The sequence below is a fragment of the Manihot esculenta genome, chromosome 16 (genome assembly GCF_001659605.2).
Source record: "Manihot esculenta cultivar AM560-2 chromosome 16, M.esculenta_v8, whole genome shotgun sequence".
NCBI classification, from domain to species: Eukaryota; Viridiplantae; Streptophyta; class Magnoliopsida; order Malpighiales; family Euphorbiaceae; genus Manihot; species Manihot esculenta.
In genome coordinates this window covers 28,203,665-28,342,271 of record NC_035176.2, presented here as the reverse complement: position 1 = coordinate 28,342,271, position 138,607 = coordinate 28,203,665, and the positions used below count along the sequence as shown (strand labels likewise).

The 138,607-nt window shown below is 34.5% G+C and overlaps 9 protein-coding genes and 1 pseudogene across 13 annotated transcripts; 6 read left to right on the top strand and 4 right to left on the bottom strand.

Annotated features, from left to right (window-relative positions):
* The first annotated feature begins 22,504 nt into the window (after window positions 1–22,504).
* LOC110603071 lies at window positions 22,505–24,392 on the top strand. Its single transcript, XM_043951642.1, has 3 exons — window positions 22,505–22,636; window positions 22,936–23,128; window positions 23,769–24,392. Exons 2-3 carry the CDS (start codon window positions 22,947–22,949, stop codon window positions 23,953–23,955), a joined length of 369 nt encoding a protein of 122 aa, XP_043807577.1. The 5' UTR covers window positions 22,505–22,636; window positions 22,936–22,946; the 3' UTR covers window positions 23,956–24,392.
* An 11,321-nt stretch (window positions 24,393–35,713) lies between these two features.
* Window positions 35,714–39,115, bottom strand: LOC110604068 (serine hydroxymethyltransferase 3, chloroplastic). Of its 2 annotated transcripts, none has more exons than XM_021742134.2 (12): window positions 38,984–39,115; window positions 38,504–38,764; window positions 38,129–38,324; window positions 37,846–38,020; window positions 37,630–37,747; window positions 37,424–37,536; window positions 37,195–37,317; window positions 36,840–36,944; window positions 36,651–36,737; window positions 36,462–36,569; window positions 36,312–36,384; window positions 35,714–36,218 (listed from the first exon to the last, which is right to left on the bottom strand). In XM_021742134.2, exons 2-12 carry the CDS (start codon window positions 38,730–38,732, stop codon window positions 35,944–35,946), a joined length of 1,602 nt encoding a protein of 533 aa, XP_021597826.1. In that variant the 5' UTR covers window positions 38,733–38,764; window positions 38,984–39,115; the 3' UTR covers window positions 35,714–35,943. The 2 variants fall into 2 exon arrangements, with proteins under 2 accessions (XP_021597826.1, XP_021597827.1); XM_021742135.2 differs by having other exon boundaries at window positions 38,504–38,793; window positions 38,984–39,108.
* Window positions 39,116–44,715: 5,600 nt separating this feature from the next.
* On the bottom strand, window positions 44,716–47,700 carry LOC110603850 (PITH domain-containing protein 1). The gene is made up of 9 exons (XM_021741799.2): window positions 47,540–47,700; window positions 47,317–47,397; window positions 47,177–47,226; window positions 46,406–46,483; window positions 45,909–45,966; window positions 45,787–45,836; window positions 45,521–45,629; window positions 45,354–45,415; window positions 44,716–45,027 (listed from the first exon to the last, which is right to left on the bottom strand). Exons 1-9 carry the CDS (start codon window positions 47,621–47,623, stop codon window positions 44,979–44,981), a joined length of 621 nt encoding a protein of 206 aa, XP_021597491.2. The 5' UTR covers window positions 47,624–47,700; the 3' UTR covers window positions 44,716–44,978.
* A 102-nt stretch (window positions 47,701–47,802) lies between these two features.
* Window positions 47,803–49,641, top strand: LOC110603849. Its single transcript, XM_021741797.2, has 3 exons — window positions 47,803–48,141; window positions 48,578–48,736; window positions 49,079–49,641. Exons 1-3 carry the CDS (start codon window positions 47,845–47,847, stop codon window positions 49,427–49,429), a joined length of 807 nt encoding a protein of 268 aa, XP_021597489.1. The 5' UTR covers window positions 47,803–47,844; the 3' UTR covers window positions 49,430–49,641.
* Window positions 49,642–55,281: 5,640 nt separating this feature from the next.
* On the top strand, window positions 55,282–57,207 carry LOC110603353 (probable protein phosphatase 2C 72). The gene is made up of 5 exons (XM_021741055.2): window positions 55,282–55,510; window positions 55,612–55,926; window positions 56,340–56,454; window positions 56,551–56,774; window positions 56,863–57,207. Exons 1-5 carry the CDS (start codon window positions 55,346–55,348, stop codon window positions 57,079–57,081), a joined length of 1,038 nt encoding a protein of 345 aa, XP_021596747.1. The 5' UTR covers window positions 55,282–55,345; the 3' UTR covers window positions 57,082–57,207.
* A 627-nt stretch (window positions 57,208–57,834) lies between these two features.
* On the bottom strand, window positions 57,835–60,522 carry LOC110603157. The gene is made up of 4 exons (XM_021740853.2): window positions 60,125–60,522; window positions 59,947–60,052; window positions 58,588–58,731; window positions 57,835–58,259 (listed from the first exon to the last, which is right to left on the bottom strand). Exons 1-4 carry the CDS (start codon window positions 60,409–60,411, stop codon window positions 58,005–58,007), a joined length of 792 nt encoding a protein of 263 aa, XP_021596545.1. The 5' UTR covers window positions 60,412–60,522; the 3' UTR covers window positions 57,835–58,004.
* Window positions 60,523–74,445: 13,923 nt separating this feature from the next.
* On the top strand, window positions 74,446–80,162 carry LOC110603677 (vacuolar-processing enzyme). Its single transcript, XM_043951904.1, has 9 exons — window positions 74,446–74,753; window positions 76,702–76,866; window positions 76,949–77,105; window positions 77,821–77,906; window positions 77,995–78,194; window positions 78,383–78,431; window positions 78,960–79,169; window positions 79,485–79,691; window positions 79,783–80,162. The coding sequence occupies exons 1-9, from the start codon at window positions 74,532–74,534 to the stop codon at window positions 79,963–79,965; spliced, it is 1,479 nt and encodes a 492-aa protein (XP_043807839.1). The 5' UTR covers window positions 74,446–74,531; the 3' UTR covers window positions 79,966–80,162.
* A 6,594-nt stretch (window positions 80,163–86,756) lies between these two features.
* Window positions 86,757–93,792, top strand: LOC110603709. Of its 4 annotated transcripts, none has more exons than XM_021741561.2 (8): window positions 86,757–86,951; window positions 87,052–87,180; window positions 87,271–87,515; window positions 87,697–87,772; window positions 88,622–88,997; window positions 91,612–91,966; window positions 93,294–93,380; window positions 93,537–93,792. In XM_021741561.2, exons 5-8 carry the CDS (start codon window positions 88,636–88,638, stop codon window positions 93,585–93,587), a joined length of 855 nt encoding a protein of 284 aa, XP_021597253.1. In that variant the 5' UTR covers window positions 86,757–86,951; window positions 87,052–87,180; window positions 87,271–87,515; window positions 87,697–87,772; window positions 88,622–88,635; the 3' UTR covers window positions 93,588–93,792. The 4 variants fall into 4 exon arrangements, with proteins under 4 accessions (XP_021597253.1, XP_021597252.1, XP_021597256.1 ...); XM_021741560.2 differs by having other exon boundaries at window positions 88,617–88,997; XM_021741564.2 differs by having other exon boundaries at window positions 86,758–86,951; window positions 88,617–88,997; window positions 93,294–93,371.
* A 7,336-nt stretch (window positions 93,793–101,128) lies between these two features.
* LOC110603078 (glycosyltransferase BC10) lies at window positions 101,129–105,213 on the bottom strand. The gene is made up of 2 exons (XM_043951600.1): window positions 104,030–105,213; window positions 101,129–101,944 (listed from the first exon to the last, which is right to left on the bottom strand). The coding sequence occupies exons 1-2, from the start codon at window positions 104,546–104,548 to the stop codon at window positions 101,306–101,308; spliced, it is 1,158 nt and encodes a 385-aa protein (XP_043807535.1). The 5' UTR covers window positions 104,549–105,213; the 3' UTR covers window positions 101,129–101,305.
* A 5,384-nt stretch (window positions 105,214–110,597) lies between these two features.
* Window positions 110,598–112,534, top strand: LOC110603280 (annotated as a pseudogene).
* The last annotated feature ends 26,073 nt before the right edge of the window (window positions 112,535–138,607 follow it).

The following is a 138,607-nucleotide window of genomic DNA, read 5'->3' as shown; positions in this document are numbered from 1 at the left end:
CCACGCTGTGGTGGACATGGCTCGAAGGATGTAGGCGAGTGCTATAGTTGAGGGGTCAGTGAAGCAGTCAGTGACCCAGTCTTCAGGGGTTAAGACCCCAGGCAGAGGAGGGCCAGGTCTCTCTTCTCAGAGCTCAAGTAAGAAGAGGTGGGATAACACCACCAAGAAGCCGAAGAAGAATAAGTTTTGGAATAAGTTGAAGTCCGGTCTGGGTTTTGGCGGTGGCTCGAGCTCAGGCTCAGATGGTACAGAATGTCAGAGATGTGGAAGGCCGCACAGGGGAGTGTGTCGAGCTAGGACTAATACATGTTTCAGATGTGGACAGGAGGGACACATAGCTCGGGAGTGTCCTAGAGCACCTTTTATGGGTCAGCCCCAGCAGACAGCTTCTGGTAGTGTGGCACAGCCAGCAGCTCCAGCCACAACTCAGGGCAGTGGCAGAGGTAGAGGGAGAGGGGCAGCCTCTTCTTCTGGTTCCCGAGGTGAAGGTCCATCAGCTCCAGCCAGGATCTTCACCATGACTCAGCAGGAGGCTAACACATCCAACACCGTGGTGTCAGGTAATCTTGTCATTGGGTGTTCTGATGTGTATGCATTAATGGACCCGGGTGCATCTCATTCATTTATTGCTCCGAGAGCCGTTGAGAGGTTGGGTCTGATAGTCTCTGGGTTAGAGTGTCCCCTATGGGTCAGTGGACCCAAGTGTGACCCGTCAGTGGCAGTGTCAGTCTGCCAGTTCAGTCCAGTTTTTATTGAGGGAAGATGCCTCTCCGCCGACCTTGTGGTTCTAGATTTGACAGACTTTGACGTCATTCTAAGGATGGATTGGCTATCTACCCATGGTGCTACCTTGGACTGCAGGGACAAGGTAGTCAGGTTCAGAGATCAGGACGGGTCAGAGGTCGTCTTCAGAGGAGACAAAAGGGGTACACCTAGAGGTCTGATATCAGCTCTTCAGGCTCGTAGGTTGCTTAGGAAGGGATGTCGGGGGTATTTGGCTCATGTGAGAGAGCTTAGTAGTCAGGTCAGGGAGCCAGCCTCGGTGCCAGTTGTCAGAGAGTTTCAGGATGTGTTTCCAGACGAGCTTCCAGGTTTACCACCTGCTAGGGAGATAGAGTTCGAGATAGAGTTGGTGCCTGGAACTAGACCGATCTCTATCCCTCCCTACAGGATGGCCCCAGCCGAGTTGAAGGAGTTGAAAGAGCAATTGCAGGAGCTGGTAGAAAGGGGCTTCATCCGACCAAGTACCTCACCTTGGGGTGCTCCGGTCTTGTTTGTGAGAAAGAAGGATGGATCCCTTAGACTTTGTATCGACTACAGGCAGTTGAACAAAGTCACTACCAAAAATAGGTACCCTCTGCCAAGGATCGATGATCTATTCGACCAGCTAGCAGGAGCGGGTTGTTTCTCCAAAATAGATCTGAGATCGGGGTACCATCAGCTGAGGATCAGAGAAGAAGATGTGCCGAAGACAGCTTTCAGGACCAGATATGGGCATTTTGAGTTCCTTGTAATGCCGTTCGGGTTAACCAACGCCCCTGCAGCATTCATGGATCTCATGAACAAAGTATTTAGCCAGTACCTGGATCACTTCGTTATTGTCTTCATAGATGATATCTTGGTGTATTCCAGGAATGCAGAGGAGCATGCCCATCATCTGCGGTTGGTCTTGCAGACCTTGAGGGAACATGGCTTGTATGCCAAGTTCTCTAAATGCGAGTTCTGGCTGAGGAGCATTTCGTTCTTGGGGCATGTAGTGTCAGAGAATGGTATAGAGGTAGACCCCAAGAAGACAGAAACTGTGGCTAACTGGCCTAGACCCACTTCAGTGACAGAGATTAGAAGTTTCTTGGGTTTGGCAGGTTACTACAGGAGGTTCGTTCAGGACTTCTCAAAGATTGCAGCTCCTCTGACCAGACTGACCAGGAAGAATCAGAAGTTTGTGTGGACCGACCAGTGCGAAGAGAGTTTTGAAGAGCTTAAGAAGAGGTTGACTTCAGCACCAGTGTTAGCTCTGCCATCCAGCGATGAGGACTTTACAGTCTTTTGTGATGCGTCCCGTGTGGGACTAGGTTGTGTACTAATGCAGAATGAGAGGGTGATCGCTTATGCTTCTAGGCAGCTGAAGAAGCATGAGTTGAATTACCCCACACATGACCTAGAGATGGCAGCAGTAAACTTTGCACTTAAGATGTGGAGGCACTACCTCTATGGGGTTAAATGTGAGATCTTTACAGATCATAAAAGCCTGCAGTACATCCTGAGTCAAAGAGATTTGAATTTGAGACAGAGAAGATGGGTGGAGCTGCTGAGTGACTATGATTGCAAGATTCAGTACCATCCGGGTAAGGCGAATGTTGTGGCAGACGCCTTAAGCCGAAAATCACTCGGTAGTTTATCCCACATATCGGCAGAGAGGAGGCCAGTGGTGAAGGAGTTTTACAGGCTCGTTGAGGAGGGTCTACAGATGGAGTTATCTGGTACAGGTGCCTTGGTGGCCCAGATGAGAGTGGCACCCGTGTTTCTGGAGCAGGTGGCTCAGAAACAGCATGAGGACCCGAAGTTAGTGAAGATTGCCAGGACTGTTCAGTCAGGCAATGATAGTGAGTTCAGATTCGACAGCAAGGGGATCCTCCGCCATGGGAGTCGACTATGTGTACCAGATGACATAGGGCTAAAAGGAGACATTATGAGAGAGGCTCATAATGCAAGATACAGCATTCACCCCGGAGCCACCAAGATGTATCAAGATCTAAAGAAGGTTTATTGGTGGCCAGCTATGAAGAAAGAAGTGGCACAGTTTGTGTCAGCCTGTGAAGTGTGTCAGAGGGTGAAGCTGGAACATCAGAAGCCGGCTGGAATGCTTAACCCGCTACCTATTCCAGAATGGAAATGGGAAAATATAGCTATGGACTTCGTAGTGGGGTTACCGGCGACATCCAACAGATTGGACTCCATATGGGTGATTGTGGACAGACTCACCAAATCTGCTCACTTCATCCCTGTCAGGAGTGGCTATTCTGTGGACAAGTTGGCGCAGGTGTATGTCGATGAGATCGTCAGGCTGCATGGGGTTCCTGTTTTAATAGTGTCCGATAGAGGGCCCCAGTTCACCTCCAGATTTTGGCGGAGTCTGCAGAATGCCATGGGTACTAGGTTGGATTTTAGCACTGCTTTCCATCCACAGACGGACGGACAATCAGAAAGGACCATCCAGACCATAGAGGATATGCTCAGAATGTGTGTGCTGGACTTTGGCGGTTCTTGGAGGCAGCATCTACCTTTGGTGGAGTTTGCCTACAATAACAGCCATCATGCTAGCATCGGGATGGCTCCATATGAAGCTTTATATGGAAGGAAGTGCAGATCACCTGTTTGCTAGGAAGAGGTTGGAGAAAAGGCCTTGGCAGGGCCTGAGCTAGTAGAGATTACCAGCAGGGTAGTACCCATAATCAGAGAAAGAATCAAGACTGCTGCAAGCAGACAAAAGAGTTATGCAGACATCCGCAGAAGACAGTTAGAGTTTCAGGAGGGGGATCTGGTATTGCTCAAGGTGTCTCCTATGAAAGGAGTGGTTCGCTTCGGAAAGAAAGGTAAACTAGCCCCACGATACATCGGACCCTTTGAAATCTTGCAAAAGATTGGGAATGTGTCGTACAAGCTGGATTTACCTGCTTCAATGGAAAGAATCCATCCAGTTTTCCATGTTTCAATGTTGAGGAAGTTTGTGTCAGATCCGAGCAAGGTTCTCAGTGAGCCTGATGTGGAGGTCCAAGAGGATCTCACCTATGTTGAACAGCCAGTACGGATCATAGACACCCAGATCATAAAGCTAAGAAACAAGGAAATCCCGATGGTGAAAGTCCTGTGGAACCACCACAATTTGGAGGAATGCACTTAGGAGACACGGGAGTCCATGCTCCAGCAGTACCCTCATCTCTTTTAAGGTTAGATCTCTATGTGTTTATGTGCTATGTATGTATGTTATGTTATGCCATGCTATGTGTGCTAGTTGAGGGACATTCGGGGACGAATGTTCTTAAGGGGGGGAGAATGTAATACCCGGCTAGACTCCGGTATCGGAATTCCTATCGTCCGGTGGAATCTCGGATGTCGGAAGCCTCTAGTAGGGTAGAAGCATGTTTTCATAAAATGTTTTAAGGTATTTCATGGTTTTAAGTAAAATGGAAATGAGTTTTTGCATGAAAACAACCTTGAAGGAAAACTCAGGTTCGGCCGCCGAACCTCAAGTTCGGCCGCCGAACATGCATGCCTTCGGGAGCGCTTTTAGGCCCCCGAAAGCATAAGTGAGGAAAGTCCAGGTTCGGCCGCCGAACATGGCATGCATGCAGAGGCACGTTTGGCCCCCGAACGTGGCCTGGCCAGCCACTATAAAAGGGTCCCTTAGCCGAAAACGGGCGAGCTTTTTCCCCATTTCCGGCCAAGGTGAGCTCTCCGCCGTTCCTCACCGATCTTGAGTTCTTTCCTTCCAATCCTACTCGATTTTCATGAGTTTTTACTTTGTTTTGAAGATTTTCAAGCTTTGAGCAAAGTTTTGGAGCTTTGAAGTTCAAGGGAACTCAACCCCTCCCATCTCCAAGTTTGGGTCGTCTCTCTCTCGATCTCCATGAGGTAAGAGCCGATCTTAAGCTCATTGCATGTTTTAAGCAAGCTTTAAGTAGATCTATGGGGTAAAATACATGTTTAGCTCATAGTTAGGTTTATGGGTTTTATATGTGTTTATGAACAATGTGAGTTGTTTGTTGTGTTGTAGTTGGGGTTTTTGTTGGTTTGATGCCCCTAGGAACTTGTATTCTTGTTTGTGCATATTTGGGAATGTTGTAGAATAGGTTTATGCATGATTGGGTAGTTTTGGAGGCAATGTGCATTGAAGAGCTGAGTTTCTGCCACTAAGGGAGAAACCAGGTTCGGCAGCCGAAGGAACTTTCGGCCGCCGAACATGCTTGTGGAGGCAGCCTTCGGCTGCCGAAGCTTTCCCCCGAAAGAGGACTTTCGTCTCTGTCTGGGAGTTTCGGCCGCCGAAAGTGCCGCCGAACATGCATGAGTTTCGCCTCTGTCTGGGAGTTTCGGCCGCCGAAGGTGCCGCCGAACCTGCCTGACTTTCGGCTCTGGAGGGACTTTCGGCCGCCGAACCTGCCGCCGAAAGTGCCCTATCCAGCCCTCTCTTGTATGTTTTTCTATGATTGTTCCTTGATGTTTTAGGGGGGTTTTTGGGGAATAGTTTAGAGTTATGTTCATGTATGTTTGGTCCCTCATTTGAGTCCACCTGTGTAGGTTCGGACCCGAGGAACCGAGGACCCCAGCAGTGAGTCTGTTGCCCCAGTGTCTGGTCAGAGCTATCCAGAGGTGAGTGGAATAACCTATTATGTTTTAAAGCAAATAATGTACTTTTTAGCATGCTTCATGCATCATGAATGTCATGTGATGAATTAGGTTGCTTGCATTAGAATTCACGAATATGTTGCATTGCATATGTTAAATGTTGATGTGGATGAATGTTGGATGATCCATAGCCCTCGATCTATGATATGACGATGTGATATGTACGGTACGGAATGTAAGACCAGTGGGACCCATTCTACGTTCGCTGGCACTATGTAAGGGAAAGACCAGGACCCATTCTACGTTCTGGCACAGTTGGACACTGTTATGTTATGATATGTAAGGGAAAGACCATGACCCATTCTACGTTCTGGCACAGTTGGACACTGTTATGTTATGATATGTAAGGGAAAGACCAGGACCCATTCTACGTTCTGGCACAGTTGGACCATGTAGAGGGCTATTGGTGATAAGTTCATCCTTGATGTGATTTAGCTGTGATGTGATGCATTCCATGTTATCATATGTTTTTAAATGTTTTATTATTCTGCTCACTGGGCTCTAGTAGCTCACCCCTCTCCCAATTTCCCCAGGATTGCAGGTACAGGGTAGATCAGGAGGTTTACAAGAGTAATGAAGTCACGTGTATGTAATAGTTAGTGTGGACATGATAAATGTATTAATGTTATGTAAAAGTACAGTTTCAGTCATGTATTGATATTGAGGATTAGATATTGTGCTTGACATTGTATATGAGGTATCCCTTTTATTACATGATCAAAAATGTTTTATTATGTTCATGAAAGCCAACTCATCTTATGATGTATCGCCCATTGAGGCATTGATGAGATCCCACAGAGGGATCACGATTATGATTATGACTATGTACAGTATATGTTCAGGTTGAGTTGGATGTTTGAAGGAAAAGTTTTAAATTTTTATGTATGTTGTTGATCATGTATGGGATTAAACAGGTTTTCAGATTGTATGTCAGGCTTGCTACGGGTCCCGGCGGCCTTAAGCCGATCTGGATCCTAGCGCCGGTAGCGGTCCGATTTTCGGGTCGTTACACTTATGGCCTGACCTGACTAAGATTGCCTTGTGGCGTTGCTTGGTGGGACCGACGGCCTGACGAAAACTGTCTTGTGGCCTGGTCTAGCTGTGATTGCCTTGTGCCCTTGCGTAGTGTGACCAACGCCCGGATGGCCTGGCAAAAACTGTCATATGGCATGGCCTGCCTAAGATTGCCTTGATTCTGTATACTCGGGAAAATGGTATTTCTCCTGTAACTGTCCTAGGGGTGGTTCTGTATGCCCATAGTATATGGGATCACTCTTCGGGCCAGTTGCCCTTGGCTTGGTCGAATCTTTTCTTTAGACCCTGTAGGATGGTCCTGTTAGTTACCTTAGTCATACCATCGGTCTAGGGTAATAGGCTGAACTGAATCTTAAGTCAATTTTCCATTTCTTACAGAAGTTTTTGAACCTGGAGCTTGCAAACTGAGTTCCATTATCGGTGTTTACTATCTTCGAAATTCCGAATCGAGTAAATATGTTTTTGCTGATGAAGGAAATTGCTTCTTAGGTGGTGATAGACTGTACTGCCATTGTCTTTCCCATTTGCTGAAATAATCTACCGCCATGATTATGAACTTTTTTGACCCAGTTGTCTTAGGGAACAAATCAAGGATGTCTATTCCCCACTGAAAGAAAGGCTAGAGACTTCCAATGGACGCTTGCATTTTTTCCGGGGTCCTTAGGATGTTTGCATGTAACTGGTATCTTTGACACCTCTGGACAAGCTGCTTCGCATCTTTTATTATCATTGACCAATAATATTCTTGTCTAAATGCTTTTCGAGTGATTGTTCAGGCTCCTTCGTGGCTCCCGCAATCCTCTTCATGGATATCTCTTAAGATTTCCTAGCGTTCCTTTTCAGCAACACACCGTAGCCATGGATGTGTCGCGGATCTCTTGTATAATCAACCATCAATTAATACATATTTAGAAGACTTTCTTATTACCTGTTTGGCTGTTAATTCATTGGCTGGGAGGTCATCTTGTGTCGAAAATTTATATATTGACGTCATCCATGATTCTACTTCTTCTATGGGGAATGACTCTTCTTCTGCCATTACTGGAGTTTGCAATTCCTCGAATTGAGGTTTACAATCTTGGCCAGAAGATCCGCCTCTTCGTTGTTGCCTCTGGCTACCTGGCGAAGTTTGCAGCTGCCGTTTCCATCTTTGATCCTATTCATTAAAGATCGAACCTTCTTCTCGTATTTGGTAAGGTTCAGTTCTCGAATTCTGAATTGTTCTTGGTATTGATTAACAATCAATTGTGAGTTACTAAAAATAATAGATTTTTGTATACCTAACTCTTTAATGATTCTTAGAGCCATTATGACAGCCTCGTATTTGACTTCAGTTTTAGTGGCATCGAAGACGAGTTTGACAGCATATTGAAGTTTTATCTTTATCTGAGATTGTAACAGGATCCTGATTCTTAAACCCCCTGCTCCTCAGGCTCCGTCTGCCTAGACCTTTCATTCTTCTGCATCCTCCTCCAAGGACTCTAAAGGTTCTAACGGTGGAGTCATCTCTGCTATAAAGTCGGCTAGCACCTGGGCTTTTATCGCCTTCCTTAGGACATACCTAATATCTTAGGCTGACAGTATCACTGTCAATGTAGATAACCTCCTTGATAACTCCGGCCTGTATAGGACCTTCCACAAAGGGTAATCGATTCTGTCTTCTATGGTATATGACTGACATTAGAACTGCAAACACCAACTTTTCGAGAGGAGGGTAGTTCAACTTTGCCCCTTCAACACTTGGCTGGTATAGTACACTGGACTTTGCTCCCTATTATTTTCACGAACATGCACAGAGCAAACTGCTTCTTTTGTCATAGACAAGTATAGGAACAAAACATCCCCTTCAACGGGCGGGCTTAGCAGTGGAGGTGATGATAGGAAGGGTTTTTAGACTTTCAAATGCCTTTGCACACTCTTTCCCCCATTTAAACTTGCTTTTGCCTTTCAAAGCCTTGAAGAATAGGAGGCACCTTCTGGTTGAGTATGATATGAAGTGACCTAGGGTAGTGACTCACCCATTAGCCTTTGTACCTCATTAATAGTTTTGGGTGCTTCCATGTTTTGGATGGTGCTAATCTTCTCAGGGTTTGCCTGTATACCTCTTTTCAAGATTATATATTCGAGAGACTTTCCAGCTTTTACTCTGAAGGTATATTTTTCAGGATTCAACTTCATGCCCGCCTTGTCCAGGACACCAAAAACTTTTCGGATATCTTCTGGGTAGTCCTCTAAGGATCGACTCTTCACTCCATGTCATCTACATACACTTCCACTGTTGATTCCACCATTTCTTTGAAGATTCTTGACATCAGCCTTTGGTACGTCGCCTTTGCATTTTTCAAACTGAAAGGCATTACTTTGTAATAGTAGACTCCTTTATCTGTTATGAATGAGGTCTTTTCTGCGTCCTCGATATCCATCATGATTTGGTGGTATTCTGAAATGGTATCAAGGAAGGAGACCATTGCATGCCTTGAGGTCGAATCCACTAATCTGTCAATGGACGGTAACGGGTAGTGATCTTTCAGACATGCTTTATTTAAGTCAATAAAGTCCACGCACATCCTTCATTTTCCGTTAACCTTCTTGGCTAGGACCGCATTGGCTAACCATGTGGGATATTGGACTTCTTTTATCAGTCCTGCACTTAGAAGCTTGCCAATCTCTTCTTTGATCACTTATTGCCTTTCTGGTGCGAACTTCCTTTTTCTTTTGTTGGACTGGTTTGACAGTTTTATCAATGGATAACTTGTGGCTAATGAGAGCTAGGTCCACACCTATTATATCTTTTGGAGACCAAGCGAAAGTGGTCACTCAGTCTTTTAATAACTCTATCAACTGGGCCTTCACTTCCTCGATTAGCGCAGTGCCCAACCGCACCTTTTGCTGCTTCCCTATCTGGATCTCCTCTATCGGATCTGTAGGTTACAGCTTTATGAGAGATTTTGCCTTCTCCAGCAAATCAATAGACATGGTTGCTTTTTCGAGACTTTTTGCAGAGTATTTGTAATTATCTTTGGCTGATCTCGGACTGTCTCAAACCACTGCTATTCCCCCGGGAGTTGAAAACTTAAGATATATAACACCTATGTTAATAACGATAACGTGACAGTTAAGACCGGACAGTCGAGTATTACATTGTATACAGATGAGATGTCTACTACCGTGAACTCTGCATACAGTTCTCGCTTGTATTTTTCATTCCTGAGTACTAGGGGAATGTTGATGGTGCCTAGAACTGCTACGGTCTTATTTCCTAACTCTACTAAAAGATAGAAGACTCTGACAAGGTTGCCCTTATTTAGACCTAACTTATTGAAAACATTTAAGATAACAAGATTAATAAAACTATCTTTATCCACCAGTACCCTCCTTCATATTTAAGAGGATTTTAATGACTTGTTTTGAAAGTATCTGATCGCTTTATCCACGGGACTGAACCTTACCTCTTGCATGATCTATGGTTTTTAATGGACAAACAGGACATCCTCTACTATCTACTTATTTTTTTTCTTACCATTGTCGGGTCATCCGGTAATGATATATATATTTTCAGTTATTTTCAAAAACAGAAAAAATTTCTTATTTTAGAGTGAAAAAAGAAACAAGGATCTTGCGTAAATCCAAGTGGATGGAGAAAATTCAATATACTTTTCGACAACAGAACCAAATAATATAACTGAGATTAGATTGGTGACGTGGTTAGAATAGAACCGAGCCAATCTAACTCTCAATGTCCGTCGAAGTTTCAAAAGGTTGCAATGTGTTGAAGTTTCAAAAAGTTGCAATTTGTTTATTTTCGATGGTGGAAGAGTCTAATACTTTTCTTTTTAGGGAGAATCTCTAGGTTCTTTCACTGTCTCCTCCTTCTGAGCAGCTGATCCCCATAACTCTTTTCACTACTCGTGTTTTCTTCTGGCCATGCTTTTCTGGTTTTCTTTTGCTGGTTTAGTGCTCTAATGGTGTCTGCACCTTCTTTCCAACGTTCAGCGAGTCTTCCGACTTTTTGTCAGGTGGCGGCAATCCAAAAGTCTTCCTACCTCCCAACAAGTTAGGGTTTTGTTTTGTGATCTAGGCTTCAGCTCCTGTGGGCATGGACTTAGTTTTTAGGCTTAGGTTCTTTAGCTTGCTTTGTAGGCCTTTATTATCTTGTGTTGGCCTTAGGTGTATTAACTTGGGCTTTTAGCGTCTCTAATACAACAATCTTATCTTTCGATTAAAAAAAAATTAATGGAGGAGAGGTCGAAGGCAAATCAACACGGGATTTTGTACGATCGATAAATTTCGTGTCAAAATACGGATGACAGTATTCGGTTTAAATTGATTGAATTGAATTAATTTAAAAATTTGATTCGATTTTTATTTATTTCGATTTGATTTAATTTTTAATTTTAAAAAATTTGATTATTTCGGTTCAGTTCGATTTTGATTAGAAAAATTAAAAAAATTAAACCGAACTGATTAGTGATAATAGTATATTATTTTAAATAATATAAAAATATTAAATTATATTAAGATTAAAATATTTTAATTAAATTTTAAAATATTAAAAATAACGAATAAAAAATAAAAAATTTTTTAAAAATTCAAACTGATAAAACCGAATCGAATCAAATTGGTTAAGTTTAATTTAATTTTTAATTAAAATTAATTCGATTTGATTTTTATAAATATTAAAATTTTAATTTTAAATTTATTCAATTTAATTCAATTTTAAATCTAACTAATTACTGCACAACCAAAGTAAAAAATTCTTTTTCTAGTAAAAGGATTTGTCAAAGGTGGACATCTTTCTTAGGGTTTTGCATCAAGTACAAAAGCACATAATTTAGACTTTAACATTATGTTTGAAAGATAGTTTTTAAAGTTAAGATATGTATTTTTGTAATAATCACTTTATTTGAGAATAAGGTTATATAAGGGGTATATAGCTTTGGAGAATTCGAAAACTTAAAACATTTCATTTTTTTCCACTAAATTAGTGAAATGGAAAAATGAGTAATTTATATAAACGGTACATCAAATTATAATAATAAAATATATAAAATTTTATTTTGTAACAGTAAAGTATATAAAATTTATTTATAATATAAATCCTTTCAACTTCTATTTAAATAGCATAAAATTTCATTTTACTTGAATTAGTAAGTTTTTAAATTTATATTTTATTTTTTAAATTTTAACGTAATTAATGGATCAATTTTTATATTTTTAAAATCGAATATTTAAATTTTTATATAATCAATTCGTTAAAATGGGAAGTCGTTCTATTCATAATTCCATTAGTCTATCGGTCAAAATAAGAATAAATATTTTAAATATCTAAAACACTCTCCTAAACACTTAAATCCTTTTAATATATGTAAAAAATTTTATATTATATAAAATATATTTTAATATTTAAATTCTAGCGTAATTAACGGATTAGTTATTATAATTTTAAAATTAAATTCTTAAATCTCTGTATATTTAATCCGTTAAAATTCTTCTATCAATTATAGAGATTAATTCAAAATTAGTGGATGGTCAAATTTTTTCTGAAAGTACAATTTATAGTTGAAATTATAAGTATTTTTTAAAATTGTAAGTATTTTTTAAAAGTTTTAAAATGATAAGTATTGAAATATTTTAATGAATGAAAATAAAAAAATAAAAAATATTAAAAATTAGTTAAAGAAAATATTATAGATAAATATTAATGGAGATTTAAGTATTTTTTTAAATAAAAAAATTAAAATATTTAAATTATAATAGACGATGACAGACTGATTATATATAGATTTTAATTTATAATTTTAAAAATATAGAGACCGATCCATTAATTATATTAAAACTTAAAAATTCAAATAATTTATAAATTTAAAAAAATAATAAAGACATTTTCATATTTTAACGGTAAAAACTAAAAGATTTATAATTTGGACGGATTGATTATAAAAAAATTTAAATATTCAATTTAAAAATTATAATAATCTATCCATTAATTATATTAAAATTTAAAAATTAAAATATAATTTATCTTTATTTTATTCCCGTGATATTCGTATAATTATATATATATATATATAATTTAATAAGTGTATAAACAAAATAAATTAAAAATCTTTTATTATATGTGAAATAATTTTTTATATTATTTAAATGGAAATTAAGTGGATTTTGTATTATATTATAGATTCTAAATTGATATACTGTCAATGTAAATACCCATGGAAAAAGTTTTTAAACCTTGCTTTCTATTACCTTACATTAAAAAACTTCTCATTTCATCGGTGCTATATTTTGTGAGCCTTAAGCTAAGGCGCATCGTTAATGCTATATTCACATTAAGTTTACATAAATTCAATAGTTTTCCAAGAATCTAAATATTTATAATGATTTATATTTATATCCAACATTTGAATAGTAAATTTATTTATTTTTTTAAATTTGCTATAATTATAGTTAAGAAAATTAAATTGAATTTATATAAGTTAATGGTAAATTATAATATAATTCCTAAAATTTTATTTGAATAATAAAATAGTCCTTACATATATTTTTATTATAATAATGTTATTTTTTTTATTAATCTCATTATTTATTCCCATTTTCACTTTTATATAATATCATAGATATTAATAAAAATTTAAGCATGAAAAAAAAACTTTATGATGTGACTGAAATAAAACTGTACCACAATTGGTCAATATGTAACAAAGAGAACGTGAGGTGATAAGCGTCTACGAATACCACTTCGACGCTCAAATCAGTGAACTGAAGAAAATGGCGAAATGTAAGGAATTGTTTAGAATTCAAAAGTAGTAATGTAAGAACTACATACCTTTTATTTTTACGATAATTAGTTTTTATACTGTAAGAAGATGGAATTAACTATAGTATTTTCTGAAAATTCAGCGGGTACTCGTGATTACAGGCGCAATGAGGATTTGCTAAATTATACCTGCTAACGATAATTTTATATGAAGTCTCGTCCTCTTTAGGACAAGGCAAGTCTTGATAAAGAACTGGGTGCTATGATGTCTGGGTCTTCCTTTCCACTAGTGGGATCACATATTGGCTTATCAGACTCTTGCCACGTGGTTGTCTTATGATGACAGCACATGGCTTATTTGGGTGATTATTGTGTTATATCAGAGGTCCCTCAATTGGTCTTCGATTTTTCAGATTCGAAAGTAACAGTTGTCTTCACGATCTGGGGCATGTGGCTTGTTTAGATTGGCCTTTTCCTACTCACGTCGCTTTGCTAGCTCTGCTTGCTCTGCCCATAAATGATTATTGTCTTGCTCTTCGAGCCATATTTAAAATCTGCCGTCAGAATCATCATATAAAAATCCTACTTCTCCTCCAGATACCATTTTTGCTTACAACTGACTTTTGCGCTTTAGAAAAGTCTCGACCACTTCTCTTATTCGTACACTTAAGTTTCATAGAAATGAATAGGAACACTTCTTTTTCTGCTTCTAGTGGAAATTCTACCTCAAGCTCTTCCTCCGATGGTTCCATTTGTGCTCTAGCTAACATCGTTCTGCTGAAGGCGCTTTATAAAGGTGAAGGCAGTCTGATCAGCGAATCCCTTCCATACTAATGGAGAGATATAGATCGTCTTCATGACAAATACCACATTTCTCAAGAAATCTTTTGCTTCTTTGCTTCATCCCCGAACGTTCACGTAGATGACTAGGTCCCTGCAGAGGATATCATCATAGTTTATGAAAAGCAGCTGAAAGCGGGTCTTCGATTCCCCATGGAACCATTTTTCACTGAGCTCCTTCAATTCCATAAGCTTTCAGTTGCCTAGCTGCACCCTAATAGCCGGAAATCTTGATGTCTTTCCAGTTCGTTTGTTTCAATAACCACATTGAACCGAGCGTGGTCCTCTTCTCTCAACTATACTAGCTGGGCACTTGAAAAAATGAAGATTTCTGATTTTTCAGTGGGAGGAAGCGTCAGATACTATTTGACTGGATACCTTTTTCTCTAAAGCTATGGAAGAAAGAATTCTTTATCCTCCGCCATTGGATGTCCGGGAATTTTGGTCCCCTTTATTGTAACGACTCGGAAACCGGACCGCTACCGGTGCTAGGATCCAGATCGACTTAAGGTCGCCGGGACCCGTAGCAAGCCTAACATACAACCTGTTATACCTGATAAATCCCATACATGATCATATATTTACATAAAAACTTGAACTTCTTCATACACCAAGCTTGACCTGTGCATGCACCATAACGTTAAACATACAAACCCCAGACTAGAACCCTCATCAAATGCTCTAGTTGGGTCATCATTACAGTAATCAGGCTTGGTTCTCATAAAACATCATTAAAACATTTCATTAAAAAGATCATGTACCAAAAGGGATTAACCATACACTAAGGCCAAGCACAATTCTATCCTCAATAATTCTTTACATTACATCACATTATAGCATTTTACAATACATGTCAACTACTAACTATTACAAACACTATGCCTCTACTCTTGCTGACCTCCTGGTCTATCCCGTACCTGCAAACTTGGGGGTTAAGGGAAATGGGTGAGCTACTAGAGCTTAGTGAGCAGAATAGTAAAACAGTTTATAAACATATGCTTTCATGGAATGCATCACATCACAAACAAATCACATCTAGGGTGAACTTGTCACCAATAGTCCTCTACACATTCCAATGGTGCCAGGGGCGTAGAATGGGCCTCACTGGTCTTTCTCTTAACATAACGTCACATAACATTCCAATATGCCAGGGGCGTAGAATGGGCCTCACTGGACTTCTATACCGTATCATCATCATCATACCATATCGAGGACTAATGGGTCATCCAACATCCATCCACATCAATATCAAAATATGCAATGCAACATATTCGTGAATTCTAATGCAAACAACCTAGTATATATCATGGCATTCATGATGCATGAACATGCTTGAAATTTATTTGCTTTGAAACATAAAGATCCATTCTACTCACCTCAGGCTGACTCTGAAAAGACTCTGAAGCAGCTACCTCACTGCTGGGGTCCTCGATTCCTCAGGTCCGACCTACACAGGTGGACTCAAATGAGGGACCAAATATATACTATTATGACTCTAAACAACTCCCCAAAAAGCCCCCCCAAAACACCATAAAACAATCATAGAAAACATGCAAAGGAAGGCTGAACAGGGCACTTTCGACAGCAGGTTTGGCGGCCAAAAGTCCCTCCAGAGCCGAAAGTCATGCACCTTCGGCGGCCGAAAGTGGTTCCAGAGCCGAAACTCGCCAACCTTCGGGGGCAGGTTCGGCGGCCGAAACTCCTTTCCAGAGCCGAAAGTCCAGACTTTCGGGGGCAGGGTTCGGCAGCCATAACTGCCTCCCCAGGCAGGTTCGGCGGCCGAACATTGCTTCGGCTGCCGAACCTGAGTTCTTCCAGAATGGCAGAACTCAGCCTCTCCTACACACTTTGCCTCCCAACTCTCCAAACTCAAACACAACTCATGCAAAAGCATGCATAAACATGAACACAAGCATATAGGGGTCTCAAACTATCCTATACCCCAACAAAACACCACATAGCAACACATTAACATGCATTTCATCTTTAAACCCACATAAACCCTAACATTTTACATCTAGCTTAAACATGCATCTCTACCCCAAAACCCTTCACAAAAAAATTGCTTAAAACATCAAAGAAGGTGAGGATCGACGCTTACCTCTTGAAGATCGAGAGAAGGCGTGACCCAAACTTGGAGATTAAGAGGATTTGAGCTCTGGGGTCTCCAAGCTTCAAAACTTGATCTTAAGCTCAAAAATTTTCAAAACCAAGTTAAAACTCGTTAAAACTTGAAGAGATTGAAGAAAAAAAACCTCAAATCTAACCATGAAAGGTCATGTACTCACCTCTGTCCAAAAATAGGGAAGAAAACTCGCCAATTTTCGGACATGGGGCCTTTTATAGGTGGCTGGCTAGACCACCTTCGGAAGCCAAAGGTGACTCCTAAACTCTACCATGTTCGGCGGCCGAACCTGGGTTTCCTTCCTTGGTGCTTTTCTTTCAAAACTCAATGTCTTTTGTACTTAAAACCTTAAAACTCATGAAAACATTTTAGAAAAACATATTTTACCCCTTCTAGAGAGTTCCGACATCCGAGATTCCGCCGAAAAACAGGAATTCCGATGCCGGGTCTAGCCGGGTATTACATTTATACCAGCTGGAATGTATTTGTAGAGCTGAGAAAGGATAAGGTCCAGCTACGAAGGACTGAGGAAGAGGCTTTAGACTTCCTTTAGACAATGGCCAAGTCCTAAAAGGTAGACATCCTCGAGGCAGTGAGGATCGCAGTTTTATCTTGGCAAAGCCAATTGCAGGTGAGCCAAGCCCTGGGTCCTCACCTACCTAGCCTTCCCTGTCTTCCGGAAAGCACCTCTCTAGCCAGTGAGTAGGGTATTTCTCTTTCCAACCTTTTTTGTATTTTAAACTGCCTTATTTATTCACTTTTTATTCTATGTGGATATGGCCGAAACAAAAGCCAAATTCGTTGAGGCTGCCCGTGTTGCCCGGAAAGGCAAGGCTATTGCTAGAGTGACTGTGCCTCACCTAAGCATGCTAATCGTGCCCCTCCTCCCCCTGCAGCCGAAACCAACCTTCACTCAACCTGAGTCTTCCATAAGGGGCGAACCTGAAGAAGTTCCTACCTATGCTATAACTTCATAAGGAGAGGCTGAAGCAGAAGTCTCGTGGCCTCGGGGCATCTAGCCCCTGACGTTGGCACTAACTCGGACAACCTCTCTTCTTAAGGAACCCTGATTTTATGTCCTGATAGCTAAGAACGCCATGCAGCCTAGAGATTGTCATCGCTTGAATACTGTCGAGACAGACAATCTTTATAACAACATCATCCACTCCGCGATGGAGAGCGCCTCGTGCGCATACATAGCCAAGGAGCGGGACAATGCTTTGAGTCGAGAGTTTGGGGCACAGGAGATGGACAAAGGTCTCCTATAAGAAGAGTGCTCGAGACTGAAGGCCTGGGTTGATGAAGTGGACGGAACCATGAAAGAAATGTTGGAGTCTAAGGACAAGCTTCATGTAGACCTGAACCAGGCAAACGCTTCAAAATCAATCCTTAAGAATCGGACCAAGACGACAGAGGATCAAGTGGCCATACTTTAGCACCAAGTCCAAGAGCTGCGGTTTTCGATTGAGGAGAACCAGGCCGCCTCTACTGTGATCACTGAACTAAAAGCAGAACTTCAAAAGATGGTGGCTCGAGAAGGGGAGATGTTCGTCGAGGGCTAAGAAGGAGCTAGTGAAGTAGTTTTCTTTTGAGGACTTTGCGTAGATAGATGACATCTTCCCAGAGGAGGAGGGCGAGAACGAGCAAGAGGAGAGGATTGAAGACACCAACTGAGTCTCTATAGAAAATGTAATAGATGTAGAGAATGTAAATGTAATAGAGACTCGGGAGGAGGAAACTGAAGATATACCTCCTCTAATGTAATATTTTGAGATGTAATAAAAGTATCTCCTCTCCTGTCTTGCCATTATTTTTATCAAGTGCTTGTATGATCGGTGCTTGTTCATAACTCTCTTCCAAACAAGACTTAAGTAATCATTAAAAAATTGGCTAAGGGATTAATACCCAACCATAGAACCTGGTAAACATTGCCTCTACCAACAAATGATTAAGGCAGGCTTGCTAACTGAACATAACACCCAGTCACTGGCCTAACTAGTGGCCATAAATAAATAATTTGAAAATTTTTACAGAATTGGACCAACACCCGGATACCCGCCTTGTAGCTTGGGTATAAAAATGCTTTAGAAATTTTTTTGTGAAACGGGACTAACACTCACCTTATGGCCTGGCTAACACTTGTCTTATGGCCTGGGCATGAAATGCCTTAGAAACTTTTTGTGAAGTAGGGTTAACATCCAGTTGCGTGGCTTGGCGGATACCCCCTTGTACCCTAGCATAAAATGCCTTAGTTAATTTTTATAAATATAGGAATAACACTCAGACATGAGCCTAGTGTATACTCGCCTTGTGGCAGTGGCGTAAAGTGCCTTAATTAGCGGGACTAACATTTGATCGTTGAGCTTCCACCGTATGACCATGGTATAAAATGCCTTAGAGATCTTTCTTATGAACTAGGTCTAATGCCCGGTCATATAGCCTGGTGGATACTCGCCTTGTGGTCTTAGTATAAAATATCTTAGAGACTTCTTGTGAAGCGAGACTAACACCCAATCATACGGCTTAGCTAACACTCGTCTTATGTCCTTGCATAAGATGGCTTATTTAGCAGGACTAACATCAGGATTATGGCCTGGTGGAATCTGCCTGGTGGCCTAGCATAAGATGCCTTGTTTAGTGGGAGTAACACCTGAATTATGGCCTAACAAAACTCTCCTTTGTAGCCTGGCATAAGATGTCTTGTTTAATGGGACTAACACCCAGATTATGGCTTGGCGGAACCCGCTTTGTAGCCTAACATAAGATGCTTTATTTAGAAGGACTAATACCTAAATTGTGGCCTAACGGAACCTTCCTTATGGCCTTTGATGAATGCTCTTTAATTTTTTTTTAAGAAGGCAACCCATCATTCCTTGTAACTGAATAACACGACACATGAAAAAATATATCGTTAACTGTTATTGATAAAATTTTCTCAGGTTATAAATATTCCAAGAGTGAGAAATGACTCAGCCATCTAACTTGGCCAGCTTATAAGACTCTAGACGAATAACCTTCGAGACCTTAAATGGTTCTTTTCAATTTTTCCCTAACTTACCAGACCCGACATTATTGCTTGTTATATCTGTTCTTTCAAGGACTAAGTCTCCTACATTAAAGACACATGACCTGACTCTACTGTTGAACATTCAGAACATCTTGACTCGTTTATCTTTTCTCTTACTATAGTTGGGTCCTCCTGCAATTACATGAATAACCTCTACAGGTTCACTGTCAGGGGTGGTTCATGATTTGTTACCTCGGGTTCAAGTCTCCTCTCTTCCCTACTCTTTCTAGCAAACTTTCAAAGTGTGTTGTCCATTATTAACCTCTCGGTCATGACTTTCAATTACCAGCACTCCTCCGTTGTATGTCCATGGTCTTCATTAAAGAGATAGTACTTGGTCTTGTCTCGCCTTTTGGCTCTCTCAAAGTTAAGCTTGGGAGGCCATCTTACCTCCTTATTGTTTTTCCTAATTCACATCAGAATATGTGTTTGTGAATCATTCAATGGAGTATAGTTCTTATACTTACTTTAGTCATCCCTTCTTTGGGAGACTGGATATCTTCTATAGTCTCCTTCATATCCTCGCTTCTCTGGCTTTTGATGTTGCTCTTAACTCATCCTTTTGTCTTCTCTCAATGCTTAGACTTCATCATCTAGCTTGATGTACTTTTGGAATTTGTCCATTAGCTGTTGGCATGTAGCAGCTGGATTCTTGATTAGAGAATCTATGAACTTGACGTTGCGTGTTCCTTTCTTTAATGCTTCACATACTATTTCATGATTTAATTCCTTCACCTATATTGCTTCTGCATTAAACTGTAAGATAAAACTCCTTAAAGACTTGCCTTCTACTCGGTGGACCTTCTGTAAGTCAGAGAAGAGCTTTTTAGGCTGTAAGCAAGTAATAAACCTAGATTTAAATAATATAGTGAATTGTGTAAAGTTCTGAATTGAACTTGGACTTAGATGTTGATACCTCTGTGAGCGTTGACAGAAACACTCAACCCGACATAAAGTCGTTGATATCTTGAAGTTGCATGGTTGTCCTAAAGATTGTCCGGTGACTTCTAGGATCTGTTGTTCAATCATATTTATCCAAGCTGGGCAGCTTGAACTTGGTTGAGAAAGTTTCTTCTAAGATCTCTTCTGACAGGAGCGAGGCATCGTCCAGGTCATAGTCCTCCTCCTACTCCTTCTGGTACTTTTGCACGGCCCAAACCAGCTTCTAGTCGACGTTCTTCGGAGCCTCATTCGATGACTCTTCATCTTCTAGTTTGGCCTTCCCTTTGAACTGCGTTTGGATCACTTCTATCTGAGTCCTTGGAGTATCAATGGAAGCATCCTCCCTTACCCTGGGAGCCATAAATGATGCCTCCCTTGAGTTTCGTATTGCTCAAGAATAGCCTGCAATCTTTTAATGTATTAGAGCATTTACTCGTTATTCAGATTATTTAGATCTGCTTCATTAACTATAGGGGTATGTCTTGTTAACTTCTAGGAGTGAAAGAAATGATAGCACTCTCACTGGTAGCAATCTTAGCAGTGGCTCGTGACTCACCGACTATTTCGAGAGAGAGAAGAAAGATTTCTTTTTAAGAGAAAGGGAATAAAAGGCCGATTTTAATCCAAATGAACAGAGAGAATTCAATGCAATTTCTAGCAGCAGAACCAAATGATGTAGCCTAAAAGAAACTGTGCTACGATTGGTCAATCTGTAAGAAAGAGAATATGAGGTGGTTGGAGCCTACGACAACCAAATGATGTGGCTGAAACGAAACTGTGCTGTGATTGATCAATCGACAAGAAAGAGAACGTGAGGGGTTGGCGCCTACGGTAGCCACTCTAGCGCTCAAATCAGTAAGCCGAAGAAAATGGTGAATGTAAATAATTGTTTAAAATTTAAGAGTAGTTGTGTAGGAATTGCGTATATTTATCTATGTGATCATTAATTTTTATCTATAAGAAAATGAAATTAACTATAATATTTCCTGAAAATTCGGTAGGTACCAGTTAATTGATAAGGGAATCCACCGGCTAATTGATTGAAGATTTCGTAATTACAAGCGTAATGGAGATCTGCTGGATTATGCTGCTAATAGTAACTTTATATGAAGACTCATCTTTTTTAGAGGAGGATGGATTTTAATAAAAAGTCGAGTGATATGGTGTTCAGATCTTTTTTTCCACTAGTAAGACTATATATCGGCTTATTAAACTCTTCCCACATAATTCTATATAATAATAACAGTTCACGATTTATTTTAAGCTATTATCGTTTTACATCAATTTATAATTTAAAACATATAATATTTTATTTTTATTTTATTTTATTTAAAATATTATTAATAGGAAGTGAGGTTTTTTAAATATAAAAAGTATATACATAATTTATTGTATTGAATATTCAATAAAATATTTTAATATATATTATTTATTCTATTTAAATTTTATATTAAAATTAAATATATTTTATATTTATTATATGTAATATTAAATACATGATATTGAATAAAAATTTATTATAAATAAATTTCTAAATATAAATATTCACTTTCCAATAAAGCAAAACTTTTATTATTTTTAAATGGGATAAATTATTATTAAATGTTTAAATTTTTATAAAATTAATAAGTATTGTCTTTATTTTAAAATTATTTTATTAAAATATTTTTATATTTTATAAAATTAACTTTTTATTCTTTTAAAAAAATATTAATTATCTTGCATTATTTATATTATTTAATTTTTATAATTTAATTATATATTTTTTATTTTTTATAATTTTAAATATTTATATTATTTAATTTTTTAATAAAATGAAAATAAATTTGCTAATAATTTTTTAATAAAAAAATTAAAAAACATTTACTTTATAAAATAATAACGTTATTGAATGATTTTAAAATACAAATTAACTTCTCAATTTTTTAAAAACCGTGACAACAATTCTCCCTTTTTAAATATACAATACTGCGTATCAAAAAATTGTAAGAAAAAATATAAAAAAAATATTTTACAGTTTTATTAATTTTTTTATTTGATCTGTAATTTACTTTAAAATATATAATTTAATTTTATATTAAAATAATATCTTATTATATTGTGTAATTAATAAATAATAATTATTTTTAAATTTTAAATTAATATAAAATTTATATTACAAAATATTATTGTAATATAAATCAAATTATAGAAGTAAATCATATACTTCAAAAATAAAAATTAATAAAACTATAAAAAAAAAAATTTATATTTTTTCCAAAATAATAATTACAAAATTAGATCCAAGGTTTTGGTTTATTTATCACTCATCAATGAAAAGGACATGTGGCAAGAGTTTAGTGGACGTAAAAAAACACAGGATCAAGAGCACTGCAGAGTACTTCCAAGAGACCCCAAAGGAAACCCAAAATAAAACCAGCGGCAGCGCAGTGAACCCTTCTCTATCACTAGTCACCAACAGAGACAGGTAAAAAATCTTCGTTTCTCTGTGACTTAATTTGTTTTTCTTGATGCATAAGCTTTCTGTAATTTCTTTCTGAATCTTTAACTCGAATCTAGGGCTTAACCTCTAATATCTCTGCATCTATTTGCCTTGAATTGTACTTTCTTACCACTCAAATCTCGGTGTGCATCGATTAGGGTTTGGTTTTAACGATTTCTTTACCTTTAATTGGCATTGACAATTAAAATTACCATCTTCTTCTATTTTGGAGTTCAGATCTGAATTGATTCTGACCCACATTTTATTTTTCTAATGTTTTTAGTTCTGGGAAACAATGGCGTCGAAGCTAGCTCAGTTGCAATCAAAGGTTTCTCAGGCCTCGCAATTTGTGGCTAAGCATGGTACTACCTACTATAAGCAGCTATTAGAGCAGAACAAGCAGTACATCCAGGAACCACCCACTGTTGAGAAATGCAATCTTTTGTCTAAACAGTTGTTTTACACTCGCCTTGCAAGGTTGGTCCCTTCATCTGAGCTATTATCTTTAGTCATTTTGATTTTGATTCAAGAGAAGTTATAGGATTCTACTTTAGATCATCTTAAGTGTTTTGTATAGCTTGGGTTGGCAAAATTTATATATGATTCATGTGTTGGTGTCTCCCATGTTTAATACCTTTCACATTTGAAGTCTCCCATGAATTCATCTGTAGGTACTAGGACTCTCCGTATTTAATGCAAATTTATCATGATCATGCTATCTAATCATATGAAGCAATGGAGTACGTTTTTTGTCATAATGTGTTGCTAATTGAGCTTCCCTATGAAAATTAAGTATAGCTATCTATTAGTCAGCGGGTAACTTCCTTAGCTGTTTATCTTTCCATTTGGAGCCTGGAACTAGGCTGAGGCTTCAAATGGTCTTATGTAATGTTTTTTTCCAGAATGTTCTGTTGCAAGCTAAATATTTTTATTTTATCCACATATTATTTTGAAATGGCCTAATGTAATGTGTTAGCTTCTTACATGCCAAGCTACAGTCTATGCACGCATGAGGATTCTATGCGTGCATAAGGTAATTCTATAAAGTCTGATGCACTTTGCTTCTGTACATTTTATCATAGGCTTACAGGTCTATCTATATGGTTTTGTAATGCAGTATTCCTGGCCGGCGTGAAGCATTCTGGAAGGAGCTTGATTATGTCAAGCATCTGTGGAAAAATAGGCAGGAGCTAACTGTTGAGGATGCTGGCATTGCTGCTTTGTTTGGATTGGAGTGCTTCGCGTGGTTTTGTGCTGGAGAAATTGTAGGTCGAGGATTCACATTCACCGGCTACTATGTTTGAGAGTGCTGCATCAAGATGAGCTTCCTTTAGAGTCGAATTGATAAAAGCTTCAAGTATTTTTCCTTTCTTCCTTTTATTGTTAAATTGTCCATCACATACATGACTACATAATAAAATTGGAAACCAAGTTAGGAACAACTCATTTTGAGAATAATCTTTATTCTGTTACAATATGCACCTACCTCTCTGGCAATTGGAGTTGATAAATTTTTCATTGTCAAATGGGTTGGAAACATTCACTCTTGTGTAATCATTGTGAGGGAAGTGATTGTGGTTGGCTTTGGAACTAGGATTGTGTTCTATCTAAGATCTATTTGAAAGCCCAACCGAGATTTTTAAGTAGAGCATGTGTACTTTAGTGTCCTTAACTATAGCATCTTTTTAGCATTTACGCCATGTACTTTGGTTTGTTACAAATAAAGATATGTTCTTGTGCACTACTAGTACCATAAGGATAAGTGCTAATAACGTTGAGTAGTGCTGACATAGCATGTTGACGTTAGCTCCATCTGATGATGTGGCATGTTACCTTATTGTCATGTATGTTATGTGCCACGTGGCATGCGATGTTGTATTCGTGGATAATGTGGTATCATATGGCATGCTGACATCAGTAACCTTGATGCTAATTGTCTTGTGGTGCCTAAATGCAAAAAAGTTGAAATAGATGTGTCGAATTGCCAAAAAATCAAAATTCAATTTTTAAATGCTAAAATCCTTAGAATTTTGAAAATACATAAAAAAATTATGAAAGAGGGAGGTCTGGAATTGAAGATGGAAAAAGACACAAATGGGAATGGAGAGAGAGAGGCATGGGGGTGAGAGAATGGGACAGATATGGAGAGAGAATTAGAGATAAAGAAGCAAGGGAGAATGTCTCTCTTCCTCTCTCTCTCTCCTTTTTTTTTTTATCTATTTAAATTAGTTGAAGCGAAAAAGAGGAGAGTTCGATAAAGAATTAGGAGATAGAGGGAGATGTTCTTTCCCCTTACTTTCATCCTCTATGTCTATCTCTCTTTCATGGGTCTATCTCTCACTATGTGTATCACTTTCTTTTTTATCTCTCCTGTATGCATCTCTCTCTCTAACATGCGCAGTATGTGTATCTCTCTTTTTTCCATCTCTCTCATGATAGAGAGGGATAGGGAGGGTGGAAAGTGAAAAGAAAGGTGAAAAATTGTTTTTCCAACTCTCTCCATTCTCCTTTTATCTCTTAATTGTTTATCCAACTCTCCTCTCTCTCTCACATTAGCTAATTTAATAGATCAAAATTAAGAGGGAGAGACAAAGCAACTATCCCTTATCTCTTTCCATGTCTCATATATACATACATATATAAATCATTTTATCCCTCGCGTGCCTCCCCCTCCCAAAAAAAAAAAAACCTCTCTTTTCTAATTATTTATGTATTTTTGAAACTGACTTTTTTTAGCATTTAGGGGTTAAACTTCTTTCTTTTAAGCAATTCAGGATATATATTTTTAGAGAAGTACATGATAAGTAGCACGAAAATTGCTGACACGGAGCTGATGTCAGCATGCCATATGATGCAATATCACCCTTGCCATATAGTGCCATGTCATCCACAATGCTAAACATCACACGCCACATCATCGATGTATTATGTAAACATGGCCTATTAATAACACAATCAAATGGCTGGCATCAACTTTGCATGTAAGTGCTACTTCACGCTATTAAAACTTTATTCTATAGTGCTGAAGTTATGAGCGTATCTGTCTTTATTTACAACAACAACTGAGTATGCGCCTTGAATGCTAAAGACGAAATACTAAGTGTATTTTCCCTTTCTAAATATTAAGGTTGGCTCACGTTGGGGGTAGACTTGTATCCTGTTAAACATGTCGGGCTTTAATAATAAATTCCTCCCTAGCTGACCTTTTAGCTAGCCGAGCCAATCTCTGCATACAAATTGGCCTTGCACTTTTCAAAGAACAAGCACAATGCAGTGCATAGATTCTAGCACTGGTCAGTATTTACAACTTACATTTTTTGTTCGGTGATTCTTTTTTTTTTTTTTTTTTTTTAAATATATTATATATGATTTTATTTTTTAAAAAAATAAAATTTTGTTAAGTTGAAAAAAGAAATTTTTTTTTTCTAAATAAGAAATTTGATAGAAAAAAAAAAAAGAATTCGAAATATAGGGAAATATATTGTTATAAAATTATATTGTTTACCCAGTTATAAAATAGCTAGTTAGCATCCGAGACCACTCAAGCTGGGACTTTTCAGTGTAATGTTGTAATGACTAAAAAGGTGATTATAGAATCTCATTGCATCTCCAAATTCACCCAATAACGACATTCATGTATTTCATGAGAATGTTAACTGCAATTAACCCCATTCATTTTCATTCACAGTAGTTATAAATCTTAATAACTTGAAATCTACTTTACAAAGAGTTGTGCATAAGCTAAGAGTATGTTTAAAATATATAAATAAATAAATAGAGATTTTTTTTATTCCAAATTATGTCACTTTAAAATTTTCAAAGTAATATTAATTTTTATTTTTCATATATATTCTTACTAATATATAAAAAAATGACCATTTAAAAGTTATTTTAATAAATTATTATATATTTTTTAAAAATTTAAATTATTAATTAATTTTATTAATTTAAATATATAAATCTTAAACGACAGTCCACATATATTATGGAATGAAGATAGTAAAAGAATTTCATCAACTACAGCTACATCATCCCACTGTATATGTAATATCTTAGACTGTTTTTTCTTCTTGATGTGAAAAGAGTTCATACATATATATAAAACTTGTTCAATCTTTACCTACTTTGTTATATGAAAGCGAGCTGTATGAAACATCCTGTGTAAATTTACCACCTTAAAAGAGATGGTTTCCTGAATGCAAGGACCATTTCTGGGGACAAAAGCAAAACAAAAGGTAAGATTGAATCAAAAATAATCTTGACAGCATAAATCAAGGGTTCGTAATCAGCTTCTTTTGAGGTTGACATAGCTTTAACTACTGCATCTGCCAGATCTGTAATGAAGGATGAGTTACACGGCCAAAATTTTCAATGCCAGATTCAAGTGCCAAATGCTTGTACTCCATCTCAATCTCTTCAAGGGTCTCTATGTGCTCACTCACAAAGCTGGAATTCCAAATAAGACCAAAAAAAACTATTAGTATAACATGAAGATTTTAGGTCAACTTGGTCACAACCTAATGCCCCATTGAAAAAGCTTTTTATCAGTTGAAATGGAACTTGAAACAAGAAACAACCAATTCCTGAGGAGGTGATTTACCAAAATATTGAAGTTCTCCATATGAGTGGCAAGAAACAGATTGAGATCAAAGAACCCAATTGAAATCTTGACAGCTTTGACAAATCGGTGATTACATAAACAAAAACAAAATTCAAAGCCAAAAATGTTTCAGAAACTCTAATGCTCATCTTAAGAAGCTAAACACAGCCCAGCCATCAACCCATGAAAAAACAAAAATCTCAGGCTTTTTTTTTCCTGCTATTTTTTAAGGGTTGACTGGCCGTAGTGTCACAATGAATAAAGTTTGATGTACTGTTATTTTATAATTATTGTTTATATAAAATATTATTATTATGCTTTTATATATATAATTAAATAATTAATAAATATAATTTTTTATTGTATTTCAGTTAATTCGTTTATAATTAACAACTAATTAAATATTTCAATTCAGTTATTTTTAATATTTTAAAAATAAAAAACTTATTATTTAATTAAATTTTGCTATCATTAACAAATTAATATTTATATTTTCAAAAATCTATTAAAAAATACCTTAATTTTTTACTTCTGTTAACCATGTAATTTTTCCATCCTTTTCACCATTAGTTGATTGAGAAAAGAATAAATTATCTGTAACTTCTAAATTATTCTCACCCCATTAAAACATACGGTGATCGCTTTGAGAGGAAAATGACAATCTTTTCCGATCTGAGTTCCAACAAGCCGGCAACACCAACAAATAATCCTTCGTAGTCATGGCCACATATTTGGGAGGGGTACCCATGTCTATGAGCGTGAAGTATTCACCATTGCCTTGAGCCAGACCAGAAATCACGGAGCTGCTAAACCTATATGCGGCCCATCCACCGGCTGCTGCGGCTGAGGCAACAAGGGAGGACAGAGCATTAACTCGCGAAGAATTGTGGTTGAGCCTCAGGCTGAAGAATTCCTATGGGATTTTGTTCAAGGATAATGCGTCAATGTGATGCAACTGAACGAAGAAGGTGAGCTATGTTGGATCAGTTTTGGTGGCGGTGAGAGTTTCTGCTTGGGAATTAGAGAGAATTGGCTGGCTAGGGAGAGAGTTGAGAACTAAGGTCTAGTAGTGGTGTGAGTGTGAGGAAGTGGTGGAGAGAGAAAGGAAAATGATGAAGGCAAACAAGAGAAGGGCATTCCTTGATTTTTCTTCCATGGACACACATCATTGGCTGCTCAAGCAACTAAATGAATATGTGAGTCACCTCGCTTTCCAGGTGACTCTTTACTCTTCTTCCTCTCACCACCACCAATACAATTAAGCACTCAAATTCCCTGCTCAAGCAACCAAATGAATCTGTGATTCATCTCGCTTTTCAAGTGACTCCTTACTCTTCTTTCTCTCACCACCACCAATAAAATTAAGCTACCTCTCCATCACAGCTGAAAAATTATTCTATTTCTCCACAAACCTATGAACTCTTTTGTTTTTCAAGTGCCCTACAAAAGCTTAGATGCTTTTCCATCTATTGCGTCATTTGCATCCGCCTCCGCCATCTTTTGTTGTACACGCCACCATTGTCGGAGATTTAAGGTCGAGTCCCACCACGCGGAATTATCTCCTCTTCTCAATTGCCTCATCTTCATCATTCTTTCTTCCTACCTCCTCTTCTCAATAGAAATACACCTTGTGCAGAAACAGAAGAGAGAGAGGAAGAAAATCAGAACTTTTATTTAAAATCAGAAAAATGACGTTATGTCAGTTCTGGAAGCATCGCTTCCTGTTTATACCAAATTGAATCACACGCACAACATGTGCATACAAATAACTCAACCTAAACAAAACGACGCAGTTTAGATAACCAATCAATTACAACCAGTAAAACGACATAGCATAGCTTTTAACACCCCCTCCTCAAGTTGAAGCTGGGAGAGGCAGAAGATTCAACTTGCTGGTTAATGTGCTATGGCGGGAGGCTGGTAGGGCCTTGGTGAATAAGTCAGCCAACTGTTCTTCAGTAGTGACATGGTGAGGTAATATAAATCCCCGTTGAAGTTGATCTCTCACCAGGTGGCAATCTATCTCGATATGCTTCGTGCGCTCATGGAAAACCGGATTGGCAGCAATGTGGATGGCAGCTTTGCTATCACAGTGCAGTGGAATGGGCAATTGGATGTGAACCTGCAAATCCTGCAAAATATAGCTAATCCAGAGGAGTTCACACACAGTGTTAGCCATTGCACGATACTCAGCCTCAGCTGAGGACTTAGAAATAGTAGGCTGTTTCTTTGTTTTCCAAGAGACAAGACAAGGGCTCAAGTATATGCAATATCCAGATAATGATTTTCTGGAATAAGTGCAAGCTGCCCAATCAGAGTCACAGTAGGCAGTCAGTGATAAATCAGTACTTACAGGAAAATAAAGCCCCTGATGTAAAGAGCCCTTAAGATAGCGAAGCACATGTAAAGCAGCCTCCCAATGAGGCTTTCGGGGCATGCTCATAAATTGACTCAAGTGTTGCACAGCATAACATATGTCAGGCCTTGTGAGATTAACATAAAGAAGCCTCCCAATCAGTCTTCTATATAAATCAGGTTTATCAAAAACCTCTCCTGAATCAGGAGATAAATGCAATCCTTGAGGTAAAGGACAAGAGGCAGGTTTACAATGAAACATCCCTGCATCTTTCAATATGTCTGAAATATACTTAGTCTGACTGAGCAAAGTTGCTTGAGAGGATCTAGCAACCTCCAGACCCAAAAAATATTTCAGGGGTCCCAAATCCTTGATAGTAAATTTTGAATCTAAAGCAAGTTTGCATTCAGTAATGGCATCAATGGAGTTTCCAGTCAAAATAACATCATCAACATATATAAGTAATATCAAAGTTAAAACACCAGTGTGCTGTGTAAAGAGACAATGATCATGGGGGGACTGCACAAAGCCTAAACCCTTCAGAAAAGTGGTAAATTCAATATTCCACTGTTTGGAGGCTTGTTTAAGCCCATATAAGGACCGTTTAAGCAAGCAAACTTGCCCTGGCTGAGCTTTGTGATACCCTTGGGGAGGTGTCATGTACACCTCTTCATCAAGATTACCATGCAAAAAAGCATTATTTATATCCAATTGAAAAATAGGCCACTGTTTGGAGGTAGCAAGAGCAATCAAAATTCTTACAGTTGTAAGTTTGGCCACAGGGGGAAATCTATCCTTATAATCCAACCCCTCAATCTGGTTGTAGCCCTTGGCCACCAGCCGGGCCTTATATCTCTCTATATCCCCATTTGACTTGAATTTCACTTTATAGACCCATTTACAGCCTATTGCTTTCTTACCCTTAGGTAAATTAGTGAGCACCCAAGTGCTGTTATTTTCCAGGGCCTGAAGCTCTTGCTTCATGGCTTCTACCCAATGTGCATCCTTAGATGCTTGATTATAAGTAGAAGGTTCAGAAACCTTGTTGACATTGCAAATATAAGATTGATGTATAGGATGGAAGGTCATAAAGGATATTTGCTGGGAATCAACATAGTCATGCATCCAGACAGGGGCTTGTCTATGCCTTTGTGTCCTTCTAACTGAAGGATGTTTCTGTAGGTCATCACTGGTGTGACCAGAAGGAGAGGATTCAACAACAGGATAATCATTCTCAATCACAGGAATAGGAAGCACATGATTTTCAATCTGATTGCTATCGTGGAAAGGAAAAATATTTTCATGAAAGATAACATCCCTACTAATAAAGAAGGTTTTATCATTGATGTTGTAAAGCTTATAGGCTTTGTGTGTGCTGGCATAGCCTATCATCACAGCCTTAATGGCTCTTTCTTGAAATTTATCCTTCTGAATTCCCACAGAAGTAGCAAAACACAAGCAACCAAACTTTCTCAAGTGAGAATAGTCAGGTGGGGTCCCATAGAGCCTCTCATAAGGCGTGGACCAACCAAAATGCTCCATAGGCATTCTGTTAATGAGGTAGGTGGCAGTTAAAATGCATTCTAACAAAAAATGAATAGGGGCTTGTGATTGTATTTTCAAAGCTCTAGCAGTGTCAAGTATGTGTCTGTGTTTCCTCTCTACAACTCCATTCTGTTGTGGAGTGTAGGGGCAGGATCTTTGGTGCTTAATTCCCTTGCTCATAAGCAGAGAACTATAATCATGGCTTAGAAACTCCCTTCCATTGTCACTTCTAATGACTTTAATGGTAGTATTAAACTGATTTTCTACCATGTGTATAAAGTTTCTAGTCAAGCTAAAGGCCTGACTCTTTAAGTGCATCATGAAGGTCCATACAGCCCTACTATAGTCATCAACAATGGTGAGGAAGAACTTAGCTCCAGTGATAGAGCTAGTCTTATATGGCCCCCATATGTCAATATGGACCAACTCAAAAGGTTTTGAGGCTAAAGTGTGGCTTATGGGAAAAGGTAATCTGGCTTGTTTAGCTAAGGGGCAAACAGGACAGCATTTCATAGCCTCATTACTGATGTTCATGCCTTTAACATGTTTGAGCTTACCTACTGATGCATGCCCTAGTCTATCATGCATGTCATTCATGGTCACTACATGCTTATGTGTCTGCTCAAGTTGCATGGAATGTTCTTTATTCAAATCCATTTGGGAGAAAGTGCTATTTACAAAGCTGTGAAGATCAGCATTAGAGTTCATGATTTCAAACAAACAATTCCTTACATCAGAATGAGAAAAGCTCATTTGGTTCAGCCTGAAGAGGCCTCTTTGTTTCTTGCCTATGGCCACCACCTTCTTATTCAGTGGGTCCTGTATAAGACAATAATCCTTCCACATTACTATACAGTAGCCATGGCTATTCATTAATTGACCAACAAAAATCAAGTTGTATTGAAAGTGTGGAATGTAAAGAACATCATCTAAAATCAATTTTCCAAAGAGATTTAGCTTTCCAGATTGAGTAACTTGAGTTGTTTTCCCATCTAGAAAGCACACACAGATGTGCTTGTGTAGTGGATGTAAGGTGGTGAACAGATTGCTGTCTGAACACATGTGATTTGTGGCTCCAGTGTCAAGGATCCAATTAGATTCATTTTGCATATATGCATTGCAAGTGTTATAGATAGTAGACTTACCTGCAAAGTCCATGAAATGTGCCTCAGATCCATGAGATGTGCTTGGGGCAAGAGTTCCTTTCCCTTTTACAAGCTGGGAGACTTCTTGTTTTAAAGAGCTCAGCATGGATGTCAATTCATGTATTTTACCTGATGTGTCCAGGTATTCCAGAGGATTATCCTCTTCTGACTTGTTGCCCTCAAAAGCAGCCATAATTCTGGTGCTTCTATTTCCTTTGAAAGATTGGGTTCCTGCCTTGTTCTTACCCTTGAACCAGTCAGGATACCCAATCAGCTTAAAACACCCTTCTCGAGTGTGACCATCCATGTTGCAGAAGGTGCAGTGGCCCTTCTTGACCTCAGACCTCTTTGGTCTGGACAGATTCTGAGCTTGAGCCTTATTTAATAAGGCAAGAGATTCTGAATTGTCATTCATTGCTCCCAGAATCTCCCTTTGAGACTCAAATTTTACAACCATGGAGTATGCCTTGTTTACTGTAGGTAAAGGGTCCATTCCCAATACCTGATCTCTCACAGACCCAAAGGCCTCATTCAAGCCCATTAGGAATTGCATGAGCCTATTCCTGTTTGTTATTTCAGCTATGTCCCTAGAGGCTCCACAGGTGCAGGTTGGAAGAGGTTCTACTGACCCAAGTTCATCCCACAGCCTCTTCAGCTTAGTGAAGTAGACAGAGACAGACTGGTTTTCTTGGGAGATGAGAGACATTTTCCTGTGTAACTCATAGATCATAGGACCATTGCACTCTCCAAATCTCTCACAGATCTCTTGCCAGAGATCTCTGGCAGAGGCGGTGTATATGAAACCATCGACTAACTCCTTAGATATGGAGTTGAGAATCCAAGATGTGACCATGAAGTCACATCTTTTCCATTGTTCATAACCTTCACTGTCTTTACTAGGTGCCGAAGTAGTGCCTTCGACAAAACCTAATTTCATCTTGGCTCCTAAGGCTATTCTAATGGCCCTACTCCAAGATCTGAAATTAGTTCCTACAAGAGGTGCGGAAACGAGACTCATACCTGGATGGTTTGATGTTTGAAGGCTCAGTGGGTCTCCCATCCCTGCACTCGCGATCTGCAATTTTTCTGGAGCTCCAGTCCCTTTCTGTTCCTTGCTGTTACTCGCCATGACCAGATCTATCGAAAGAACCAAGGATCTCTCCTATGCAACCGGCGACGCGCCGGCGTGAGTTAGGAACCAGGCTTTGATACCATGTGCAGAAACAGAAGAGAGAGAGGAAGAAAATCAGAACTTTTATTTAAAATCAGAAAAATGACGTTATGTCAGTTCTGGAAGCATCGCTTCCTGTTTATACCAAATTGAATCACACGCACAACATGTGCATACAAATAACTCAACCTAAACAAAACGACGCAGTTTAGATAACCAATCAATTAAAACCAGTAAAACGACATAGCATAGCTTTTAGCACACCTCTAATTTTTTCTACACCTTCAAGAGGAATCTGAGGTCAGCAAATCGACTGGCGCAAGTGATAAAGGAAGAGGTGGTCATTTAGTTTTCTTTGACTAGAAGGGTGATTTAAGATTTTATAATTTTTTTTATTAGAATTTTAATAATAAAAGAGATAGTAAATAAATAAAATGGCTGTTTTGTTAATAAAAATAAAAGAGATATTTTAATAAATTTTAAAAAATGTAAAAAATAAATTTATAAATAATAATAATATTTAGAGAGTAAATAATAAATTTCACTTTAAAAATCAATAAAATTTCGATCAGTTGAACACGTTTCGACTGACCAAACACCTACGCAAAAGGCGTAAAGCCCTTATCTATTATTGTAATTTCATGGCCTCCTCCGCTTTTAGGGTTATGCCGAAACCACTATATAACTATCAGCTTCCTCGTTCTAAATTCCTGTTGCGCACTCTCAATGCCTCTGAGGCGCCGTCGTGCTGTGTAGGAGGACTCCTGTAGGAGAAGAATATCTAAATTCTTAAAAACAAATAGAAATTACCCTCTTCCCGTGCATGGGTAAATTGATTTGCGGATTTTTGGGTTTGAAAGTCTTGGGTACAGTGAAGGTCTATGCTCACAATGTTGCTCTTTTGTTACCTGGGTTTTTTCTTTAATGGCTCTGAATCTGAGTCAGCAGCAGGCGCCGATCCATGGCGACCCGTCTGCCGCATGGAGCCAATATTGAATTTTTTTTTTTTCTCGGCCTCATGAAGATCCTTGAAACTCACCGTTGTTTCAAGCCACAATAATTTGGTTACAACCCTGTTTTTGGCGTTTCTCGTTTGCATGTGATTCGATCTTCTCTTGTGTATTTTGAACTTGTATTACATCTGTAGAGCTTGATGATTATAGCGTCTTTGCGTTGAAGATGGCACTCAGTCAGACACGGGTGTTTGAGCTAATCGAATGCCAATCCACCTTTTGCATGGTGCCTAGATAGAGCTACGTTTCATTCTTGGAGAAAGCATTTTCGTTCACTGCTTCCTTCAAATTTTGAGCAGCTAAATTCCTTTATTGGTCATCTGTTATGAGTAAATTGGCGACAATTTGCTGTCAGAAAAGAATAGATCTCACATTGATTTGAGAGGACTGATGAGCTTAAATTAGGCTTAAAAACTGCTATGAACGATTTATAAAATAGGTCAAATGCCCACTTACTAGACTTCATCATGAACATGGCCCAATATTCTCGATTTGGTCCTTGCTTGTTGATCTTTTAAAAAAACATTATCCCGTTTTCTCAATGGAATACCAAAATAACATGGCAAGTGACCATGGTTAGAATCGCTACACCGAGCAGCGCAGGACTCTTTTTTTTTATTAGCAGCACTGATACTGGCAATGAGAGGTGTTGGTGCAAGGGTAGTATGAGGGGAAAAGCTCGTCTAAAAGCTGTGAAATGAATGATGGTGGTTCTTGAGAGTGCTATTGAGAAACTGTGGGCAAGAGCTCTAAAACGGTTTGTTTTACAAAAGTGTTGATAAAAGTCTCAAATTACAAAAAATAATTTAATTTTTTTTATCAGAAAAATATTTTTTCTTAATTAATTTTACTGATCAAATCAGAAAATCTGAAAAATATTTTCTTTCTTGATCAATTTTACTGACCAAATCAGAAATTTTAAAAAATATTTTCCATCAAAAAATCTAAGTATTTTTATTTTCTTCTCAAAGAAATTTTAGTGAATTTAACCTGATGCAAAAAGACTATATAAACATTTGGTTCCAAAATTTCACCCCCTTTCATTTTACCTTAATTTTACACAATTTCCAGTTTAGCTTTGGGGCTTCTGGTAGAGTTCTAACTCCACAACAGGGAGAAAAATATGCAGAAAACCAGAAGCAATAGTAAAGTTGTTGAATCTAACAAAGAACTGCTTTGTCATACCACATTAAACAAAAAGAAAGGTTAAAGACTCTAAAAAACAAAGAGAATAATATCAGAACTTCTGGCAGTACTGCTGTCCTTTCTAATCATTTCCTTAAACGATTAACTGGTGCAATATAATGTTCTTTACTCATCATTGTATTATCAGAAGAACTTGTAGAGATTATAAGCATAATATAACGGGTATTGGGAATTGAGTTGTAAGAGCTTAACTCTTGGGAATTGGTGGGCAGTAAATCAGATTATAACAGCAACCTATATAGCCCAGCCACGATGCTCACACACCAGGTATGGGGAATTGAGTTGTAAGAGCTTCAACTCTTGTCTGGAGATCTGCAACTTTATCCTTCAGAGCAAATTCTGGGGATGCGACAAATTTCAAGAAATCTTGAAGCTTTGATCCTGACACTGATTTCTTAGCTTCAATTGTTATTTGCACACCCTCGTGAATGTAATCAGCAGTTGCTACAAATTCTTTCTCTGTGAATCCTCTGGTAGTCATAGCAGGTGATCCAATGCGAATGCCACCCGGAACTAGAGCACTCTTATCCCCTACACAATTCAATATTATATGGTATAAGGATGGTGATAAAGGTGAGGGAATTGAAACAGAACGGAAAAAGAAGGGCCAAGGAAGAATCTCACCAGGCACTGAATTCTTGTTGAGGGTAATAGATGCCATGTCAAGAATTTTTTCCACCCGAGCTCCATCAATGCCCTGTTGATGCAGGTTGTTTATTGTTAAAACTGTAGTAATTCAAATGTAACAGAAGGCATAAGAAGCAAGAAACTCACCAGTGGCCTCAAGTCTACAAGAACCAGGTGATTATCACTACCGCCAGAAACCAGTTTATATCCAAGTTCAACCAATCGGTTTGCAAGAGCTCTACAGTTGGCGATGACCTATAATACAAGGAAACCGACTACAAATTAGATGGATTAGGATGCAACTCAAAATCAAACTTAGTGATGACTGTACATTACCTGCTTCTGATAATTTTTAAATTCAGGGGATTGTGCATGCTTCAAGCAAACTGCTAGTCCCCCAATTGTGTGGTTGTGAGGACCACCCTGCAACAATTTCAATATAGTTTTTCAAAACTAGAGTGCACTCCACAGATGCAAATGAAAGTATGAAACTCGATGAAATTATGACATGAAGTAGCAACTAACCTGTAGGCCTGGAAAAACAGCATTATTGATGGCAGATTCTAAATCAACTCCAAGAATAGGATCCTTTCTAAAGAAGATCATGCCACCTCTAGGACCCCTTAGAGACTGGAGAAATGGGTAAATATATCAGGTTTCCACGAGCAGACCATAGCACACAAAAACTAGTAAGTTCGGATAGGTAATATGGTACTTGGAATCTATCAGCAACATTATTTCGAAGGCACATGCTCGCATATTAGTATCTAAACAAAATATAGCATTCTACACGTCATGTTATATTAAGAAAGAGTGGACTCAGATCAGACACTGACAGTAATAGGATGAAGAGACAACCCTTCTGACATTGTTACTCTACCTTGTGTGTGGTGGTTGTCACGATATCACAATACTCAAAGGGATCACCAACTACAGAAGCAGCAACAAGTCCACTTATGTGAGCCATGTCCATCATGAGAAAAGCACCAACAGTATCTGCAATCTTCCAATAGATAAATGATCACAATTAGTTAGTCACTGAAGAAAGAAAAATAGGAATACAAAAAAATAAGTAAAGCAAAAGAATATTAACTATATGTAACCCTTACCTTCCTCATTCGAGGATAATCAAAATCTCGAGGATATGCACTGGCACCAGCAATAATTAGCTTAGGTCGGAAGAGAGTAGCTGTTTTCTCAAGCATATCATAATCAACCAGGCCTGTAGGAAGGTTGAGGAACTTATTAACAAAATGCCTCAGCAAATATGAGCAACCATTCCATCTAAAGAAAAACTAATTTAGAAATAAATCACCTGTAGATTCATTAAGTCGATATGGCATAGATTCAAAATAAATTGATGTGCCAGATACCCGTCTTTTAGGAGTCATAAAACCATGAGACAAATGTCCTCCATGAGGTAAGTCCAAACCCTAAGTTAGCACATGTAAAATATGAGGATTTTTTCATTCTGAAACCACCACATCAATAATGAAATTGAATGGAGAGAATAAAGAAGACAACATTGTACCATTATCCTGTCATGTGGTTGAAGAAGTGCAGTATAAACCTCAAAATTAGCAGGAGAACCAGACAATGGTTGGACATTGACACCCCACTTCTTTCCATCCAAGTGGAATGCAGCCAAAGCCCTTTCTTGACAAAGAATTTCAAGCTCATCGATATACTCATTTCCACCATAGTATCTGGTATTCAAAATAAGATTATTAGTCACAAGCAATCAAAATTTAAGCGCGGGGCGGGGGGAGGGGTCTGGGTGGGTCTGACACCACCACAACATAACACCTGGTTACCTTTTACCGGGCAGTCCTTCAGAATACTTGTTTGTGAGGCATGAGCCAACTGCTTCCATCACTGCTCGGGACGTAAAATTCTCAGAGGCAATAAGCTCAAGACTTTTGAACTGCCTATTCTTTTCCTTATTAATAATTTCACGCACCTCAGGATCTGCTTCACTAAGGCCATAGTCTATGAAGCTGCTTCTTTCACCTAGACATTGTAATAAAAATTACCATTCAAGAAGAGTCAGGCTGCTATAATTATACCCCGTTATTAGGCAAAAGACTCCATTAGAATCAAAATAAGATACAGGAAACAACTAAATACTAAACTATCATTGATTAGAAGAAAAAAGAGAAACCACAATAATTGAAGCAGAGTTCAGCTACCTGCAGTTTCAGGGACAGGGACAGACACAGACACAGACACAGCAGAAGATGACCTCCCAGTCACCAAGCTCCCTGTACAACTGAAATATCTACAAGACTTCAACGAATTGAGCTCAATCTGATGTGGGAACCCAGTAACACTGAACATTTTTGGGGGAAACGCTGATCCCTTGGTCCAAACAGGCTGTTGTAAGGAACCCATCACTGCAGCTCCAGTGCAAGCCTGCATTCTCGCTTCCAATATTACAGTGGACAAAGGTCCTACACTTTCGGATGACAGAACATGAGAACTACAATCGAAAATCATCATTTTGAATTTAATGATAAATACAAGAATCGAATTCAACAAAAATACTAAAAGCAACCAACGAGCTTATGGAGTGAAAGAGATTAAAAAGCGGCATACTTTAAAGTAAAAACCAAACTTTGATCAACATATGAAAAGATAAGGATATCAAAGTCCGGAAGAGAGATGTTTACCAGAGAAATTTGAGTATCTGTGTTAGCTTAACAAAACTCCAGAAAAAAACAGCTTAAACCCTAGCCTTGCTGATGAGCCGCGAACCTCAAAATTTATCTGCGCACATTTAAGCTTTTTTTCCTTTTTTTTTTTCAAGAAAAATTAGTGTTTCATTCATAATTTAGTTATTAAATATTTTATTATTCAAGTAGTTCATAATTTTAAAAAAAAATTAATTAATTTTTTAATTCATAAAAATATATTTTTTAAAATCAAGTTTATATATACTATAAAATCTAAATAATAAATTTTTTTAATTTTTGTATAATATATAAACTACTACTTATTTTTATAATATGTTTTTAATATATAGTTTTTATAAATTTTTATATAATACAATATTATTATAATATATTATTTTGGCAGCTACTATTTTTTATATATTTAATTTATTAATCCTAAATATTTAAATTGTATTTTCAACCATTTTAGTTATTTTTAATATATATAATATTTAGATCTAGATTTTATTGTAATTCGTAATTAATATTTTTATAATAACCCAATAAGAAAAATTTTAAATTATGTTTACTTAGTTCTTAAAATTATTATTCATCTTGGTTGAGTTAAATTATTTTTTATTCTAATTTTTTTATAATTTATAAACCTGAAGGAAGTTAAAATTAATTTTATTTAATAATTTATTAGGCATTTTACTATTATTTTATTTTTAATTGATTTAAAAAAATTAAAAAAATAAATTTAGCATGCATATAGGATATGAACGAATGTAATTTATATTAAGAATATTCGAATTAGTTCTGAACTCAATTAAAATTTAATATAAATTAATTTAAATTTTATTGTTATTATCCGAATAAAATTTAAATTTGTTTAGTTTTATATATTTTAATTAATAATTTATATAAAAAAAATTTTATTAATAATTTTTATTTAAAAAATTCAATATTTTTAAAAAATATTTAAATTTTAATTTTTAAATAAAAATATATAAATATTATTATAAAATATATTTTTATATTAAATTAATTATTTATATAAATGGATTTGATTGTGAATATTTTGTATATAAAATTTAAATTAAATTTAAATTTATAAAAAATATTATTTTTTAAATTTAAATTTATTTTAAATTTAATTATAACTATTTTTATTAAAATTCGGTGTGATAGAATATTAAAAATACCGGTCCATTGCCGTCTCTAGTTTAGAGTATTTGAAAGCCCGCTATTAGAGGAAATTCGATTCTGAAACTCCAAAATCGAGATTGAGTGCCTTTGGCCAATACAAGTAACAGACCATTAGTAAAAGAATCCGAAAATTTTGCAAGTTATAAAATAATAAAATTTTCATTGCAAAACGAAAAGTTAGTTTAATATTTTAAATTTATGAAATATTTATTTATTTATTTATTATCTATAAAATAATTAAATGTGTACAAGTGTTACAATCTTCATGTAAAGATAAAAAAGAAATGAGCAAAAGATATATAGGCGTAAACAATTATAAACTCATTGTAAATGAAGGATTTTTTTTTTTTCTGTAAACATATTTAATGATGATTAGATCTCTAATGCAAAATATTAGCTGAGAATTCTCTTTTCCCTAGTTTTTTTTTAAATAGTTTCTTTTTTTTTTTAAATAATCCTTCTTCATCTATTAAATTTATAGTTTTACTTGATTTTACCTTTCCTTATAAATTTAGACTGAAATAGTCTTATTATTTGCATATCATGTCGTCCCTAATGGAGAAAATAAGATTAGAAGAAGTATTCTCTAGGCCGTGGCTATTCTTCTAGAGTAAATACCATACTTTTTGGTGTTATTAGTAGGGTGAGCATTCGGTCGATTCGATTCAAAATCGAATCGAATAAGTCGAAAACTGAAATTTTAGTATTTATAAAAATTGAATCGAATCGATTTTAGTCATAAACTAAATCAAACTGAATTGGTCTGATTCGATTCAATTCGATTTGATTTGATCGGTTTGAATTTTTAATAATTTTTTTATTTTTTACCCTTTATTTTTAGTATTTTATAATTTAATTAAAATATTTTAACTTTAATATGATATAATCTTTCTATATTATTGAAAATAATATACAATTATCACTAATCAATTCGGTTTGGTTTTTTTCTGATCAAAATCGAATCGAATCAAAATAACCGAAAAATTTAAAATTAAAATCCGAACCGAACCGAACCGAAATGAATAAAAAAATCAAACCGAATTTTTGAATTAATTCGGTTTGATCGATTTTTTCAGTTTGAACCGAATACTGTTCACCCCTCATTATTGGTACTCTCAATCACAAATGAGTGACTAGAACTCTAATCTCCATCCTCCTACAGTCGTTGTTCATCAATGGTTTTCCCTCAACTCAGTTGAAATAGTAAGATTTAAGAGATGTATTTCTGAAGGGACCTTTGTTTTTTGATATGTTGTTTAGCCTTTTGGATATTGTTGATGATTTTCTGTAACACCCCTTACTCGTGTATAAAATAGCTCAGTAAAAAATGTCACATACTATACTATATGCAATTATATATGAGAACTTAAGTTAGCTTTTACATTATAAATTGTTTTTTAGTTTGTTTAAATGCATGTTAACTCACAAAATACTTTTAAATGGAGAAACTGCAAGAGTTCCTCCAGCTTATTGGCAATTATCCCTATGGAAAATAGCCATAAAATCTCAATAGTTACTCAATTCACACTATTAAATCCATAAATAGAACATTTGTTTATACTTGTACTATTTTCAACACTCATTTACAGACTCTTGGTTGACTACTAATATACATACTAAACATAAACAACCTCTTGTACAAAAGTTGTGAATAACTGGTTATGATGATGTCTCCGTGTCGATATAGAACTAGACCTCTTGATTGTTATTTACTTTATCTATTACCTGCGCATGGAAAAGTCTAATGCGCTGAGTTTATGCCCAGTGGGTGAATAACAATATATATGTCATTCAAGTATAAATAGAAATACTCATGATAGTTTCAACGAAATCATTTTATATAAACGAGTGAAAATTTTATGTGTCAGTGAGTGTAAAATGGACAAATTAAGTCATGCAATTTTATAATTGTAAGATCATTCATATTTTAGTAATCATCTTATATGCATGCTTGTAAGGTATTAACAAGTTATATAATTAAATCTTAACCCCTATAAACTCTTCGCAATATCATCTAGCTAGATAAGGGAAAACTGTATCTTTATAGCACAAAGTGCCGAACTGTATGGCTTGGGGGCCGAATGTTGTGCCTGTATGGCTCAAAAGCCGAGAAATTGTATGACACATAGTGTGTCGAAAATATCATATCATGTAGCCCAATAGGGCGCAGTACTGTTAAACTGTATATGGCATGACATACCCTTATTCTATTTATGACTCGAGGTGTTTACTAGGGTCAAGAATGCATATTTACATGTTAAATATTTATTGGTATCAGAGCCATCCTGAATCAAAAAAATTGTACGGAGCTAGTGGGCCTGCGAGAAAAGGGCTACCCGTGAGAGACGAGGTGGAGCCGCCCGAGGTACTAGCGAACCACAATACTGTGTAAGAATCAGCTGCTTGCTTGAGCTACCAGCTTGTATCGCGTCTCACATCGGAAAATTATAGTAATTCTAAATTGTATATAATAGTTAGCACGAAACTACTAAATAACTTGAGTTAACCCTTTTGGGACAAGTGGAAAGTGGGTCCAAAAGTTATTTGGGCCAGTTTGAGCCGAACTGTTTCATTTTCCTTCTATCAAATCTTCTCTCTTTTCTAGATCTAGCATTTTGATCAAGTTTTTAAGTTTGCATGTCATATTTTTGAGAGTTTGGCCTCATTTGTAGTGGGGTTTATTGTTGGACTATTGACTATCAAGGTCTTTATGTTTGGTGCCCTTCAACAATTAAGAAGTTTCTCCAAATCCTTCTAATAGAGTTAGGGTTTTATAGATCTGTTTTTGGGCTCAGCTTTTTATGTTGGGCCTTTGTAGTTTATTTTTTTATGGTTTGTAGCCTTTTCCTATTATTTAGATTTTATCTTAAAATTTTAATGAAATCTCTTATTTCTTTTTAAAAAAATGAGTTTATATATAATTTAAATAATAAGAAAGTTTGACGATGTTTAATTTTAATAGAACTTAAACATCAAAAATATTAAATGAGTTTTTTAAAAAAATATTAAATGAATATCAATGATAGTGAAATCTAAGAGTTCGCAGATCGAATATATATGAATTGGTATCGAAAGTTCATTGGAGCAAATGAACTTAGCTTTGTAAATGAGAATATTAATAGAGTTAGATGTGTTTTTCGGATAGCTTAATACTGAAACTATAGAGACAGTTAAGTGGTTGGAGAAAATAAAGTGAAATCTCCTTTTCTAGAATGAACGAGATATATATACTCAGATTCGTGCGAAGTATCCTGTAATATATTCCTTCAAAATGAAAAAAGATTTTTTACTAGACCTTTTAAATGGTATATTAATAATTGACGATTGATTCATTTAACATTTAGCTAATTTAAACTATGATATCTCTGACATAAATTATGCCATGGTCGTTACCGCTCACACACATTTAAAGTCTCACACATGAATGCCAAAGGAAGTCAAAGGAAGTCAGAAATTGAAGAGTTTGGACATTTGAAATGATCTTGAGGATCCTTCTCACGTGAGGTAGTCAAAAATCAGATCCGTGGCCAAACTCATATATGGATTAAAGAGCTTGTGGTAGGGATACACACGTGTATTGATGGCTCATATTTTATATGTTAAATATATATTTTGAAATAAATATCAAATTGTCATTCTTAATTTTAAAAATAAAGGCTTGAACTAAACCAAAACAAAATCATGTAAGAACTTCATATTTAACAGCTTTTTTTTTTGAAACAGGGGTAGGGGAGTCGAACTTTTGACCTCGCAAGGTTACAAGGATGCACTTTCCACCAGGCTAAGTCTCGAAGTGCTCATATTTAACAGCTTTGTAGTGTTTTATTGCATATAAAAAAATTTATGTAAGATTTAATTAATTATTAAAAACTTAATTAAAAATTCAACTTCAATAGCAATTTTTTTATTTTAAGAAATCGAAGTGCTGTTCTGATTCTCCTCAAAAACCAACCATATTTAACTCTAAATCACATTTAGTTTGGAATGTAAAACACACTATTTGGATTATCTTAAAAATATTTTTAAATCGAGCAAACTGACCTTTAAAGTTAAAAATAAAAATTAATCTAAATATTTTTTAAAAATTAAATTAATTTGGTTATTTCCATTTTAACCCTATTGGAAAATTAATTACTAAATATAACTTTTGTTAAAAATTCATTATTAAATTTATATATTTTAGCATCATCAATTTTATTAACCTCTTGTTAAGTTCTCATCCTTAAGGCCGTATGATTAGATAGATATAAAATAAAAAAATTACATTCAATTTGATTTTTTATTTTATATTATTTTATTTTTTTCAGACAAAAATATTTTAATTTGAACCTTTTTTAAAAGGTATGATAATTAACTAAAAATAATATTCTGTTTAATTATTTTCTTAAAAAATCAAATCCAGTAAACTTCATTTCTCAAATCTTAAAAATAAAGTACTGAATAAATTAAACGAAATTATTTTTTATTTAAAATGAAATTTTCTGAGCCCTAATGAATTCAACTCTGCGTGTTAACAGGGAGTTTTGTTATGCAAGATGACATTGAACAAGAACCGTTTTCATAAATCAAAATGAAGGGTTCTAATCCAACAAACACTTCAGTCAGAAACCCGACCATTCATAGTCAATAACTAAAGCAAAGTGAAAGATCCGAGCCACACTAGATCACTATCTTTTCCTTCCAGCACATTGCAAGCAATTACAATAAGAGGGGAAAAGGAGAGATGGGAGAAAGAGTTTGGATCGTTATAAAATGTACATGAACTTTGATTTATTTCCTTTTTGTTGAGAAACATCACAAGCACTCATTCTCCATTCCACATGTGAAAAGGTGTATTACGTTCTGCCTCAGTCCTGCTCCACAGTGCCATTTCAGTAGACAAAAGATGAGACACAGAAACCACAGCATATATACGATGAAATATAATTTATAGTATTTAACATGCATAAACAAGAATTCATATATGAAAGGGGTATGCCAAAATCCGAAAATTTGACCCATCTACCATCTGGCAGACTGGATGCACAATGCAGAATAGAAACTACACTACTATAGTAAAGAGGTAATCAATGAAACAAACTTTATTAAACCCTTAATCAAGCTTTTCAAATGTTGAAGTAAAATGTTCCATGAATAGAAGACTATGCTAAAAATCAGTTGAAAAGCGGTTGACACTTACTTGTGGTCCGATGGATTTGGCCTAAGTTCATAAACAATTGTTGCAACAACATCCCTTTTCAACTGTTAACCACATAAATGGAAAACATGTGTTATTGAAGGTACCGACACTTCATCCAAAACATGGATTGACAATGGTAATACCACCAAAGCTTTTCACACTGTTACCTGGGTGGCTTCACCTTTAAATCCAATATAGTGTATTTGACTTGTATCACCACCAAAATTATCAGGGAAATGCAATGTGATGCTTGCCACATTTTGAAATTTGGCATATCTACGTGGAAGAATTTAGAGTTTATAACAAAATTGGGGAAAAACTCATACTAAATTCTACTGAAGAAATACAATGGCAACTGGATACAGTGCGCTGCCACTGAAATGTAACAAACCGTTTACTTCACGGTCTTATCAGTTTTGAAGGGAATAATTACCTTGTCTGGTACTCTAGTACACCTTGCAAATTTTCAACCAGATCCCACTCCTTCAAACAAAAGAACAAATGTTTAAGTGCCAAATTTATCTTTTTATCACCACCAAGCTAATGTGCAAATACCTGAACAGCTTGCATACTTTGAGCATCTGAGAAGTCAATGCCATCTCGATTGGTGAACCTAATGTAGATTAAAAAAAAAAAATCTGAGTTTGTTCTTTATGACAAAAGATATCAAGAAAGAATATCATTTAAAGCAGCACCACAATAATCTAACTCAATATCACTTCCTCATATGTTTGTTCTGCATGAGACAAGGAATACAACTAACTAGCAGAGGAAAAAGAGAAAGGAAAAAGTTAAAGGAGAAAAAAAAAACCCTTATTAGCTGTACCCTTGAGGAAGGGGATAGAGTGGGGTCAGAGAAACTGTAATCCAAAGACTCAACAAGATGAATAAACAATGGCAAAGCCAGAAACTCCAGTTAACCTGGGTGTTAATGCCTCATCAGTTTTGTGCCAGAAGGTTTGAAGCTTGCCTTTCTAGGTATGATCCGTCTAAACAAACTACTGCAGTCAAAGGAGTAATAAAACTGTTCAAAATATAGAGGATGAACTTACACTCTCATCTTTGAAGGACTTGTACCATCAGCACCCCCAATAATTGAAATACTCTTGATCTTAACATCTGAGGTAAATCTATTAAATAGAAAATGAGATATCAGGAGAGTGGTTTCTGGGATAAGATAAATAAAATTTCTAAGAAAAAAACATGAAACTACACCATGAAATGATAAAAAAGAACGTTCAGAAAAAACAAAACAGAAAACTTCCAAATTTTACAAGTGAAGATAAGAACTCTCTAAAATAATTACATGTACAAACAATATAGATCCTACAAGTTCAAACTATGTATTGAAAAAAATTGAAAAAATTTTGAAAAAAGAAAAGGAAAGAAGCAGAGTTTATAAAGCTTGCTCTGAGAAACAAGTTCTTGGAGTCAGCAAAAGGGTTTTGTCTAAAACAAGTTCTCAAAAGCAGCAGACAGCAATTTCATAAAACAATCTGTTTCCCACAGTTACCACAGTGACCCACAAATCTATGTAAGTTACAGCATTTGGCAAGCCATAACAAAGATGCCAACACTGAGAATAGAGAACCTCAACTATAGAAGTCATTCACTTGAAAGGACATTGTAATTATTCAAATTGCAAACCATCATACAAGAAGATCTACAAATGAGAAGAAAAAATTCAGTACATAAGCTAGTTTTTTACAATCAAATTAATTATATGAGATATATAACCATCAAATGGTATTACTATAGCAATCAATTACTATGTAAATCTTAAACATATTATCTAAAACGGTAACACGGAATTTGTTACTCACGGGACATAAACAAGCAATTCAGGATCACCCTCATTGCTTTCCAAGTGTTCCTGAAAATGCAAAAGGTATAACAGAAGAAGTTGCTAATGCTTGCCAATATTAAGAACCAATAGTCAGCTAAAGGAAGGAAAAGGGCATACCCCAGAAGAGTCTAGGCGCTGCTCCCAAGCTTTAAAAACTGACTTAACACTTCCAGGAACAGCTTCATTCAGAGCCGATACCTAAACAACAAGCACAACAACAACAATAACAGCAATTGGAAATCGAAAAAAGAGAATCTTATGGGTTTAGAGATCAACTGAGATCGAAACAGAGTTATGTACAAATTGCAAGAGCAAGAGAGACAGAAAGAGAGAGAATTACTTTGGAAAGGTCTATGTGCTTGTAGAGAGACCAATTAGAGGAGCAATCGTGATCTTCACAGCTATGATCATGTAAACACGCCATCTTTCCCCTTCCCAATTTCCAAAAATTCTCAGTTTCAGCAGCGACAAATGAGATAAAGGTAAAGCAGATTCCTGACGCTGAATAAAGACTGTACCGTGGGAGGCAAAACTCACCGTTTCCTATATTTTCAAAACGCACCGTTTTTATAATGTCCTTGCGGCTGCTAACCATTTTTTGGAAAAAAAAAAAAAAAAAGGAACCCACAGCCTCTTCTTCTTCCGATGCAATTCGCGAAGCTAGGAAGAGAGAGAGAGATGGAGACGGTAGAAGGAGGAGAGGGTTCAGGCAGGGGAAGATATGCGCTGAAGCCGACGAGGATCAGCTGCGAGGACATATTGTTTTGCATGGATGTGGACACTGAGTCTCTTGTGGAAATGAAAACCACAGGCCCCTCTGGGAGACCTCTCACCAGATTGGAGTGCATCAAGCAAGCTATTCTTTTCTTCATCAACGCCAAACTCTCTATCAATCCCGATCACCGCTTCGCTTTCGCCACTTTAGCGAAATCTGCATCTTGGGTACTGGTTATCTCTCTCAATTGCCTCTATTTTGTTTGATTATTTGCTTTTTGTGAGATTGAGTTGCTTAAGAAGCACTCCTTTTTTTGTGTGTGTGTTGATGTTCCAGTTTGATAACTTGTTCAAAAAATCTGCACTGAGATTCCTGATTTCTCTCTGCTTCTGTTTATAAGTGAATTTTATAGCATTACAATCGTGGATAATTAATGGACTGATGTGGTTAATTTTCCATAGTCTGGGCTTGAAAGAGAAAGTGCACTAATGTTTACAATTTTCTGATGCATTTCAAATTTAAATTCGTATTAGATGTGAAATTCTCTTGAAACGTGAATAATAAGTTTAAAGGGTTTTCTTGTAATGAGGAAATTTGTTTACTTAGCTGAATACAGACCTTATAATTTAGAAGAAAGTTGTTGTGTTGTTTGATATATCATAGCTTCGAAAAGAGTTCAGCAGTGAAGTTGAGTCTGCAGTTGCTGCTCTTAGGGGGCTCTCAGCTACTTCATCTTGTGGTCAAGCAGACCTCACACATCTATTCCGCTTAGCAGCCCATGAAGCAAAGAAATCACGTTCTCAAAACCGGATTTTAAGAGTGGTAAGTACTTCCTGGATTCATTGGTAATGTGCATTTCATCTGATCTTTAATATGCTGCAAATTATCACTTGTTCAACAGCAATCAATGAACTCTTTATCTCTTTGGAAATGTTCGAAGCAGGATAATATATTCCAGTTATTGCATTGTGTATTCCTGGCTCTTACTGAATCTAGTTTGTTTCAAGTAGCATTAGAAAATATTCCCCTCATTCCTTTTATTGTCTTATGAATTTCAAGAAATGATTCTTCGCCGTTCATTATCGTTATTGTGAATTATTCTGAACCCTGACTTTATGCTTTTACACTCCATTTGAGATGGGCTACAAAACTCTTTTGTGTCAGATTCTCGTCTACTGTAGATCATCTGTTCGACCACACCACCAGTGGCCCATAAACCAGAAACTCTTCACCATGGATGTGATGTACCTCCATGATAAGCCTGGACCTGACAACTGCCCCCAGGAGGTCTATGATGCACTTGTTGACACCCTTGAACATGTTAGCGAATATGAGGGCTACATCTATGAGACTGGGCAGGGTCTACGAGTCCTCCTGCGACATCTGTCTATTATGCTATCACACCCTCAGCAACGTTGCACACAAGATGACATGGACATAAAGTCTCTAACAAAGAGATCTCCTGTAGCTGATTCAGGAAATGGTGAAGATCCTGTTCCAATATCTAGCCAATGAGATCATCAACAATCTGCTAGCAAATTCATGTTGCGTTTAGTTTTTGGCTTTATAGTGTGCTACTAAGCTTCCTGCTCAAAGTGTGAACATTTGGTTTTATATGTGCTGTTGAGCTTTTGCTGAAAATATGTAGTTTCAAATGAACCATGAGCAAGAAATTCATATTTGCTAATGAAGGAGGGAATCAAAATATGTTTGAAGTCTTTGTCAAATTCATTCTGCCCTACTACCTTCATCTTTTATTCTCTTGTGATGAAAACATTGTAGTGATATTTTACTACAATGTGATTTACTTCATGTCTTCTCATTAGAATTTGGTAACTTCGTTTCAAGAAGTTAATTTAGTATATAGAAGGAGTGACCATCAGATCGTGGATGCCTCTTGGCTTTTCGGCTGATTTTGGAGTCGTAGCAAGAAAAGTATTTTATAACGCAGAGAGGAATTATTTGTTGGTTTAGGCTGAAAATTATAGATGTTTGATTTTTTTTTTTTTTTTTTTTTTTTGCTAATTGAATTTAAATTAAAAATTTTGCACTAATTTATATAAAAAAATTTTAAATTATACTAAATTAAATTTCTCGCAAAATTGAGTATTAAGCCTTTATTAATTTTGAAGCTATCTACTTGTATGATTGTCTCAATAATATGCCGGCTTTATCATGTTTAGCAATTGCTTACTAGCTTCCTTCGTAAATTGTCATAAATTGGTCTGGTAGTTTCATGATTGTATATGACATGTAATAATTTATAATTATAATCTCAAAAAAATATCTCACAGACGGTTAATAAGTTGGTCTGACTAATTTTGATAAATTTTAAATTTTAATCTCTCAATTCTCGATTGTTATTTAAAAAAAAAGAATTTAATATTAAAAATAAAATTATAAAAATAAATTATATTTTAATTCATAAATTTTAGTATAATTAATGAATTGATCCTATATTTTTAAAATTAAACACTTAAATTTTTCTATAATCAGTCCATGAGGTTCTTTTATTCATTTTTACCATTAAAAATATAAAAATATTTTTATTATTCTTTTTTAAATAAATAAACTATATTTGAGTTCTTAAATTTTAATATAATTAATAAATCAGTGTCTATATTTTTAAAATCGTATACATAAATTCCTTTATAATTAGTTTATTATCATTTATTATAATTTAAATATTTTTATTTTTTATATTTTTATTTAAAAAACACATAAATCTCCATTAATTTTTATTTATAATATTTGATTTAATTAATTTATTCTTTAATTTTTATTTATTAAAATATTTTAATACTTATAATTTCAAAACTTTTCAAAAATATTTATAATTTTAATTATTTTTAAGTGGGACCAAATAATCTTAAATAAGTTATTAACTTTTTTATAAAAAAATATTTTTAAAAAATTATATTTTAAAAAGAAATTATATATTAAGAAAAAATTTTATCGTTTACTAATTTTGAACTAATATATATAATAGATGAAATTTTCAGAAAAATTTAATCATCTATTAATTTTGAACTCATATTTATAATGGATAAAAAAATGACCGTACATTAGAGATTTAATAATTTAATTTTAAAAATATAAAAATTGATATATCAATTATCCTAAATTTTAGGAATCAAAATAATTTTTACATAATATAAAATTCTCAACTCATGTTAAAAGTTAAAAATAATTTAAGCGTTCATGATAATATTTTAAATATTTAAAATATTTATTCTCTCTTTTAATTGATTGACTAATTATGAATGAAAAACTTCGATTTTGAACGAATTAATTATTTAAAAATTTAAATATTTAATTTTAAAAATATAGAGGAAATGAAAATATAATTTACTTAAATTACAATAATTCAGGTAAAAGCTAGCATTTTATTGAAATAATAATTTAATTTAATAAATGGAATTAAAAATATTTTTAATCCATTTTGACATGTTTATTTATTTTTAATCTATTTTGATATTTTTATTTTATTATATTTCTTATTTTTAAAGTCATTAGAAATTTATAATTTATTTTTATTTAAAAACAAGTGAAATGCTATGCTGTATATTATGAAAATTAAATATTAAGTGAATTTTATTAATCATTTTACTATATTTTCTTTTACTCCTAATGAATAAAAACCCCAAACATTTCCCTTTTTTCAATTTTATTTTATTTTTTAATTTTATTAATTTTAATGTAATGATAACAATTCTAATTTTACATCTATATATCAATTATCATACAAAAATTTTTATTTGAATTAGAAAATAAAAGATTTTTTATTCAAAAAATAAATAAAAAAGAGATCAGCTTTTCTATAAATATTCAAAACAAATATATCTTACATCATCATTGATAAACACTGAAATTTATATATTTTTTCTGGTTAAAATAGTTTTTCAGGTTTTATTTATTTATATTTTATCATCTTAAAAAATTGTAATTAATATTAATAATTTTGGATAGAATTGATAAATTAAAAAAAAAAAAACATTTGAAGTTTAGGCCTTCTGAGCCATCAAGCCCTCTATTTTATAAATATAAATGCAATTAGTGAATTTAAATTTTTCAAAATTATAATTAATAATAAATAAATTAAAATATAAATCTTAATTCATCCAATAAAAATTAAAAAATGACATGATGAAGTTAGAATAACATTTTAAAAATAAATAAATTATCACAAAATCACATTTTTTGCATGAATTATATTTTTAAAAATAACTTAAGTTTTAAGTAAAAAAAAGTTAACAAATTAAACTATTTAATTATTATATTTTTAAATATGAAAATTGATTTAAAAAAAAGGAAATACACTGAACTAAATTGTTGAAAACAAAGAGTTAGCTAGTAAAATCTGTTATTAGTAATACCCATTTATTTTAATTTATTATGGGTATAAATATAAAATCCATTTTCACATGAGTTTAATATTTAGTATGATTTATTTTATAAAAAAAATTAAAATAATTTTTAAAAATTATGTAAAAAACTTTAATTTAAAAAATTAAATCTTTTCATTTTAAATAAAAATTAATTGAATTAATTTTTTATAAAATTATTAATTCTAAAAAAGAAATATTTTTTTACCTACAAATCATTGTATTACATAGCTCTCAAAAAAGCAACAAAAATTATAAAACGGAGAATTAATTAAAATTAAGGGTGAGTATTAAGTCGATTCAGTTTAAAATTGAATTGAATTGAATAAATTGAAAATTGAAATTTTAGTATGTATGAAAATCAAATCAAATCGATTTTAGTTAGAAATTGAATTGAATCAAACCGGTATAATTCGATTTGATTCGATTTAATCGATTTAAATTTTTAATAAATTTTTTTATTTTTTACATTTTATTTTTAATATTTTAAAATTTAATTAAAATATTTTAATTTTAATTAAAATATTTTAATTTTAATATGATATAATCTCTTTTATTGAAAATAATATATTATTATCACTAAGTTCGATTCGATTTTTTTAATTTTTTCTAATCAAAATCGAATTAAAATAACTGAAATTTTTAAAATTAAAAATAAATCGAAATAAATAAAAAATCAAATTAAAATTTTAAATTAATTGAATTCCATTAATTTTCTCGATACTCCTAATGTTTTTGGATTGTTGAGATTATAGAATTGCAATAGGAATAATAATAGTCACAATATTTGAAATAAATAAAAAATAAGACTTAATTAATGTTGAATAAAAAATTTAAAAAACCATAGAATAAATAAGAATCAAAAACCTCGAATCAGGAAGAAATCAATTATTTTGGTTACCAAAGCAATATAGAAGAAGTTACAAATGTTGATAAGATGTGATAGTTATCCAAAATAAAGGAAAAGAAAAGGAGTGAGCTGATAGGATAAGATAGAGAAGACTGAAATTGCCACCCTCCATTGTTCTGGACAAATTATATTTAGACATCTGTTCCCATGGAATATTAATTTCCACAATTGATTTCTAGTTGTTTTGTTTTCTCACGAGTTTTGCCTTCCACCAATACATGTGCGGCCTTTTGACTAACTATGATGGTTTTTAATTTGTTTATTTTTTCTTATTAATATCAGTTTTTTTAAGTAATTAATGTCAGTTTTTAATAGATTATTTGAAAAAAAAAGGTTTAAATTTTAAATAAAACCCCAATCTCTTTATATTTCATGTAAGAAATTTTGAAATCCTGAAAATAAAAAAAAGCTTAAGTATGGGGAAAATACAATCATTTGACAAATTTCATGAATTCATACTAATATTAAAACATGATTAAAGAAATTTTGAGTAGCTTTCAAGACACTTGTCCTTTCATGGAAATCTAAAGTTGTTATCTTTAAAAAAAAAAAGAAATAAAATAATTAATTTGTCTAAATATGCCCTTAACACTTAATGTTTTTATGTCCATTCATAGGGATATTGGTGAGAAAAATAATAAAAAAATATAATTTTGGTTATAAATTAACCTTCCATTTAATAGAAGTTTAAAAAAATATAGTATTATTATTAATCAATTTAATTTTATTAATTTTTTTAATTAAAATAAAATAAAATTGAATAGAAATAATCAAAATTTTTAAAAATAAAAATCAAATCATATAAAAAAATAAAAAATTAAAAATTTAAATTAATTAATTATATTAAATTTTTTAATTTAAACCAAATACGACGACCACAAAACAATATTTTCGCTATAGTTTAAAGGGGAAAAGGATGTTTTTATTTATTTATAATAATAATAAAAATAAATAATAATAGTAATCATCATCCACACACTTGGAAGAAATAGGGCCAACTACAAAATAATACTTTCCTAAACTTTAGAAGTCAACTGGGATATTTAAACAGTAATACTATTAAAATTATTTATTACGCAATTTAAAATTGTAATACTATTAAAATTTAAATTGTTAGCCATTTAATTGTTTAAATTTTACTTTTAATAATTTAATTTTTATAATTTTAATATTTATAATTATTTAATTCATTTAATTTGATTGATTTTTTCAAATTATTGTTGACTTTAATAAAAATATTATTTTATTGATAAATAAAAATTTTTTAAATTAAATTATTTATTATTAAAAATAAATAATAAATTATTAATTTTACTATAACTTAAATATTATATTATAAATTTCATTATTTGTTATTAATAAACGATATTTATTATTAATGACTTGACTTGAAGCTAATAATATAATATATTGAACTATTTATATCTTCTTATTTATTTGTCAAAACTGCCACAGCTATTTAATTAACTACATATTAAAAAAGTTAGGACACTTGATTAAGGATTCAACTTTTTTATGATTTGAATTTTTTTTTCTATTTTTTATTCATTGATTTAGTGATTTAATACTTAAAAAAAAAAAAACTTAGAATCAATCAATGCTAAACAAATCAAACCCTAATTAGGGTCTAATTATAATTGAGCCCCACCTATTTACCACTTTTTCTCTTTTGCTTCTTTAAGAAAGTATTCTTGATCAGTATGCAAGCAATAGCCTGATGGGGTTCACAAACATGAAAATTGAAATCTATGATCCTCATGAAATTCACAAAATAATCATCTTTTTTACTAATTTTAACTAGGGTTTTTTTGAAAATTTATAAAATATGGATTTGACTACAAAACTATTACTCCATATAAATAATTAGCCTTATAAAATTGATAATAAGATGCCTCTTTAAGTGAATCTTGGGGTAGTCCAGAATAATACACAAAAAATAACATTAAAAAACAGTGAATTATTATGGCAGGTTGTGCTTTCATCTCTCTGGGAGCCACTTTCTAAGTTTAAAAATAATAATTACTTGGCTAACATGCGCCTGATGTGGTCCTTAAATTCATGATTAAGGAGACTAATTCACTGGTCGTTGGAGTTTAATAAGTTAGTTGAGAAATAAGAAATCTTATACAAGTTGAAATGGGAATCTGCATATCCTCTGCATCTTCAGAGATACACCAGGCAGAAGATGGCCTTGAAAATGTTATATACTTGGAAGAAAATATTGCTTTTAACAAGCTTTGTTCCCTTTATTCAAGAGAAGGAAGCAAAGGGTTAAATCAAGATTCTGCTATTCTTCATCAGGTTGGTTAATGGATTTCTCTTTAGATTTCATCTTTACCTGTTTTCATTCTTGTTGTTCTTCAATTATAACAGAAACCCATTTTTTATTTTGTTGTTTCAAGGGTTATGGAGTGGAAGATGGAGCTTTTTGTGGAGTTTTTGATGGGCATGGAAAAAATGGTCACATAGTGAGCAAGATTGTGAGGAATAGCTTGCCTACTCTGTTACTTGGCCAAAAAAATGCCTTGGAGAAGATGAAGAGAGTTGCAGATGGCAACAATGAAGAAGTTGAAGATGTTTCATTGCCAAGCAAGAATTTTTATACATGGAAAGAGGCTTGTGTTAATGCCTTCAAGGTGATGGACAAGGAGATCAAGCTTCAAGAGAATTTAGATTGCTCTTGCAGTGGAACCACAGCAGTAGTTGTTCTGAAACAGGTAAGTTTACGAAAAAAAGGGAAATTTCTATATTTGAAGGAAACGCGTTAGTTAGTCTATTGGTTTTGTTTTTTAGAAACTCTACTAATCAGTATATTCCTTAATTTTAGTGTTAAATATTTAAAAAAAAATTAAAATGCAGTAGATATGAAAGTACTATTAGTAAATTTTTTATAAAATTAAAAAATCTAACTAATAAGTTTTTCTAAACTATAAAAACTAAATAATAAATTACTCAACGGTTATAATCAACGGAATCACTAAGTAGTAAAAATTTTAAAATTTTAAAATATTAAAAACATTTTAATATTTTTAGTAAATTTTCAAAATAAAATTAAGTACAAGCATAAAGGTTTGGAATTTTGATGAATAACTTTTGTTCATGTTTTTTCTTGTATTGAAAAATCAAACAGGGAGAAGATCTTGTTATAGCTAATCTTGGAGACTCAAGGGCAGTGTTGGGTACAATCAGTGAGAATGAAATCATGCCTGTTCAATTAACCACAGATTTGAAGCCTACTGTGCCAAGTATGGCTTCTTCTTTTTTTCTTTCTTTTTTCTTTTTCTTCTCTTTTGGGAGGCTGTAATTTCTGACGAATCAACTGTTAAAACTATAATTTTCAGGTGAAGCTGAGAGAATAAGGAAGTGTAATGGTAGAGTGCTTGCCCTGAAAGAAGAGCCACACATCCAGAGAGTGTGGTTACCGCATGAAGACACTCCAGGCCTAGCCATGTCTCGAGCTTTCGGAGATTTTCTACTCAAAAACCATGGAGTAATTGCATTGCCTGAGATCTCTCATCGCCGATTAGCATCTAATGACCAATTCATCATTCTAGCAACAGATGGGGTAAGCCTATTTCCATGGGAATTCATAATTTTCCTTTCAAAAATGTTGTGTTAATGGCTGTTGGGTTGATTTTTTCATGGGAATTCAGGTGTGGGATGTGCTTAGTAACAGCCAAGTAGCGTCCATTGTGTGGGCGGCAGATAGCGAACAAGCAGCGGCGAAGGCAGTGGTGGAGGCGGCTGTAGCCACTTGGAAGAAGAAGTTCCCATGTTCAAAGGTGGATGATTGTACTGCAGTTTGCCTCTTCCTGAATAAGAGGCACCGGCAGGATGCAGCTGACTCCGGCCTTAGTTATAGTTCCAGTTGAACGTTGTCATTTCTCTTTGGTGCAGCTTATATTGAAAATGCTGTTGTCTAATTAAGATTTGAGATATATGATGTGTAGCTACATATTAATACAGAAAAAGAAATACATAAACAGTTCATTTCACTATCTCTGGGAAATAATCCCCAAGAATCATTTGAGACAGAACCAATTTCAATACAAAGAAAGTGAAAATAAAACTTCCCATGTATGCATAATTGCAATGAATTATAAAAGTTACCACTGCAATACCACGATTCTAAACATAAAAGATATAGTTATGAGTAAAGCCCCATTCTTTCTATTGATTTCATACATTATCATCGCCCATTGGTCCAACTCAATTACCTGGCTTTGGATGAATTCTTTGCATATATTTTCACAACAATTAAGTTTTAATCTCAACTACTTGGAGTCGATGATATAATTTTTTTTTTCTCTTCATTGTTAGACACCAAATTAACATTACCTTCACATTATATGAGATGGGATATCTTAATATCTATCAAACTTGTGGGTATGTTCTACCTTAGGTTTCCAAACATTCATTCCCTATAATATAGTTAGTTTGGCCATAGTCCTACGCAATCTACTTATTACTTCGCGCAAAAAAAACAAGTCAAAAGTTTATTTTACCCTCTAGCTCCAAATTGCAATGCAATAGTGATATCGCTAAACTAAGAAGGAATCATGATTAGTAACCAATAGCAAAAGATTAAATGGCAAGGAAACAACATTCTATATTCAAGAGTAAGAGGACAAAAAAATCAATTATTATTCTATTGAACCAATAATCGATAATAACACTCTCCAGTAAATAAAACATGAGAGTTTTCTATTTTGCATCAAAAGAAAAAGAAGAAGTGTCAGCATGCCTATATATAAGTCCCCAGTGAAACCAAGCCAAAATCCACGTTTCCCAAAAATCACGCAGAGGCAGAATTATTTTTTGGATCATTATCAAGTAGGTCATCATATGAAACAGGTACCCTCATTCTGTCATGAACAGATCTTAGTTTCTGCTCAGCATTGTACTGTTCATGCTGATTTTGAGGCGCTACTTGAGAACCATCTGGACCATTAGATGCAACCTTATCAGTTAGTGAAAATGTAGTTTCTTGAGAGGAATCTTCCTTGTTTTGCTGTGGTGCTTGTCGAATATTTGGCTGTTTAAGTTGCTTCTGAAAAGATTAAATCCGGATTGTATAGATTAATACTTGATAGTAAGTGAACAAACTTGGTACTCTAGTAGAAGCACAATGCATTACAAATCCTTGAACAGCATACAGATGGAATTAAATATTTGAAGTTCATAACCTTTTTTGAGTGACCAAAGAGGGGAATGGGTGAAAGCTTGTGGATGCAATACAAAGACAACAAATACGCAAGCACATGTTTATAAAAACAAAACATAGTTCCATATGCAATTCATGCAATCACATTTTCTAGGCAACTTAGTGCTTGGATGAGGCAGCTTCGATATATTTACTGGAAATAATATTTACACACCTCAAAGTCCTTGGACTTTTTCATTATCTCTTTGTAGGCCATTGGTTCTCTGGTTTTCAGTATGTTCCATAATATTCCACCGCCAGTTCGACAGCGTCTGCCATCAGCAGTCATCTGTCCTCCACAAGCCTGAATTGCATCAACCTGAAACTTCAATAGTTTAGAATGCATATCTAGCAATATACATAGAAGAAAAAAGTGTGCAACTGTTGTTCAACAGATAATCCTGCTATTAGGAAAAATAAGAGAGTATATAGCCAAACAAAAATATGGAGAATACTATAAGGATGATGAAACATATATTGTAGCTTTATTTATATATATATATATATATATACACCCGAAAGAATCAGATAAATAAACGCACAGCTAAGCAACAAGATTGTAATTATATGTGTACAGGACTTTGACGGACAAACTCCCCCTCCCCCAACCTGGAAAAAAAAAAGAAAAAAAATTACACCATATATTATGATTTAACTTTCGGTCTATCCAAAAAGCATAAAGAGTTAAAGATTCAAATCTTAAACATAAAGGATTAATTATTTACAAGAACATAGGAAAGTTACCTAGTTCTACAACTGTCTGTTTAATATATGCAAACCTATCAGGTGGAAGAAATAAACTGGTATGCATACAAAATAAAGAAAAAAAAGAGTAAAATATAATAGTAATAACTAATTAATTACAACCTATAAAGAGAAAATGATGCAGTGGTTCAGCCAAGGTATATTTCATCTCAGAGCATAGAATTTGCAGCAAAATGCTTCTGCAATGAAAAGATGCAAGGGTAGAGAAGAAATATACAGAATCAGGTATCCAGAGTGATTAATTCCTCTGGGCTAGTACAAATTCAAATTCTCACCTGTTCTATCAGGAATCAAGTAAATATTACTTGTCATACCAAAACAGCCAGGTGATTTATTTCTAAAGCTATTGTCATAGGGAGGAAAAGGAGGCAATACTAGGAGGGGTAAGGTAAAAAACATCCCGAGAAAAAGGTACCTACCAACACTAGACAAATAATAATGAAGAGTTGGTTTGAAGAAAAATGCTTGCTTAGCATTAACAATGCAGCCCAAAAATCTTCAAATGAGAAAAGCACCATTGGGACAAATTCATATTAACACCATACTCCAACAATATCTACTCTTAGGTTCTTCTAAAGATTAAATCAGAATCAGGAAACCATAAATTTTGCCATCCAAATAAATCTTTGAATGCACATTCACCTTGAAGCATCATATCACAATCTGTCTAGCAAAAACAGTTAATAAACATAGCTGAACATCAATCTTGCTGTTTATAAACAATAATTACTTGAATCACTTATTTAAAAACTTTCATTCAGAAAACTACCTCTTTCACCATATCACTTAATGCAGAAACTCCCAGGCAAGATACAGCAGTATATACCATGTAGGATTTTTTCTCTTTCAGACGTCTACATGTATCTATCACAAACCTGCAAACATACAAGAAAAAGGATTAACATGAGTTTAGGGATTCCTTTACGGCATTTCAGTAGAAAAATTACCTATTTATATCTGTTACGTTTGGCCCTAGACTGCCTCTCTTTTTCCTGTTCCTCTTCTTATTTTCCCTACGCCTGCGGTTTTTGCTCTGTGAAGCTTCATTCCCACTGACACACGCACTCCCACCACCACCGCCATCGCCACCACCGTTGCTCTTTCCGTGATCAATTTGTGACTTAGGCTCAACCAGCTCTCCTTCTTCTACATCAGCCATCTCAACATCTTCAGCCTCTTCTAGTATGTCGTCTTCTTCATAGATAGCTTCCAATACACTCTCCCCTTCCTCCATCAAATGACACTGCGAGTGGCTGATGGTGTATCTGCTGGTTTTGAGGTGGTTTTCTAGTGAAACAACGGAGAAAAAAGCGTGTCGCCGTTCCGATTATAAAAACGGGAGATGCTCGCACCAAACGGAGTTGAGTTCAGTGGGCTGGGCTTTTATTGGCCCCAATAGGCATTGCACTTTGCACCTGAGCCCAACATTTCAACCCATTTCAAGATTTGGTAGAAATTCGAAACTTCGAGTCACTATGGGCTTGCTTTTTCATCTATAAAGCCCATCTGAGTCCAATACCCGCAACCCGTACCCGTTCTTGCAAAAGAAATTTCGCTACAAATGCCAACCAAAGTAATTTTACTTTCAAACAAATAGGAAGCATAAGCGAAATTTTAAATATTAAAAATATTAATTAAATTTTAAACTAAATATACTAATTTGTGCAAATTAATCTTTCAGAGGAATTTTTTAAATAATATGATAATACAAATTTAATTAAAAGTAAGTTGCATTGATAGCATTTTAAATGTTCTTGTTTATAGAAAGTGATTTAATTCATAGTTAAATTAAAATAAATTATATACTAAAGTATTGATAAAATTAAAAAATTTATGATAATAATATTTTAATATTATAAATTTTAATTTTAAAAAACAATGATGAAAAATTATAACATTTTAAAAAATTACAATTTTATCTTGAATTTTAAAAGTTTTTTAATTAAACTCTAAAATTTTTAATTTTAATTCATTATATTTTGAATTTCACTAATATGATAAAATAAATCGGTAATAATTTGTCAGATAATATAATAATTTTATTAATTTTTAATGAAAAAATTGATGTTAGATGTAAAAAATAAATATAAAAATGTAAAGTTTGAAATCTCTTTACCTCTCTTAAAAAGCAATTCTTTAGGTAAATTTATAATTTAAAAAATTACAACCACCAGAGTAGTTTCCCTAATGTTTTTGAAATTTTCAAGATTAGTAGTGCAGAATTTCCTCAAGTCTAATCAATTACATAATGAAATAGTTGGACAGAGACAGAGATTTATGATGTAATTCTCCACGCTCCACCATGCAACTTGCAAGACCAATACAATGGCAGTTTGCTTCTTGCAGTGCAGGCTGTTGATTATGACATTTGAATTCATCCCCTAGCTAGCTTTCTGTATCACCCACTTGTCATTGTATAATATAGCAAATGAATGTTCATGTGCATTCACCACCACGTCCCTCTTTTATCAAAATAAGGAATAGTAATCTTATCCATTACTATATAAAAAAAAATGAGTAAAAAAATTTTGGTGGCTGAATATATAATTTAGCCTCAAATTTTTTATATAAAAAGTAAATTATTGTTAACTTTTTTAATATTTGATTTTTATAAAAATTAAATTTTATAAAATTTAAAGATTGAATATTTATAATTTATAAAATTATAATATTGTATAATTGCAATATTTTAAAAAGAAAAAATTATTTTTTAATATCTAAGGTATAGATATAATTAATGAATTTATTTTTTTACTTTTAGAATTCAATACTTCCGTCTCTAAAATTTAACCTTGTCAAAATTTAAATTCTCTTTGTAAAAAATATCGTTAATAACCAGAAAATTGATCGAATTATTTTTTTTAAAACCTAATACTTCAGTTATTAAAATTTAATTTTTACAGATTTATAAGTCTCTCTCTCAAAGAATTGAAGAAAAAAAAATATATTTTCATTCCTAAAATATTCCATAATTAATATATTTGTCTCTCTATTTTTTGAATTCAACATTTTAGTTTCTAAAATTTAATTTCGTCAAAATTCAAAAAAAAAAAATTTCAAATTCAATTTTCATAAACAAATAAAAAATTTAATAAATTTAAGATTAAAATTCAATAAAAATAGTAAAAATTAAAATATATAAAATTTAAATTATTAAAAATAAAAAAGTTAAAATTCAATAAAAATTATTTTTTAATATTATTCATTGTTAATCACTGCTTATCATTTAAAAAATTTATTAAAATATTTTTAATATTTTAAAAGTTTGTTAATTAATTTTTTCATTAATTTTAATAATTAAATATTATAAAAAAATCTAAAACACTCCTGATATATAGAGATTAATTTGAATAATTTAAATAATCAATTAATAATTTTTTCTAAATTATAAAGATTAAATAGTAAGATATGTAGTGATAAAATTAATAGAAAAATTAATTAGTAAATTTTTTAAAATGTCAGAAATATTTTAATATATTTTTTAAAATTAAAAAATTAAATAATAAATTTTTCTATACTATAAAAATTAAATAATAATTTTTTTATTTTATTATTTGATAGGGTATTTTCAGATTTTTTTTTTCATCAAATGAAAATAATTAATTTAATAGAAATTTTTGATAAAGAATACTAATTTTTAACAAAATTAAATCTTAAAAATAAAAATATTAAAATTAAAAAAATAAATTTATTAATTATGTTATATTTTAAAAGACTAAATAAGTAATTTTTCATTATAAAAATAAAGCACAGATATTCAAAAAGTAAACAGATTCCGACCCCACCCAAACAAAAGAGTTCAAAGTGGGAGGATTGGGCACACTCAAATATGAATAAATTTATAATATATATGGAAAGCATTGATTTTTCGTTGTTTAAAAAAATAAATAAATAATTAATAATAATACTAATATTGCAATTATTGAACTAGCTTCGTAAAAATCCTAGTCCTTTGAAAAATTGATGAGCATGATAACTTGTCTTCCAAAGAAAGATTACGACTTTGATGAAAATCTTAGTTTGAAGGATTTGAGACATTTTTAAACATGCTAAATTATTGAATGATTTCTTTGCTTGCAAGAGAAGAGAAAAATAGTTCTAAAATAATAGTACCAACTAACTTTAATGTAATCACATGTTAAATGTTTTATATGAAAAATATTTTTTATATTTTATAATATTTAAAATATTTAAAAATTTAATCGATAGAAAATATTTTTATAATAAAAAATAAATTATTTAAAAATATTTTATTAGTACGAAAAATATTTTTTAACTGAATTTACACATTTAAGAGTTATAAGAATTTTCATATTCAAAAGCTGGTACGAAAATGAAAGTTTAATTTGGATTTAATTAATTTTGCATGTTAGGTCCACAAATCCTCCACTTTCAAAACGCAACCATAATAATTTATAAGAGACATCAGGCGTGACGATGGAAAGATAGCTCCTTTGATATGACTTCATATCTTATTAATTACTCATTTCATTTTGTAATTTTTATCTATTTTATTTTTTATAAATATTAAAAAATATAAATATTTTTATTAATTTTTAATTATATTTATTTTAAATATATTAAATTTTATTAAATATTAAAAAATATATTTAAAAGTTTTTTATAAATAAAATTATAATATTTAATTTATATATTATTATAGTATAAAAAATATAAATAAAAATTATAAGACATTTAAATATATTTTTTAATTAGTCCTATATAATATAGATTAACCGTTTCAAACTATTTTAGTTTGAAAGTGAAAGACGACGTCAAATGTATGGATAAAAAATATATATATATTTTAGGGAACATGTCAATTTTTATTTTTCACATAATTATGCTATTCTTCGATTTCTCATTTAGGTAAATATTTAAAAAAATAATAATTATTTAATTCTTATAATATAAAAAAATTCATTAATTTTTTAATATTAAAAAATATATAAAATTTTAAAAATTTTATTAATTAATTCTGATATTAATTTTATTCATTAAATATATAGAAAAATTTTAAATATTTTTAATAAAAATAATTAATTAATTTATATTTTTATAATATTAAATAATTAAATGATGAATTTTTTTATATTATAAAAATTAAATAGTATAATATTTAATATGTAAAATCAAACGAATAATTTATTAGTAAATTTTTTTAATAATTTATAAATATTTTAATATATTTTTAAAAATAAAAAATTTATTAATGAATTTTTTTATATTATAGAAATAAAATTGTAATTAAATTATTTATATATTTATTTATATAGAGGTAATTCTTTTGGAGATTTCATTAACAATACATTATTCGAAAATATCAGATTTTAGCAAAGAAACTTAAATTCGTTCATAAACTAAAGGAATCTTGTGATTTATTGCTAAATTTATATTTTTTTTTCCATTAAACAATGAATTATGTGATTCGTTGTCAATTATAGTAATATATTTTAAATATATTTCTAAAAATATATAATGACCAGGATGCTATTGATGCGTCCTTTATTCAGCTTCGAGCAAAAGAATATGTTCATGCATGGAGGTTTTCGATGCAGGCTGGGTCTGGACCGAGAGGCCGGTCTTTGAAGTATGTTGGGTGGAAGCCGCCAGAAACAGGCTGGGTGGTAGTGAATTTCGATGGTAATGCATTGTTGTCAGCAGGAAGGACAAGTTGTGCAGGTTGTTTTCGAAACAATGAAGGTAGATGACTTTTGGGCTTTTAACGGTTTTTGGGCAATTTGGAGCAATGGAAGCTGAGTTATGGGGAATATATTATGCTTTAGTATTAGTATGGGATTCAGAGTGGAAGAAGATTGAAGTTCAAACGTATTCTCAACTCGCGTTAGATTTACTTGCAGGTAGAGGTGCAGAAGTTTTTAGAGTTGCTAATTTGGTGAGGAATTGTCGTGATCTTATCAATAGAAACTGGAAAGTCAAGATGGTAAAAATTTACAGGGAAGCAAATGCGGTAGCGGATCGTTTGACTAGTTTAACTATTGGTGATGATTTTAATTTGAAAATTCATCAATGGCCTCCTATTACTATTAAATTTTTACTGGATGCTGATAGGTTGGGGCTTTCATGGCCTAAATTAATAAAATAAGGGCTCTATCCCTCTTTTTCTAAAAAAAACAATATATATATTTTCATTTAGTGATGAATTTAAAATTTATTATTAAAATATAAATACCAATTTTTTAATATAACGATGTTGGGTCGGCAGGGTGGCGAATAATTAATAACCGGAATTCATTTTTAAGTAGGATAATCAAAAGTTAAATATTTCCCACGAGTGGAGTTCATAGAAGATTTTGAAGGTTCTAATGCACGTTAGAGTATTTTGCAGGTTCAGAATTTAGTAAGGAAAGGACTTAAATGAAGAATTGGGGATGGACAAACTGTGAATGCATGGAGGATGCCATGGTTAAAAAAGAAAGCTAATTTCTTCCTAAAAACACCTTGCACTGAGGGTTTGAAGAATTTTAATGTATCAGGTTTTATTAATGAAGATGGGTTAACACAAAATATTAATTTAATTAATAATATCCCCCTCTCATATTTATATAGAGAATATAGTTCATCGTCGTATTAGTATGAATTATCTTCCAGATAAATATATACGATCGTTTATAAACTCATATTTTTGTATTGTTAAGTATGGGTACCATGTTTTTATTCATTCTAATACTAGTCTGAGTCAAAATGTGCTATCTGAAAGATAAAAATATTTATATTGGCCGACTATTTCACTAAAAGTTAAAAAAGTTTTTTGGCGAGTTGCGCATGGTAATTTTGCCAATTAAAGTGAATTTATCTTCTAAAAGTTTAAATGTTTCTCCTGAGTGCTGTGTTTGTAAGAGATAGAGAATGATCCCCATGTCTTATACAGGTATCCAATGGCTCAATAATGTTGAGCTTGTTTGGAAAATAATGAGCTGCCATCCTCTCAGAAGTAAAAGCCGTTAAGTGAAATGCTCTCTTATATTTTAAATAGTAGGAAAAAGAAAATACATAGTAAATATGGTGAAGCTTATGGTATGAGAGAAACTAAAGAGTTTGAAATGCTAAATTTGACCGGCTACTCTTATTGTGAATCATGCTCTCAAGTATTTAGATGAGTAGATGCATGTTCAATTACCTAGAGGGCAACATATTACAGGTACCCAATAAGAGAACTTTAGTTGGCAAGTTTCCTCTGGATTTTTGAAATTCAATGTTGATGCTAGCACTTACATGAAAATAAGACCAGTTTTAGAGTAGCAGTACGGAACAAAAATGGACACTTTATAAGTGGTATTTTGCTATTTCAATAGGAAATTTTGAACTCAAAGTATGCTAAGGCTATAAGATTAAAATCTCCTTTAGTTTGATCGAGAGATCATAACTGATCATATGTTATTATTAAATTAAATTCAAATGAGGTAGTCTTGGCGATTAAGGTGGGATAAGAGGATATTTTTTAGTTTAGATAGATTATTTTTTATTTCAAAAGTTTTTTAGGTAGAAGTCCAATTGGGCTCTGGTACGGTGCCAAGACAAGCTAATTTAATAGCTCATACACCGCTAGGAGTTGTTATTTTTCATGCTAGTCTTATCTTTTGGAATGAACCCAGAACTCTATTCTATTTTGATGTTTTTCAAATTTTTTTCACTTCACACTTCATATTCTAGATTGATTGTATCATAGAGGTATGATAGTTAAAATTAATTAAACCTGATTTAGTTAAGTTTTTTCGGGATTTACTTAATAAATATTAGAATTTATGGTAAAAAAATAAAAAATTAAAAAAAATAAAATAATTAAACTTTAAATTTTAAAAATGAATTATTTTTTTTTTAAATTAAAATGAGAAAAAATAATAAGGCTTTGAACGCTGGCTTTGAACTATGGAGCTCATTTCTATATAGCTCAAATGAACCCGGCACGACCTAATAAAGTCCGAGTAAAGATACCGAACTCCTACGAGCTGGTCGCCTCCTTGGTATAGCACATGAATTCTAAGTGTGCATACAGAGGGTACGAACCGGCCATTTTTGTATTTATTATCCTATAACACCATTATTAATGTACTGTATGCCTGCATAAAAGCACCCTACAGGGATACTGTTAGGAAATCCAGATATTACTGTAATCCAAAACGTACAACGAAAAATAAAAATATTTGTTTTTCTTATAGGATCTAAGTGCTTCGTTTATTTCGAAAGGAAAGATAAGATACTAACCTGTTAGACTCGACGAGAATATACAGTTTCGGACTGATGGTGCAGCTCCTAAAACGAACACCCTCAATGATATCCACACGAGCGTTTCCGTTTAGGGTGCTAACTTTCTCAATGGATGGATAAACTATGTGCTCCCAATCTGCAACTCATAAAAATGGTCAGCCCAAAAAAACTGTTTTCTCGCAATTTGTAGAGGAGGTTTTATTTAGTTTTCAATTTTTTTTGCTGTACTTCTTTTCGCAAAAGAGTTGTTTTCATAATCAACTATTGCACTCTCGAAGTCTATTTTCAAAAAACAAAACGAAAAAATCATTTATTTGTAACAGTTACAGACAGACTGCAGATATTTTAAATATTATTATCTTATAATACTAAATAGTTAATAATAATAATAATAATAATAATATCTTTATTATTTTTAATTATATTAATGGGCTTTTAGTCTATTAATATGATATAGAATATCAACGACGTTCTTTTATGTGTGACCCAATAGGCTCACATTAATTAGCAATAGATCTAGTCCCATTAGACCCATAAATTATAAACGGCATCTAACAATATATTATGACTACTCAATTAATATGAGAATTGATAGTCCGATAAAGTCTAACAAATAGAACATGTATTAATCACTTTGTCACACGATATCTAGTTTGAACATAAGTTATGGTCAATATCAAACTTATAATGTTCAAATTTATGATTTCTCGATCTCTAAGTAGACTGATAAAACCAAATGATATTGATTACACTATCAATTCATTTGAGCAAGGCCATGAATTTCTCAGTCTCACTTATTGAGGAGCTAGAAGATATATCTCTCAAAGGGAATGACAAATTCTATCTTAATTGTTCAATATCCTCTACATAATTTCTATTATACTCAATTATAACCTTTATGATTATCCGATTAAAGATAATGTTTAGTTATGTCAAAATATAACAGTTCTTATGTTATAAACTATGACAATCTCAAGTAAAAAGACTAAAATATAACTATATTGATATTCACTTATGACAATAATTCATGTAGTAATCTCAATGTAGGTCCATCCAATACTTTGTTCTCTAACAAATATCTATAATTATTGAATTATATCAACATATACATAATCATCTCATGCTTATCGATCAATAATTATATTAGTCATATTTTATTATTATCACCATAATAATAAATAATCTGAGATGTTAATCATTATTAGATAACATGCAAACAAATAATAATGATAATAAAAATTTTTTTTATTAATAACCAAAATGACATATAAAAAATATCAAGATAATGGTTTAGAGCAAATACACTAAAAAACACGGCAATAAACACATCAAATTTATTCAAAAGTATTTATATACCAAACTAACCTTAAAAAATTATCTCTCCTTTTTAGAAAGAATAATTGATCTCTCTCAGTCACATGAAGGAAACCAAAAACTATTATTTTTTTTTTTTTAATTTTATTTCTCTTAACTCCACTGAGTTTTTAAATTTGACTTACGCGTCGGAGAGTTTTGACCGGAAACTTACTCAATAAATTCTGACATTTTTTTTATTTTATAGGTCCCTTTTCAAAGTCAAATATAAAGAGATTTAAAGAATTGATTACAGATCGATTATCAATCCAATGAATTAAACTTCTATTTAAGTGTAGTCATTTAAATGCCAGCATTATCAAAGTGGATCATATTAAATGGAGAATTAATAATTTAAATATTCAAACGGCTTATATAGGCTATCATCGACCTAACCCTTTATTTTCTTGTAGATTGGCCTAACGAGAATCATATAACATGAATGCCACGTCAAGATAGAGCTATTGAGGTTCTCACTCGAGGAATCCAAGCTCTTATCCAAATTCCCAAGTGATAGAGACAGTTATGGAATCTATTAGAATCAATGTACTCAAAAATAAAACTGAATATTAACGACAGACCATTGGATGTTGATGCACCTCCCACTCTTTCTATCTTTGCCTCTCTTGTTTATTATGGAAACTGATATTTGCGCAGCCCTTTGCCCATCATTTATGGACATAACATTACAATTTCTGAATACTTGTAAAAAATATTTTATATTTTTTAAAAAATTAATTTATATTTTATTATTTCATTATAATATTCAAATAATAAATAATGTTCACAAAAATTTTAATAGGTAAAAAATTCCATACTGCTTTTATTAAAAGATGAAATATTTTTCTTAAAAATAGCTTAAATTTCATTAAATTTGAAATTTTCATTTTTGACAATTAAAGTTTAAATTTAATTAAAAACAATTTTAATCAATATATTTAAACTACTACTATTTTTCACTAACTTCACCGACAATATTAAATAGATGCGTAATTTAATTAAATTTTACCACTTTTTACAGAGTAGTATTGAAGATAAATACAGAAAAAAAATTATATTCTTTCCATTATATCATTTTTATTTATTTTATTTTTTCATAAATGGTAAAAAATATAATTTTTTAATTATATTTATATTAAATACATTAAATTTTATTAAATATTAAAAAATATTTTAAAAAAATTATTAAAAATAAAACATAATTAAATAATATGAGTAACTTCCTAACAAAATTTCACAAAATTTCAAAGTCTCGTTAAGAATTTCTTTAAGAATTCTCTTAAATTGGTAGTTTATCAGATGCTAGTTGATATAATATTCCATAGTTAATAATTGCATCTCGTTTGGTTTCATATAAAGATGTGATTTTAAATTTTTATGAATTATTAGGAAATAAATTATTAATTATGATAATGACAATAAAATAAAAAATATAAATTATTAATAATAATAACAATAATGATGAATATTGATAGTGATTGCATTTATTTATTTTTCTTTAATAATTTTCTATTTAGTGTAGATTATTTATAAAAAAAAAAAAAACTCTAATACATTTCTACGAATAGAATTTAGATATTGATATTACAGTCCTATATAAAGCTGATAAGTCTTAATTAAACTCAACCGAAATTAATTATATCTACGTAAACCTGATTTATTTTATGATTGTGGAATTAATTAAATAATTTATATTCAAATTATATACATTTCAAATATAGATAATTGCTAAATTTCAGACGGACTACACCCTCTTCAATTCATTTAATTTAATTTTAGATTTATTTTATTTTTTAATAATAATTTAATATTAAAATTTAAATTAAAAATTAAAAATAAAAATTGATATTTAATGTGGTAGAAAATAAAATTAAAATGCCATTCGTGTTTATAAGCAGTAATTAATTTCAACTCTCAAATCAGTAAAATAATTGAATTGGCGAATGTAATGAATAGTTTTATAGGGAAAATTATTTTTGTTTCTGAGATATAGCGTAATTAACATATTTGTCCCTCTGTTTTTAGAACCCAACGCTTTCGTTCCTGAGATTTTATTCCGTCAAAATTAGAGGTCCCTCCGTCAAAAATACCGTTAGTGATAGGAAAAATAACCGAATTACCCTTTCTAGAACTCAATACTTTAGTCCCTGAAATTTAATTTCTACAAATTTATAGGTCTCTCTCTCAAAGAATTGAAGAAAAAAATATATTTTTGTCCCTAAGATATTATATAATTAACATATTTGTCCATCTATTTTTTTGAATTCAACATTTTAGTCCCTAAAGTTTAATTTCGTCAAAATTCAAGAAAGAAAATCTCAAACTCAATTTCCATAAACAAATAAAAATTTTAATAAATTTAAGATTCAAATTCAGCAAAAATAATAAAAATAAAAATATATAAAATTTAAATTATTAAAAATAAAAAGTTAAAACTCAATATAAATATTTTTTGTGATGCTGTTCGTCATCGATCACTGCTCGCCATTTTAAAAATTCATTAAAATGTCTCTGATATTTTAAAAAATTTACTAGTTAGTCTTTCCGTTAATTTTAGTCGTTAAGTGTTATAAAAAAAGATCTAAAATTTCCATGATATGGCGTGACTAATTAGTAAATTTTTTAATAATTTGAGGGACTAATTAATTTTTTTTCTAAACTATAGGGACTAAATAGTAAAATATTTAGTGATAAAATTAATAGAGGAACTAACTAGTAGACTTTTTAAAATGTTAGGGACATTTTAATATATTTTTCAAAATTGAGGGGCTAAGTAGCGAGTTTTTCCATACTATAGGGACTAAATAGTATTTTTTTTCATTTTATTATTGATAAGGGTATTTTTGGGATTATATTTATTCTCTTTTCTTTGACCAGGTGAAAATCATTGACTTAACATAAATTTTTTTCGGAGGGACCTTGAATTTTGACGGAATTAAACCTCAGGGACGAAAGTGTTGGTTTCTAAAAATAGAGGGACAAATCTGTTAATTACGCTATACCTCAGGGACTAAAAAGTAATTTTCCCAGTTTTATATTATAAAAAGTTAGAGTCGGTTATTAAATCTGTTAAAAATTTTATTGGTATCGATTAATGAATAAGAGATATCATGATTATAGGTATAATGGAAATTTATTGAATTGTATATGTTATTAATTTATGTATTAATTTTTGTTATATTAATTATTGATATTCATTGATAAATAATATTTATTAATTACAGAAATAATTTAGTAATAAAGTAATATGAGTGGTGTATGAATTTTTCATAAAATTTTTTTTATAAGAATAGAAATTATTTTTATAAATTTATAAATAAAGCACAAAGTCATATACTTTAATTTTTTTAAAAAATTTTATAAGAACTATTATGTTTATATATTATTTTGAATTATTTATATTTTTTCATTAATATTATATACCTTTTATAATATGATTAATTTATAAAAAAAACATTCACTTAAAAAATTTAAAATAAAATATAAAAAATTCATTAAATTTTATTTTTTTTTGTAATTAGAGTAATTATTATTTTATTTCAAATAGAGTTACAGATATAAATTACCACATGTGAAATAACTACTTCCTCGCACTATATTTTTCTTATATTTTTTTTCTGAAATTATTTTACCTAAAATTATTTGTAATTTTAAAAAATTAATGAATATTATTTTTTTAATTATATCTCTATGTCTATTAAATATAATATTTATTCATACAATTTTGCAGTGCATATTTTTTATTCTCTCACTTTTAATAGTAGATTAAAATAAAGAGAATTATTAAAACTGAAGTAATTAATTAAAAAAAGTAGTTAAAATTTTATTATAAATAGAGTGATTTAATTGTATTATTAATTATAATAGAAACTAAATTATAGATTTTATTAAACTTTAAAAACTTTGTTATAAATTACTTTTTTAATAAATTAAATATTAAATAATTAAAAAAAAGTCATTTATAACAAAGTTTCTAAAATTTAATAAAACTCATAATTCAATCTTTATTATTTTAATAATAAATAATATAGTACTTGATTTTTTTACATTAATAAAATAGTTTTTATATTAAAATTTAAATTTATTTTTTATAATAGTATAATTATTTTAATTTTAATAATTTATAATAATTTAATTTTTATAATTTTATATTTATAAAAATTTAATTTTTTAATTTAAATTAATTTTTTAATTAATAGTTGATTAATAATAAAATTAATTAAAAATTATTTTATTAATAATATAAAATTTTAGAAATTAAATCGTCTAACAGGAAGAGATTAAATTATAAATTTTATTAAAATTCAAATACTATAATGTAAATTATCCAAAAATTGCTTTGCTAATAAATCCCTTCCAATGAGATTGCAATCGATCACTGTGGCTCCAACAGGCAGACTGAGTTTCCGTTTCCCGAAGCAACCGATTACAAATATTCAAAACCATAGCTATTCAGTACAGCAGATTCCACTGTATCTCGCATGCGGAACCAGGCTATCGACGGCTCTGATAGATCCCATCCCCACAAGATTCCTATCCATAATAAATATCTAAATGGATATGTAGAATTATTAAGTATATATAACATGGTGAAGTAATAATTAATTTATTATAAGAACTAATTAAATTTGATAAAAATCTTATTATTTAATTATTATGATATAAAAAAATTATTGATTAGTTTTTTAGTTGTAAAAAATTAATTAAAAAATTAATTAAAATATCTTTAAAATTTTAAAAATTTTACTAATTAAATTTTTTTAAAATTTAACTATTAAATATTAAAAAAGTTTAAACTATTTTTAATAAAGTATAATTAATTTAAATTTTTATAAAATTAATAAATTAATTAATAAAATTTTTATATTATAAAATTAAATAGTAGAACAATTAAATTTAATAAATAACTTATTAATAGATTTGTTAATATCTAAATGATGTTTTTATTTTTTAAAACTAAGAAATTAATTTATAAATTTTTCTAAAATATAAAAACTAAATGATAAAATATTTAATAATTTATTTTTTATTCAGTAATATGAAAGAAAATATAAGATTAAAAAATATATGTTTCTAAATCATTAAAAAATTAAAGTCAAATATTTGTATTTTGTTTAATTTTTTAATTTTTTTTAATTTAATTTATATTTTTAAAAATTTTAATTATTTAAATTCAATTCAGTTTTATAAAAAAATTGATAATTAAATTGATTATATAATTTATTTTCATAATAATAAATTTATTTTATTTTAAAGCAAATAATAATAGAAACTCCAATATAATATATGGAAAATTGTTAAAAAAATTGTAAAAAGTATGGAAAATTTTATTTGTAATAAATTGTCTGGATATTTATATGTGATTTATTAAAATTTTAATTATATAAATATTTTTTTTGAGATAATTATATATATATATATATATATATATATATATATATATTCTCGAGTATAAAGGAGAATTTATCTACTCGTTCCTATATTTACGCAAGGGAAGGGATTATGCGCACAGGGCTACTGTGTAACTTTCGTTAATCCTCCGTTTTAACGCAGACGTATGACGGTGGGATTTCATTTCTCCTCTCGTCAGATAATCGTATCCTGACCGTCTATGGAGAACGGGACCCACCCAGTTGGAATAAGTTGGGCCATCTGTTAAGCAACAGCTGTCTATAAATAAACACGCCTGCCTATTATCTTAAACCCGCCTACCTATATTTTCACTTTTCACCAACTATTCGAAGTTCCTTCCGATTTACCGGAAAACCGATCATGACGCGCCTCGCCGCCGGCGTTATTCTCTTATTGTTTGCTCTATGCGGTATCTCCGCCGGTAGACGAGACCTCGTCGAAGACGTTATCCGGTTGCCATCGGAAATGGCTAGTTTCTTCCATCCTGATGGCGTTCATGATGCTAAGGATGAAGATTCCACTGGGACGAAATGGGCGATTCTTCTTGCTGGATCTAGCGGATACTGGAATTACAGGCACCAGGTAATGATTACTCCTTAATTTTCTATATTACGGCTAATTATTATTTTCTTAAAAAATATTTTTTAAACCTTTGCAACTTTATCTTCACGCGTTGGCTGAGGGTACCTTTTTTCTTTCCCTTCTGAATAATTTTTAACTCTTTACTACTGTATTTTGTGATTTCGAATTATCAAGTTGTGTAGTTTTTATGAATCTGGCTTTTCTTAGTTAGAGCTCCTTGTTGGAGCTTGGAGGGTGGAAGATGAATATCTAAATAAGATTAGTTGTGTCTTTTTTTTTTTTTTTTTTTTTTTTTTTTTTTTGTAGTTTCGGGAAGTATAACAACAACCAAACAGAACGAAATTTTCTATCTCATGGTTCTATGAAGAAATCATGCTAAAAGCACCGGTGCGTTTGCGTACTTTGAAATTAATAGAAAAAAAATACCAACGCAAAATTTAGGATGACGTGGGTAGGGGTGAAAAAAGAATTAGTGGTCTTAAAGGAGGAAAGTGATCCTCGTATCTCAGTCTACGTAGTTTAGAATTAAGATTTAGTTGGATTGGAGTACACTTCTAGTTGTTCTTATTTGGTGATTAATGCTTTGTTTGGATGGAAGGAAATGTGGAGAAAAGAAAAGAAAAGAAATTGAATTTCTAGCCATCACTTTGTTTGGTAACAAATTGGAGGGGAAAAAAAGAAGAGAAAGAAGGAGAAAAGAGGAGAAATTTCATTTCTCCACTTCTGTTTACTAGCCAAAAAATTTCTTTCCAAATTTCTAATGGAGAGAAATAGCTATTATTACATTATATTTATGTTAAAATTACTTACATATCCTTGATACCGCATAAAGAAAATCATAACTTATGTCAATTAAGTAAATTCAAATAGAGGAGAATTTTTATTACTTCACTAATGCAGCAAGGTATCCGAACAATGTAAAGAATTTTAATTTTTCTTATTTTCTTTTCTTTTCATTTCCCCTCTTTAATTTCTCCTCATTTCCATTGTACAACTAAGGATCCAAACATAGGGTTAATGTTGTTCAGCTGTGCAAATATTGTCAAAAATCAAAACCAGTAATGAGCTCTTTATTGACCAGACGAAGATTAGTTGTTTACTTTCATTGCTTGTCTTGGTATTACCAATGGTTTCAATTGTTTATGTGTTCTTACCTTGTATTTGCTGGGATTGAATGAAGAGTTTCTTTGAGCCGGTGCCTATTGTGTTGCTGTCAGGCGATGAAATTTCTCAAAAAGCTTGCATATTTACAAAGGACAAGCTAAACTCATTTACTTAGCTGTAATGCTGGATCTATGTGGATGTCATACAGCTAAACGCTCTGTTTTAGCTCGTTTACTGTTTGTATAGTTATTATGAGCTTTAACATCTACTGACAACCCACATTGAGCTCGTTGGGAGCTGCCCAATGTCTTACGTGGATAAGACATTCAATCGTGTATTAATCTCTTTTCTTTTATTCTCTTATTTCTTTCTTGTTGAGGGGGAAGCAAGTGAAGGATCACAAGAGAGTTTTTATACTTGTTGCAGAGGTAGATGACTAAAAGCTTCTGAATTTTCGCAGTTCTTAGTGTTTGAAATTGAAACTCTCATAATCATAGGGGAATGGGTCATTAGGAGGACTTCTTTATAGAACAACTGGAGAAGAAATGGGCAAAAACAACCATACAATACCCCTGCAACACTCAAGTAACAGAAGGCACTCTTTTTACAAAATAATATGTGTATCAACTTTTAAGAAAATGTCTGAAGTTAATTAAGGAAAATGCACAATTTTTCTAAAAAAATATTCCAATAGATCCAGGAGATCACTGTTGAGCCTGATTTGCTAAAAATCCATTACAAATTTGTGGCATGAATCTCAGTGGCTCCATAATGATCAGTTTAGGGGTGCCAATGTTTATCGTTTTATCTTTTGATTGATGATGGCTATCCTTTGATTCTGCAGGCTGATATTTGCCACGCCTATCAACTATTGAGAAAAGGTGGACTGAGGGAGGAAAATATTGTGGTTTTCATGTATGATGACATTGCTTATAATGAGGAGAACCCAAGGCCTGGGGTCATCATTAACAATCCACATGGCGAGGATGTTTATAAAGGCGTTCCAAAGGCGTGCTTATTTCTGGATCTTGTTAATTTACCCATGAATAAATTGTGCCTGCCTTCTCATTAGGTGGATTTTCATATTGCAGGATTACACTGGTGAAGATGTAACTGTCAACAATTTTTTTGCTGCTATCCTTGGAAACAAAACTGCTCTTACTGGGGGTAGTGGGAAAGTTGTGGATAGTGGTCCTAATGATCATATTTTCATTTATTACTCCGATCATGGGGGTCCTGGGGTGCTAGGTTAGTATCAATTGAATGCTTCAATCCTAATTTAACTATTACATGCTTAGTAATAGTATGTAAAAAAATTTGCTTTTCTGTCTGATTTTAAATCTCAAATGATGACGTTGCATTTTAGTTTCAAACTGAAGTCATAATCTCGGGAAGAATGTTCTCAGTGCTTCTGTGCTTAATATCCTTGTAATAGGACTAGGATGCTTCTGAGAGTTTGTGACCAAACTGAAAAATGGTTTTTATGTTGCTGTTGCAAAAGTGTGAAAGGAGAATTAGTCTGTGGCTTAAACCATAAAGGTGGACAGCAGCAGTACATAGCTACAAAATTTTGAACCTTTTAACTTCTCCTCTTCCAATTTCCTGATTGCCTTTTGATTAAAGAACAATGTGCTAGACCAAGGTTCGATTTTGAGAAGGGATTGAACGCTATTTGGTATACCCTAAAGTTTTCTCGTTGACCACAATTAGGAACTCTCAGTCTCTATTGTGCATAAGTCTTGAGGTTAAACAAGTTAATTGAGTTTAATATGGTGTTTTCAATTCCAAGCAGTTAGTATGTTTTGATTAGCCCCGAAAAACTACTACCAGAAATGTTGTTTCTTTGCTAATCCATCTTACTCGGTATTCATTGGATTGAACTGTTGTTTATCAATTCTCAGAAATTGATCTTATTTCCAATTGCTAAAAGTTGGTCCTTGTCCATTTTTTGGTTTACTATCAGGAATGCCTACCAATCCTTACCTTTATGCCGATGATCTGATTGATGTCTTAAAAAAGAAGCATGCGTCTGGGAGCTATAAAAGCTTGGTAAATTGCTCACTGAACTCAACTAAAAATGTCATATCAGTTTCAGCAAGTTAATTCTTTTTGACAGGCGGTATCTTTATAATTGTAGGTGTTCTATCTTGAAGCTTGTGAATCTGGGAGCATCTTTGAGGGCCTTCTTCCTGAGGGTTTGAATATTTATGCAACCACAGCATCTAATGCAGTGGAGAGTAGTTGGGGAACCTACTGCCCTGGAGAGTATCCTAGTCCTCCCCCAGAATATGACACCTGTTTGGGTGACTTGTATAGTGTTGCTTGGATGGAGGACAGGTATGCTGAGTTTTTGTGTTCAGATCTATTGTTCAACTAGATGTCAGGATGTTGGTACTGAAAGGAGAGCATAGCCATTAGATGCAAGCATATCATTTACTTTTCTATAATTTGCTAAGTTTATTGATGTTTTCAATTGCCAATTGCTTGTTTTCATACATGTTTTAATATTTTGAACTTTTCAACAGTGACATGCATAATTTACGGACAGAAACTCTACATCAACAATATCAACTGGTAAGAACATTTATCCATCCATGTCATGTTGCCATTGTGGAATAACAAGTGATGCAGTCAAGAGAAACTAAATTCCTAAATTCTTTTGATTTAATTTTTTTCAACCTAAATTAAAAATTTTAGATTTCTATGATTTTGGACATTTTAGACAATAGTATCTTAATTACTTGGGAATTCTCTTATTTAGAATTTCTGAATTAGGGTTGATTTTTATAATCCTAATTAGATTGGATTGGTATTACTATTTACTTATCTTCAGGTTCCTAATCCTCATAGCGGGAGGACTAATATTATCTATGAGTACATATATCTTCTCAGTATGTTATTGGAGAGCTACTTATCATTGATATTGACAAGTGAGAACTAATATAATTTGAGTGTTCATTTCTTCGTATGACTCTACATCACAAAGTCATTAATTTCATTGTTTGAAGTAAACAGTGGAGTACATCGCTAAGTGCCTTCACTCTGATATGGTGTCTTTGCTTGCCTGCGTTGTCATCTGGATATATTGTGATCCATTTGCAGGTTAAAAGGAGAACTGCAAGTGACAATTCTGTTTATGGCTCTCATGTGATGCAATATGGTGATATAGGACTTAGCAAGAATGATCTCTTCCGGTATATGGGTACAAATCCAGCAAATGATAACTATACTTTTGTGGAAGAGAACACTTTGAGACTGCCTTCAAAAGCTGTTAACCAGCGTGATGCTGATCTCATACATTTCTGGCAAAAGGTATTTGTTCTACCTCTTTATTCCATATGAAATTGAAGTATTTTCTTTTTAATGTTGTGAATCATTAATTGGAAAAGGAAGAATCTACTTGTGCAAAAAAATTCATTATTTCTATGCTGAAGGTAGGTGTAATGAGAATGAGTATTTTGATTAAATTAGTTAGAATCGTCAGAATTACTTTTGTAAGAACTGGAAATCATGCATCATTCCAACACAGTGGAGATTATCCCATTTTCAATATCTTACTTTTCTGAAAACAGCCAACTCTTGAGCTTTTACTCAATCTAAACTGTAGCTGCCATCTATTTTCTACAGTATCGCAAGGCCCCTGATGGCTCCGCTAGAAAGATTGAAGCTCAGAAGCAGTTTGTTGAAGCAATGTCTCATAGGATGCATATAGACCACAGCATAAAACTTGTTGGGAAGCTCCTATTTGGAATTGAAAAAGCCTCAGAGGTGCTGGACACTGTTCGTCCTGCTGGACAACCTCTTGTTGATGATTGGGCCTGCCTCCGAACACTCGTAATATTTCTACTTCTTATCTTCAGAGGACACCAATTTGATATCCACTTTACCCATCTCTCTTGATAAGTTGTCCTGTTATGTTGTGTAGGTGAGGACATTTGAGAGGCGTTGTGGATCCTTGTCGCAGTACGGAATGAAGCATATGCGCTCTATTGCAAACCTCTGCAATGCTGGAATTGGAGAAGAACAGATGGCGGAAGCATCAGGACAAGCTTGTCTGAGCTTTCCATCTGGTCCATGGAGCTCTCTTGACAAAGGGTTCGCTGCATAAATTGAAGCATATCCATATGATTGAAAAGGATAGATAACTTGGATTATATTATGCAAGGTTAAAAGTTTGCTGTATTATGATGATTGTCCTTGGCATTGCCTCTGTGAATAGGAATTGGAAGCACATCTCTACCTGAACGCATTGTAATTAACGTGATCATATTTAAGAATGCTGTCAAATTAGCCATTTCCAAAGCAGCACCCAACTGTCAAATTTTGTCAGCTTGAGGATTCCACAATTGCAGCCCTTGATTAAAACGAACAGGGTCACTGATTATACACCAATAAACCTAACACCAAAGGAGGCAAGAGATTGTCATGGTTGATCAATTTTTCAAATCTTGCCTGTGGTTCTACGAAAAATTGAAAGCTTAACACTTAAAAGCTCGTGTAGAAGTGAAACATAAACAAAACTCAGAAGACTTTGCAAGTATAATTCAAGAAAATTTACACAGCACACCATAACATGAAGAAGGAAATTGAAGCCAGAACACCAAGAAGCTTCGCTAGTGCTTGTCAATCTGTTACAGTATTTCCTTGCTCTCTCTTTCCCTCAAGCTTCCACGAGGTGCTTGAAAAACCTTACAATCTCTCTATAGGTTTGCATTAGGGGTTTGAATCACTTTCCACTCTTAAATACAAATACAAGGACCTAAGCAAGATGAGAGGGATTGGTTTGCTAAGAAGTGAGCAAGATGGAGTCCAAGGACAAGGATCAAAGCTCCCAAAATGTTTTAAAAGATGGTATCTATATATACTTTTAAAATTTTAAAAATATTTTCTATTTTTATATATTTTTTAATTTTATATTAATTAAAATATTAAATTTTAATATTTTAAATTATAAAAAATAATATTATATTAGATTATAACTTATTTAACTTTAAATATAAAATTCAGAGATTTATCGTATAAAAAATTAAATCAAATTTATTTAGCCGTTTAAAAAAATATATAGAAATTTAATTGAGTTATTTCTCTTAGCATATAAAAGGAGGTAGCTGACTACTGTTTTAAAAAGTATGTTGCTGCTTTGCCTCCACCCTATAATGTCTGAATGTACAAAAATCCGAGGCTTTTTGTAATTAAAGCCTGATTTTTTAATTTTAAAAAATAAAATTAATTTTTTATAATTATTTGTAATTATCTTTATGCATTGATGACAGGTAACTTTAACTAGATTTTTTTTTTCGTCCAATAGACTTCTGCAATATTTTGTAGAAATTCAATTATATTTTATTTAGAGAGGAAATAGATTTTTAAAAAAAAAAAAAATTCCTTAAGCTCTGTTATTTTGATATAGACAAAAAAATAAGAGAAATAGAAGAAAGGAGGATAAATTACATTTTTCAATTTCTTACATTTTGCCAAAATCATTTCTATTTAAATTGGTGAAAATAGAAGAGAAATAAGAATTAATTGTATTAAAATACTTTAAATCCCTTAAAAAGCCTCTATTTCTTAGTTTGGGAAACATGATAGTCATTTATTCAATAGAAAAATTGTATTTCTCTCCCATTTTAATAATATATTCAAATAAAATGAAGTAAATTTCTTTTTTTTTTTTTCATTTCTCCCTTCTAATTTCTTTTCATTTCTCCATTACAGTTAATCATCAAAAGAAGGATTAATTCTTTCAAAATTGCCAAAAACACTTTAAAAAAACATTTGGAGAAGAGATATGAATAATATAACGCTATTTAAATGGCAAAATCTACTGACCTTTTTACAATGATTCTTTTAACTATTGAGAATTATTATGAGATTGCTAAATTTTTAGGAAAGCCATTAATTTATCACTATTTTAAAATTATTAAAATAACACAGTTTAAATTTAATCAATAATTTTAACTAATAATATTTGATTAAAACGAAATTTGTAAAAATTGAAATATTTTATTAAATTTTTGAAAATCGAAAAATATCTCAAATAATCCAGAAAATAGTTATTTATAATAGAAAAATTTTTAATACGAAAAATTATGATAAAATTTAAAAAAATAATAAAAATATAAAATTGATTCCTAAATGATGGAATTTTTGTTCTGAACTTTGTGACAGGCCTATGACCTTAGTCACACTTTTAAAAGTCGTGCATATCAAAATTTTATTTTCGAAAAGTTATTGTGGGTCTCCAATGGATGTCGGAAGCAGAAATTAAGGTCGATTTAAGTTTGCCATAAAATCTAAGACTAATTGTTCCGCATCATTTCCTTCCATTTGTAAAGAATTCGACCTCGAGTTGTCATCAGCAGGGTAGTACTAAAATAGATCTAGCACATTAAGCGTCTTGAAAATTTTCATATAACCTGATAGGTCAAGAACATAGGCGTTGTCATTAATCTTTTGAATAATTCGAAATAGACCAATATTATTTAGGTCAAGTTTTTTCTGTCCTCCACCATGTTTTTTGCATAGATACACCATAACCTGATCACCAATATTGAAATACTTGAAACATCTATGTTTATCAGGTGTAACTTTATATTTGTCATTGACTTCCGTAAAGTATTGTTGTACCTATTTGAAAATGTCGACATGCTGATTTGCAAAGTTGTTTGCTGCAATACTGTTATGAAAACATGTAGGAAGTGCAATAAGATCAATTGTATGTGCTGAAATTTTTCTGTACACAACTGCAAAATGTGACATATTTGTAGAGCTGTGGACAGAACTGTTGTAAGCAAATTTTGCTTGGGCAATAGTAAGATTCACCACTTCAGTTTGACTATCAGTTTGAGGATGAGCAGCACTACTGTATCAAAATTCAGTTCCAAAATGTTTCTATAAAGTCATCCAAAAGTGAGGTAGAAACTTTATATTTCTGTCAGAAGTAATAGTCTTAGAAATGCCATATAAACGAACAACCTCTTGAAAAAATAATTTTGCAATATGAGAAATATCATTAGTTTTCTTGTAAGGAATGAAATATGCCATTTTGGAGAATCTATCAACGACAACAAAAATAGAATCAGATTCATGTTGAGTACGTAGAAGATTAAAAACAAAATCCATAGTCAAGTCCTCCCAAGGGTATTCTGAAATAGGTAATAGAGTATATAAGCCTGTATTCTAGGCATGACCCTTCAGAGTTTAACAAACGGGGCACTACCATCCGACGTATGTCCTTTTTCAATTGCGACTAATAAAAATGATCCTCTAAATCAACAATAGTCTTGATACGCCCCAAATAACCACTCAAACCTCTACCGTAGACCTCTCGAATCAATTTTTCCTGCAGAGAAGAATAAAAAATGTATAATCTGTTCTCCTTAAAAAGAAATCTATCATGTATCAAGAATCCATTAGCAGGCTCTCGAGTATGGACCTTCATCCATATATAAGCACAATCATTATATGCAGCATATAAATCCTTTAGAAATTCAAAACCCACGACCTCCTGATTAATTGTAATCAACAAAGCAGCCTTCCTACTCAAAGCGTCTGCTATCTTATTATCATGACCATCCTTATATTTTATGACATAATGAAAAGTTTTAAAATAAACTGTCTATCAAGCATGCATCTTATTCACATGTTTTTTAATCTTAAAGTGAATCAAAGATTGATGATCTATGTGAATAATGAACTACCGTTCTATCAGATACTGTTCCCAAGTTTTAAAAGCCTAGAACACTGCATATAGTTCTTGCTCATAAGTAGACCACTTCTTCCTAATATCATTTAATCTCTCACTAAAGAAAGCACTATACCTATTAGACTGCGATAACACACCGCCAATTCAAACTCCAGAAATATCATATTCAATCTCAAACAGTTTATCAAAATTAGGTAGAGCAAAAATAGAGACAGAAGTAAACTTATCTTTAATATCTTTAAAAATTTTGTTGGCAGAGTTAATCCAAGTAAATCTCTACACTCTCTCTTTCTTCAAATAATCTGTGATAGGGACAACAATACTACTGAAATTTTTGATAAATCATCGATAGAAAGTAGCAAGTCTATGAAAGTTGTGAATTTCTGAAATATTTATGTGAATGGGCTAGTTTTGTATTGTCTCTACATTCTTCTCATCAACATGTATTCCTTCTGCATTAACAACAAATTCAAAAAATAGAACGCGCTTCGTCATATATATATATTTTTTAAATTAATAATTAACTCATTTTCTTGCAAGACTGTTATGATTTGATGGAGGTGCGGTAAATGTTCTTTTTGGCTGCGACTAAAAATCAAAATGTTATCAAAATAAACAATCACAAATTTACATAAGAAATGATGCAGAATGGTTCATGAGTCGCATAAATTTGGTTTATAATTTAATTTAATTTATTATTAAGTATTAATATAGCATTTATAAATAATATTATTAAATTTATTTTTATTATTTTATTATTTTTTTAAAAAAATCCATCTTAATTCATATTTTTAATAATAAAAAATTATTTTAAAATTTAAATTTTAAATATCGTGAAAATATTAATAATATTTTTTAAAAAATTTAAATGTGATAAAAATAATTATTATTTATAAGAGTAAATGTTTATGTGTAGTTTAGAAATACTAAGAATAATGAATGAAATTAAATCGTTTTAAATTTATTATTAGTTTGTTTAAAATAAAATAATTTAATTGAAATTTTATTATTTTTAAATTTATTCTAAACAGATAAATCTTTTTATGAATAGAATTAAATTAAAAATTTATAATAGAACTTCATTTTTTTTCCCAGCAAGAGATGCATGTTAGATAAAGGGATTATTTTATTATAATGAGATGGTATATTAAATATATCAAATAAATTGCATTATGATAAATAAATAATTTTATTGAAAATAAAAATTTAATAAATTTAAAAATTATTTCATTTAAAAAAATATTTTAATAGATTTTTAAAAATATAAAAATTAATTTATTAATAATAGTAATATTTAGAAACTATATAAGAGTATTTATTTTTAATGGATAAAATAACGAAAGAACTATTTTATTATTATAAATAAAAGATAAAAATATTTTATTAATATTTTAAAAATATAAAAACTGATTAATTAATAATGCTAATATTTAAGAATTAAATAGTAAATTTTTTTTATAAAAATAATATATTTTATATAATTAAATTTTAGTTAATAATAATATATACTTAATAATTTTATTTATGAAATTAATAAAATAAAATATTTTTGTTTATAGATAATAATAATAATTATTTTTTTACGATGATGTATTTTAACAAGATCTATAGATCTAATTTACTATAAAAGAGGGTTCCAAAAACAACCCATAAAAAGTAAGAAGCCCAGCGCACAAACTAAGCAACCCATAATCCATCCAACCCAAAAACAAACCACCTAACACAGAAATCGAACTAGCAAGACTAGTAAACCACCGACTGCCACCATTAAATCCCGCACCGCCTGATTCTCCGAAAAGCCAAACAAAAAAGAAACGAAGAAGATCAACACCCTAAAACGCCAATATCAACGCCAAATCAATCAACCGCTACAACCACTACAAAGACAAGAAGAACATGTATGCATGCAACATGTGAAAATGAGAACGCTTTTGACCAGACTAAAAATTTTTTCAGAACACTAAAAAGAACATAGGATAGAATTTTATATCTTAGGATAGAATTTTATATCTATGGCTAAGCGTGAGCAATATTCGGTTCAAATCGAAAAAATTAATTGAATTAAATTAATTTAAAATTTTGGTTCAGTTTTTTATATATTTCGATTCGGTTTAATTTTTAATTTTAGAAATTTAGGTTATTTCGGTTCGATTCGATTCAATTTTGATAAAAAAAATGAAAAAATCGAACCGAATCGATTAGTGATAATAATATGTTTTTTCAATAATATAGAGAAATTAAATCATATTAAGATTAAAATATTTTAATTAAATTTTAAAATATTAAAAATAAAGTGTAAAAAATAAAAAAAATTATTAAAAATTAAAACCGATCAAACCGAACCGAATCGAATCAGATCGGTTCGATTCGATTCGATTTCTAATCAAAATCAGTTTGATTTGATTTTTATAAACACTAAAATTTCGATCTTTAATTTATTCAATTCGATTTGATTTTAAATCGAACCGACCGAATCGTCACCCCTATCTATAGCCTACGGGAGTGTAGATGTAATAGTGTCAGTCCAATCCAAGTTACCAATATTAACATTTTGGAGATAAGAGAAATCAACCCTTAATGCACTATTAACTCAAGTCCAAAGAGAACTTCACCAATCGAAAAAGGAAAAAAACTCGAAATTTTTTAAAATAAATTTAAAATTATTTAAAATTATATTTGTATTTTTCTCGCTTTTCTCTAAATTTTATTTTTCCCTTTTATTTTATTTCTTCTATAATTTTCCATCAATCCAAAGATATTTTCATTTTTTATATTCCTTTCTCTTTTATTTTCCACCATTTCAAATAAGCACTTACTAAGGTAGCTATTAAAATGTACTAATCCAATGATTTGATCTTAGCCTCCAATTTAGATTTGCAATTATTCTTCAAATAGCTTTAATATAAAGAAAGACAAAAATTATATATAATATTTTTTAATTAAAGTTTGAATATTATTAAAGTAAATTGAGATAATGTGTATTATTAAAGTTTTCTACATCAATACAAATAGATAATGTATTTTTGAAAATAATAGATCACCCGCTAAATTGATGAATTATTGGTGAAATTAACTCTTAATAAGAAGGTTGGATGAACAGATCAACGGTTAGAAATGGTTGGTGTTGGACGGCTGGATGTAACGGAGAGCGAGATGGGTTATAAAGTTTGGGTTTGAAGGGGAAAGAGCTTTTCGTTCTATTATAAAGAAGCTGTTTGCAGTGTTGGTGGTTTGTTTCTATTTTTATTCTCTCTCTGATTTTCTCTGCGAATTTTCTTGCTCTTTCTTTCTCCTCTTTCCCGGTAACCAAACAGAGAAATTTGGGACGAGAATTGAACAAATAAATGTTGACGATCTGCAGGTAGTACAGCGACAGATAGATAACTTGGGTGTGTAATTAAAAACCGAATTTGATCGTTTTGGTTTCGCGTAACGAAATTTGGATTCATGACTGCTAATTATGTTTTTTTCTCATTTCTACTTTAATAGGTACATTTCCCGGGCGTGAAGGTGCTTTTCACAAGGATTTTCTACTTGGTGGCAGATTGTAACTTGTGAAAATTGGCTTTATCGCATTGAGTTTTGGAGATGTGTGGTGACGGAATTTAAATTTTGCAGGTTCGCTCGTTGAAACTGAGTTCGCTCTTCTGTAGATTTTGGGTGGCTTATCCTCGGAAATAATGGTATTTTGCTTTTCTTCTTTCGCAGATACATTCTGAAGAGATTGACGCAGCTATAGAGGGAAATCGGTCCATTTCCTTGCTGTTTATAGAATATAAGGATCAGCTTCTTGATATACAAAGATCGGAATCTGACATGAGAGTCGAGGATTTAAGCTTTGAAATGTCAACAATCTGCTGAAAATCTGACCTAGATTCGCTTATTGGCTTCCTTGACGGCTTAGGAAGGATTTGCTCTGTTTATATGTGTCAAAATCTGGGTAATATACTCATGTAAGTCATTGTCCGCCATCAAAAACATTGAATTTCGAGTTTGGATTTTGCAGTCTGGCTCTAGATTAGTTCTGTTTATTACAGTTTATGAGAAATCTTTGCTTGTTCCTCTTCCTCTTCTGCTTTTGCTTGCGAAGAATGACCTCTGACTCACCTGCGTTATTTCATTCACAATCTACAGCTGTTGAGAAAAATCAGCTTTCCTGGTGTTATATTCAGTTGAGAATCACCGATTCCGCCACAACTTGAAGTTTCAGGTAATGCTATTTTCCTCTTCGGTGCACCTCATTTACCCCCTCTCTCTCTATGCCTGTGTTTTTGGTTTCGGTTTGAAGATTTTTCTTAAGAAGAAAATTCTGGGTACGATTTTTCTCTGAAGAATCTCAGGCTCAGGACGTCTCGACTGTTTTCGATCAATTGTTTTCTGGATTTTAGATTCCAATGATCAATCTTTTGGTTCATCTTGGTTCACTTTCTAGTATCTGTTCTTCGCAAATCCTTCCCATAGTTAATTACCCTCGTTTGGTTTTGGTCCTCAAAAATTCCAGATCGTAGAGGAAGCATGTCGATTCTGGGATGCGATTTAAGTCGAATTTCAAGTTCCCTTCTGTTTATGAAAACAATTAGTTGAGAAATCAAGGTTGGCATCATCAACTAAATTTTATCGGTAACCAAGCATAGCTCTCACCGAATTTCTTGCACCCTCCGCATTTCTTTAGGTTAAAACCACTGGAAATGTAGTGGATCCGTTCTAGATTGACTTATCTCATTACAGCCAAGTTTCTCTTTGGTTTCATTTTTGTATTCTCTCTTCTATACTCATCGAACGGTTCCCAGTGATTACAATTTTTTAATCTAAAAAAGCATAGCCGTCTGATTCGTATCCGCTGCAATCTTCTTCTGAGTTCTAATTTATGTTTATTTTCGTTAGTTTTTTCTGAAAGACTGCTTCTTTTATTTGAATTTTTGTAGTAGGACAGGGAGGACGCACTTCAATTCTCAAAGCTAGCTTGTTAAGCAGAAAACAAAAGCTTGTTATATTTATTTATTTATTTATTTTTTAAAATAAATTTGTTTAAATTATTCTTTTTGGTGGGATAGGACAGGTGTGCAACCGAAGATGGAAAAGGACTCTTTGAAAAGCAATAATTATGTTAACACCAATAATACCCACAAAACAGGAGGCGATGATTTGTTAAGGGCGGTTTCAGAGACAACCAAGCAAACGACGTCGGATTTTGTCTTGCAGTGGGGTAATCGGAAGCGCCTCAGGTGCATGAAGGTTCTGGTAAAGGACGACTCCCACTCCCCTGTCCATCGAACCACTGTTCGGGTGGACCGCAGGGTCGTGAGAGCCGATAAAGAGGCTTCTAATCAGCCAAGTACCACGAAAAATACTAATCAAAGCAATGGATATTTGAATCTCCGGCAGCGTCCTTCGTCGCCAACGCCACCGCAACCGCAACCGCAGCGGGTTCTCAGGTACAGATCCTTCAATTTACTTCGATTTATATGTAATATTTGCGCGATTTGTTTCCGATTACAACACTCTCCCCGTTGAGCTATGGATTGGGTTTTTCTGGTGGGTGGGTAATCAAAGCGTGACAGACGAAATGTTTTCGTTTGAGGGTTGGATGATTAGATCAATCATCTATCCTTTGAAAGAAAAAAAAAAAAAAACAAAGAAAAGAAAATTCAGGAATTTTGTGTCAGGGTTCGCAACTACAAGATTTGCAGCATTTCAAGTGCAAGTTTTTTCCTTTAGTTTCCTTTTTTATATATGAAAAAAAGGCAGTAGATCTACATCTACTTGATCTAAATGGGTTTGCGGTGTTCCACTAATTCCCTTCATTTTCACTGGAACAAAATTTTAACACTTCTGAGATGTTAATGCTTTTAATGAGGTTCCGGTAAATGCTTAGTGCCTAGTTGTGTCCGGTCGCATTTTTTGGGTCCAATTTAGACTTGGATTGGGTGTACTTATTATTAATAATAATAATGTCTTTGTTTTTTTAGTCATTAAAAGCACTCTCCATACACTGCATTAATAATATATCGATTTCTTTATTTTAAAAATTATTAAAAGACCTCTAAATTTCAGCTCCATTAATCACTTAAGTGTTTGATTATTTTTCAACTATTTCAGTATACTTGACTACTTGTAGTTAAATTTTAGTTTTATATTTAACACTTTCGTTTATTTATTAAAAAAAATATATTGAAATCTTCCATTTTAATAGTATATTTTTAATATTTTCTTTAAATACTAGTTACATATAAAAAAACATTTAATGAAATAAAATTGAAATATTTTAATGAATTTCTAAAAATATAAGAATCCACTTGTTAAAACAACATCATTTTTGAATTTTTTAATACACTCATGCTTGAATATTAATTACAAATAAGGCGTGGCTCTTAAGGCTGCTGTTTTCTTAAATTTATTAATTAGCATTAAATTTAGTATATATTTATAAAATATTAAGAAAATAAATTATTTTTAAATAATTTAATTATTTTCTTTCATTTCAAAATTCAAGTAGACCATAATATATTGTCCTTTTTCACACTGTTTACGCATAGCGGTTTGGACTGGATTATATTAGGTTGCTGCCAATGTGCATTCTCTGAATGCTCGAGACCTTTTTATCTTTATCTCTGCATATGCCATATACCATATGCTTGAATTGCATCAATAGCTTAAAATTTTGTAAGCATAAAGGGTCAACTTTATTCCTGTTGGGATAAGGATCTGACAATTTATTTATTTATTTGGCTTCCCAATTTTTAGTGGGAGTAGGGAGGGGATAAGGCTGTCCGTGGACATGGGTTCGTGCCATTTGCTCACAAACTTTCACTCGGCCTGAACACTGTTTTTAGTTGACATTGCATCACGAAGGACCAAAGCATGTGCATATCGGTATTGAAGTCTTAAGATCTTTAAATGCTATATGTATAGTAAAAAAAAATGGTTGGCGTTGCATGCATTTCTACTTGGAATTTGTGAGTATTTTCATTATAACAGAGCTCCAAAATTATGTCCAAGGATGGGCGAAGGCAATTTAAGATGCTTGTAGTTATCCTGCCTATTGTATATAATCATGGGAAACAGATTTAGACAGAAGATGTTGGGGCTGAATTTGGTAGATTTCCTATTAGTATAGTTTAGCATGAATTCCTCAAATCTGATGGGAATATGGCTGTGAAAGAAAAAAAAGAGTATTAGGCTTAGGAGTGTATTTGAATGGAGGGAACTTTTTTTTTTTTATAGAATATAAATTAATATATGAAAACCTCCTGTTTCCATTAATTTAGTAGATTAAAGATCTTCAAAGTTTTATCAGAAAACTGGATCTGTGTTATTGGTGCAGATCTGATGGGAGTGTATTCTGTTCCCCTCTACAACCTCCTTATGGTAACATAATCCAGTTAGTTTTGACATTTCTTTCTGTTACGATACGGAATAGGCCGAAATATCAATGGTGGGTCTCATGTCATCCCACGTGTCCACAAAGTGATCCTTTTGTTCCTTTGGACCAGAACACATTAACACCGTCTGATCATGGATTGGATCGGGATTATGGTCCACTTTATCTCACCTGTCGATCCATATTTGAACACGTAATCCAGCCCCCCGTAAAGGGACAAAACTTAATCCAACGGCCCAAAAAGATACTAAAAGGACCAGCTGGTCATGTAGGATTGAAATAGAAATAGACATGAATCTCATTACTGCTTTCTTCCTCTCAAATATCTACTCTCATAGAAGAAAAATTAACGCCCTCCTTAAAAGCGGACCGCGAAGTCCACCAAACAAGCCGAAAACCCCTCAGAGTAAATCCCCATTTTCTACGCAAAGGCCGTCGAGATTCTAGACAGGCCCCTCCCCCACCGATCGAGATCAAGCCCTATAAGGGTATTCTAGTAATTTCATCCCAATTGCCCACTTAAAATCTGGCAACACATTTTCCTTTTTTCAACTTTCCGAATAGGCTCGAGGTTACTTTCATTACTTAGAAATTTGATTGTGACACATGGTATATGGTGTCTAACTTTGTGATGTTTCTGTATTGTGCTTTTGTGTTTATTTTGGCAGGAATTCTGAGAATTCTAGTGCTATGCGAGGCCAGGGTAACGGTGGTGTGAGAAGCCTTGCTTCTCCTGATAAGGGTGCGCACGATAGGAGAGGCATAACTACCAACTACAACCACAACCACAGCAGCAACCATGATAATAATAACAAATCAGGGGCATCTTCCGAGACAGCGCATGATAGCAAGAAAGGAGGGTCGTCTTCAGGGAGCGGAGAGGCTGCACCACCTGTTTGGCCACCCAAGTTTGTGATTGCTTTAACTAACAAGGAGAAAGAAGAAGATTTTATTGCCTTTAAGGGTTCAAAGCTGCCGCAGAGACCCAAGAAGAGGGCAAAGTTCATTCAACGCACTCTCAATGTAAGCCCCCCTCTAGCTCCCTTTTCTTATTCAGGCCTTGCGTCTAATTTTCTCTTTTAGTTAGTTTTGTTCAATAGACGACTTTCGATCTGATTCAATTCAAGCACAAGGTTCCAGGGATAGTAGCTTTTTTAAGCTTAAAATGAAAAAGGAAAGGAAAAAAAGAGAGAGAGAGAGAGAGAGAGAGAGAGAGAGAGAGAATGGGGGGTGGGGTGGGGAGAGGCGTTAAGAACCCGGTTTCTTGGGTACCCCTAGGTGTAATCTGGAAGTCTTGAATTTGAAAACGGAGAGAGATTTTGATTAAATTATTTACGTGGCTTTGTTTTGCTTTTTGGCCTTTTTCTTTGGATGGAAAAGGTGGGGAAGCGTGTAATGCAAAACTAAGCAACAGATGAACGGACACGTGGCAGTTAAGGTGTGGATGTGTACCGAACAGCGACCTAAATGTTTATTAGCAGACTATTTTAATTGTCTTAGAATTGTTCTAATTAGCGGGTCAATAGCTTATTAATTGTTATAACCGTCACGATTTTTAGAATAAGCGGTTGCCATTGGGGGAGAAGAGGGTGAGGGGGGACCAATTATTATATTGTTATTATATATATATAAATTAAAAAAAAAAAGATGCAGAGGGTGATTTTATTTATATATTTATTTTCTTGAAAATTTGGCAACGCCCTGCCACGAAAATTTTAAAAATAGAAAGTTCTTTCCACCATGAAGAAATTTTAAAAAGGACAAACAACTGGAATCAAGTATGTACGTGGCTTTGCCTGAATGTTACGACGAGTGTGGGTCCATCTAGCAGTGGTGTTGGGCCCGCTAACAATTTTGTGGATCTGTGGACAGTTGAACTTTGATTAAAAATAATCCGACAGTGGAAAAGTGGAGAGCACATTAGATTGAAGTGGGATTGCTTATCATTAATCTTCCACGTGTACGGTGGTGATATAAGGAACGAAACAAAGACTTACCAAGAGGTGTCTTCGTAACGAATATTAACTGACCGAAGGGTAGAGCGTACATTGTTTGTGTCGTTTATTATGGTGGTTTCGTGATTATTCTTCTTCCAGCTTGGACCCCACTGGCAATATTAAACTACAAATTCCATCTGGTATTCAATTATGGAATGCACATTGCTCCTCTTCTGTTCCCAGCTAAGACTTCTCGAATAATTAACATGAAGCATAAAATGTTAATGTGTATAATGAATGAATGTAATAGCCACACGTTGAGTTAAATTTCCTTTGTTGGTCTTGATGATTTAAATTGGTAATCATGGTTTATTTGGGATTTTTTTTTTGTTTGTTTGTTTGTTTTGGCACAGCTTGTAAGTCCAGGGGCATGGCTATGCGATCTAACGTTAGAACGGTATGAAGTAAGGGAAAAGAAAATCTCCAAGAAGGTAACAGTGGTAATATTATCGAATCATTCCTTAGTTGATCTTGATCCTGTTGTGGCCAAGAAATTTGTTGTTTCTGCTGTTGCTTTTTTATTTTTTATTTTTTTAAATAATAAAAGGTTTTCTATCCCTGAGCTTATATAAGGAGCATTCAAAACTTGAATGCAGAGACCTAGAGGGTTGAAAGCTATGGGTAATATGGAGTCGGACTCGGAGTGAAGGCAAAACCTCTGGCAAGAACAAGAAAGGCGTTTTTGAGGATGAATACTGATGGCAATGAGGGGGACCAATAGTCATAGCAAGCGGTTAAGTTTTTTGTGAGGGGGGATGCGATTAAAATGTTAATGTTGGTAAGTCTGTAAACAACCATCTCCTTTCAGCCGCTGTATGAATGAACATATATATATATATATATATTCGTGTATGATGAAGCCTCCAATTTAAAATCTGTATACTTTCCTCTGCTTACTTAAATCTAAGAAGGTTATTCTCCTGCGCTTTCTATCATTTCAAATGGAAAGGAGATGACTTTGTACTTCATCAATACGGATGTTTAGCAAACATCCTCCTCAACATTGGTCTTTAGTCATAGTCTAACAAACGACCTTCCTACCGGAAAAAATTTGTCTCACAAAGGTCTCATGTTAGATCCTATTTTGCATACTGATACGCAATTTACGGAAGGAACAAAATGATGCAATTTTTTTATGAGAAAACTACTGATCCAGTGCGTATCATCTCAAGGGGAATGAATTGGTAGATTGAATCCAAGGCTGCGCAAGGTTCCTCATCTACCTCCACAGTCTCATCCGACATGTTCTTCCTGGATAGATCTGGATCATGATGTTTATAAACTTAATCCAAATGCTGCAACCTCTTCAATGGGTATGCTGGGATTTGGTGTTGTGATCAATCACTGTGAAGGCAACATAATGCTTTCTACAACTAAGCAAGTTACAGGAACTTGGGCATCTGATGTTGCAGAGTCCATGGTATTGCTTTATGGTCTTCAATAGGCACATGCATCAGGGTACAACAACAATCAAACAATTATATCCAATAAGTAAATTCAGTCCATACAAATTGGAGATATTCTTGACAATATGCAATCTTTTAGATCCATTTCCATGCAATCAGCTCTCAGATTAGCAAATAAATTAGCTGATACTCTTTCGGTTGTTCATGTTGCTAGACTTGGTGTACTGTCTATTTAGTTTTCTATTCAGTATTAATGTTTACTGAATAGACTTACAAATTTAGAATGAATAGATATTTCACATCACATTATAATTTATTTACTAAAATTTTTCATATATAAAGTTTGAATTTTGATGTTAAATTTGCACCTAATTAAAAAACTTAGCAATAATTTAACATGTTGGAAGACAAATTGAAAGATTGATATCAATTTAAAGAAAATAAAAAAGATTAATTATAAAATTATTAATTGTAATAAATGTTTAATAAATAATGTTTTTATAGCATTTAAAAAATATTAAGTATAATGTACCTTTTTAATATTTTCTACAATTAATTAATACAATTAGAACGGAAAAAAATAAAAAAATTTATATTCGCATTTATTTAATAATATATATATATATATATTAATTATTTTTTATATAATCTTTTTATAAAATTATTTTACATAAATTGAATTATTTATATAAAATGTGTTAAAATTTTTTCCAAAGTTTTTAGTAAAAAAATAATCAAAATTTTTTATTATAAAACATTAATATGTTTAAGGAATTTACGAAAAATAGTTTCATTTATTTTTTTGATATTTTATTTATAAAAATTATTATTTTACATATAACTGGACGCATTATTAGTAATTTATGAAAAGTATTCTTTATACGCTATATACCTTATATTTTATATATATGTATTGATTCAACTATATATACATATATATATATATATATATATATATATATATATATATATGGATTCAACTCTCATTCAGTTTTCCACCTTTACCAATTGAATGACCAATCGGCTTTGCAAATCATGAGTTAATCTATTTAAAATAATAATAATAAATTGACATCAAAACTTATTTATAATGGTTCAAAATATATTATTGGTTTAATAATTTCAGATTCAATTTTCTATATTTTTCTAAAAAGAAAAGAAATACTAAAGTTGAAAATTATTTATTATATTTATTTTTTCTTAATTAATAATTATTATACTTTTACATTATTATTTCAATTAGCGTTGAATATTGAAAAGTGATTGTAGATAACATTTCTAGGATGAAAAAGCAATTGACCGATTAATCCTTCCTATTTTCAATATTTTATTTCCTAACCATAAATCAGAAATATTTGAAGCGATTTTTGCGGGTGGCTTTTACCAAATAGTTAAATAAGCAGGCATTATTTCATACTCCTCATTATTACTGCAGCTGTGTTTTCCTTTCAATAATTGGGAAAGCAGACCTTACTGATACTGACAACCAAACGGGCCCTTCAGACATTCAAGAGGTAGCCCAATTAGAGAGTGACGTCTAACTGCACTCCATCATAAATCACTGGGATTCTCCGAATTGACTCCACATGGCTTTTATATACTGGCTGATTCATAATGACGTGTTTGGCTGAAAATATTTTATTTGGATGAAGACCCACATCTCATATAATTTTCCTTCATCACTAACTACCCAAAATGTTCCAAAGTGGAAGTTAGGGACTAATGGTCAACTTTGTAATTACCAGTGCCACCTACCTAAAAAATAGTCTTCCGACAACTACTATCAATTTATTCAAAAAAACAAAAAAGGACGATCAATTTTTAACCAAAAATTAAAACATTATGGCAAAAGCATAAATTTTGATTTAATAGGTAAATAGTTATTTTTAAAAAATCATAGGAATTTAAACAAAATATTTTAAAGTTAAAAACAAAAATCAACTAAACTTTTAACATTTAATATTATGTAAATCAATTTTTATTGAACAAATAAATCATATATTTATTTCTAATTTAAATATTTTTCTTTATATTTTCACTCATTTCTTAATTTTGCATTACAATTTATCGATAATGCAAAACTAAAAGGATACGTTAATTTGGAGAACTATTAAAATAATGTTTTAAACTTTAATTATAGAGACGCATATGTGATATAAATTTACATAATTTTAGTTCAAACACTTAATTGCATTTATTTTTTCCAACAAAAAAGAGATTTAACTTAAATTTTAAAATACTATTTTACTTTTTAAAAAATTTAAATAGCTTATTTGTATATAAAAGCATACACAAAGTTACTCCGCAGTGGAAGTTCTAAACCACCAACAATACAAGTCATGAACAAGCTGAGATTAATTTAACTTACTAAATTAAACAAAATTAGAGAGCATATTATTTTTAATTAATCAAATGCCTCCATGACAACAATGAATATTGAGCGACATATGCCTATTGGCCATTGTTTGAGATTATACCATGTAGAAATTAAATCCCCAAGTGTAATTATTTTGAACAAACATACAACTCTATCAAGCATGGATCAAAATTATACAGCCAAATTGCCAAGTTTATCACAATAAAACATCACAGAAGATTCATCCAAGCTCCACAAACATCAGATCGGATGAAAACTAAAGGGATCCAAACAAAAAACAGAGAAATGAATCAATAGCTTTTAATAAATATATATTAATAATAATAATAATCAGTCAATCCATAAGCATCTGTGCACCAAGGAACATATTACATATAAATCTCACTCTCTGAATCCTAAAAACTTATACATATTTATATAAGAACACTAAACACAAAAGCCTAGATCCAACACTACTAATCCCAACAATAAACTCTAAATAAGTAGTAAATCTCAAAAATCAATGGCATACTCAAACACAATCTTCAGATCTTCAACGCGTAGCTAAAGAAGAAAGCCACGAAAGCAGCAACGCAGGCAAAGCCAAAAGAAGGCGAGATCAGGCCAGCTGCAGCGATGGGAGCCGGAGCCGGAGCAGCCTCAGGAGAGGCAGATTGAACAGAGAGCACAGAGAGCATAAGAGCCATAACAGCAACGAGAAATGTCCTGGAAAGAACCGCCATTGTTTCCTTGAAGCTTTGGTTAGGGATTTTAAATTCTGAATGATAAATGCAGACAAGAGACTGATTTTGAACTGCGAATTGCTGAGTCCAGGAGAAAGAGAGATAATACGATCATTATATAGTGGAAAGCGGTAGGGTTAGGACAAAATGGTAAATATGAACGGGCAGCTGCCCGAATTTACAGCCTGGCGAATGGTCTATTGACAGTTGGGTCATTCTACAGAAAGTGACAGCTGGAGCCCTCTGTGAGCTTTTTCTTTTGATACGGCGCCGTTTATCAGGAATAGATTCTTTCTCCTAGTAACAAGTGAGGAAACTCTGAGGAAAAGTAGCGTGTGTACACATGCTAATGGAACGGTCGTTATTTTTCATCTCACGGCGGGCTTTAATTTTGAAGGAGAAATCAGCGGTAAGAGGCGCGAGTTTGCCTTCATGGAGCGTGGGGAATGAATGTTCAGCGCAGTAAATTTCGCGATTCCATGAAAAAAAGATGGGCGATCACAATGGGGCCCACTTTCGCAGGCAAATAGCCATAATAAGATGACACGTTTACGTGGCATTATTATTTTTTATTTATTTTGATTTAAAAAAAAAAAAAGAATATTACTTCATTGATTTTGATTTTCTTTTATTATGCCCCACTGGTTTGATGGCTTCCAGAACCTTCTGTTGCCTCAGCATCTATGCCAAGCACTAATAATGGTTTATATTATACACCAAATTAAATTAATTTGAAATCGAAACAGTGAAAGTTAAAATTAATTAAAATTAGAACTCTGAGACTTAGTCCGATGGAAAGTGCATCCTTGTAGTGTTGTGAGGTTAAAAGTTCGACTCCCCCACCCCTATTTTAAAAAAAAAATTAATTAAAATTAATTAAATACTCACATATTTAATTTAATGGTATGAATAAAATTTAAAAAATTATCTTTAATTTTCATTTAAAAAAAATAACTAATTAAAATTAATTTTAAAAGATTCTATTTAAATCCAGAATTGATTTCTTCATTAACATTAATAAATACTAAATTTCAGCAATTGTACCAAAATTATACTTGTGGTTTCATAATTTTTATTAATCTTTCTATTTTTGTCTACACTTTCCCTTCATATATTATGATTAATATAAAATTAAATATTACCATAAATTCTATTAATTTTTTTTATTATTTTAAAATTATTATTTACTTTCTATTTTTACTATATTAATATATAAATTAACTATTAATAATTATGTTTAATTTTATCTAATTTCAGAAAATTTTAAAATATCTATTAATATTTAATAAAATTTAATATATTTAAAATGAATATAATTCACAACTTAATATAGAAAATTATATTTTTTAATATGTGTAAAAAAATAAAATAAATAATAATTATAAAATGTAAGTATAGAAAAATAAATAATTAATGAAAAATTATATTAAAAATGAGAAAAAATTAAGTAAGATTATACTTTCTCTTCTGTCTTTTCATACATATTAAAAATATAATTTTTTTATTAATTTTTTAATTATACTTATTTTAAATATATTAAATTTTATTAAATATTAAGATATATTTTGAAAAATTTCTTAAAAATAAAATAAAATAAAATAAAATAAAATAAATTAAAATAATCAATTTATATGTTATCATAATTTAAAAAATAAAAATAAATAATAATTTAAGTATAATAAAAAATAAATAAAAATTATGGGTGGAAGGAGAAAATAATAATTCAAAATATTTATTAGTATTTAATAAAATTAAATACCTTTATTTTATATTAAAAATAAGTATAATTAAAAATTTAATTGGAATAAAAATAGGTATAATTAAAAATTTAATAAGAAAAAACTAAAATAATTATAATTTCTTAATATATGTGAAAAACTGAATAAAATGATAGATAAGAGAGAATATTTATTTAATTTGAAATCTAAATTGGTTAATTTTGAATTAATTCAGATTATTTAAAATTTACCTAATTTAATTACCCCTAATCCAAATTAAATGGAATCAAGATTAAATATTCAGTCTAATCTCAATTAATCATTATCTTTGAATTGAATAAATAATTTTTATTTGGAATCAAATCTAGACAGGATCACATATAAGTTCACAATTCAGGGATAATATTTGACACAAAATCTTTTTTAGTAAAATAAATTTGTATTTTTTGACATTTTCAATATCTAAAAAAATTTATATCTAAAATTAATATTTTTATTAAAAGGCAAAATCTTAAGTGAAAGATGACTTTTTAAAAAAAAAAAATAAATTTATTTTTCTGTATTTTAATAATTTTATAAATACTATTAAAGTTTATATACATAAATTTATTAATATCATTTTTTAAAATTATAATAAAAAAAATGAAAAAAATGATCTTTTAAAAGATATTGTTATTTGTAATATTTTATATCAGAACTTCACGTTATATCAAAATTTTACAGTTTTAAGTCTCTATCTTCTCTTCAATAATAATAATAATAATAATAATAATAATAATATAAAAGTTATAAATAATTTATTTCTTTTTAACTTAGTAAATATTTATTTTTTTTAAAAAAATATTATGCATGATTTTATAAAAATTCATTAAATAAATTATTTTCTTACAAAATAAATAATACCTTGACAATATTTTAACTCATGGTGAACTAAATACAGAAAAATGTTTTTATTATTAATTTTTTAATTTTTTAATTTTAAAAAAATATTAAATTTTCTTAAGATTTTTCGTTAATTCGAGTTTTTTAAGGCTAATTAAAAAAATTTTATCAAACAAAACCTAATATTTCTTATTAAGCCTATTTAAGCCAATTTCTACAAGGTGTTATTTATAAAAGGCAGTTTTTCATTTTTATTTTTAAAAATATTATAGTTTTCATTTTGTATAAAAAATAAGAAGAATATATAAAATTTTTTCGCCTACACTAATAATAAAAAATTATTTTCTAATTAAAAAATAAAAATATTATAACTTTCATAATTAAAAAATAAATCATTTCCGTGACCATGATTTACCGAGACTCACTTGGTTAAAATTTTTTTATTTAATTTGCACGATTAAAAAAGTAATTTATCTAACTAAATCTTGATAAGTTGCACTTTTCTAATTAATTTATATTAAATTTACTAATTTATTTCTTAATTTATTACATTTAAAATTATATTATAAATATTATTACTTTTTATCATTTAAAAATAATTTTATTTCTTAAAAAAGAGGACAATTTGGACCAAACATAATGAAATTTACTAATTTATCTATTATAACTTACATCTTATAAATTTTAGTATATCCAAGAATTAGATAATTATGCACCAGAGGAGGCTTTTACTGCAATAGAGCGAGAAGGCGAGGTTGTGGACAAGGATTTGGTAGAATTGGGGTGTTGTTTTCAACGATTGAATAATAGGTATAAAGTGGGTTTCTGATCTTTTCACAGAATTTGATTGATTGCCCTCCTCTCTTTTATAACCGATCTGAATTTCATCATTACTTTCTGGTCCAAAATATAAATGAATTTTTTTTAATCAGTAAAATATTTTTCGTTTATTAAATTTTTTGAATATCTCAGATATTCAAAAATATAATTTTTTGTTTTAAAAAAAATATTTTTAGTAAAACAAAAAGAGCCTAGATATTCTAATCTCTAATACAAAAATGTCAAATATGATGCAAGCTAAACTGGCTAAACGCATTCCTGTACATATATATATTTCTGGACAGGAGCTCTGTAGAATAAGTGTAAAAGCAAGAAACCACATCCCATCACCAACACTCTCACAGACCAAGTAAGATGCTACACATGCACGTTCACCAGGAACATTTTCCACATATAAAAAATTAGAAGATGAGTCTTCTGTCAGAAGCCCAATACCTTAGGTGATATATGTAACAGAGGATCCAAAGCACTCGGCGCAAATTTTCTCCCAAAAAGGTAACACATTGAAGAAGGCTGATTGTTGTATGTGCAGTTCTGCCCTTCATAAATCCTCCTGAAAAAATCATCTGATATGTCTGATCTTCCAAAGGTTGCCGGGTGGGCTCCACCCCTTGACCAGTCCACCCAAGTGAGGCTTCTATTTGCCAAGAGATGTGATGCTTGAATGGTTAGCATGGTGGGGAAATAATGTTCATCAACATAACAATGTGGCTTACAGAATTCTTCAAATTTTTTGTAGTATGTAGTATCTTCCACTATGGTAATTGCAAGCCTTCGGTTAATCTCAAACCACTGTGAACCTTTTCGCCACTGAGTAATATTCACCTCAGGTGCCATGCTTTCATTATACCGTCCTCTCCCATATGGACCATGGTCATCAAATGAACCGATGAAGCTATATTTGGATTTCATTATGTAGTGATAGATGACACTAAAATTGTAGAGAGGAATGCAAGATTCGGATAGGAGAATGAACCATTCATTGGAGATATCGAGCAATGCATTAGCAAGGAGCCTTCTTTCAGCATCACACATACTCATCTTACCCCATTCAGATATCTGCACGTTGAACAACAGATAGACAATAAGCTACATAATACTCCAGATTCCAGAAAGCACAGAATTTAAACCACCACACTTGTAACAAAACATAAAGATTCCCCGGATCAGAAGTATAATTTGAAACATTATTCAATTATGAATATTCCTAGTTTAAGTGTAATACATTTTCCTGGAGGAGTTCATATTCACGTTCACATTCTCAATGAAAGCAAATCATGCAACTATTAAATAGGGTAAGAAAAATCCAAATGAAACCAAAATAACCAAGGCTGTATGAAGCAGTTATGTTCAAGAAATACGGGGAAAAAAGCCAAACTACGATTTTTGGAGAAAAGAGTGGCTTAATCTCATTTTTCATTCATCATCTATTTAGGTTCACATACATTGCTTGACTGCTTAATTACTTGAAAAAAATGTAATGAATGAAGATGGCTTTGTCTTGTATTGTTGCTCAACTCCAATTCCAAATATCACAGTTTGAACGTGTTTTCATTCACAATCAGTCATTGAGAAAGGCTGTCACAAGCACCAAATTTGAAGCCCTTTCAGTCCTTCAGCATCACACACATTTCATAGGTCTTAAGGATAATTTACCCAATCCCAGAGTAACAGTACATTTCAGAGTCCAATAAAGTGTATTTTCTTCCCAATGTTGGCTTCGATTAGATATAATAAATCAAACGGATGAGATGGGAGCTATCCAAAATAGACTTGGTCAATGCAATCCTCTACACACGGCATGGTTTAAGTTTAAGGCAGTAGAAGATGAGCAAATAAATATACATATACTCAGATTTCTAGACAACCCCCTAGGACAACTAACAAGAAATGAAAGGTTCCATTCTTTGTTTGAATGTAAGAACTTAACAGTAGCTGTATATGGATGGGTTTCTCTTCTTTCTACTTTATCATAATTTATCAGAATAAATTGCATTATGTGCAATTGCCACCCAACAATATCATCCATCTTTAATCAACCATCTAAGCCATCAAAACCTTGCATTTTCCAACAATACCCCACCAATTCTTGATTGTAAAGGCTTTTAAGTCTCTTCAAATGCAAAGTTAACAAAGACAACATGTTAGTGAAAATGGGTACTGCAAACACTATCATCAATCTTGCATTCAAATGCAAAGTTAACAAAGACAACCTAGAATATTTATCAATACTTCATATAATAGAACCACACCTCGTCACTGAATGGCATTCATTTTACTGATTTCGAACCCAACCCTTTGTATTTTCTAACCAAAACTCATCTAAGTTTATACTTAAAGCCATAATCCACAACATATTAGTGCAAAATGCAAACACTTCCCTTCATCCTCAATTTGCTGTGCCTGGTACCTTCACACAATCCTATTGGTTTATCTTCTTTATTAAAATGAGAGTCAGCTTCCTGCCTCTTCCATAAAACACAAACAGTGAGGAGTCTTGTTTTAAATATTCTCACACTTCTTTTCCTTGCAAATGTCAAACAAAACCCCTTAGTCACATCTCTCTTCTCTTCCTAGAAATATGTGTATGCAGTTATCAAACATTTTCACATGCTAAAGTGCTGTTTGATACAAGTGGTTCAAAACACTATAATGTCTTGCAATTGGTGGCTTACACGACTTGTGGCAATTTCATAGTTAAAGCCTTAAGGTGCAATTCTTTATCTCGGACTATTGCTATTTTGATTTTTTTTAAAAATACCATATAAGATGATATCGATATTGAACAGAACTTTCCTTTTATACATGATGCCTCCACAAGTTTTTGACTTCTTAAAATTTCCTACATAAAGAAAAACCAACTAAAACAATTCCAATACACATAAAGCAAACTTGGTAAAGAAAAATGAAATGAGCCATCTAATAACCAAAAATCTGTTTCAACATAGAATGCCCCATTAAATTTGAACCTTTGCAGCAGCAAGAACGACGTCCATACAAAGAGCATTACAGCTAAAAGATAAAATATTAAAACTATCTAAGCAAGTTAATAATAGCTTGTTGAGCAACAAAATGGAAGTATTTCATATAATTTCAAAACCAATCCAATATAACACAAGAATTTTAGCACAGAAAAGAATCTACCTGACTTGGAATATGTCTTCCATGGAAAACTGATGAAGGTGGAAATTTGGCATCAAATGTTGGCAGCGAATGAATATAGATCGAATACAACCCGTCATGACCCTTCAGAAACCTTTCCCAAAGAGGTGCCAGAGGCAGCGGCCCCTTTGCCAAGAACATAAATGCAATCTTTGGAACTCTCTTGAAAGGATACTTTTTTATTCTAGTAACAAACGAAGCCCTCCAAAGCAGCTCTTCATCGTTCATCTTGTGAAGCAGATTTGCAGGAGGCCTAATCCAACTGTTCAAAGCATGATGTTCTTCAAGGCATGGCTGGAGACTGGTCTTAACCGTTGGCACCGCATTGTTAATTCCAAAACGTTTGATTGTGTATATACTGATGATTGAAAATGCGATACACAAAGCTAAAAACAATAGAAATAACCGGAGCAACCTTAGAGGGAATGCCTTAGGTTGGCTGGGTTTCATTGGAAGCATAGATTCCTTGCCCTCCTCTAATGGAACAACCCTCGATTGCATCTCTACAAAGATAAACAAATCTCACCTTCCGGGTCCAATCCCAGAAAACCCTTTTGGCACTGAAAGCTTTAAAGCCTCAAAATCCAAATAGCATCATCTTTATCTCCCAAGTGAAAAACCCAGAATCCAAAAAATCATATCAACAAGATCTAGAAGTTAATGTTGCATTACCAGCACAGCTACCTTGTAACAGAGCTATTGAAATTTGTGTTAAATACACATAAGGGTTACGCAAATGGCGGTTCAATCATACATGCAAATTTCTAGCCCAAGATCCAGCGATATGGGATCATTGAGAAAATGGGAGAAAAAAGTGAACATACCATGTTAATTTTAATGGTGTGCAGCGAAACAGACTAACAAAGACATGGATCCTTCACTTGATTCAGAGCTTGAATTACGCAGATAAGCGGAGAGATAAAGAGGGAGGATATAGAAATGGCGGTGAATAAGAGAACAGAATAGGGAAGATGATTTAACTCCAACAGTGAGAAGCGAGGATGAAATGGAGAAAGAAGAAATTACGTATGGGAATGAGATTTGAGAGACACAAAAGAGTTGTGAATTTGTGAGATCAATCTGATTTATAGGAATGTTTTGTTCACACAGTTTGAGCCTTCAGAGTGAAGCAGCAGTTTCCTCCTGGTGGGCTTCTTGTCGGGCGTTCTTCTCTTTCTTGTCTTCTTGGGCTACGTCATTGATCCTCCATTTTTTTGGCAAGCGAAAAAAAATTTTTTTTTTATTTAAATGTATTCTTAAATTTATACTATATATAAAAATAGATATACTATATATAAAAGTAGTAGATAATATTAGAACAAACGATTCCTATTATACTTTGTTAATTATAATTTTATTATTTTTAAATTTAATTATTTAATTAAATTAATATTATATTTAAATTCAAATTAATCAAAAAAATTCTTAATATTTAAATTATAGTTGATTAAATTTTATTGTAGAAATTTTTTTAATATTTAAATTATTTTTTAAATAATTACAATTTATTGTTATTTAAATTTTTTAATTTAATTATTTAATTATATTACTAGTCTATTTAAATTTAAGTTGGTTGAAAAAATCTTAAATTAAATTTTATTTTAAAAGATTTTTTAACATTTAAATTTTATTTATTTAAATTTTATTTTAAGTTAAATTATATTTTTTAAAAAATAATAAATTAAACAAAAAAAATTTGCATATAAAAATATAAAAATTAGTATTTTGTTTATATACTATATTTAGAAATAAAATAATAATTTTAATATTGATGTAATTAAATTATTATTATTATTAAATTCATATATTTTTTATTATTTTTATTTTACATATAATTTATATATATTATATATAAAAATGAGAGAATAACAAATAATAAAATTACTTAAAATACTCATAATTATATTTATTATAAATTATTTTATTTTGATTAATTAAAAAAATATTAAATAATTTATTATTATTTATTTATTAAATTTAATTGTAAAATATAATACGTACACCGATTGTAATTTTTGTAATATATATAATTTATGTAATTTTTAAATTAGATTAAATCAACTATATCTTAATATCACATCAATTTTATTCGTTATTTTTATAGATCAATTTTTATTTTTATACCATTTGTATATAAATACTTAAAATAAATCTTTATATTCAATTATTATTTTTTTTATAGAAATTTAGCATATTAAAATTACAATATCTAAGAGAAATATCAGTTCTAACTATTTATACTTTAGCTAGAGAATTTATTAGGTATGACCGTTTCTCTATTTGAAACGATATCCCTCTTTATTTAATAGAATTTTATTAATACAATCGATAGTTTTATTTTAAAAAAAATTACAATACTCTAAAATTTGAGTATTATTTGGACTAAAAAAATAAATTATATAGTGAAATTTATACGAAAATTTTACACCATTATTTCAAAGAGTAAAAAAATAAATACTTCGTAAAGAACATTCTTAGAAACAATAAATTTGAAAAAATGGTATTCACCATCAAAAAGAGTTCAAGATAGAAAAAAAATAGAAAAACGATTTGATGAATTTGCAAGTATAGATCCTAGATCTATGTTCTTGAGTGATGAAATCTATAAATAAGAGAGCAGTGGTTTGGGTTCAAGACACATCCTTTTTATTGGTAACTAATGGGACGATTTGATGGAACCTTGGCTCTAGAGATGATGGTCTAACTTGATTGTGAAAGACCAACCTTTTCCTTTCTAAAGCAACCATTAGTTTTTTTCACCCTCTGTTCTTTAGGTTTTGATTTGTGGCTACCTTTGCTTGGTTTTACTCCTCGAGTTTCAATTGGTTGAGAAGGCTTAGGCTACTTTAGAGGAGTAAATAAATCTATCTCTTAGTTGGCTATGGAGATTGAAAATCCAAAGGAGAGGGAAAATGTTTTTAGTAAGCTATATCGAATCGGAAGTAGGTCAATGGATTTGGGTTTTAAGATTTGAAGAACTTTAAATTTTTTCTCTTTTTAGACCTTAGAGACCCTTTGGTATTGTAGGGCTTTTCTATTTGGCCATGGATTTTTTTGTAATTTTTTAAGCTAAGAGAGAATGAAAATGAGCTTATGAGTAAAGAAGATATTACATATTATGTAAGGGAGATTTTTAAAAGGGTAAAAGGAAAATTGCTTGAGAAGAGGAAATAACTTTAATTTAAAAATGTCCCTACAAGAGAAAATAACTTTAATATTTCTTAAATAATCAACCATTTCTCTCACCCTTCTTCTCTCCTCCATCTAAATGTTTATCTATTTACTCATTTATTCTTTGTCTTTCTCATTTCTCTCTCTTTCCTTTTCATCTCTCCATCCCTTCATCTGTATCTCTCACACTCATTTCTTTATCAACATCTCTCTCTTGAGTTACTCAAACCCAAAACCAAGAATGGATCTAGCAAAAGAAAAATGCATTCCATGGAAAGAAATTTCAAAAGAATCTGAATAAGATTTTCAATTCAATCAACACATTTCTCCATTCATTAACAAATTATAATAAGTTGCAAAATGGAAACCTCAATCAAATCTACAAATTTAATAAATAAAATGAGATGAAATTGATGGGTTAAGAGCCAACAATATTCGATTCAAATCCAAAAAAACTAATGGAATCGAATTAATTTAAAATTTTGATTTAATTTTTTATTTATTTCAATTTGATTCAATTTTTATTTTCAAAAATTTTAATTATTTCAGTTGAATTTTGGTAAATTTTTTTTAATTATTTCATTTCTTTATTCTAATGGAATTGGTTTTGGAAGTAAATAATTTATGATTAATAAAATTAATGTCAAAATTTGAAAGTAATATTGAAAATTTTTTTATTTTGATTGAAAATTGAAAATGTGTATAATTGTTTTTTTTTAGTCATTTGGCATTTTAATAATTTTTTAAAAAAATCTAAATATATGTGGAAAAGGGTTTAATTAACCTCTAAAAAAATTCGAAATTTCCTTTTTTTAAAAAAAAAAATTCCAAACAGAAAATAAAGTAAAATAGTGTTATTGCAAAATCAATCATATTGTTCTTTCTTTTAAAAGAAAATTCAAAATAAATTTTCTTGTTAACTAAGTTAAGTCTCTATAATTATTATTTAAGCAACAAATTGATGAAAGATGAAATATTTTCTTAGTTTCTATAAACTTTCTAAAATTGAAAATAAATTAGGGTAAGATAATTAAATGAATTTAACTAATAATAGTAAGGATAATTTCTTAGATTATGAGCAAGTGTAAAAAAATATTAATAAGGATTGCAACCTTTTGACACCATGTTTAGCAAATTGATATAACAATTTATGCATAGTATTTTTTTTATTTAATAAATTTTATTATTTTTAAAAAGGCATAAGTTTTAGAATTTGAATTATTTTTAAAAGGATAAAAGCTGTTAATTTCAAAGATGACTTTATATTTTAGAAAAATATTTCAAAATTAATATATATATTTTCCTATTTTAAAAACTTGATTTAATAAGGATTTTAAGTTATGAAAAATGACTTAAAAATTTATTAATAAAGTATTTTTTATGAAACAAACGGTGCCTTAGCAAATATAAATTTAACCATAAACTATTGAGTAATTAAAATAATTTTTTTTGGCATTTAATCTGAATTAGAAATGAGAATTTATTTATATATTTTAAAAATTTGAAGGTTTTATTTAATTTTTTTAAATATAAATTTAATAGTTAAATATTTATTTAGACAAAATATTACGTGTATAACTATTGGTGTATATTTTAAGGTTCTGAATATTAATAAGTTGTTTGCCTTCTTTAAAAAGATAAAATTTGTTAGAATTTAGATCATAACTTATGTTGTAAGAGACAGACATTCCACTGGCTTACCAATGACTTGTTATTAAAAGATGAATTGTGATTAGAAGGAAAAACTTGCTTAAGCAAGTTTACACATAAAATATTTTGTGAAACCTACGTGAAATTTCATATTTCATATATGAAATATATTTATACTACATATTTGATGACTGTCGGATTTTTGTTATTCGGGCTATAATCGAGCCCATGTAGAAAAGTCAGGCCATAATTTATCAGAGTCCATTACATAAACCTGTCTTCTAACATGCAGTCCAGACCATGTTTGAGCATGTCGTGTAGAATGGGATTCGGACAGGGGCGGAGGGAAGGTACGGCAAGGGGGCACGTGCCGTACCGGCGACCGGAAAATGCTTTGAAAGGGGATGAAGGTGCCGCAGCGGCGCAGCCGGTGCCCTACCAAAGGGAAGCTCTTGACTCCGCCACTGGGTTCGGACCTAATAAAAAGGATCTAACTTACCTGAGTCAATGGAAAACAAACCCCTCCACATTGAAATGTCCATAAGGAAAGTTCTGTATGATAGCGACATGCGACATGTGACACTGCTGTAGAAGGATGACGGTTATATGTCATTAGAGGACAAAAGAAAGAAAGAATAAAGAAAGAGTACGTGAACTATTCAGATTAAACTTACAGATATATACTCTAAATTTTACTCTTTTTTAGATTTCAGATCATCAATGCGTCTGTGTGAATCTGAATCTGAATCTGAATATCAAATCATCAGTGTTTATGTAGATTCGATTTAGATGAGAATTACCTTTCGATTCGCTTATGTAAGTCTAAATTATAGCCTTAATCTACCTATCTCAATCACAAATAGCTTTTGGGGATTGGCTTTTTTTAATATTCTATTTTAAGGAGTTTGATATTGTTAGTTTCCAACTCCAAGTGATACATACCATATTTTGTTGAATAGGCAATGTTTTGGGAATACCTTATGTCTAATTAGCCAATGCAACTATTACTTTAAGTAGCATTGGGGTTTAGGTTTTGTTATTGACAGCTTAATTACTCATTTGAAAAAAATGGACAAGTTATTATCATATACTTAAACCGGTTTGATTTAAATCAAATCAATGATTTTGGTCTATATAGAATTGGTTTTTAATGGTTTTGATTGAAAATTATTTTTATAAAAATTATGAAGATGAAAAATTTTTTTATTTGAACCAAAATCATTGCATATTCTTTTACAAAGAAATGAATAAAAAAAAGTTATGTATCTATATATTATAAAAATCAAACCGAACTCTGAGAAAAATCCATTTGAATCAGGCTTACAGGTCCTTGGCTATAAGAATTAGGATCAGAGGTTTGTCAATCCTGAGCCATGCACTGCAATTCGGCTGCGGTTGAGTGGTCAGAGCTCAAGTCCTGCATCAGGAAAATTAGCAGCAACGTATGCTGAGCTTAGCTTTTAACACCCACTTCATTCAAATTGACGTGTTGATGCAAATGCAAACGTAGAATGGATGATTAGAAGGTGAATCATGAAAATTTTGTGTGCGTTTTTGAATTTGAATTTTATATACATCTATATATTTGTAGCATCAGCATTGTGTATGATGATTACATCACATTAAAGTTCATTCATCATTGGATATTTTTATAGATTTGATTGAACGGAATCTGTTTGAAATTAGCACTAAATGGTAAAAAGGTATTGTTCTTATGGGTTGGTGATTGAAGGAATGATCATTCTGGGGATGATTTTTTATGGATTTGGAGCTCTGGAGAGCAAGATGATCACAGAAAAGAAGATTTTGGAATCTCAAAGGAAAATAAATCGTCTCAAAAGTCTTGCAGTAATGAGCATTCAGGTAAAATTCTTCTGCTAAATTCTGACAACCATTAGCTTGCTAGCTTGTATAGTTACTTTTCTAGAGTCACTGAATCATTATACCTGCCTGTAGAGTGAAGATGGTGACATTATCGATTGTGTTGATATCTATAAACAACCAGCTTTCGATCATCCTGCTCTCAAGAATCACACCATTCAGGTCAGAATATAATATTTCTTTACTTTCTCAAAAATATTCTTGTTTAAACTTCGATTGTAAATGTGGGCTCTTTTCAGATGGCACCCAGTTATGATCCAACAATGGAAACATCAACAGAAGCAGCAAGCAGAACAAAAACAATGAACAAAAGGAATAATGAAGACTCTCCTGTGACTATAACATCACAGGTGTGGCAGAAAAGTGGAAGCTGTCCTAAGGGAACAATTCCAATTCGAAGGTTCCAGGAAAAGGAATTGCTCAAAACAAGTTCAATTGAAGACTATGGAAGGAAGAAGCCTAGCTTTTCGACTCCTAACAAAGAAACCTCAAACCTCAGGCTGTCCAATCGCTCTGTATGCTTCACTTGTTTCTCTTCTTGCATTTCATGGCTTATGTTATTATCTTGAAGCAGAATCTGACTCTGTGTTATGTGAAGCAGATGTCAATTCTGCTCACAGTAGGTTACAGTTACTCAGGAGTTAAAGGAGACATCAAAGTTTGGAATCCTTTTGTTGAATCTGATGATGAGTATAGTACTTCTCAAATTAGTCTGAAAAGTGGGCCTTACTATGATTTTGAAAGTCTAGAATCTGGATGGGCGGTTAGCACATACACTTGCAATTCTTACATTAACCGGATCTACATGGACTGGACTAGGAGTGTAAATACATAGAATTTCACGTGGAAACCGTCAAGTATTTACACTACTGGTCTATGCAAACTCGGTATCCATTTTTATGCATTAAATGTGTTGATTCCAAATTCTATTCAACTTCTCAGGTTAATCCAAGCGTCTATGGAGACAGACAAACTAGATTATTTGTATATTGGACAGTAAGTTCATGCCTCCATTCAACCAGTAAAAATTTCTCATGTGATGCATTGTCAAGCTCTCTACAATAGTTGACTACTAAATTCTCTGTTGCTGTTGTCTGGAAACCAGGCTGATGGATCAAAGAAAACAGGTTGCTTCGATCTCACCTGCCCTGGTTTTGTTCAAACTAGCAGTGAAGTTGCTCTTGGTGCAGCAATTTATCCTCTGTCAGTCCCTTCTGGACTTCCATATCAAATAACTCTTTACATCTTCAAGGCAAGATCTCCATTTGTGGACTTTTTTTTGGCCCTGTCCAGCAAAATACTAGTTGTTTTAGTAGGCATAAGTTGTCTTAGCAGCTGTTAGTTGTTCTAGGCCTTATTCCACATTGTTGATCTTCTGAAAATTTTTTTGATTCCTGGTTTTAGGATCCAGCTACAAACAACTGGTGGGTACAGTATGGAGAGAAAATCAACTTGGGTTACTGGCCTCCCAACTTGTTTACGTTGTTGCATGGAAATGCAGAGGCGGCTGAGTGGGGTGGCGAGGTGTACAGCTTAAAGTTAGGGCATCCGCCCCACACTAGGACAGCTATGGGTAATGGACAATTTCCTGATAGTATATTTGGCAATTCAGGAGCTGTGAGGAGATTACGAATCCGGGAAAATTCTCTCATCTTAAAGTTTCCAGAGTGGGTTTCCACTTTCTCAGATGAGTACGACTGCTATAGAACATTATACGTTGGAGATTATGTTGAAGATCCTGAGTTCTATTTTGGAGGGCCTGGCCAGAATCCTGTATGCCCTTGAGAGCTTTGAACAATTTGCAAGAATGTGATCACTGTGATCTCCATAGTTGCATACATCAAGATTGAAATTTACTAACTTGTCAAGAATAAGAATGTGGGCGCTGCAAGAAGCTTGGTTCATGAGCTTGCCTTGGTTCAGATTCTTCATTACAGAAACTTTTCTCATGTTTATTCAAATGATCTCCTGTTGATGAACTAACAGTGTTGCTAGAATTTCAGAAATCCAAATGAAATCAAGCAACCAACACTTTTCAAAAGAAATTTAAAAGTAAAATCTTTAATCTTAACTTTGAATTTGTTTCTTAGTTACTCAATTTCAATAATTTACTTCTTAAAACCCTCACGATTTCAATTTGAATATCATTAGAGACTATTGAAAAAAAAAGTACAAAGGTTTATGAAATTTCTCATATTTATATGTATCTTAAATTTAAAATTTTGAAAATAAAGTCAATTCTTTTAAAATTCTATTTTATATTAATCATATAATATTAAATTAAATAATTTTTAAATCTACCGCCCTAATCCAAAATATTAATCCATATTATTTAAGAGTTTATTAAGTTAGGTATGTACTGCTTTCTATCTCATATACCATTCATGTGTTAAATGGATACAATTACTAAATTAAAATCAAACCCTTAATTTGTTAGTGTCCCATGTGGTTTTAATCCGTATCTCACAGACAGTTCTGTTTTTAGCAAATTCATTAGTTTCGCATAATTTTTTTATTCAAAACGATTCTAATACTATTATATTAATTTGGTTCAAATAATTTTATTATATTAAATAAATATTTATTATAAATAAATTACCATTCATAAAAATATTATATATTTAAATACTATATATTAAAATATTTCATTAAATATTTTTCTCAGCATTATAAGTATGTGAATATTTTTAATGTATTGAAACCGTATCAGTAATATTAAATAAAATGTTATATGTTATTTTATAAAGTTTTCATTTTAATTTTTTATTAATTTTGTATATAAAAATAGAAAGAGGAAATATATAATAAAATTAATAAAAAATAATATTATTAAAATAAAATATATATATACTAACAATTATTTTATTAATTTATTATAATTTATCATTAATTTTATTATATTTAATTTAATTTTCTTTGCAATAATTATAATGAGTTAGAAAATATTTAATTTTATTATTTAAAATTTAAATATAAACATGAATTATCTAAAAATTTAAATTTATTTATCTAATAAATTTTTTATAATAATCTATATGACATGACATATAGATTTATTTTATTTTAATAAAACAATAGACCTATTATTAAAGGTATTATTACTTAGCATTTATATATTTAATTTGGTGATAAATACATCTAAGTAAATTTGAGAAAGGTATTATTACTTAGTATTCACATATTTAATTTAGTGGTAAATACATCTAAGTAAATTTGAGAAATTTCAAATTATACTTCAATCATCAATTTTCAGTTAAACAAAAAAACATTATTACATGATAGTTTTCACCTTAATACAAAGTGATAAATCTCTTCCTCCTCCTGGTCCATGATAGATCTGGTTTTCTTCTGGGTCCCTTCTTGCTGGGCTCCCTGGTGAGTCTCTCCATGTTCTACCTGGTGAAAGGACCTGTAAAATAAGAAAGAATGGTCAGGGGCCTACCGGGGGTGCCCCGGTGGAGGCCCTCCGACGCTCGAGTCAGGTTTCATGCGTAAGAGTAATGTATTTAGGCAAGGGTTGCTGAAAGAATAAAAATGGTGTCCAGGAAGGGGAAGGAAGAAGAAGAGAGCTTGGTCTATCTCTCTAGAGGGGTATCCCTTTTATCCTTTCTTTCTGCTTGCTGGTGACGTACAACGGCTCTCCTATGATTGGGCCACGCGTCTCTGCCATACAGATATGGGCGTACGAGGATATCAGGCGCCTGCTCCATGTGTAACAGCCTCTGATTCTCCTCTGATACGCATGCGGAAGGACCTACCAGCGGGGCATCTTGGTCATTTTCCCCTTTCCGGGCTGGGTTGAATGGTAGGGCTGAAGTTGAGCCTGGTGAGGGCCTGATTACTGGGCCAAGAGGTTTGGGCCGGCTTGATTGAGGAGTCTAGGCGGAGTCCGGCCTTGTGACTGAGCAGACTGGACCTGACTCTCGAGGGGAATATTGAAGCCTGCGGATCATGGACTGTTTTCATGGGCCTGGCCTTTTAGACCGGGGTGAAGAAATCTAGCGATCATCAATTGCCCCTTTATCTCCTCAGCAGTTATTTCATGACTGGTGAGGGGATAAATCTTTAAACTCTATTCATGACCGTGTGGTCTGAGAACTACTCTTGTCGAAAGTATCCCTTTCTTGCCTTTTTATTATTTTTGTCTGAGCGTTGGATTCTCGTGTATGTTTTTTGCCCTTGAGTATTTATGGGTTGTCTTCTCTCGAGCGATTTGCGGGCTCTTTGTTGCCTGAACCTTTCTCTAGGTCAGCTGAGTTGGTTTAGTGTGAGCGGTCAATTCTCGAGGTCGGTGCCTCTTATGATTGCCCTTGGTTCTCTGTTATTTCTTCTGTATTTAGCTTTATTCTACTCGAGTGTTTTCCTGTTGCGAGTTCATCCGAGCTGGGAGCTCGGTTCTTTGCTTTTCGCTTAGGCTTTTGTGCCTATAGCCTGTGATGGTGTCTATATCGCGAGCTCCGAAGTTTGGAATTTCACTTTCTTCACTTTGGTGCCCCGAGCTCTTTTATGAAGTCAGACTTAATTTCTTGCTCTCTTGTTGAGCCTTATTCCGGCTATCTATTGTGTTTACCAGTACCGAGCTCATTTTCTTGAGATCGTCATGGTGTTTTGACACTTTTTGTTGTTGTGTGAGATCAAATTCTCTCTACCTGATGATTCGAGCTCCTTTGGGAGGTCGGAGTTTAGCTTTTTCATTTATGGTCCCGTGCCCCAATCTTTTATGTGAGATCAGAACTATGTTCTTATGAGTTGTTTTTGCTTGTAGCACCGGATGATCTTGGGGATTCCGGCTATTTTTGCTCTGGGAGATCTTTGAGATCTTCGCTGGTCTTCTACCTCAGTGAGGTCTTCTACCTCAGTGAGGTCTTCTATCTCTCAATGAGGTCTTCTACCTCTCAGTGAGGTCTTCTGCCTCATTGAGGTCTTCTGCCTCATTGAGGTCTTCTGCCTCAGTGAGGTCTTTTGCCTCTCCGAGGTCTTCTGCCTCAGTGAGGTCTTCTGCCTCTTTGAGGTCTTCTGCCTCATTGAGGTCTTCTGCCTCATTGAGGTCTTCCGCCTCTTTGAGGTCTTCCGCCTCATTGAGGTCTTCTGCCTCAGTGAGGTCTTCTGCCTCATTGAGGTCTTCTGCCTCATTGAGGTCTTCTTTTGCCAGGACCTCAGTGAGGTCTTCTCATGCCAGGACCTCAGTGAGGTCTTCTCATGCCAGGACCTCAGTGAGGTCTTCTCATGCCAGGACCTCAGTGAGGTCTTCTTTTGCCAGGACCTCATTGAGGTCTTCTCATGCCAGGACCTCAGTGAGACCTCAGTGAGGTCTTCTTTTGCCAGGACCTCAGTGAGGTCTTCTCATGCCAGGACCTCAGTGAGGTCTTCTTTTGCCAGGACCTCAGTGAGGTCTTCTCATGCCAGGACCTCAGTGAGGTCTTCTTTTGCCAAGACCTCAGTGAGGTCTTCTCATGCCAGGACCTCAGTGAGGTCTTCTTTTGCCAGGACCTCAGTGAGGTCTTCTTTTGCCTGGACCTCATTGAGGTCTTCTCAGGGAGGTCTTCTTTTGCCAGGAGATCTTTGGGATCCTGGTCTTTGTTGCTCCGGGAGATCTTGGAGATCTTCGCCGGCCGTTTTTATTTTATTTTCTCGGGAGTTCTAGGGGATCCCGGTCTTCTTTGTTTTCCCGGGAGTTCTAGGGGATCCCGGTCTTCATGCTCCGGGAGGTCTTTTAAGATCCTCACCGGCCGTTTTTATTTTATTTTCCCGGGAGTTCTAAGGGATCCCGGTCTTCTTTGCTTTTTTCCGGGATGACCTCGGGGCCTCGCCGGCTGTTTTTGCTCCAGGAGATCTTACGGGATCCTGGCTGTTTTTGTTCCGGGGTGACCTCGGGGCCCCGCCGGTTGTTTTTGCCCCAGGAGATCTTACGGGATCCTGGCTGTTGTTGTTCCGGGGTGACCTCGGGGCCCGCCGATTGTTTTTTATTTTGTTTTCCCGGGAGTTCTAGGGGATCCCGGTCTTCTTTGCTTTTTTCCGGGATGACCTCGGGGCCTCGCCGGCTGTTTTTACTCCAGGAGATCTTACGGGATCCTGGCTGTTTTTGTTCCGGGGTGACCTCGGGGCCCTGCCGGCTGTTTGTGCTCCAGGAGATCTCACGAGATCCTGGCCTTTTTTGTTCCGGGGTGACCTCGGGGCCCGCCGGCTTTCTTTGCTCCCTTAGGAGGTCTTGCGCAAGGTTCAGGCTCATTGGCCTTACTGTTGCTTCGTCATCTCAGCTGGTTTTGTGCCTAACTGAGGTCTTGGATAAGATTCAGGCTCATTGGCCTTACTGTCGCTTCGTCATCTCAGCTGGTTTTGTGCCTAACTGAGGTCTTGTTCATTTTTTTGAATTTTTCTGCAGAATAAGAGCTTGCCCAAAGCGTATATAACGAGAATACTCGTTGTTAATTTAATAATATTCATCAATCAATAATATGTCGCACATGTCACTTAGTTTCATTTTTCAGATACATGCAAGTATTAACTCATGCAATTTTAGAGATGCAATGAACAATATTTTTGCATGTGTAAATTTCTCCAGGATTTTTCAATATATATGAAATATAAGCAATTATCAGGATATCTAAACTCATAGAGGGATATTTTGATTAAATTTAGTCTTACTATTCGCATGTGAAGCATGCCTTCGAATAATCTATGAGATCATTTGTATTTAAGATAAGTAATTAAGGGCTTGTAAATTTCTCCGACAGCAATTATGCTAATGACACATGGCAAGTTATATGTACCTTATTTCAATCATCAACCAATTCTGCATAGGAAAAATCACTATTTCACAGCATGGAGAAGTTTCATAGCATGGAGAAGTTTCGTAGCTTGGACCCGACGGTAGAGCACTATGGATGCATGGTTGATTTACTCGGTCGAGCAGGTTGGCTGAAGAGAGCAACAGATCTGATTGAGCGAATGCTAGTAAAACCAAATGCTGTCATATAGGGAGCACTACTAAATGCCTGTCAGATTCATGGAAATACAGAATTAGATAAGCAGATAGGGAAATTCCTAATTGAATTGGACCCCGATCATGGTGGCCGGCACATCCACTGTAACGACCCGAAAATCGGACCGCTACCGGCGCTAGGATCCAGATCGGCTTAAGGCCGCCGGGACCCGTAGCAAGCCTGACATGCAACCTGTAAACCTGTTTAATCCCATACATGATCAACAATCATACATAAAAATTTAAAACTTTTCCTTTCATACACTCTATCATACACCAAACTCAACCTGTGCATGCACTGAACTTATACATAACCATAATCTTGACCCCTCTGTGGGATCTCATCAATGCCCCCAGTGGGTGGCATAACAAGTGTTGAGTTGGCTAAACATGGGCATCAATAACATTAAGATTATGTTTCAAAAAGGGATTACAATATACTATGGTCAAGCACACTTCTAACCTTAATATCGTTACATTACATATCTATACATCATTATACAATCTGTCATGTCTACATTCTAACTATTACATACATATGACTTTACTCTTCTTGACTTCTCTGTCTAACCCGTACCTGCAAACCTAGGGAATTTGGGAGAGGGGTGAGCTACTAGAGCCTAGTGAACAGAATCATAAAGCATTTAAAACACATGCTATCATGGAATGCATCACATCACAACTAATCATATCAAGGATGAACTTGTCACCATTTAGCCCTCTACATAATCCAATCATGCCAGGGGCGTAGTGCAGGCCACACCTGGTCTTTCTCTTATACATAACATAACATAACATACATATTCCATGGTGCCGGGGGCGTAGTGCAGGCCACGTCCGGTCTTTCTCTTACATAGTGCCAGGGGCGTAGTGCAGGCCACATCTGGACTTCCATATCATATCATCATGTCGTAACATATGAGGGCTAATGGATCATTCAACATTGAGGGCTAATGGATCATTCAACATTCATCCGCATCAACAACATTTTATGCAATGCAACATATTCGTGATTTCTAATGCAAACAGCCTAAAATATCACATGGCATCCGTGATGCATGAACATGCTCAAAACTGATTTATTTATTTAAAAGCATAAGAGTTATTCCACTCACCTTAGGCTAGCTCTGACACTGACTGAAGCAGCTGACTCACTGCTGAGGTCCTCGGTTCCTCGGGTCCGAACCTACACAGGTGGACTCAAATGAGGGACCAAACAACTAGAACATAACTCTAAAAACATCTCCCAAAAACCCCCTAAAACATCTCCAAACAACCATAGAAGAACATGCAAAGGAGGCCTGGACAGGGCACTTTCGGCGGCAGGTTCGGCAGCCGAAAGTCTCTCCGGAGCCGAAAGTCAGGCAGGTTCAGCGGCACCTTCGGCGGCCGAAACTCCCAGACAAAGACGAAACTCATGCATGTTCGGCGGCACTTTCGGCGGCCGAAACTCCCAGACAGAGGCGAAAGTCCTCTTTCGGGGGAAAGCTTCGGCAGCCGAATGCTACCTCCACAAGAGGGTTCGGCGGCCGAAAGTCCCTTCGGCTGCCGAACCTGGTTTCTCCCAAAGGGCAGAAACTTGATTCAAACATGCACAACCGCCTCAAATTCATACCATCATGCATTTAGCTCAACCAAAACATGCACACAAGCTCCTAGGGGTCTCAAACTACCTTAAACCCCAACTACAACACACATACACAAGCATTTGCAAGCCACATTGTTCATGAACATACATTTATACCCATAAACATAACTATAACCTAAACATGCATTCTACCCCCATGAACTTCATAAAACTTGCTTAAAGCATGATATAAGCTAGAGATCGACTCTTACCTCTTGAAGATCGAGAGTAGAGGCGACCAAACTTGGAGTTGGGAGAGATTTGAGTTCTTGAACCTCAAAGCTCCAAAACTTTGCTCAAAAGCTCAAATCTTCAAAACAAAGTTAAAACAAATGAAAAACTTGAAAGATCTAGAGGAAAAACATCAAAGATCGGTGAGGAACGGCGGAGAGCTCACCTTGGCCGAAAATGGGGAAAAGCTCGCCCGTTTTCGGCTAAGGGACCCTTTTATAGTGGCTGGCCAGGCCACGTTCGGGGGCCGAATGTGCCTCCGCATGCATGCCATGTTCGGCGGCCGAACTTGAGGTTCGGAGGCCGAACCTGGACTTCCCTCACTTATGCCTTCGGGGCCTAAGGCTCACCCGAAACGCATGCATGTTCGGCGGCCGAACCTGAGCTTTCCTCCAAGGTTGTTTTTATTCAAAAACTCATTTCCTTTTCATTCAAAATCATAAAAAACATTAAAACATTTCATGAAAACATGGTTTTACCCTTCTAGAGGTCTCCGACATCCGAGATTCCACCGGACGGTAGGAATTCCGATACCGGAGTCTAGCCGGGTATTACATTCTCCCCCCCTTAAGAACATTCGTCCCCGAATTTTCCTCAACTAACACATAGCATGGCATACACATAACATACATGCAAAGCACATAAAACTCACAGGGAACTAACCTCAGAAAAGATGAGGGTATTGCTAGAGCATGGACTCCCGTGTCTCCCAGGTGCACTCTTCCATATTGTGGTGGTTCCATAGGACTTTCACCATCGGTATTTCCTTGTTTCTCAGCTTTCTGATCTGGGTGTCTATGATCCGCACTGGCTGCTCAACATAGGTGAGATCCTCTTGGATCTCCACATCAGGCTCACTAAGAACCTTGCTCGGATCTGACACAAATTTCCTCAACATTGAAACATGGAAAACCGGATGGATTCTTGCCATTGAAGCAGGCAAATCTAGCTTGTACGACACATTCCCAATCTTCTGCAAGATTTCAAAGGTCCGATGTATCGTGGGGCTAGTTTACCTTTCTTCCCAAAGCGAACCACTCCTTTCAATGGAGACACCTTGAGCAATACCAGATCCCCCTCCTGGAACTCTACCTGTCTTCTGCGGATGTCTGCATAACTCTTCTGTCTGCTTGCAGCAGTCTTGATTCTCTCTCTGATTAGGGGTACCACCCTGCTGGTGATCTCTACTAGTTCAGGCCCTGCCAAGGCCTTTTCTCCAACTTCTTCCCAGCAAACAGGTGACCTGCACTTCCTCCCATATAAAGCTTCATATGGAGCCATCCCGATGCTAGCATGATGGCTATTATTGTAGGCAAACTCCACCAAAGGTAGATGCTGCCTCCAAGAACCGCCAAAGTCCAGCACACACATTCTAAGCATATCCTCGATAGTCTGGATGGTCCTTTCGGACTGTCTGTCCGTCTGGGGGTGGAAGGCAGTACTGAAATCCAATCTAGTACCCATGGCATTCTGCAGACTCTGCCAAAACCTGGAGGTGAACTGGGGCCCTCTATCCGACACTATCGAAACAGGAACCCCATGCAGCCTGACGATCTCATCCACATATACCTGCGCCAACTTGTCCACAGAGTAGCCACTCCTGACAGGGATGAAGTGAGCAGATTTGGTGAGTCTGTCCACAATCACCCATATGGAGTCCAATCTGTTGGACGCTGACGGTAACCCCACTACGAAGTCCATAGCTATGTTCTCCTATTTCCACTCTGGAATAGGTAGCGGGTTAAGCATTCCAGCCGGCTTCTGATGTTCCAGCTTCACCCTCTGACACACTTCACAGGCTGACACAAACTGTGCCACTTCTTTCTTCATCGCTGGCCACCAATAAACTTTCTTCAAATCTTGATACATCTTGGTGGCTCCGGGGTGAACGTTGTATCTTGCATTATGAGCCTCCCTCATAATGTCTCCTTTTAGCCCTATGTCATCTGGTACACATAATCGACTCCCATAGCGGAGGATCCCCTTACTGTCAAATCTGAACTCACTGTCCTTGCCTGACTGAACAGTCCTGGCAATCTTCACTAACTCTGGGTCCTCATGCTATTTCTGAGCCACTTGCTCCAGAAACACGGGTGTCACTCTCATCTGAGCCACTAAAGCACCGATACCAGACAACTCCAACTGCAGACCTTCATCAATGAGCTTGTAAAACTCCTTCACCACTGGTCTCCTCTCTACCGTGATGTGGGATAGACTGCCTAGTGACTTCCGGCTTAGGGCGTCTGCCACGACATTCGCCTTACCCGGATGATACTGAATCTTGCAATCATTGTAACGACCCGGAAATCGGACCGCTACCGGCGCTAGGATCCAGATCGGCATAAGGCCGCCGGGAACCGTAGCAAGCCTGACATAACCTGTAATCCTGCTTTATCCCATACATGATCAACAATACTCATAAACCTGTAAACATTTCCATATAACAACCAAGCTCAACCTGTACATAAACATAAACATAACATAAACCTCCACTGGAGCCCTCATCAAATGCTCCAATGGGGTATCTCATCATACATAAGCTTGGTTGAAACATAACCTCATATCTCATATCATAAAGACCATGTACATACAAGTGGGATTAACAATCTGTATTGGTCAAGCACAACTCTATCCTCAATATTCAAATTACGTAACATAACTTAAAACACTTTTACATTATATCATAATACAATCGTCATGTCCACAATCTAACTATTACATAACATCACTTCATACTCTGGCTAACCTCCTGCGCTACCCTGTACCTGCACATCTGGGGTTAGGGGAGAGGGGTGAGCTATAAAGCCCAGTGAGCAGAATAGAGAAAAACATATATTAAATATTTCATGCTTCCATGAAATGCAACACATCACAAACATATCACATAAGGATGGTATTGTCACCTATAGTCCTCAACATAGTCCAATCGTGCCAGGGGCGTAGAATGGGCCTCACTGGTCTTTCTCTTACATACATAACATAACATAACATTCCAATATGCCAGGGGCGTAGAATGGGCCTCACTGGTCTTTCTCTTAACATAGACCAGGGGCGTAGAATGGGCCTCACTGGCAATCCATACCGTATCATCATCATATCATACCATAGGAGGACTAGAGGATCATTCAATAGCCAATCCGCATCCACATCATATTATGCAATGCAACATATTCGTGAATACTAATGTAAACAACCTAAAATATATCATGGCATATATGATGCATGAACATGCTCCAAAAAGTTATATTTCATTTATTTAAAAACTTAAGGTTTATTCCACTCACCTCTGGCTGAAGCTCTACAGACTCTGAAGCAGCTATCTCACTGCTGAGGTCCTCGGTTCCTCGGGTCCGAACCTACACGGGTGGACTCCAATGAGGGACCAATCATACATAAACATAACTCTAATAAACTTCCCCAAAAACCCCCTAAAACATCCTGAAACATTACATAGAAATATGCATGAAATGGCTGAACAGGGCACTTTCGGCGGCACCTTCGGCGGCCGAAAGTCCTGGACAGATCCGAAAGTCGGGCACTTTCGGCGGCACCTTCGGCGGCCGAAAGTCCCAGACAGAGACGAAAGTCTCTTTTCGGGGGCAACTTCGGCAGCCGAATGCTGCCTCCACAAAGGGGGGTTCGGCGGCCGAAACTCCCTTCGGCGGCCGAAACTCCCTTCGGCGGCCGAACCTGGTTTCTGCCAAAGGGCAGAAACTCAGCTCTTTTATGCCCATTTCGCCTCCCAAGCTCAAATCATGCAAAAACTTGCTCTACAACATGCATACTTCACATACATCACACCTAGGGGTCTCAAACTAGCATATACCCCATCTACAACACTTCAAACACACATAAACAAGCTACATTGTTCATCAAAGCATCAAAACCCATAAACTCAATATATATACTCTAACATGCATTTCTACCCATAGATCTTGCATAAAACTTATTTAAAACACATAAGGAGCTTAAGATCGGCTCTTACCTCTTGAAGATCGAGAGAGAGACGACCTAAACTTGGAGATCCACAAAAGTGAGCTCCTGAGTTCCCAAAGCTCCAAAACTTGGTTTTAAATGCTCAAAACTTGCAATGTGAGTTTAAAACTCAAGAAATATGGAAGAGATTTGGAAGAAGAACACAAGAGTTGCAAAGGGAAGGTCGGAAGCTTGCTGTGGCCGAAAATGGGAGAAAGCTCACCCATTTCGGCTAAGTGCCCCTTTTATAGGTGGCTGGCCAGGCCACGTTCGGGGGCCGAACATGCCTCCGCATCCATGCAATGTTCGGCGGCCGAACTTGACTTTCGGCGGCCGAACCTGGACTTCCCCAACTCATGCTTTCGGGGGCCTAACGTGCCTCCAAAACGCATGCATGTTCGGCGGCCGAACTTGACTTTCGGCGGCCGAACCTGGGTTTTCCTCCAATGCTATTTTCATGTAAAAAAACTCATTTTCTTTTATACTTAAAACATTAAAATACATGAAAACATTTTATAAAACATGCTTTTACCCTTCTAGAGGTTTCCGACATCCGAGATTCCACCGGACGGTAGGAATTCCGATACCGGAGTCTAACCGGGTATTACATTCTCCCCCCCTTAAGAACATTCGTCCCCGAATGTTCCTCAACTAACACATGCATAGTATACATCATAACATACATACAAACACAAAGAGATCTAACCTTAAAAGAGATGAGGGTACTGCTGGAGCATGGACTCCCGTGTCTCCCAAGTGCATTCTTCCATATTGTGGTGGTTCCAAAGGACTTTCACCATCGGGATTTCCTTGTTTCTTAACTTTCTGATCTGGGTGTCTATGATCCGTACTGGCTGTTCAACATAGGTGAGATCCTCTTGGATCTCTACATCAGGCTCACTAAGAACCTTGCTCGGATCTGACACAAACTTCCTCAACATAGAAACATGGAAAACCGGATGGATTTTTGCCATAGTAGCAGGTAAGTCCAGCTTGTACGACACATTCCCAATCTTTTGCAAGATTTCAAAGGGTCCGATGTATCGTGGGGCTAGTTTACCTTTCTTCCCGAAGCGAACCACTCCCTTCATTGGAGACACCTTGAGCAATACCAGATCCCCCTCCTGAAACTCTAACTGTCTCCTGCGGACGTCTGCATAACTCTTCTGTCTGCTTGCAGCAGTCTTGATTCTCTCTCTGATGATGGGTACCACCCTGCTGGTGATCTCAACTAACTCAGGCCCCGCTAAAGCCTTCTCTCCAACTTCCTCCCAGCAAATAGGGGACCTGCACTTCCTTCCATACAAAGCTTCATATGGAGCCATCCCGATGCTAGCATGATGGCTGTTATTGTAGGCAAACTCCACCAAAGGTAGATGCTGCCTCCAAGAACCGCCAAAGTCTAGCACACACATTCTGAGCATATCCTCGATAGTCTGGATGGTCCTTTCTGACTGTCCATCAGTCTGGGGGTGGAAGGCAGTACTGAAATCCAACCTAGTACCCATGGCATCCTGCAGACTCCGCCAAAACCTGGAGGTGAACTGGGGCCCTCTATCTGACACTATAGAAACAGGAACCCCATGCAGTCTGACTATCTCATCAACGTATACCTGCGCCAACTTGTCCACAGAATAGCCACTCCTGACAGGGATGAAATGAGCAGATTTGGTGAGTCTGTCCACAATCACCCATATGGAGTCTAATCTGTTGGACGCCGCCGGTAACCCCACTACGAAGTCCATAGCTATATTCTCCCATTTCCACTCTGGAATAGGTAGCGGGTTAAGCATTCCAGTCGGCTTCTGATGTTCCAGCTTCACCCTCTGACATATTTCGCAGGCTGACACAAACTGTGCCACTTCTCTCTTCATAGCTGGCCACCAATAAACTTTCTTAAGATCTTGATACATCTTGGTGGCTCCGGGGTGAATGCTGTATCTTACATTATGAGCCTCTCTCATAATGTCTCCTTTTAGCCCTATGTCATCTGGTACACACAATCGACTCCCATAGCGGAGGATCCCCTTGTTGTCGAATCTGAACTCGCTGTCTTTGCCCGACTGAACAGTCCTGGCAATCTTTACTAACTCTGGGTCCTCATGCTGTTTCTGAGCCACCTGCTCCAGAAACACGGGTGTCACTTTCATCTGAGCCACTAAGGCACCTGTACCAGACAACTCCATCTGTAGACCTTCCTCAATAAGCTTGTAGAACTCCTTCACCACTGGTCTCCTCTCTGCCGTGATGTGGGATAGACTGCCTAGTGACTTCCGGCTTAGGGCGTCTGCCACGACATTCGCCTTACCCGGATGATACTGAATCTTGCAATCATAGTCACTCAGCAGCTTTACCCACCTCCTCTGTCTTAAGTTCAAATCCCTCTGACTCAAGATGTACTGCAGGCTTTTATGATCTGTGAAGATCTCACATTTAACCCCATAGAGGTAGTGCCTCCACATCTTGAGTGCAAAGATTACTGCTGCCATCTCAAGGTCATGTGTGGGGTAATTCAACTCATGCTTCTTCAGCTGCCTAGAAGCATAAGCAATCACCCTCTCATTCTGTATGAGCACACAACCCAGTCCCACACGGGACGCATCACAAAAGACTGTAAAGTCTTCATCACTAGCTGGCAGAGCTAAAACTGGTGCTGAAGTCAACCTCTTCTTGAGCTCTTCGAAACTCTCCTCGCACTGGTCGGTCCACATAAACTTCTGATTCTTTCTGGTTAGTCTGGTCAGAGGAGCTGCTATCTTTGAGAAGTCCTGAACGAACCTCCTGTAGTAACCTGCCAAACCCAAGAAACTTCTAATCTCTGTTACTGAAGTGGGTCTAGGCCAGTTAGCCACAGTTTCTGTCTTCTTGGGGTCCACCTCAATTCCATTCTCTGATACTACGTGCCCCAAGAACGAAATGCTCCTTAGCCAGAACTCACACTTGGAGAACTTGGCATACAAGCCATGTTCCCTCAAGGTCTGTAGAACCAACCTCAGATGATGGGCATGCTCCTCTGCATTCCTGAAATACACTAAGATATCGTCTATGAAGACAATAACGAAGTGATCCAGGTACTGGCTAAACACTCTGTTCATGAGGTCCATGAATGCTGCAGGGGCGTTAGTTAACCCGAACGGCATCACAAGGAACTCAAAATGCCCATATCTGGTCCTGAAGGCTGTCTTTGGTACGTCCTCTTCCCTGATCCTCAACTGATGGTACCCCGATCTCAGATCTATTTTGGAGAAGCAACCCGCTCCTGCTAGCTGGTCGAATAGATCGTCGATCCTTGGTAATGGGTACTTATTCTTGGTAGTGACTTTGTTCAACTGCCTGTAGTCGATACAAAGTCTAAGGGATCCATCCTTCTTTCTCACAAACAGCACTGGAGCACCCCAGGGTGAGGTACTCGGTCGGATGAAGCCCTTGTCTACCAACTCCTGTAATTGCTCCTTCAACTCTTTCAATTCTGCTGGCACCATCCTGTAGGGAGGGATAGAGATCGGTCTCGTTCCAGGCATTAACTCTATCTCGAACTCTATCTCCCTAGCAGGTGGTAAACCTGGAAGCTCGTCTGGGAACACGTCTAAGAACTCTCTGACCACTGGCACTGAGGCGGGCTCTCCAACCTGACTGTCTAGCTCTCTCACGTGAGCTATATAACCCTGACAACCCCTCCTGAGCAGCCTACGAGCCTGTAGGGCCGATATCATACCTCTAGGTGTACCCCTTTTGTCTCCTCTGAAGACGACTTCTGACCCATCCTGACATCTGAACTTAACTACCTTGTCCCTGCAGTCCAAGGTAGCACCATGGGTAGATAACCAGTCCATCCCTAGAATGACGTCAAAATCAGTCAACTCTAGAACCACAAGGTCGGCGGACATGCATCTTCCCTCCACAAAAACTGGACTACATTGGCAGACTGACTCTGCCACTGACGGGTCACACTTGGGTCCACTGACCCATAGGGGACACTCTAACTCAGAGACCATCAACCCTAACCTCTGCACGGCTCTCGGAGCGATGAAAGAATGAGATGCACCAGGGTCCATCAATGCATACACATCAGAACAACCAATGATGAGATTACCTGCCACCACGGTGTTGGATGTGTTCGCCTCTTGCTGTGTCATTGTGAAGATCCTCGCTGGAGCTGACGGACCTTCACCTCTGAAACCCGCTGAAGAAGAGGCTGCTCCTCTCCCTCTACCTCTGCCACTGGCTTGAGTTGGTGCTGGAGCTACTGGCTGAGCTACACTGCCTGAACCTGTCTGCTGGGACTGTGCCATAACAGCTGCTCTAGGACAATCCCGAGCCATATGTCCCTCTTGCCCACATCTGAAGCAGGCTCTAGACCCATAGAGGCACACTCCCCTGTGTGGCTTACCACACTTCACACATGCTACATTGTCTGCACCTGAGCTCGAGCCACTTCCTAATCCCAGACCTGACTTGATCTTGCTCCAGAACTTGTTCTTCTTCTGCTTCTTGGTGGTACTGCTCCACCTCTTACTACCTGAACTTAAGGAAGAAGGATCCACTTTTCCCCTACCTGGGGTTTTGGAACCGGAAGGCTGTGCCACTGACTGCTTGACTTTTCCCTCGATGATAGCACTAGCCTCCATTCTCCTAGCCATATCGACTATGGTGTGAAAACTCTCTCTATCTGCTGACTGTACCAAGGAGGAATACCTGGGATGGAGCTTCATGATATACCTCCTCGACTTCTTCTGGTCTGTGCTAAGGTCCTGCCCAGCAAATGGCAGCAACTCCATAAACCTGTCAGTATATTCGTCTACACTCATGTCATCAGTCTGCCTCAACTGCTCGAATTCTATTATTTTCAATTCCCTTGAACTATCAGGGAAAGCCCATCCTGCAAACTCATTTGCGAAATCCTCCCATGGAAGACTGTCCACCCTCGGTTTGATGTAGTTCTTGAACCACTCACGGGCCTTCTTGCATTTTAGGGTGAACCCAGCCATCTGAATGGCTCTACTGTCATCCGCCCCTATCTCGTCTGTTATCATTTTGACCCTTTCCAGATACATAAATGGGTCATCACCATTATCATATTGGGGAGCACCCAGCTTCATGTAGTCGGTCATCTTGACCTTGCTCCCTCTGGATGAGCTAGGGTTAGGAGGTTGAGTAACTGGGGCTGCTGGTTCTGTAGGCGGTGGAGGTGGTGCAACATTTTCTGTGGTAGGGTTTTCTGGATTTGGGTGATAGGGTGGTGGTGGATACATAGGATACTGTGGGTATGGTGGGTAGTATGGTGGGTATGGCATCTGTGTGGGGTAAGGGCTAAAACTAGGGTAATCCGACGTGCCTCCCATCGAATACCCGGGGTGTTGCGAGAAATGTGGGTAGTGGGGTGGCTGAACAAATCCCGAGGCCTGAGTGCCTCCTTGGGACTCTCCCATTCCCTCTTCTGACATACTAACCCCCAAACTGCCATCCCTCCTCTGCTCCACATCCATGTCATCTCCCACATCTTCTGACATACCACCTTGAACTGTTCCTCGTACTGATCTGCTTCTTCCCAGATCTAAAGACCTTCTAGGGTCTCTCATTGCTCGGTCCCTGTTGGACCTGCTAGACATTGCCCTAGGCAATGCTGGAGGACGGGCGCTCGTGCCCTCATCCTCAGGTGGCACTCCAGTCAATCTTGCAGATCGACGAGTTCCTCTCATCCTGTCCTCTGAAAAACCACACATAGCACAAACATCAGCATCATATGGTCCATGTGGGCACACATGAATCCTCATCACAAACATCACATAGCATAGCATATCGTTTATGCATATGTATATAATCATGGCATATCACATCATCATTTAAGACAGGACTCTACATCCTATCCTAGTGGACATGACCTTTCCTATTGTGCTTGACCTTCTATACATCTATGAGCCCGACACTCTAGGTCCGACCATATGAACCTATGGCTCTGATACCACTCTGTAACGACCCGGAAATCGGATCGCTACCGGCGCTAGGATCCAGATCGGCATAAGGCCGCCGGGAACCGTAGCAAGCCTGACATAACCTGTAATCCTGCTTTATCCCATACATGATCAACAATACTCATAAACCTGTAAACATTTCCATATAACAACCAAGCTCAACCTGTACATAAACATAAACATAACATAAACCTCCACTGGAGCCCTCATCAAATGCTCCAATGGGGTATCTCATCATACATAAGCTTGGTTGAAACATAACCTCATATCTCATATCATAAAGACCATGTACATACAAGTGGGATTAACAATCTGTATTGGTCAAGCACAACTCTATCCTCAATATTCAAATTACGTAACATAACTTAAAACACTTTTACATTATATCATAATACAATCGTCATGTCCACAATCTAACTATTACATAACATCACTTCATACTCTGGCTAACCTCCTGCGCTACCCTGTACCTGCACATCTGGGGTTAGGGGAGAGGGGTGAGCTATAAAGCCCAGTGAGCAGAATAGAGAAAAATATATATTAAATATTTCATGCTTCCATGAAATGCAACACATCACAAACATATCACATAAGGATGGTATTGTCACCTATAGTCCTCAACATAGTCCAATCGTGCCAGGGGCGTAGAATGGGCCTCACTGGTCTTTCTCTTACATACATAACATAACATAACATTCCAATATGCCAGGGGCGTAGAATGGGCCTCACTGGCAATCCATACCGTATCATCATCATATCATACCATAGGAGGACTAGAGGATCATTCAATAGCCAATCCGCATCCACATCATATTATGCAATGCAACATATTCGTGAATACTAATGTAAACAACCTAAAATATATCATGGCATATATGATGCATGAACATGCTCCAAAAAGTTATATTTCATTTATTTAAAAACTTAAGGTTTATTCCACTCACCTCTGGCTGAAGCTCTACAGACTCTGAAGCAGCTATCTCACTGCTGAGGTCCTCGGTTCCTCGGGTCCGAACCTACACGGGTGGACTCCAATGAGGGACCAATCATACATAAACATAACTCTAATAAACTTCCCCAAAAACCCCCTAAAACATCCTGAAACATTACATAGAAATATGCATGAAATGGCTGAACATGGCACTTTCGGCGGCACCTTCGGCGGCCGAAAGTCCTGGACAGATCCGAAAGTCGGGCACTTTCGGCGGCACCTTCGGCGGCCGAAAGTCCCAGACAGAGACGAAAGTCTCTTTTCGGGGGCAACTTCGGCAGCCGAATGCTGCCTCCACAAAGGGGGGTTCGGCGGCCGAAACTCCCTTCGGCGGCCGAAACTCCCTTCGGCGGCCGAACCTGGTTTCTGCCAAAGGGCAGAAACTCAGCTCTTTTATGCCCATTTCGCCTCCCAAGCTCAAATCATGCAAAAACTTGCTCTACAACATGCATACTTCACATACATCACACCTAGGGGTCTCAAACTAGCATATACCCCATCTACAACACTTCAAACACACATAAACAAGCTACATTGTTCATCAAAGCATCAAAACCCATAAACTCAATATATATACTCTAACATGCATTTCTACCCATAGATCTTGCATAAAACTTATTTAAAACACATAAGGAGCTTAAGATCGGCTCTTACCTCTTGAAGATCGAGAGAGAGACGACCTAAACTTGGAGATCCACAAAAGTGAGCTCCTGAGTTCCCAAAGCTCCAAAACTTGGTTTTAAATGCTCAAAACTTGCAATGTGAGTTTAAAACTCAAGAAATATGGAAGAGATTTGGAAGAAGAACACAAGAGTTGCAAAGGGAAGGTCGGAAGCTTGCTGTGGCCGAAAATGGGAGAAAGCTCACCCATTTCGGCTAAGTGCCCCTTTTATAGGTGGCTGGCCAGGCCACGTTCGGGGGCCGAACATGCCTCCGCATCCATGCAATGTTCGGCGGCCGAACTTGACTTTCGGCGGCCGAACCTGGACTTCCCCAACTCATGCTTTCGGGGGCCTAACGTGCCTCCAAAACGCATGCATGTTCGGCGGCCGAACTTGACTTTCGGCGGCCGAACCTGGGTTTTCCTCCAATGCTATTTTCATGAAAAAAAACTCATTTTCTTTTATACTTAAAACATTAAAATACATGAAAACATTTTATAAAACATGCTTTTACCCTTCTAGAGGTTTCCGACATCCGAGATTCCACCGGACGGTAGGAATTCCGATACCGGAGTCTAGCCGGGTATTACAATCATAGTCACTCAGCAACTCTACCCATCTCCTCTGTCTCAAGTTCAAATCTCTTTGACTCAGGATGTACTGCAGGCTTTTATGATCTGTGAAGATCTCACATTTTACCCCATAGAGGTAGTGCCTCCACATCTTGAGTGCAAAGATTACTGCTGCCATCTCAAGGTCATGTGTGGGGTAATTCAACTCATGCTTCTTTAGCTGCCTCGAGGCATAAGCAATCACCCTCTCATTCTGCATCAGTACACAACCCAGTCCCACACGGGACGCATCACAAAAGACTGTAAAGTCCTCATCACTAGATGGCAGAGCTAAAACTGGTGCTGAAGTCAACCTCTTCTTAAGCTCTTCAAAACTCTCTTCGCACTGGTCGGTCCACAGAAACTTTTGATTCTTTCTAGTTAGTCTGGTCAGAGGAGCTGCTATTTTCGAGAAGTCCTGAACGAACCTCCTGTAGTAACCTGCCAAACCCAAGAAACTCCTGATCTCCGTCACTGAAGTGGGTCTAGGCCAGTTAGCCACAATTTCTGTCTTCTTGGGGTCCACCTCTATCCCATTCTCTGACACTACATGCCCCAAGAACGAAATGCTCCTCAGCCAGAACTCACACTTAGAGAACTTGGCATACAAGCCATGTTCCCTCAAGGTCTGCAAAACCAACCGCAGATGATGGGCATGCTCCTCTGCATTCCTGGAATACACCAAGATATCATCTATGAAGACAATAATAAAGTGATCCAGGTACTGGCTAAACACTCTGTTCATGAGGTCCATGAATGCTGCAGGGGCGTTAGTTAACCCGAACGACATTACAAGGAACTCAAAATGCCCATATCTGGTCCTGAAAGCCGTCTTTGGCACATCCTCATCTCTGATCCTCAGCTGATGGTACCCAGATCTCAGATCTATTTTGGAGAAACAACCCGCTCCTGCTAGCTGGTCGAATAGATCGTCGATCCTAGGCAAAGGGTACTTGTTCTTGGTAGTGACTTTGTTCAACTGTCTGTAGTCGATACAAAGTCTAAGGGATCCATCCTTCTTTCTGACAAACAAGACTGGAGCACCCCAGGGTGAGGTACTCTGTAACGCCCCGGAAATCCGGACCGCTACCGGCGCTAGGATTCAGGTCGGCTTAAGGCCGCCGGAACCCGTAGCAAGCCTACATACATCCTGTTTACCTGTTTAATCCCATACATGATCAACAAACATACATAAGAATTAAAACTTTTCTTTTTCTTCATATACCAAACTCAACCTGTGCATGCACTGTATTCATCATATACATAAACATTAATCCCTCTGTGGGATTTCATCAAAGCCTCTATGGCAATATACATTCTGTGTTGAGTTGGTTCACATATACATCATAAATTAAGATCATGTACATACCAAGGGATTAACATATACTATGGTCAAGCACAACTCTATCCTCAATAACATAATTACATAAACATAACTGTTCAAAACTTTACATTACATTCTTATCATTTGTCATGTCCACATACTCTAGCTATTACATACATATGACTTTTCTCTTCTTTTCTTCTCTAACAATCCCGTACCTGCAAACCTGGGGGTTAGGGGAGAGGGGTGAGCTAGATGCCCAGTGAGTAGAACTATAAAAAGAATATTTAAAACATGCTATAATGGAATGCATCATTGCACAAACATTTCACATCATGGAAGGACCGACCCAAAAATCCCTCAGCTCCATGCCCGGCCCTATTATGGGCACCACAGGACTTCGTATTGCCCGGCCCTATTATGGGCACCACAGGACTTCGTATGTCGGAGCTATTGCCCGGCCCTATTATGGGCACCACAGGACTTCGTACACAGGACTAGTGAGTCGTGCAATGTCCCTCCTCATCAACCACAATATAGTAATGCAATGTAACATATTCGTGATTCTAATGCAAACATCCTATATTATAGTCATGATGCATGAAACATGATAAAACATTTAATTTAAAAGATTAAGTTTAGTTCCACTCACATCTGGCTGACTCTGTCAAACTCTCAGCAGCTGGCTCACTGCTGGGGTCCTTGGTTCCTCGGGTCCGAACCTACACAGGTAGACTCCAATGAGGGACCAAACACATATAAACATATCTCTAATATATCCCCCAAAAACCCCCTAAAACATCATGAAAACATCACAGAAAATATGCATGAAATGGCTGAACAGGACACCTTCGGCGGCACCTTCGGCGGCCGAAAGTCCTGGACAGAGACGAAACTCAGCTAGGTTCGGCGGCACCTTCGGCGGCCGAAAGTGCCAGACAGAGACGAAAGTCTCTTTTCGGGGGCACCTTCGGCAGCCGAAAGCTGCCTTCACAAGAGGGGTTCGGCGGCCGAAACTCCCTTCGGCTGCCGAACCTGGTTTCTGCCAAACGGCAGAAACTTGGTTCAAATGAACCTCCTGCCTCCCAAAACCATAGATCATGCATATTTCTCAACCAAAACACACACATACAAGCTCCTAGGGGCCTCCAACATGCATATACCCCATCTACAACACTTCATTCACACACAAACAAGCTACATTGCTCAAACATCATCAAAACCCATAAACTCAACATATACCCTAACATGCATTCTACCCATAGATCTTACTTAAAACTTGTTTAAAACATAAAAAGGGTTCAAGATCGACCCTTACCTCTTGAAGAAACGAGAGGAAAGCGATCCTAGCTTGGAGATGGAGAGATTAAGCTCTTTGAACCTCCAAGAACTCAAAACTTGCTCAAAGCTCACAAATCTTCAAAACAAAGTTATAAACTTGTTTAAAACCATGAAAGATCTAGAGGAAACACTCAAGATCGAGGGAGGAACGGTGGAGACTCACCTTGGCCGACAATGAGAGAGAAAAAGCTCGCCCGTGCGGACCAAGGGGACCCTTTTATAGTGGCTGGCCAGGCCACGTTCGGGGGCCGAATGTGCCTCCGCATCCATGCAAATGTTCGGCGGCCGAACATAAGGTTCGGCGGCCGAACCTGCACTTCCCTCACTTAGACTTTCGGGGGCCTAACGTGCCTCCCAAAGTCCATGCATGTTCGGCGGCCGAAAGTGAGTTTCGGCGGCCGAACCTGAGTTTTTCCTTAAAGAATTTTCATGCAAAAACTTGTTTAAAATCATACTTAAAACATTAAAATTCATGAAAACATTTTATAAAAACATGCTTTTACCCTTCTAGAGGTTTCCGACACCCAAATTCCACCGGACGGTAGGAATTCCGATACCGGAGTCTAGCCGGGTATTACATTCTCCCCCCCTTAAGAACATTCGTCCCCGAATGTTCCTCAACTAGCACATGCATAGCAAAACAACATAACATAACGCCCCGGAAATCCGGACCGCTACCGGCGCTAGGATTCAGGTCGGCTTAAGGCCGCCGGAACCCGTAGCAAGCCTACATACATCCTGTTTACCTGTTTAATCCCATACATGATCAACAAACATACATAAGAATTAAAACTTTTCTTTTTCTTCATATACCAAACTCAACCTGTGCATGCACTGTATTCATCATATACATAAACATTAATCCCTCTGTGGGATTTCATCAAAGCCTCTATGGCAATATACATTCTGTGTTGAGTTGGTTCACATATACATCATAAATTAAGATCATGTACATACCAAGGGATTAACATATACTATGGTCAAGCACAACTCTATCCTCAATAACATAATTACATAAACATAACTGTTCAAAACTTTACATTACATTCTTATCATTTGTCATGTCCACATACTCTAGCTATTACATACATATGACTTTTCTCTTCTTTTCTTCTCTAACAATCCCGTACCTGCAAACCTGGGGGTTAGGGGAGAGGGGTGAGCTAGATGCCCAGTGAGTAGAACTATAAAAAGAATATTTAAAACATGCTATAATGGAATGCATCATTGCACAAACATTTCACATCATGGAAGGACCGACCCAAAAATCCCTCAGCTCCATGCCCGGCCCTATTATGGGCACCACAGGACTTCGTATTGCCCGGCCCTATTATGGGCACCACAGGACTTCGTATGTCGGAGCTATTGCCCGGCCCTATTATGGGCACCACAGGACTTCGTACACAGGACTAGTGAGTCGTGCAATGTCCCTCCTCATCAACCACAATATAGTAATGCAATGTAACATATTCGTGATTCTAATGCAAACATCCTATATTATAGTCATGATGCATGAAACATGATAAAACATTTAATTTAAAAGATTAAGTTTAGTTCCACTCACATCTGGCTGACTCTGTCAAACTCTCAGCAGCTGGCTCACTGCTGGGGTCCTTGGTTCCTCGGGTCCGAACCTACACAGGTAGACTCCAATGAGGGACCAAACACATATAAACATATCTCTAATATATCCCCCAAAAACCCCCTAAAACATCATGAAAACATCACAGAAAATATGCATGAAATGGCTGAACAGGACACCTTCGGCGGCACCTTCGGCGGCCGAAAGTCCTGGACAGAGACGAAACTCAGCTAGGTTCGGCGGCACCTTCGGCGGCCGAAAGTGCCAGACAGAGACGAAAGTCTCTTTTCGGGGGCACCTTCGGCAGCCGAAAGCTGCCTTCACAAGAGGGGTTCGGCGGCCGAAACTCCCTTCGGCTGCCGAACCTGGTTTCTGCCAAACGGCAGAAACTTGGTTCAAATGAACCTCCTGCCTCCCAAAACCATAGATCATGCATATTTCTCAACCAAAACACACACATACAAGCTCCTAGGGGCCTCCAACATGCATATACCCCATCTACAACACTTCATTCACACACAAACAAGCTACATTGCTCAAACATCATCAAAACCCATAAACTCAACATATACCCTAACATGCATTCTACCCATAGATCTTACTTAAAACTTGTTTAAAACATAAAAAGGGTTCAAGATCGACCCTTACCTCTTGAAGAAACGAGAGGAAAGCGATCCTAGCTTGGAGATGGAGAGATTAAGCTCTTTGAACCTCCAAGAACTCAAAACTTGCTCAAAGCTCACAAATCTTCAAAACAAAGTTATAAACTTGTTTAAAACCATGAAAGATCTAGAGGAAACACTCAAGATCGAGGGAGGAACGGTGGAGACTCACCTTGGCCGACAATGAGAGAGAAAAAGCTCGCCCGTGCGGACCAAGGGGACCCTTTTATAGTGGCTGGCCAGGCCACGTTCGGGGGCCGAATGTGCCTCCGCATCCATGCAAATGTTCGGCGGCCGAACATAAGGTTCGGCGGCCGAACCTGCACTTCCCTCACTTAGACTTTCGGGGGCCTAACGTGCCTCCCAAAGTCCATGCATGTTCGGCGGCCGAAAGTGAGTTTCGGCGGCCGAACCTGAGTTTTTCCTTAAAGAATTTTCATGCAAAAACTTGTTTAAAATCATACTTAAAACATTAAAATTCATGAAAACATTTTATAAAAACATGCTTTTACCCTTCTAGAGGTTTCCGACACCCAAATTCCACCGGACGGTAGGAATTCCGATACCGGAGTCTAGCCGGGTATTACATACTCGGTCGGATGAAGCCCTTGTCTACCAGCTCTTGCAACTGTTCTTTCAATTCCTTCAATTCCGCTGGAGCCATCCTGTAGGGAGGGATAGAGATCGGTCGGGTTCCAGGCATCAATTCTATCTCGAACTCTATCTCCCTAGCAGGTGGTAAACTTGGCAACTCGTCTGGGAAGACGTCTAGAAACTCTCTAACCACTGGCACCGAGGCAGGCTCTCTAACCTGACTGCTAAGCTCTCTCACATGAGCCAAAAACCCCTGACATCCCTTCCTAAGCAACCTACGAGCCTGAAGAGCTGATATCAGACCTCTAGGTGTACCCCTCATGTCTCCTCTGAAGACAACCTCTAACCCATCCTGACCTCTGAACCTGACTACCTTGTCCCTGCAGTCCAAGGTAGCACTATGGGTAGATAACCAGTCCATCCCTAGAATGACGTCAAAATCTGTCAAATCTAGAACCACCAGGTCGGCAGACAAGCATCTTCCCTCAACAAACATAGGACAACACTGGCAGACTGACTCTGCCACTGATGGATCACACTTGGGTCCACTGACCCAGAGAGGACACTCTAACTCAGAGATCATCAACCCCAACCTCTGGATGGCTCTCGGAGCAATAAAAGAATGAGATGCACCAGGGTCCATCAAGGCATACACATCTGAACAACCAATGACTAAATTACCTGCCACCACGGTGTTAGATGCATCTGCCTCCTGCTGAGTCATCGTGAAGATCCGTGCTGGAGCTGATGGACCTTCACCTCTGAATCCCGCTGAAGAAGAGGCTGCCCCTCTCCCTCTGCCTCTGCCACTGGCCTGAGTCGTGGCTGGAGCTGCTGGCTGCGCTACACTACCTGAAGCTGTCTACTGGGACTGCGCCATCGAGGCCGCTCTTGGACAGTCTCAAGACATATGCCCCTCCTGACCACATCTGTAACAGGCTGTCGTCCCAAACCGACATACTTCCCTGTGTGGCTTACCACACCTTGCACAAACTGCATTATCCGCACCAGAGCTTGAGCCGCTCCCTAGTCCCAGACTGGACTTAACCTTGTTCCAGAGCTTGTTCTTCTTAGACTTCCTGGGACCTCTGTCCCACTTCTTGCTACCTGAAGTTACTGCACTCATTGAAGAAGAGCCTGGGGTCTTAGAACCAGAAGGCTGTGCCACTGACTGTTTAACTGTCCCCTGAACGATGGCACTGGCCTCCATTTTCCGGGCCATATCCACTATGGCATGGAAGCTCTCCCTATCTGCTGACTGGATCAAGGAGGAATATCTAGAGTGGAGTTTCATGATATACCTC

Bases quoted from the DNA above. Each gene is read 5' to 3' on its own strand.
- LOC110603071 (XM_043951642.1), top strand. From the start codon at position 22,947: ATGGCGTCGAAGCTAGCTCAGTTGCAATCAAAGGTTTCTCAGGCCTCG. The intron at 23,129-23,768 runs GTTGGTCCCTTC...TTTGTAATGCAG, and splicing joins TTTTACACTCGCCTTGCAAG to TATTCCTGGCCGGCGTGAAG.
- LOC110604068 (XM_021742134.2), bottom strand. From the start codon at position 38,732: ATGCAGGCTTGCACTGGAGCTGCAGTGATGGGTTCCTTACAACAGCCT. The intron at 37,318-37,423 runs GTAAGGGTTACA...ATCTATTGGAAG, and splicing joins ATTATCCTCGAATGAGGAAG to ATTGCAGATACTGTTGGTGC. The intron at 36,738-36,839 runs GTTAGTTGCTAC...AAATTGTTGCAG, and splicing joins CTGTTTTTCCAGGCCTACAG to GGTGGTCCTCACAACCACAC.
- LOC110603850 (XM_021741799.2), bottom strand. From the start codon at position 47,623: ATGGCGTGTTTACATGATCATAGCTGTGAAGATCACGATTGCTCCTCT. The intron at 45,630-45,786 runs GTAATTATTCCC...TCTTCCACGTAG, and splicing joins GTACTAGAGTACCAGACAAG to ATATGCCAAATTTCAAAATG. The intron at 45,028-45,353 runs GTAAGTGTCAAC...ACTGTGGAGCAG, and splicing joins CCAAATCCATCGGACCACAA to GACTGAGGCAGAACGTAATA.
- LOC110603849 (XM_021741797.2), top strand. From the start codon at position 47,845: ATGCAATTCGCGAAGCTAGGAAGAGAGAGAGAGATGGAGACGGTAGAA. The intron at 48,142-48,577 runs GTACTGGTTATC...GATATATCATAG, and splicing joins TAGCGAAATCTGCATCTTGG to CTTCGAAAAGAGTTCAGCAG. The intron at 48,737-49,078 runs GTAAGTACTTCC...CTTTTGTGTCAG, and splicing joins AAAACCGGATTTTAAGAGTG to ATTCTCGTCTACTGTAGATC.
- LOC110603353 (XM_021741055.2), top strand. From the start codon at position 55,346: ATGGGAATCTGCATATCCTCTGCATCTTCAGAGATACACCAGGCAGAA. The intron at 55,511-55,611 runs GTTGGTTAATGG...TGTTGTTTCAAG, and splicing joins ATTCTGCTATTCTTCATCAG to GGTTATGGAGTGGAAGATGG. The intron at 55,927-56,339 runs GTAAGTTTACGA...AAAATCAAACAG, and splicing joins CAGTAGTTGTTCTGAAACAG to GGAGAAGATCTTGTTATAGC.
- LOC110603157 (XM_021740853.2), bottom strand. From the start codon at position 60,411: ATGGAGGAAGGGGAGAGTGTATTGGAAGCTATCTATGAAGAAGACGAC. The intron at 58,732-59,946 runs GTAGTTTTCTGA...TTGAAGTTTCAG, and splicing joins TAAGTGATATGGTGAAAGAG to GTTGATGCAATTCAGGCTTG. The intron at 58,260-58,587 runs GTGTGTAAATAT...TAATCTTTTCAG, and splicing joins AAAAGTCCAAGGACTTTGAG to AAGCAACTTAAACAGCCAAA.
- LOC110603677 (XM_043951904.1), top strand. From the start codon at position 74,532: ATGACGCGCCTCGCCGCCGGCGTTATTCTCTTATTGTTTGCTCTATGC. The intron at 74,754-76,701 runs GTAATGATTACT...TTGATTCTGCAG, and splicing joins ACTGGAATTACAGGCACCAG to GCTGATATTTGCCACGCCTA. The intron at 79,692-79,782 runs GTAATATTTCTA...TATGTTGTGTAG, and splicing joins GGGCCTGCCTCCGAACACTC to GTGAGGACATTTGAGAGGCG.
- LOC110603709 (XM_021741561.2), top strand. From the start codon at position 88,636: ATGGAAAAGGACTCTTTGAAAAGCAATAATTATGTTAACACCAATAAT. The intron at 88,998-91,611 runs GTACAGATCCTT...TTATTTTGGCAG, and splicing joins CAACCGCAGCGGGTTCTCAG to GAATTCTGAGAATTCTAGTG. The intron at 91,967-93,293 runs GTAAGCCCCCCT...GTTTTGGCACAG, and splicing joins TCATTCAACGCACTCTCAAT to CTTGTAAGTCCAGGGGCATG.
- LOC110603078 (XM_043951600.1), bottom strand. From the start codon at position 104,548: ATGCAATCGAGGGTTGTTCCATTAGAGGAGGGCAAGGAATCTATGCTT. The intron at 101,945-104,029 runs GTAGATTCTTTT...TTCAACGTGCAG, and splicing joins GAAGACATATTCCAAGTCAG to ATATCTGAATGGGGTAAGAT.